At 63.7% G+C, this 133,577-nt stretch overlaps 9 protein-coding genes and 1 long non-coding RNA gene across 26 annotated transcripts in view; 7 read left to right on the top strand and 3 right to left on the bottom strand.

Annotated features, from left to right (window-relative positions):
• Positions 1-3,432: 3,432 nt before the first annotated feature.
• SHC2 (SHC adaptor protein 2) lies at positions 3,433-26,927 on the bottom strand. Its single transcript, XM_023644239.2, has 13 exons — positions 26,182-26,927; positions 19,603-19,673; positions 18,313-18,373; positions 18,038-18,157; positions 15,971-16,024; positions 15,758-15,809; positions 15,536-15,662; positions 14,172-14,325; positions 13,551-13,608; positions 10,747-10,890; positions 8,585-8,883; positions 5,897-6,029; positions 3,433-4,399 (listed from the first exon to the last, which is right to left on the bottom strand). Exons 1-12 carry the CDS (start codon positions 26,644-26,646, stop codon positions 5,901-5,903), a joined length of 1,734 nt encoding a protein of 577 aa, XP_023500007.2. The 5' UTR covers positions 26,647-26,927; the 3' UTR covers positions 3,433-4,399; positions 5,897-5,900.
• A 1,614-nt stretch (positions 26,928-28,541) lies between these two features.
• CIMAP1D (CIMAP1 family member D) lies at positions 28,542-38,401 on the bottom strand. 4 transcript variants are annotated; one of them, XM_070272257.1, is made up of 5 exons: positions 37,797-38,401; positions 33,717-34,479; positions 32,653-32,760; positions 30,781-30,894; positions 28,542-29,554 (listed from the first exon to the last, which is right to left on the bottom strand). In XM_070272257.1, exons 2-5 carry the CDS (start codon positions 33,841-33,843, stop codon positions 29,070-29,072), a joined length of 834 nt encoding a protein of 277 aa, XP_070128358.1. In that variant the 5' UTR covers positions 33,844-34,479; positions 37,797-38,401; the 3' UTR covers positions 28,542-29,069. The 4 variants fall into 4 exon arrangements, with proteins under 4 accessions (XP_070128358.1, XP_070128356.1, XP_023500016.1 ...); XM_070272255.1 differs by lacking the exon at positions 37,797-38,401 and having other exon boundaries at positions 28,542-29,142; positions 29,210-29,554; positions 33,717-34,061; XM_023644248.2 differs by lacking the exon at positions 37,797-38,401 and having other exon boundaries at positions 30,793-30,894; positions 33,717-34,107.
• Positions 37,828-40,671, top strand: LOC138924922 (uncharacterized). Its single transcript, XR_011440291.1, has 2 exons — positions 37,828-37,964; positions 39,221-40,671. It is a non-coding gene; the product is annotated as an uncharacterized lncRNA (long non-coding RNA).
• An 8,055-nt stretch (positions 40,672-48,726) lies between these two features.
• On the top strand, positions 48,727-53,120 carry MADCAM1 (mucosal vascular addressin cell adhesion molecule 1). The gene is made up of 5 exons (XM_070272258.1): positions 48,727-49,022; positions 49,226-49,495; positions 49,891-50,223; positions 51,604-52,008; positions 52,739-53,120. Exons 1-5 carry the CDS (start codon positions 48,908-48,910, stop codon positions 52,891-52,893), a joined length of 1,278 nt encoding a protein of 425 aa, XP_070128359.1. The 5' UTR covers positions 48,727-48,907; the 3' UTR covers positions 52,894-53,120.
• Positions 53,121-54,203: 1,083 nt separating this feature from the next.
• On the top strand, positions 54,204-61,330 carry TPGS1 (tubulin polyglutamylase complex subunit 1). The gene is made up of 2 exons (XM_023644246.2): positions 54,204-54,580; positions 60,602-61,330. The coding sequence occupies exons 1-2, from the start codon at positions 54,207-54,209 to the stop codon at positions 61,134-61,136; spliced, it is 909 nt and encodes a 302-aa protein (XP_023500014.2). The 5' UTR covers positions 54,204-54,206; the 3' UTR covers positions 61,137-61,330.
• Positions 61,331-66,803: 5,473 nt separating this feature from the next.
• Positions 66,804-75,066, top strand: CDC34 (cell division cycle 34, ubiqiutin conjugating enzyme). 8 transcript variants are annotated; one of them, XR_011440292.1, is made up of 7 exons: positions 66,808-67,139; positions 70,227-70,313; positions 70,409-70,506; positions 71,222-71,429; positions 72,616-73,227; positions 73,383-73,680; positions 74,462-75,066. XR_011440292.1 is itself a non-coding variant. In XM_070272259.1 (5 exons), exons 1-5 carry the CDS (start codon positions 66,963-66,965, stop codon positions 71,875-71,877), a joined length of 723 nt encoding a protein of 240 aa, XP_070128360.1. In that variant the 5' UTR covers positions 66,804-66,962; the 3' UTR covers positions 71,878-72,018. The 8 variants fall into 8 exon arrangements, 7 of the variants coding, with proteins under 7 accessions (XP_070128360.1, XP_023500013.1, XP_023500012.1 ...); XM_070272259.1 differs by lacking the exons at positions 72,616-73,227; positions 73,383-73,680; positions 74,462-75,066 and adding an exon at positions 71,706-72,018 and having other exon boundaries at positions 66,804-67,139; positions 71,241-71,429; XM_023644245.2 differs by lacking the exons at positions 72,616-73,227; positions 73,383-73,680; positions 74,462-75,066 and adding an exon at positions 71,706-71,868 and having other exon boundaries at positions 66,807-67,139.
• Positions 75,067-78,141: 3,075 nt separating this feature from the next.
• Positions 78,142-88,321, top strand: GZMM (granzyme M). 6 transcript variants are annotated; one of them, XM_070272262.1, is made up of 6 exons: positions 78,142-78,389; positions 82,342-82,430; positions 82,663-82,822; positions 83,821-83,962; positions 84,512-84,775; positions 87,601-87,909. In XM_070272262.1, exons 1-6 carry the CDS (start codon positions 78,253-78,255, stop codon positions 87,790-87,792), a joined length of 984 nt encoding a protein of 327 aa, XP_070128363.1. In that variant the 5' UTR covers positions 78,142-78,252; the 3' UTR covers positions 87,793-87,909. The 6 variants fall into 6 exon arrangements, with proteins under 6 accessions (XP_070128363.1, XP_070128368.1, XP_070128364.1 ...); XM_070272263.1 differs by lacking the exon at positions 87,601-87,909 and adding an exon at positions 85,276-85,572 and having other exon boundaries at positions 78,148-78,389; XM_070272264.1 differs by lacking the exon at positions 87,601-87,909 and adding an exon at positions 85,279-85,572 and having other exon boundaries at positions 78,150-78,389.
• A 6,224-nt stretch (positions 88,322-94,545) lies between these two features.
• On the top strand, positions 94,546-102,333 carry BSG (basigin). 2 transcript variants are annotated; one of them, XM_023644130.2, is made up of 8 exons: positions 94,546-94,787; positions 100,038-100,194; positions 100,627-100,715; positions 100,798-100,934; positions 101,006-101,282; positions 101,449-101,473; positions 101,599-101,673; positions 101,752-102,333. In XM_023644130.2, exons 1-7 carry the CDS (start codon positions 94,721-94,723, stop codon positions 101,660-101,662), a joined length of 816 nt encoding a protein of 271 aa, XP_023499898.1. In that variant the 5' UTR covers positions 94,546-94,720; the 3' UTR covers positions 101,663-101,673; positions 101,752-102,333.
• Positions 102,334-106,984: 4,651 nt separating this feature from the next.
• Positions 106,985-126,267, top strand: HCN2 (hyperpolarization activated cyclic nucleotide gated potassium and sodium channel 2). Its single transcript, XM_023644251.2, has 8 exons — positions 106,985-107,620; positions 116,454-116,877; positions 118,020-118,181; positions 119,230-119,448; positions 120,525-120,671; positions 123,231-123,471; positions 123,650-123,814; positions 125,463-126,267. Exons 1-8 carry the CDS (start codon positions 107,004-107,006, stop codon positions 126,128-126,130), a joined length of 2,643 nt encoding a protein of 880 aa, XP_023500019.2. The 5' UTR covers positions 106,985-107,003; the 3' UTR covers positions 126,131-126,267.
• Positions 126,268-126,804: 537 nt separating this feature from the next.
• The window catches only part of POLRMT (RNA polymerase mitochondrial), a 14,047-nt gene continuing 7,274 nt past the window's right edge, over positions 126,805-133,577 (bottom strand). Inside the window, exons 6-21 of the mRNA XM_023644250.2 lie at positions 133,264-133,413; positions 132,838-133,002; positions 132,415-132,585; positions 131,918-132,142; positions 130,916-131,704; positions 130,381-130,503; positions 129,942-130,064; positions 129,515-129,694; positions 129,168-129,254; positions 128,971-129,084; positions 128,829-128,881; positions 128,635-128,733; positions 127,657-127,729; positions 127,352-127,443; positions 127,198-127,268; positions 126,805-126,911 (exon numbers count right to left, since the gene is read on the bottom strand). Of these exons, the coding sequence (XP_023500018.2) occupies positions 126,862-126,911; positions 127,198-127,268; positions 127,352-127,443; positions 127,657-127,729; positions 128,635-128,733; positions 128,829-128,881; positions 128,971-129,084; positions 129,168-129,254; positions 129,515-129,694; positions 129,942-130,064; positions 130,381-130,503; positions 130,916-131,704; positions 131,918-132,142; positions 132,415-132,585; positions 132,838-133,002; positions 133,264-133,413 (2,565 nt within the window). The 3' untranslated portion in view covers positions 126,805-126,861. The remainder of the gene's footprint in view (positions 126,912-127,197; positions 127,269-127,351; positions 127,444-127,656; positions 127,730-128,634; positions 128,734-128,828; positions 128,882-128,970; positions 129,085-129,167; positions 129,255-129,514; positions 129,695-129,941; positions 130,065-130,380; positions 130,504-130,915; positions 131,705-131,917; positions 132,143-132,414; positions 132,586-132,837; positions 133,003-133,263; positions 133,414-133,577) is intronic.

Below are 133,577 nucleotides of genomic sequence, written 5' to 3' on the forward strand. Positions count from 1 at the left end.
GAGAGAGGAGAGGGTTTCCTTCTAGAAACAGGACCGGCATATGCTGCCCGGGCCGCCCATGAGGCCGGCGAGGGGGCCCCTCCTTCGTGTACTGAGCACGACTGGGCGCTGGACAGTGACCTGGACGCTGGGTTCACAGCTGTGACGAGGGCCGTGCTCCTGGCCCTGCGATGCACCCGGGGCCGGGACCCCACAGGCACACGGCACTCGGTGACTGGAGCTTTGGTGGCTCCCGGGACAAAGATGCAACAGGAAACTGTGATGCGAGCCGAGGGCAGAGGCCCCATGCTGTTCGCAGGTGGGGAAGCCGAGGGCAAGACCAGGACGGATGCCTGCCCGGCGGCTTTGTGATCTACTTCCCTGCTTCCTCCCTCCCAGCCTCAGTTTCCCCTTGTGGGACCCAAGGTGGACCAGTCCCAGGTCTAGTCTGGGTTTGTGAGGAGCCAGCAAGATGAGTATGGCCGGGACTAACGTGGAGTGGGCCTGGAGCTGCCAGCAGGAAGGGCCCCCAGACGCTGAGTCTCTAATAAACATCTGCTGGACAAACGGACAAATAGGCACCACTCCTAGAACAGTGCTCTCTCCTGGGCAGGCACGGAGTCGGGGCGCGGGGGCGGGGGGGGGCGCGGTGCTCAGGGGCCACGAGCCTCCCTCCTCTACTGCAGGGACAGCGACAGTGGGGCCCAGGAAGGGGAGTGATCGGCTCGGGCCTGCGAGGAGGGTGGCGCCAGGTGTCCTCATGACAGGCCGGCCTGGGCATTGGGGCCCAACTCCCCACTCACCTCTGCCCAGTGGGGGCAAGGTCTCTCCTCCCCGCTCGGTGGGGGAGGAGGCAGTGAATCCATTCCGCGCTGGTTCCTGTGCTGAGTAACTGGGGACACTAATCTGGGGTTCAAATCCTGGTGCCTGCACTTCCTGCTGTGTGACTTCTGGCAAGTGTCCAAACCTCTCTCTGCCTCCATCGCCTCGGGAGTCCACAGGCATAAAAACCATCTCTGCATCACAGCGTCAGAGAGAGGATTTGACAGGTTACTGTTGGCGAGGCGCTTAGAACAGGGGCCCAGAGTGTGTGCGACCTGAGTGCTGGTCGTCTTCCTCTCAGACACCACTCCTGGTGAGGAAAGGGACACAGCCAGGGGAGGCCCTGCCAGGCCCAGAAGCGACCCCACCACAGCCCAGCTCAGCAAGAAGCCCACCCCATCCCCCACCCCATCACATTAGGGGGCTGGGGAAACTGATGACCAGAGGGGAGGGGTACCCAGAACCATGCCTGCCCTGTGGGCCTCTGCAGACCCCACCCTGGGAGGGGTGGGGCTGGGGGGGGGGCGGGAATGCTGCCTGACATCTGCTTAGGTGGCTCGGTGGAGGTCGGTAAACAGGAAGCCCTGCCCCCTCCGCAGAGCCCTGTGGCAGCCCCCCCAGGACCCCCCACACCCTGAGCTGCAGTCTTCCTGGAATCAGGCTTCAGGCCCAGGCTGGGCGGCACGGACCACCCCTCCCGCCTGCCCTGAGTCAAGGAGCCTCGGTCCTCAACACCCCCAGGGACCCCTGAATGGAGGGGGAGGTGGCGGGTCGCAGGCAGGGGCAGGAGGAGGCGTGAGCCAGGCTCAGTCGTAAAGAGCATCCAGCAGCCAGGCTGGGAGGAGGCACAGGGAGAAAAGGGGCCTGAGGGCCGAGGAACAGCGTTGAGCCATGGGGCTGGTCTTCTCCCCTGGAAAAGGGAACAAAGGCCTGTCTGCGAGCTCCCATGAGGGAGCCAGCCCGACAAGGCACAGGCTAACCTGCTGGGGGGACAGCGCTACCCCCGGTTTCCAGGTTAAAGAAACTGAGGCACAGGAAGGGGCCAGGTTCTGCAGAGCACCCAGTTCAGAGAAGGCAAACGATGGTCCAAGGGCGAGGCTGGGGCAAGGAGCATTGGTTGACTGAATAACCAAGCGTAGGATGGGGCAGGAGACAGGTGTGGAGGCCCAGCTGGAGCCAGGCTCCTGGCCCCCATCACCAAGGGCACCCCAGACCTGGCTTTCCCAGCTCAGGGAGCAGGATGGGGAAGTGACGAGCTCCGCCATCTCCCAGTGGTGTGGCCCTGGACAAGCCGCCTGCCCCTGAGCCCGAGCCTCCTCAGCTGTGAGGCGGGGAGAAGTCGGGCACCCTGAGTTTGTGCGGTCTTAGCACAGGCCCCACTGGAGGGCTAAACAGGGACTTTGTGGGGGGGGCCTGGGCCTTGGAGGACCCAGGGCTATGAATGGATGAATGAATGAATGAATGAAGTGCATTTAGACCCTTCCCTGGAACTAGAAACCTCGGGAATCTGACACTTCCTGACACTCCCCTGGTCCAGACCCCATGCACCCTCCCAGCCGCCTGTTCGTATCCTGCCCCCAACAGTGTATTTCCCTCTTGGGAATCTCGCCACCTCTGTCCTTCAGAGGGCCCTGGCAGCTCTCCCGGGCACCAAGCTTCACCCCAGCTGTGTCCTCCACCCCACTGCCCCTCTGACCTCACCTCCAGCCACATCCTTCTGTCCATCCTTCCAACCCCTGAATGTGCTGTGCTCCACACACCACAGGGCCTTTGCACATGCCATTCCTCTGCCTGGAACTCTGTCCTTACCTGGGGTCTCGACTCACCCTCCAGATCACAGTCTCGTGTCGTTCCCACAGAGAAACCCTCCTGAAGTCCCTGGATTCCTAAGCTCCAGGGCTCCCCTTTCCCAGCTGACATTACACACTGAGTGGTGACCTGCTGACCGAGGTCACTGGACTGTCAACTTCGTGAAGGCAGGTCTGCCTTGGTCACTCACATCCCCGTTACCCACCAGAGGTCCCGGCAGATGAGAGGGACTCAGTGCAGGTGCAGTAATGAACATTAGATGGGGGGTGTGGCTGGATGGACCGATGAGTGGAATGAATCACAGATGAACGGGAGGATCGATGGTGGATGGATGGGCAGACAGGTGAATGGGTGGATGGTGAGCGATGGGGGGAGGTGGGAGGACAGATCATGGACAAATGGACGGACGGACGGGCGGCTCTGCCTCCATGTCTCTGCAGTAACGGACATGGCATCTGAGTCCCCTCCTGGCTCTGCCTTCGGTGGCTTCGTCCCCAGTTACAGGCAGAGCAGAGTGGTGTCTACGCCCCACAGCTCTCAGGCCCCCAGGGCGTGGGGGGCCTGCTGACTGCAGAGAGAGCACCCCCCCAGATCCAGACCCTGGTGGGGCGGCGAGCGTCGGGGGGCCTCTGGCGGACAGCTGCCTCCACGCTTGTGGGAAGTCAGACAGGGGTCGGGGGCACGGGGCTTCCCCGGGGGGCAGCGTCTCAGGAGCCGAGAGGGGGAAGGTCTGGAGGGGGCGTCGGGCGTGGGGAGAAGTAGGGGCTTTGAGAGCGACGTCTCGAGAAGACGGGGCAGAAAGAAGTCAGGGCACATGAGCAGTCAGGCCGAATTTGGGGTGAGTTAGGAGCAGTTTGGAGAAGAAAACAAAGCTTCTTGACAGATACATTGGAGAACCTTGACAGAGTTCTGCAGCATTTGGGGATAAACTGGGGTGTCCCATAGAGAATCGGGGTGTGCCTTCTCTCGGGATGCAAACAGGGGTGCCTGAGAGACGGCGGGGGCTCTGGGAGAGTGGACAGCCCGCGCCCCGTGCACCCACAGGCCAGCTCCTCCAGCCCGGGAGGCCCCTGTGTGCTGGGGGCTCACGCTCCTCGTGGTCGTTCCCAGGTTTAATTACAAACAGATTCGGAAGGTCCAGTCCAGGCTGAAGCCGGGGTGGGGGCCTCAGGACAGCCCCCTGCTCAGTTGTCTTGGAGTCGCTGGCTGCCCCCTCAACCCAGGGGAGCCCCGGGGCCGCCCCCCACTTCCACACCAGCACGCGCACCAGCCTGAGGACCCAAAGCACCTCGATCCTCCCCCCAAAAGACAACGGTGCACCAATTTTTCAGGTAGGAAAACAGAGCCCGGGCAGGACAGGAATCCATCCCCACACCAGGGAATGGGGACTGCCCCCCCGTTCCAGGGAGAGAAGCTGAAGTCCAGCCGGGAAGGGACGGGGCCTCCCGGCCCATCAGGGACCTTGGCCAGGGCTCCCCGACAGACGGCCGTCTTCCGGCACGTTTTCTTTAAAGGCGAGAAGAGGTCCTGTCTTTGGTGTGGCACACCCTCACTCCAGGGGGAGGGCGGAGGCAGGGGCGTGGGAGAAAGGGTTCCTGGCCCCATCTCCCGGCCTGGTTGACCCAGCCCAGCCAGGGCCGCTGGAGATGGAAGATTCCAGAGGCCCACGCGGAGGAAGGAGAGACAGCGGCGGTTCCAGCATGACCAAGGTCCAGAGAAGGCTGAGGAGCCCATAAGGCCACAGGGGCGTCTGGGGAGCAGGGACAGGAGCCAAGCTGAGAACTGTCACCTGGGGAGAAAGGTCAAGGAGAGGTCAAGGGTCAGCTGAAACCAGTGTCGGGCGTTCCAAACCTGGCAGCAAAGGGACCCAGCAAGGGGTCTCAGGTTCAAGTCCTGGCTCCCCCATGTTCTTGCTGTGTGACCTAGGGTAGTGCCCGAACCTCTCTGTGCTGTTTCTTCTTCCTCAAAACAAGAATGCTAATAACACTGCCTGTTTCAGAGCTGCATGGGGGTCAGTGAAGATGCAGGAGAGGCTGAGCACAGGGTGGGACACAGCAACTGCTGCGTTAGCAGCTATGATTACTGCGTAGTTTCTTGGGTCAAAAACCCCTCTGGGAATAGAAGGGCAGCAGGTGGTCCCCCGGCATGAGCAAACATACAGCCCCAGGGAGCTGGGATCATCTGGGGTGTCCCGTAGGGCCATCGCCACCCCCTGAAGCCCCTCCCCAGGTTGGGAACCCCTCCTCTGCCTGAGTCACGCCGGCTGAGGGCAGGGAGGAGGCTGTGAGTGGGGGTGGAGCCAGGAAGGAGGCGGTTGTCATGGGGACAGGAGAGCGGCCAACCAGGTCCCGAGCTCCTGCCCAGCCCTCGGGAAATTCCACAGCCCCTCCCGCCCCAGCCAGCGGCTCCTCCGAGGTGGGTCCTGTCTCTCCCTCCTCCCCAAGGTCTGCTCCGCCACCCCCCCCCCCCCGCACCCAGTTCAGCCGCACCCTCACCCCAGAGCCCCCTCTCACCGGAGGCGTCCTGGAGTCGCCCCGACCTGCCTGACCCCCTTCCACTCAAAACCCTCCCTTGGCTCCCGTCACCCAAAGCTGAAGGAGCACCTCGCATCTCAGGCCCAAGCCCCGCCTGTGCCTCCTCCAGGGCAGCCAGGCGCTGCCCTCCTGGAGACTTTCATCACGAGTCAGTCACAGGGTTACCACAACAACTCCGCATTTCCACTCCCACGTGTACACCGCCCAGGGGCAACGAAAACACGTCTACACAAAACCTGCACACACACGCTCACGACGGCATTGTTCACAGTCACCAAAAAGTGAAACACTCAAATGTCCATCAATGGATAAAGGCATCCACATGTGTCCACACACACACCGGAGCACGACGCAGCCGTGAAGAGGAGCGAGGCCCTGACACGGCTGCACGTGGACGGACCTGAACACATGACGCTCAGGGAGAGAAGCGGACACAGAAGGACACACGGCGTGTGACCCCATGGACGTGAAACGTCCAGAACAGGCAGATCCACAGACAGAGAGCGGGCTCGTGGGGGCCAGGGGCTGGGGAGGGGGTGGGGGTGATGCTGATGGGGGCTTCTTTTGGGGTGATGGAATGTTCTGGAATTAGATGGAGGGATGGTTGCACAGCTCTGTGAATGTACCCAAACCCCCCCAAGTTGTACCATCTAAATGGGTGAATTGTGTGGTATGTGAATTCGTTCCCAATTTTCAAAATGAGAAAAGTCTGGCGCCTGGGCGAGTGCTGGGGCCGGGTGCTGACCACGCACCTGCTCAGGGCTCCCGCTTGACCACTCCGCGCAGGTGCAGCTCGCTCTCGGCGGCCACGATGGGCTGCCCGTTCTGCAGGTGGTAGTCGATCAGGTGGCTGATGCTCTCGAACAAGACATCCTTCGTCCGCACCTGCGGGACCAGAGGCCTCGGCATCAGCACCACCGGGAGCTCGTCAGCGAGGCACACGCTCAGGCCGGCCGCAGACCTCCACGGCGGGGTCTGCCTTTTCACAAGTCCACAGCGGTTCTGACGCACGCTCGTGTCTAAGAACCACCGGATCAGAGCCTCCCGGAACTCCAGCTACAGAACCAGGCTCAATTCCAGACCTACATATGGACACAGGCTCACAAACCACGAGGGTTCAGGGACCACACTTCCTATAGTGGGTCAAACGATGGCCCCAAAAGATGTCTACATCCTGACCCCCGGCACCTGCGAATGGGACCTTATTTGGAAAAAGCATCTTTGCAGAAGTGGTGAAGCGGAGCGTCTTGAGATGAGCTCATCCTGGATTACCCAAGTGGCCCCAAATCCAATGACTAGTGTCCTTGTAAGAAGAGAAAAACGTGGACACAGGGAAGACACCACGAGAAGACGGAGGCAGTGACTGGAGTGATGTGTCAACCAGCCGGGGAGCGCCAAGGATCGTGGCAGCCATGAGAAGCCAGCAGAGACACGAACAGATGCTCCTCAGAGCTGCAGAAGGAACCAGCCCTGCCAACACCTTGGTCTCAGACTCCTGGCCTCCAGAACCGGGAGAGAATAAACCTGTTGTTTTAAGCTACCCAGTTTGTGGTCATTGGGTGGCAGCCTTAGGAAATGAACACACCCCTGGAATCTTGGAGACACAGATCCGAAAACCAGAATCACCGGATCCAAAAACCACGAGCGTCTTAGAATGAGAAAAATCTTAGCACCACTGCATGCTGGAACTGGATGCAATGCAGAGACTGTCAGTCGCCCGCGGATGCTGCCGGGCTCACGGGACACACACTGCCTGGGGAGCAGGCTCAGGATGCACATTCCTGGGCCTGACGGCAAACGTCTATTTCCACAGCACTGGGGACAGGACGTGGGAGGCTGCCTTTTAGCCGATTATTTGAGGAACTCCTGAAGCTTCTCCAGGGTTAGGGGACACCGGTCTAATCCCAGAGATCAAGTTAATGGAAAGGGACTCGGGGGGACACTGACGTCCCAGGCCTGCCAGAGGTTAGGGCCATGAGCAGCGAGACCCGACACAAGGGAGGAGGTGGCTCAGGAACTGAAAGAACACCACCTGGAACCGCGGCCCCAGCTGGCCCAGCCGCTCAGCTGCCCCCCGCCCAGGTGCACCCCACACAGGGAGAGGAGCCTAGCACCAAGGGTGGGTCTGAGGATTCAGCGGGACGGCAAACTCTGAGACAGCACAATACCCCAAGCACCTTCTCGCCTGAGAAATGATCTGTGAGGTCTGAGGCCTTGGACACTGGGAAATGCTTCATAAACCCTAGAACTCCTTGCAAATTGGAAAATACTTTGTAAACCCTAAAATGCTTTAAGAACTGTTGCATACCAAATCTCATCGACTCAAAACAACTGTAAGATGCATCACTATTTTCTGCACCACAAAGAGACAAAAAAAACCCTCCCAGTTAAATAATGATGCAGTTCAAAGATGCAATTGATGGTTTTCAAAAAATCCAGACTTCAGAGATGCCAAAATGAGAGAAAAGAAAGGTGTGTACCAGAGGGTTGAAGCAATTCAGTAACTTGTAGACCCTAAGACTCCTTGTAAATTGAAACATGCTTTGTGAACCTTAAAATATATCAGAAACCGAAAATACCCTATTTATCACTGAAAGATATCACTCCTTGTAAGAAGCATTCGTGATGATAGAATGTGGGGGGAAAAGTGTATCTTACAATTGATGAAATATGGCACTGGGACCGGCCAGTGGCTGAGTGGTTAAGTTCGTGCGCTCTACTTCGGCAGCCCAGGGTTTCGCTGGTTCGGATCCTGGGTGCGGACATGGCACTGCTCATCAGGCCATGCTGAGGGAGCGTCCCGCGTGCCAGAACTAGAAAGACCCACAACTACAATATACAGCTATGTACAAGGGGGCTTTGGGAGAAAAAGGAGAAAAAGGAGAAATAAAATCTTTAAAAAAAAAAAACAAAACAAAGAAATATGGTACTTTGTAAAGCACAAAAGGCTTTGAAATTGGAAAAGGTTTTGTAACCCCTAGAATGCTTTATAGACTGGGAAATCCTTTGTAAACCCTAAAATTCTTAAACTGGAAAACATCTTGTAATTCTAAAGCACCTGGTAAACGGGGACAGAATCTGTAAACATAAAGGGTTTTGTAATCCGGGAACTACTTCCATAAACCTAAAGGGCCCTAAAAAGGTGGGCGCCCTGGGCCCCGGGAGGAGGGATACAGCCTAACCCTAACCCTAACCCTAACCCCGCCTCAAGCCACGCCCCCTTAGGCCCCGCCCACAAAGCCCTGTCCCAGGCCCGGCCTTCAGTCACGGCTGGTAGGTCCCGCCCCCTCTAGCCCCGCCCTAGGCCACGCCCACCGCCCCAGCCCCGCCCACACGAAGTCACGCCCCCTCACCGCCTCCAGTCGCGGCTCTTAGGCCCCGCCCCTCTCCTCGAAGCCCCGCCCCTCCCGGGCCGGCCCCCGCCCCCGCGCCCACCTTACCACGCCCTCGGGGTCCACGAGCAGCAGGTGCTTGGGCTGCCCCGCGTGCATGCCCGTGAGGACGTACTGCCCGGGGTTGGTGACGCTGTCGCGCACGAGGAAGTCGCCGTCGGCTCGAAGCAGCTTCTCGGCCGCCCGCCGGCTCATCTGGCCGTGGTACCAGGGCTCCTGCCGCAGCTGCTCCTCCGTGGGGGCGATGGGGGCCCGGCGGGTCGGGGGGCTGGGCCACTGGTCCTCCAAGGGGAGGGGGGCTGCGGCCACAGAGCACTCGTGCAGCTTCAGGGCGTCCTCGAAGGGTCCTGCGGGCGAGGACGGGGTGGGAGGCAGGGGTTAGGCAGGAAGAGGGGGCCTGGGCTGGGGGCAGTGACCGCCCTTCGGGACTGGGCAACACTGACGGGGCACCTGCTGTGCAGCAGACCTTGCAGCAAGCCCGCCACGGTGCGTCCCTGGCTGTGTGCCGTGTGTGCACTGAGTGTGCAGTGTGCCATGTGTACTGTGTACTGAGTGTGCATTGAGTGTGCTGTGCATGTGCTGTGTGTGTTGTACCAACCTCATACCCGTCACCATCTTCACCGTCTCATTGGTTCGATGAGTTATTCAACATATTCTGCTGGATTTCCCAAGTGCTGTGCGTGCAAAGAATGGCAGCACTTGTCTGCTTCCAAGTGTACAGGCATTTCTTTTTCATGTCTTGTTATATTGGCTTCCTGCCCAGTGTTTCTGCCTTGTGCTCCGTTGTCCTGTCTGACCACACTGGCCCGAGCCCCCGTACAACACTCCCTCTGGGGTGGGCACAGGCGCCCCTCCTTTCCCACCCCTTCACAGAAAAGCTTCTGATGGTTTGCAGAGGTTTTCCAAGGCTACCAGCAGGCACCAGTGTGACGCTGGACAAGCCTCTCGCCCTTTCTGAGCCTCAGTCCCCTGGTTGTTAGGGGGCATGTGGAGCAGCCTAGCTCAGCCTCGACCCCCACTCTGGTGTATCTGAGCTTTGCACCCCACTTCTGGCCCCACTTCTGGTCCTTGGGGATCCCCGCTCCTCCAGGGGTCCAGGTGAGGCCAACCCGCCTCCAGCTCCCAGGACGCGCGGTGGAGCCTGGCCAATCGGCCTATTCATTTCACCCTCCCGGCCAGCGATTGGCTGGGGAGTGAGCACGTGACCAAGGCTGGGCAAATCAGAGGTCACCCGAGGATATTTAAGGGGAGCCTGGGACACAGCGTCTTCTTCCCGCCCCTCGCCCCCGGGCTGCCTGGCCCCCTGGGACCCCATGTCTCAGCAGGCGCAGGCCTGGAGCCCCTGTTCCCACCTGAGGACCGCGTGGGCCGTGGGCTAGGATCCTAGTCCAGCGCCTGGCGCACAGCAGGCGCTCAGGAGATATTAGGTGCTGTCATTAGAGCTGCGGCAAGAAATCGAGTCGTCAGATGGTGGGGAAAGGGGCTTTGCGACCTTCGTCAAGGAAGCCGCGCCCGGCTGGCCTGGGAGCTTCTGGGGGATCGCCAACTAGGGAGGCGTCCCCAGGGAGGGAGACGCCCCTGCCTGGCCCCACAGTGCTCCCGGGAGAGGTCGCAACTGATGCGGTGGGAGATAAGGAGAGTATGGGGACACAAGCCTCCTCCCTCAGGCTGGGGGTCCCAGGGGCAGGAAGGACCCTCAGCCGGTCACTCGGTCAGAATGTGGACTAGGCTTCCCCTATCAGGCCGGGATTCCCGCGGAAGAGGTTGGAGCCTCCTCCCTCAGACCACGGAGTCACACGAGGAGGGAGCTTAAATTCCCTCATCAAACCGGGGGGACCCAGAAGCAGGGATCTTGGCAGGCCTCCCGCAATAGACTGAGGGGTCCCGGAGAGAAGAGGGGTCTGAGCCTCCGCCATCGTACTGACCGCTCATTCAAGGTATGAACGAGCCCCTCCTGTCAGACGGAGAACTCCCATGGAGAGGAAGCTGCGTCACCCACAAAAGGCTGGAGAAGCCCCCTGAGGGGGAGCCACCCAGCCTCTCCTGTCAGACTAGGACGTCCCATAGGAAACAGACTTCCCCACCCCACCCCCACCAGCTCAGACAGTCCTCAGGGGAGAAGTCCCCACGGAGAAAGCTGGGCCTCCCCCGTCAGACCGCCGGGGGCACGGGGCGTGGCCTCCCCCTCAGGCTGGCTTGCCCCCACATACGCATGTCGAACAGGTCCTTCTTGGGGCTGTCCTCCGGCTGCAGGGGCTCCGGGGCATCCAGACCCTGCGTGTTGACGTAGAGGTGGTCCTCGTAGTCTCGGGGGCCCCGGGCGTCTGCTTGCACGTAGCCGTCCCCGGGTGGGGCTGGGGAGGCGGGACAGGTGGAGGGTCAACGGGGGGGAGCCCAGAAGGGGCCCTGGAGGTGGGAGCAGGCGAGACCCCACCCCCCGCCGCCCCGCCCCCACCCCGCCCCCACCCCGCGTCCACACCTGTCTCCTTCCAGGAAGGAAGCCACACACCCTTTTGTGCGGCACCAGCGGGAGTGAAAAACCCCATAAATGCCCACTCAGAGGCCGGGAGGCACCAAGGTCCACACCCGGGAAGGGGAAAGCCGCCCAGCCAGGCAGGAAAGTGGCCCCTGGGACCAGAGCAGCCCAGCTTCAAAAGAAGCCAGAAATCCTGATGTTTACGTTCACTTTCCACATTTAAAAGATAGTAACAATAAACTCTGTTCTCCCTGTAATTATGTTATCAACACGGTACATAAGTCATCTGCTCCTGTTTGTTTCTATTTTAGGATCTGCTTCCTTTTCTCCCTCAAATCTCATTTTGAATGTGTGAAGCGTTTACATGGTTCAAAAGCCACAGGAAAAAAGGTGTCCTTGGAGGAGGCCTCACCCGGATTCTGCTGGACTTGATCGTGGGCCTCCGCCCGCTGCCCTGGCCTCACCCACGTGTTATCAGACTGTCAGTTTTTGCTGACCTGGTGGGTGAGGAAGGGCATCCTGGGGGACCTTAATTTCCATCTCTTATTCTCAGCAATGGAGCATCTTTCCCAGGCTCGGGGCATTCTGTATCTTCTTGGAACTGTCTGTCCATTTCTAAACATCTCTATTTTTACTCCTTGGCAGGGAAATGACAACCTCTTAATATACCGCGTGGCCAGCTCCAGCCTGAGGGCCTGCAGTTTGCAATCTCCAGTTCAGGCCAATTACACCATCAGCCCTCCCGACTCTGAGCTCACACGGCAGCCCCACCCGGGCCGTGGCAAGTTGGCCGACCTCTGTGCCTCAGACTCTGCTGCAGAATGGGGAGCCCAGGAGCAGCTTCCTTGTGAGCAGAGGTGGGAATTAAAACCTCAGAACAGCATCTGGCAAAAGCTATGATTCAGTACGACTGCTCACGCTGTGCCAGCCTTCGGCGGTTGATGGGGGCAGAGGGGTCTCAGCCCAGGCTTCCTAGTCTGCCAGAAGGAGGCACAGATGCTCCCAGACTCCTACAGTCAGGGTTAGGTGAGAGGGAAGAAACCTGGGTTGCGGGAGTCTGGAGTGAGAGAGAATTCCCAGATGTTGGAGGTGGGGCATTGATGTGTTGGTAGGAGTTCTTGGCCAGAGAACTGGAAAAGGCATGACAAGGAGCAGTAACAGCACGTGCAAAGACTCAGGTAGGAAACGCTGGGGAGCCCTGGCTCGGGGTGAACAGCCCGAGTCCCAGAGAAATAGCAGACCAGGGCCCTGTTACAGCGTGGGACCCGGTGGGTGGGCGCCCGATACACGAGTGTTCTTCAACCTCAGGCGCTGGGAGCCAACGAGGGCTCTGATGGTTGGCAGTGAAATGCCCAGATTATCTGGGAGGATCTAAAAAAAGCCCAGCACAGCTGTGAGAACAGAGGCAGAGCTGGTGGGCGCAGCCGCATCACGCGCAGTCTGGCAGTCTCCAGGAACGGGGCTGCGGTCTGCACCCCGTCACCCAGCGAGTCCACAGCTACACGCCCACGGGAGGAACACACGGCTGGGCCGAGGGGACGTCTGCCGCTGTGTCTGAGACGGGAGCTGGAAGATGCTGATGCCCAGCTAGGGGCGGCCGCGTGAGAAACAAACGCTGGGGGCGGGGGGGGCAGCACGCAGTTGTTCAGAAGGAGCAAGGACCCCGGAGGGACCGAGGTGCCCGCAGCCGGCCTCGGGGCTCGTCATGCTTTGGGTGCCTCTGCATGTGGTCTGAACGGAGACGGAGGCCGGGGGTCAGCCGGGGCCCAGGGGTTCTAGCCTCTCTGTCACTTTTAATTCTGTGTAATAGCATGAAATGCCTGTGGGCTGAACACTCGATCATTTCGTCAAAACAAAAGCTCGCAGCACCTGGTGCAAATGTAAATCGAGAGGGCGACTTTGTGATTTCTGTCGACATGGACTGGGCAGCCGCCCTCCAGGAGGGTGGACTCTGTTAAAATCCCTGAACACAGCTGAGTGACGAGTGTTCACGGTTGTCCATCGCACGGTTGTTGTCACAGCAAACGCCAGGCGGGACCCAGGTGTCTGTGAGTGAGGGGCGGGCGGGATGAGGCCAGCCCTTCCTGCAATGGAGTGCTACGCAGGGGTGAAGGCCAGCAAGGCCATGTGATGGGCGCTGATGTGGAAAGGGTTCCCGGGCGATTGTCACGTGGCAAAGAGCAAGGTGGGCGCGTATATGGTGACCCCCACCTATAAAAACGGGGGCCTGAATTGGCTGGATATACATGGAAAATTCCGGAAAAACAACAGACACTCCTAACCACTGACGGCGGTCACCTGACGGAGGCAGCTCAGGCAGACGGGCAGGGACGAGAGTGACTCTCCACCGAGGCCTTTTCATGCTCTGGTGTTTGAACCATGTGAACGCAGGCCCTGTCCCCAAAATGCAATGAAACTCGAGAGCAAGGAAGAAACGGATGCTTTCCAATCTCACGAAAAGTGCTGATGCAGAGAGGAGAAAGCAAGGGGGAGGCCTCCACTGGGGCGGCCCGTGGCCCCGAGGGCACCCCCTCATACCTGAGGGGCCCAGGTCCCACGGGAGGCCACGGGCGTCTCTTCGAGCAGGCGCTGCTCCCTGCAAAAAAGCGAGGGGTCCTCCTGCGGTTCCTGAACCCGTTCTGAGCTGAGCACCCCGTCTGCCCACCCCAACCCTCCCAAACGGCTGGAGACCCTGAACCCCCTACACCCTCCCTGGCCGCGTGCCCACCACCCACTTCTCATCAGCCTTCTCTGCACCCTCCAGCTGTCTGGCACATGCTGTTCCCTCCACCTGGATGCCCTTCCCTGCACCGCTCTCCTGAGCAGCTCCTATTCACCCGTCAGGGCCCAGCCCGACACCGCCTCCGCAGGGAAGTCCTCCTGACCACAGAGAGTCTCCCCGCTGAGTTTTTTGTTACCTCCCTCGGAAGCCCCTTCACGGCCCCCAGTAAACCACTGGGCTGATTTTTACTCAAAGTCTGAGGGTGGGAATCACGTCTGAAGTGTCTACAATGGGCCACATAGCTCTGTGCAGTTTGGGGAAGGAAGGAGGGGCGGGGGGGGGGACCCTCCTGGAGGATGGAGGAGGACAGGAGCAGAAGGACAAGCTGAGGAGTCCGCCCCGGGGCCGCCCCTCCCCGCGAGCCCACCGAGGCTGACCTGGCCCGGGGCCCCGAGGGCGCAGGGCTGCGTGAGGGCGAGCCTGGAGTCCACCAGCCCGCCCAGGGGCGGCTCCTTCCCCGGGATGCTGTTGTAATAATTGTGCTCCGCCTCCTCCTCGTCCCCCCAGGCCGACTCCTCGGGCCCCGTCAGCCTGGGGACAGACAGCGAGCGGGAGCCAGAGCGCCAGGGCCTGGCATCCGAGCTTTGCCCGGCGGGTGGGGGACGAGCCAGCCCGGGGACTCTGACCCCCCACGAGCTGGGCCCGCCCAGGAGCTGTTGCTGAGGGAGCCCCGGTGCTCTCTCCTCATCTGTAACTGCAGGTGCTCAGAAAAGCGGGTGCCCACGCCTTCCTGCCCGCTCTGGCGCCCCCACGGGGCCGGGCACGACCCCAGGCCCACACCAGAAGGGGGTCGGGGGCGGCACCCTCTGCATTTAAAACGCCCTCGCTGTTGGGCCCCCTGACAGCACCTGGGAAACATCCTGTGGCTGCTGGTCCAGGCACACGGGGAGCGCTGCCTGCCCCCCAGTCGGGAGGGACAACAAGTTCCCCGTGGCCCCAGAGGAGCTGTGCAGCCACGAGGGCAGAGGCAGCTCCAGGCGCCCGCCGCGGTAGGGGAAGCCAGAACGTGTGCAATGGGCGTGCAAACCCGTGTGCGAGGCCACGGAAGCATGCCGGCAGGGAGGGCGGTGGGAGGAGGCCCTCGTGGGGCTGTGTGCGCCCGCGCCCGTCCTGTCCCTCACCACGTGCGTATCTGAGTTCCCCACAGTTCACTTCCTCGTTATCGTTCTAACAAAATTCCATCTGTTCAGATATTCAAGTTGCCGCGAACAGGGGTCGGGGGTCCGGTCGCCGCCTCTATCTGTGCGTCTGGGAGCAGAGCACAGTTTCTACACTTTTAAGCCATAAAACTTTTAAAGGGTTAAGAAAAAATCAAAGAACAGTGGCGACACGTGAAAGTTCCATGAAATTCAAATTTTCGTGTCTATAGATAACGTTCTGTTGGCCTTCGGCCGAGCGTCCTGCGCCGTGTGCTCCACGGCAGCCGTCACGGCTGAGACAGGCAATCTGGCCCGCAGAGCCGCAAACAACGCCTGTCTCGCCCCCGGCAGCGGCATTGGCCGCCCCCGTCCACACTGCAGACTAGGCAGTGACGACAGCCGCCAACGGGCTCCCTGAATCCTCGCCTCAGCTGGGGGATGCTATTCTGATCCTGTTTTTACAGACGAGGAGAGGGAGTCCTGGGGGCTGAGCCGTGTGTCCAGGAGGGGGCACAGAGGGAGGACTGAGAGCTGGGACCCTGCACCCGGCCGTGGTCTGGCGGGTGTGGTCCCCGGGAGGATGGGAGGAGGGGGGCCGGTACCTTTCCGGGGGGACGACCGCCGTGGGCGGGCTGTGCAGGTACTGCTTGAAGCGCAGCTCGAAGGCCTGGCCCACGGTGCTGATGACGCTCTGGGCAAGCCCCTCGCAGCACTCCAGGATGTGGCAGGCTGCGGTGGGGGCTTTGTTACCAGGCAGCAGCACGACCCTGGCCAGCTGCCTAACCCCAGCCCACGGGGCCCCCGCGACCCCACGGCGGCCTCACCTCTCTGGTTGATAGGGTCCTTGGCGACGTAGGCCACATAATCTGTCATGTCCTGGGGAGAGAGCGGACGGGTGGGAGGGGTCAGCTGGGCCTGCCCGGACCACCCCAGCCAGGATTCCCGGCCACCCACCACCAGCAAGGGTCCGGGCAGAGGGTCTCAAGGCTGCAGGGGACAGAGAGGCTGGAAGGCCACCCCCCAGTGCCCGGCCTTACCGTGTCACCACCCGACGCGAAGGAGATGGACTGCATGTGGTGGTTGGCGATGATCTGGCGAGAGAGAGAGACACGCCATCACGGGGCCCTCGTTTCAGGGTCAGGGACCCTGGGCTCAGCTGTGTCGCTGGACCAGGGCCACAGGGATGTGGGGATGAAGACGTCCCCCTGACTGGGCCGAGATAACCTAGAGACCAGCTGGACAAGGAACCCCCAGCCAGGGCGGGATGCAGGGGCCATGGCCACGCAGTCACATGTGAGAAAGGACAAACCCACCTCTCACTGGTGGACACCCTCACAGGTGCACAGACCAGAGCCCAGACACAGACAGGTCAACACGTCCCCAACACAGACGCACAGACACGCCTCTGACACAGAAACACACACTAACACACAGAGACACACACACAACACACCCTCACACAAACCACACCCATGCACACACAGACACACTTCATCCACAGACACACTGTCCCACACACATTCTCACACGTCATGTCCAGAGACACAACCACTCACACACACTCAAGCCCACCTTCACACCCTGCCGTGTACCCATAGGCCCTCACAGTCCCCCACACAGATGCCCCGGTGTGGCACTCGCACACTCACACACACCCCCCCATGCAGCCATGGAGGCACTGAGGGGACAGGAGCGGGACCCACCAGAGGCTCCTGACTCTGATATCAACTCCGACAGCATCACCTACGTGCTCCTTTGCGTGCTCATTTGCATACTCTCATACATGCATATGTTCATTTGCACTCATTTGCATAGTTGTATCCATTCCTTCGTTTGCATGCTCATTTGCATGCCAGCATACATCTGTGTGCTCATTTGCATACTCACATCCATTCCGTTTGCAGGCTCACTGGCATCCATGTGCTCATTTGCATGCTCACTTACATCTGTTCCCTCATTTGCACGCTTATTTGCATGCCAGCATACATCTGTGTGCTCATTTGCATACTCACATTCATGTGCTCATTTGCGTACTCACATCCATTCCGTTTGCAGGGTCACTGACATCCATATGCTCATTTGCATGCTCACTTACATCTGTTCCCTCGTTTGCATGCTCATTTGCATGCTCTTTTGCATCGATTTGCTGCCACTCGTTGCATTCCTGAGTGCTCATGTCCCTCCACAACCCAGTGAGCAGCAGTGATGGGGCCAGGCAGGGCTGAGCCGATGCACCAGGCGCCTCCCTGGGTACCCCACAGATCACCTAGCCTGTCTGCCCCGTGAGGATCCTCAGGGCTCCCCCCTGCCCAACCCTAGCCCAGGGAAGACCCAGCCGGTGGGCACATCACTCCCCTCTCAGCCTCCGTGTCCTGGTCCACAGGCAGAGTCACTGCAGAGAAGGAGAGGTGCTGACCCTACTGGCAGCTGCCCCCCCCCCGACTTCCTGGGGCCCTGGCTTCTTCCGCTCCCCTCCTGCGTGCCCCCAAAGCAGCCACAGTCAAGCTCATACCAGACCACACATCACAGCACTTCCCAACTAAAACCTCTCAGGATCTCAGTGCTTCCTGGACGGATCTCAGCTTCTCACTGTGAGCCTCACTACCGTCTCCAGCTCCATCTTCCCACAGGGTGACCTCTGCCGGGGATGCCCTCTCCTCACCTGCTCAGGCAGCCCCAGCATCCCTGCCTCCAGGAAGCCCTCCGTGACGCCCCGCTGGGTCACAGCACCCTGTGCATGCTCACAACCACCCTTGCTTGGCCTCACAATGCTTCTCAGAATTCGTAATCATTCCCTCATTTCTGCAATTATATTTTGGTTGTTTGTTCCCACCAGAAGATTCCAAGCCAGGGTCTCTCCCCCTCAGCATCGTGGATGTCCGGCCGGGTCATTCTCCGGGAGGGCCATCCTGGGCGTGGGGGGTGCTGAGCAGCACCCCTGGCCCCACCCTCTCAGCCAGGAGCTCCCCCAGTCGTGACAGCTGTGGCTCAGGGCGGGGCCCCCGCAGAGCTCCAGGCGAACAAGCTCACACCAGGGCCCGCGGTCACAAACCTGCGCCCACTGCCCTCCAGGCTGCAGACGCCGCCCCGCGGGGGGCACTCACCTGGCGCGTGGCGGGCACCGAGAGGTTGAGGCCGTCGATGGAGATGCTGACGGCGATGCTCATGCCGGCGAAGCGCAGGTTGCTCTTGCCCAGGATGGAGGCCAGCGCCTTGTTGGGGGCCTGGGGGCGGGGCAGAGGGCAGCGCGGGCCTGGGAGGGGGGCGGCCGCAGGGGGGCTCCGGCCGGGGGGGCGGGGGCTGCGGACGGCGGGCGTCCTCCCTCGGGCTCCGACCGTGCCCACCAGCCCCGCTAGGGGACCGCGAGCTCCTCACCCACCTTCTTCTTCCAGGAGCCCCGGACGCCGGGCACCACCTCGTGGAGCCGGTTGATGGCTTCCCTGGGGGAGGGCGGGGGCTTAGAGAGCGCGGAGGGGGAGGGGCGGGGGAGGGGCGCGAGCTCAGGGAGGGAGGGGACAAGAGAGGGAGGGATGCTGGGCTACCCGGAGAGCGGAGGCACGAATGGGGGCTCCCCGGGCACCCGGACCCCCACCCCGTTTGCATCTGGCAGTTACCCCGCCCTCAGCCCTCTCCCCAGAGCCTGGATCCTAAGGTCTGTGTGGCCACAGGCTGGTCAAGATTCCCATCGGTGGCGTCGTGAGAACATGACCTCTGCTCTGAGCTCCCTGAACAGAGGCAGGAACTGACCCCCCAAACAGTACGGGAGAGACCCCTGCGAAACCGCTAGTCCCCCGGGGGCTACAGGGTCCTGAAGGTCAGAAGGTCACACAACAGGCTCACAAAAATGTTGGTGCCAAAAGGAGAAACTAGGCCCTCACACCCAGCGGGCGGGAAGGTAAAAGGGTGCAGCCACTGTGGAAACGGCCCAGCCATCCACTTTCAGGCACACGCCTGAGAAAAACGGAAACACACATCCACACGAAACCTGCACACGCGTGTTCACAGCAGCGTGATTCACAGTAACCCCCAAAAGGCAAAAACAGCACAAACATCCATCACTGGACCACACACGTGTCCACACACACACGTGTCCTCCCACACGCTGGAGCACAACGCAGCCGTGAAGAGGAGCGAGGCCCTGACACGGCTGCACGTGGACGGACCTGAACACACGACGCTCAGGGAGAGAAGCAGACACAGAAGGACACACGGCGTGTGACCCCATGGACGGGAAACGTCCAGAACAGGCAGATCCACAGACAGAGAGCGGGCTCGTGGGGGCCAGGGGCTTGGGGGGGGTGGGGGTGATGCTGATGGGGACGGGGCTGCTTTTTGGGGTGATGGAACGTCCTGGAATTAGGTAGGTGGTGGTTGGTATCTGTGAAGATACCAAAAAACATCTAGTTGTATGCTTGAAAAGGGTGAATTGTTTGATAAGTGAATTATGTCTCAATAGAGTTTTTTTTTTACATTTTTTCCTACACAAAAAAGATGCTGGTCCCCTCCCGCCTAACCCTGGTTGTCGCCATGACTCTTCCTGACTCCGTTCCAGGCAGCTCAGAGCATGAGATTGACGCACCTTCTCTGCACCAAAAAAATCAAGGACGACGGAGATGTGGTCCCACCCTGGACGGGCCCCCAGCCCCCCAGCCCAGACTCAAGCGCTCACCTGGTGACCTGGGTGCGAGTGTTGAAATCCAGGGAGCGCATGGAGCGGAGGACTTCAATGCAGCCCATGTACTGAGGGGAGAGAGAACACGGGTGAGCGGGTGGGCCCAGAGCACAGTCCAAAAGAGCCCAGCCGGGGACTGATGGTCAAATCCAGGCCGTCCCACCCCCCACCCCCAGAGAAATCTCCACTCCCCTCTCCTGCACCCCCTGGGTTCCAGCCCTTTCCTCCGTCCTCTAGACAGCCAGCCTTGTTGCCCCAGGGCCTTTGCACCTGCTGTCCCTTCCCCCACCTATCTACAGACTGGTTCTTTCCCCATCTTGAGGCTCAGCGTCCCCTCCTCAGAGCCGCCTTCCCTGACTCCAGGTTGTTTCCTCCAGGCTCCATCGCGGCTGTCCTTGAACTGCCTGCTGTTTGCTCTCTTTCCGATCCACTAGGACGTGAGCCCAGGAGGAGCAGGATGGGGGGTCTTGCTCGCTCCTGCCTCCCCAGAGCCCAGCACGGGGCCTGCGAGCAGACAGAGGGAGCCCTCCGGCCCGTGAAGCCCAGAGCCTCGACGTCTCTCTCATGCTTTGAGGGAAAGTGTGATGGCCCAGACTGTGCTGTCCACGGAAAGCAGCTCAGAAATCCAGGAGACTAGGCTGAGCGGAGGCAAAGCAGCCAGCGGAGCTCCTGGGCGGCTGCGACGGCTGCCGAGGGTTGAGAGTGAGGACAGACGATGCCACGAGCGTCCTTCCCACGTGGCAGCTGTGCCGCTGGGCAGACGACAGTGCGACGCGGATGGCGGGCCGCGGGGCAGCCTCTCTCGTGGGATCCCATTTACGTGAACCGCCCAGACCAGGCAGATCCACAGAGAGCGGTGGGGGGGGGGGGAGGGGTGGCACCGACTGCTGAGTGGGATGGGGTTTCTTACTGGGGTGACGGAACGTTCTGGAACTAGATGGAGGTGATGGTTGTACAAGCTTGTGAATGAACCAAATGCCACTGAATTGTACACTTCGAAATGACTCATGGTCAATTTTGTCACATGAATTTAACTTGATTTTAAAAATGATACACACACGCTTTGAGCTCAAAACTCCATTTTTAGGACTTTATCCCACAGAGACAGCAGCTGTGGCCACCGACGTGTGTACAGCTCACTGTGGGGGGCGCGCTCCTTCCTCTCCGCAGGGCCCCACCCCACACGCAGCCCCAACGCCCAGCAGCCGCTCTGCACCCACTGGTTCCCTCTGCCCCCGGCACCCACGTCCCAGGCTGGTCCTCCGCTCGCCCTCCTCAGCGAGTCCTGCCTGCCTCGGTCTCCCCGCAGGAGCGCCCGCCCGCCTGCTGGGACCTGCAGCTCTGAACTGATCAGCGAGAAGGTGGAGACGCCCTAAAGGTCAACACGCTCGGGGTCACGAGACCCAATAAGGACGCCAGGTGGGTTGGAATTTCCAAAGAACGATGAGGTTTTTCTTGGCATCAGCGCGTCCCCAACAGCACGTGGCACATCCTCCTGCAGGAGATCACCCGTGTCGCGGGAACTGTAAATTTAACTGCGTGGCCTGTGTGTTGGCGAAATCTAAACACACCACGGTCCCTGGAGGGGAGGGTGTGCCGTCGACAAAGAGATGAGAGACGTCGGATGTGTTCACATGAAATTATCTCCAAGATGCGGCGCTGAGGAGCAGAGCGAGGGGCAGAGAGCTGCCATCTGTGCAGACGAGGCCACGGAGGAGCGTGCGTGTGCACAGGCCTGTAGGTACGTGTGCACGTGTGTTTGCACATGTGTGCACGCGTGTGGAGGAACAGTGCTAGCAGGACGCAGCGTTGCTTCTGGGAGAGGAACCAGCACAGCCGGCCGACTGTCTAAACGGCCACCAACGGTCCCCTCCCCCATCCAGGCTCTTGGCCACGTGACTCGTTTTGGTCAACGGGACGTCAGCAGGTGACACAAGCGGAGGCCTAAAAGGCAGAGTTGCTGGGGGACCTGCCCTCGGGGCCAGCCCGCCTGACCACGAGAGACAGCGGCCCATCCGCGTCCCCCGGCGGACAGGCGAACGAGACCGCTCAGCCCCAGCCGACCACAGGGCCACACGAAATAATACACGTTTGCTCTTTTCAGGCACCAGGTTGTGGGCTGGTTTGTTCCACAGCAAAACCCGACCGAGACGGCGAGCGGCAAAGAGAAGGGGAAGTCAGGCAGAGAACCCGAGAACAAGCCCAGAGGCGAGCAAGCTGGAGCCCAGGGCCTCCCCCGAGTGCGGCCGGAGCAGACAGATGAGAGGACGTCGGCCAGAGGCAGAGGCTGCAGGACCCGGGGCTGCGACCAGGGGGTGGGTTCATTCTGAGAGCTGGGGCCACGGGAGAGGGGTAAGCAGAGGAGCGGACTGAGCGGTCTCAGCTCCTTTTGGACGAACGGATGATGGATGGACAGATGGATGACGAACAGATGGATGATGGATGGACAGATGGATGACGAACAGATGGATGATGGATAGACAGATGGATGATGGACAGATGGATGATGGATGGACAGATGGATGATGGACAGATGGATGATGGATGGACAGATGGATGATGGACAGATGGATGATGGATAGAGGGACAGCAGGATGGATGAATAGGGGAACAGGTGAATGAATGGACAGGTGGATGGGTGGACGGATGGACAGATGGATGGACAGATGGACAGACAAATGGACAGATGGATGATAAGTGGATGGATGATGAATGGAAGGACAGATGAATGGATGGACAGGTGGATGGATGGACGGATAGACAGATCCGCATGGACGACATGCCAAGCACACGTTAGACATGTGGGACCTCAAAGGGAATCAGCCGTGGCCCCTGCCCCCGGGAGTGGATTCTCCCACTGAGTGGACGGCTGTGGTGGGGCGCCGGCCGCTCACCGGTACCTTCCGTGCAGCAGGGCGAGCATCTGTGGGGCGGGTGCCAGTGCTCCAGGGCCCCAGGGCAAGGGGGTCCAATCCCCGTACCCACCACAGGCTCACCCTAATTCATGCACGGCGCTCTCCAGCTGCACGGGAAGTCCTCCCTCGGGCCCAGCCCCCTGGATGAAGGGTAGGGCGCATGGGCCCTGATGTGGGGGAGGCCAGAGTTCACACGGGACGGGGCGTGACCAGGTGACACCACCCCGCAGGGCTGGGAACAGCGACCGCATCCTCGGAGCCCACGGGACCGGCAGGGAAGGCGGACAGGCGGCCGTGGTGGCCCAGCGCCGCAACGACACGGTGAGTCACTAACACGCCACACGCCAGCCCCGTTCTAAGCACACGCCACGCTGCAGCGACAGTCGTGACCTCTCGGGACACAGAGACCCGGGGGGGCCGGGGGCCCACTGGGAGTCCAGGCCCGAGGGCGGCAGAGGCAGGATCTGACCCGCCCGTGGGCCCCGGAGTCTCGACTCTGCACGACGACGGGACACGGTGGGGACTCTGGCCGACCGCATATCTCACAGCCAGAGGGCCCGACATTGCCAGAGCCCCCGATTGGATCTAAAGACCAGAAAACCCAGGGCTTCTGTGTGAAACCCCCAATGTGTAAACATTGGCCAGAAACTGAATTTTTATGTTTAAAGAGAAGGCATAAAAAAGTCAAAGGTCAAATCAGCCTTGGGCCTGCCAGTAAATGTGACCTCTGACCCAGAACCACAAACTCCCCAGACACCAGCCATCGTGGGGGAAACGTGGCCCCCAGAAGGGCCCGTCCACGTCCTGACCCCAGAACCCGGGGACGGGGCCTTTCTGGAAAGGGAATCTGCAGACGCGACCGAGGACTGAGCACGAGACCGTCCTGGGTTTAGGACGGCGCCTGACGGGCGGGGTCCTTACAGGAGAGAGCAGAGGAGGTCGGGGACAGACACGCAGAGCCTGGAGCGACGTGGCCGCGAGCTGAGGGCTGCGGGACCACCGGGGGCCGCAAGGGGCTGGAACCCGGAGCCTCAGGGGCAGCCAGCCCCACAACACCTCGGTTTGGGACTCCCGGCCTCCAGACGGTGAGAGGATGGCCTCCCGCGTTTAAGCCCCAGTTCGTGGTGCTCTGTTGCGGCCGCCACAGGAAATTCCCACGGACGGTCAGGAGACCTCGGATGGCTTCGCGTCTGACCCTCCCCTCCACAAATGTGGAAACCGAGGCAACCCAGAGCCTACCCTGGGACGCTGCAGGAAAGGAACAGTTTACAAGTGTGGAAACTGAGGCCCAGAGAGGGGAAGGGACTGAGCCAAGCTCACACAGCGAGACCTGGCAAGGACAGGACCAGCACCCAGCTCGCTGCACTCCCAGCGCGGGAGACGCTCCACCGTCCTGCCCAGCTTCGTAAGCTGTGCCACAGAGACCACACTACTATTTACTTAACATTTTTGTTTTCCGTAAACTCCATTTATAAACATAACTGAGTTTATTTTTTAAGGGAAACTGCAAGAAATGACTTAAATACCCATCAACCGATAACAGATCCACACAACATGGTCCATCTACACACGTGTCCACCCACACGCTGGAGCACGACGCAGCCACGAAGAGGAGCGAGGCCCTGACACAGCCACATGGATGGACCTGCACACACGACGCTCAGGGAGAGAAGCAGACACAGAAGGACACACGGCGTGTGACCCCATGGACGAGAAACGTCCAGAACAGGCAGATCCACAGACAGAGAGTGGGCTCGTGGGGGCCAGGGGCTGGGGAGGGGGTGATGCTGATGGGGACGGGGCTTCTTTTTGGGATGATGGAATGTTCTGGAATTAGATCATGGTGAGAGTTTCACAACCCTGTGAATGTACTAAAAACCTCTGAATTGTATACTTCGTGGTACTGAATTCTATGTTAATTTTTTTAAATGTTTATGAGGAAACTGATATTGCCACCATCCACCCCTGGTTTGATGCCTAATAGCATTTTCCTAACAACCATGAAAATAATCATAAAATCATCAAAATGGAAAGTGTGCATCAGGCAAGAATCGCCGATTTTTGCTGAGAGAAACGAGTGGAAGTTGGTTCGGAACCAGGATGTGCACAGGCCCAGAGTCGCCCTCCCAGGGGAGGGTCAAGAACGGACAAAACCAGACGCTGGTGACAGGCACTGGGACGGCGGGAGGAGCGGGCGGTGCCGCCGGGGGCGCCGGGCAGCGCGTCGGGTGTGGACGCAGCAGGCCCGCACTCGAGACTTCCCCACCCGCCTCACCTCTGTGATCCCTCCATTTCAAAGATCTGACCCAAAAACTGCGCCTGGCAGACACTCAGTGATAAAGGAAACGAAGGTCCCTGGGGACAAACGCACCTGAAGCATGTGTGAGCCCCGGGGGCCACGAAAAAGCAACACAAACGGGGGCTTCGAACAACGGGATTTATTCTCTCTCGGCTCTGCCTGCCCGACGTCCAGAATCTAAGTGTGGCCAGGCGGCTCCAGCCGAAAGCCCGGGCGGAGGGTCCTTCCTCGTCTCTTCCAGCTTCTGGCGGCCGGCGATCCTCGGCCCGCACAACCTCACCCCCGTCTCTGCCTCCATCCTCACACGGCGTCGCCCGTGCGTCTGTGTCCACCTTCCCCGCATCTTCTAAGGACACCGGTCACTGCGTTGGGGCCACCCCGCTGCAGGCCGGCCTCACTTAACTTGATCACATCTGCAAAGACCCTATTTCCAAGTAAGGCCAGACGCCCAGGTTCCGACGGACATGAATTTGGGGGGACCCGACGACCAGGTGCCGGGGGAGGGGACGAGAGGTGGGGGGCTGTTGTAGAGGAAGCAGACACTTAACCAGAGGCAAACACACACACACTTGCAGGATCCCGGCCCCCAAAAGCCCACTGCGGACGTGGGCACACTGCCGCATGCTGGACGACATCTGGGGTCCCTGGCGGTTTTCTTGGACGTACGAGGAACCGTGGCTGCAGGAGGACCCCGTCCCGGAAGATATAATCCCGTTGGCTCACTTCCTAACGGTTCGTCGGAAACTCCCCGGGGACAGAGGGACGGAGCAGGGAGGCGGCGCGCCGGGACCAGGGCCCATTCCTCCAGCTTCTCTGTGGTTTGAAAGGTTCATCACAAAAAACCGGGACAACTGCAGACGCGTCTCTTTACGCCACATCCGAGGTCCCCGGACGGTCGCATCCCGAATCCTCGGGTCTGGCCCGGTTCCAGATGCCCCTCCCCGCCGCCCCCCCCCAGGTCGAGGTCTCTGCAGGGTCCGATTCTGTCGTCCGCGAAGGCGCTCTCAGCGCGGCCAGGGCAGCACGAGGCCCGCCGCGTCCTCACTCCCCGACTCCCGCCCAACCAGAGCGGGGCGACGCTCCACCTGCGCATGCGCGCCCCCCACCCACCTGCCGCGCTCTCCCCGCCCCTCCCCACGTGACGCCGTGGGAACCCCGACCCCTCCGCTGGGGGCGGCCAGCCGGAGCGGGTGGAGATGGGGGTCCGGGTGCGGGGAGAGGAGGAAGGATGGAGAGGAGAGCCCTGGCGCGCGGGTCCCCGGTGTCCGGTGTCCGAGAGAGAGAGGCGGGGGAGGGGAGCCCCAGTGCCCTGGCTGGGGGTCCGGGGAGGGTGTGGTCCCGGGGCCCGGCCGGCGCACTCACCCGCACGATGTAGGAGACCCCGGGGCCCAGGACCCTGGCGTCTGGGTGCAGCCAGCCGTGCGCCGGCTTGTGGATGAAGCTGCCTTTGCGGATCCACTCGTCGGCGGCGGCGTCTGGGGGCCCGGCCGCCCCCCGCGCGCCCCTCGGCCCGCGCGACCCCGGGGCCCGGCAGCGGCTGAGCGCAGGCAGCGGGCAGGGCGCGGCGCAGCGCGGCTCGCAGGCGCCCAGGACCGCGGCCGCCAGCGCCGGGACGCTCGCGGGGCCGGCCGGCTCGGGCTGGGGGTCGGCGGCCCCCGCGCCCCCCGCCGCCCGCGCCGCCGCCGGGCCGCGGCCCAGGAAGCCGGCGGGGGCCGCGAACTTCCACTGCGGCATGCGCGGCAGCAGCGCGCAGAAGGTGGTGGGCGCCTCGGGCTCGGGGGCCGCGGGGGGCTCGGGGGGCGCGCGCCCGCCCGGACCCTGCGTCATGGCCGCGGCCGCCCGACCGAGCCCGCCCGGGCGCTGCGCCTGGCGCGGAGGAGGCCCTCCCGCTCCTTCCCGCCGCCTCCCCGCCCCCGGCCCGGTGATGTCATCCGCCCGGCCCAGCGCGCAGCCGCGGGGGGCTGCGCCCCTGGGACCCCGGCCCTCGGCGTCCTGGCGCCTGGCGGGGCGGCCGGGGAAACTGAGGCCCGCCGAGGGCACGCGCGCTGACTCGAATCCGGCAGCCAGGGAGGGAGCGATGTTTCCAACCCAGATCGTGGGCGGGGACCCCCCTATTCGGCCCCCAGCCGTCGCCCAAGTTCCTAGAAGAACAGGGGTAGGAGAGACTCAGAAATCAGCTCCCTTCTTCCCTTTTTGATTGATGGGGAAACCGAGGCCTAGACGTGGGCGAAGACGTGGTCTGGGAAGGAGAGATGCCTAGACCCTAAGGTCAACCCCCTCCCTACCCGCAGTTCCAGCCCGCTGTACTTGAAACCACGCCCTGCTTTAATTCCTTATGGGGAAACTGAGACTCAGAGATGGGGAGGGGCGTGCCCGAGAGCACACAGCGGAGATGCGGACCCAGGAGTGCCAGGCTGAGCTGCCTGGGAGCGGGGACTCAGGGCGAAGCCGAGTCCCTCCTCTGCTGCCTTGCCTTGGGCCTCAGTTTCCCAGGCTGGAAGCCAGGGGCGCGGGCTCCTCCGTTTCTGGGGAGCCCTATTGGGCATCAACCCGGCTGAGCTCTTGGGCCTCAGGCTTCCAGGCCCGCGGCCCCTCCGTCCTCCACCCAGGGGGGACTATTCCTTCTGCACCAGGGACGGGATGCGCGGTGGGCCCGGGACCCGGGCTCCGGCTGCGGGCTCAGCCACCCCTCCCCCTCCCGCGCCGCCCCGGCTGGAACCGCTGCCGGGAAACAAAGGAGGGGCCGGGGCGCGCGGGCAGGTGGGGAAGGCGGGGCGAGGCCGCCCGGAGTCGGATCGATAAATCAGAGAAATGAGATCACCGCCCGGAGGAGGAGGAGGCGGGGGTGGAGGAGGAGGCCGGGTCGGGGCTGCTGCCCGCGGCCGGAGCGTCGCGCTGCGTCGCCGTTGCGCTCTGCGGCCCCGGGCGAGCGGGTGTCGAGGGCGCGGCCGTGGGTCAGCGTGGGGGTGGCGTTTGTGCGGCCCGGAGCCCCCATCGGCACTGGTGTGTGCGTGTGCCAGTGTGGTCCACGCGCATGCGGACTGCGTGAGGGTTGGGTTGTATGTATGGTGCGCGCAGACGTGAACGTGTGTGTGTTTGGGGAGGGGCCAGGTTCCCGCCCAGGTGTGTGTGTGTCGGGGTCCCGGCGTGTGTCCAGCTGCATATGTCAGGGTCCCGGTGTGTGTCCACCCAGTCCGCTGAAGGGGTGTGTGTTCAGCTTTGGCTGCTCAGGCTGGGGAGGGGACAGAGGAGGGAGAGGGTTGCCCCCCCCCCCCCCAGGCTGGCCGGGACGCAGATCCTCACATCAGACCGACACAGGGCTCGGGGCTGCGCTCAAACAAGTGTCCAGTCTCTCCGAGCCCGGTTTTCTCTCAGTAAACGTCACCTGCCTCCTGAATTGCTATGAAGCTTGGATGATCTTATCAATACCTAGAACACGGTATGCACCTCTTAATGGCAGAGATTAGAATACATCCAACTCCTATACATCCTTCAAAACCCAGCTTCAGTGTCCCCTCTTCCAAGAAACCTATCTGGCTCCCCCCACTCAAAGCCCTGGCCCCACCTCTGGCCTCCTGCAGCTCTGGATCCCTCCTCTGGGCCCCTCCAGACCCCCAGGGGCTGCAGACTTGGGGGTCTGGATCCTGAGAGCAGAGTTCAGTTCTCCCTGTGATGCGAACCGAAAGTGGGTTAAATGAACACGCGTGTGAGATGCCGACAGCTTTCGGTGCCACACAGAGATTTATTGGCGAGCGGTTAGTGGGTGGGTGGAGGGGAGGGGCATCAGGGCAGCTTCCAGCCTGGCGTCGGGCTGGGACCCCAGCGGGCTGCCGGCTCCATGAGAAGCAGGGACGAGCCCAAGTTTGGCAGAAACCCGAGCTGTGTGGCTCACCCAGGCCCTGGCGGGACGGACACCGAGTTCTAGGACACAGGAAGCTCCATCTCCGGCCGGTCGCCTGGCCGCGGGGAGGGCCAGGGGTGTCCCTTTCTCCACGTGGCCTGGCTTGACCTGGCGTGACCAGGACGGAAGAAACTGGGGCGCCAGGAGAGGCTCCCAGAGTGTGGGGCCGCGGGGCCACAGGTCACAGCCCCCGGGGACTGGCGGGAGCAGGTGGCCTAGAAGGACCTCAGACAACTCAGAAAAGAAGGGAGGAGGCCCCCCCACCCCAGGCAAGGCCAGGCCCAGGAGGGACCGCCCACACCCCACTTCACAGCCTGGGGAGACTGGGCTCACACCCAAGGTCAGGGTGTCAGGGCGTGGTGTCCGCGGCCATGGTGGCGGCTGGTCTGGAGTGGCGGATGCCCATGGTGAACGCCGGGGCCCTGGCTTTGGTCACGGTGACCTGCTCGGGGCTGTGGGTACCAGGGCCCGGCGTCTCATCCCGGGGGCGCGGGGCCCGGGGCCGCCCCAGCATGGTGAAGGCCGGCCGGCGCTGGCGGTAGGCGTTGGGGTCCGGGCTGTCATACTGTCCCGGGCCTGGGATCTCCGCGGGGTCCTGCGGCGGGCGGGCGGGGGGCGTGCGGCCCACCACCGAGTAGCTGGGGCTGCTGGGCTTGGTGAAGATCTGGGAGCCCCAGAGGGAGGGCAGCGTGTAGGTGTTGGGGGCTGGGGCTGAGGTGTCCGGGGGCTGCGGGCGGAGACGGGAGCCCAGTGTGAAAGCCGGGGGTGTCCGCTGGCGAACAGGGGCCACCTTCTCTGGGCTGTAGGCCCCGGGGCCCGGCGTCACCTCCAGAGCTGTGAGGAGGGGGCAGGAGGGTTGCAATGCACAGTCCCCACCTGCCCTCGGCCCACCGGCCTCCCGGAGCTCAGAGCACTTCCCAAGCAGCCCCTTCCCCGACCTCCCGACACTGTGTGTTGCCCTCCAAGCACCCAGGCCTCGGCCCAGGCTCAGCCCTCCCCTCAGCCTTCCAATTCCCATCCCCGCCTCCCACCGCGTTCTTCAAGGCAGCCCCGCAGCCCACTCCCTCCTGCCCCCCACACCCTCCTTCTAGGCAGAGCTCTCACGGCCCCGTCTAGGATCCCCTGGCCTAGGTCTTGCCCTCTGTCCAGACATGGCCACATTGCGGTGGGATGGTCCCCACGTGGGTCTAACTCCACCACCAGACTGGGGTCTCATGAGAAGCAAAGACGAGTCAAATCTATTTCAACTCCCCAGCACTTGGCCTCACGCATGTTTGAGTGGATGGTTGAGTAGAAGGATGGGTGGTGAGTGGTTCATTGAGAAGTGAATGAGTAGATGAATGGATCCATGGATGTGTAGGTGGATTGTGGATGGATGGATGGATGGATGGATGGATCATGGATGGATGGATGGATCATGGATGGATGGATGGATCATGGATGGATCATGGATGGATGGATGGATCATGGATGGATCATGGATGGATCATGGATGGATGGATGGATCATGGATGGATGGATGAATGGAAGGATGGACGGATGGATGGATGGATGGATTGGATGATGAACAGGTGGACGGGTGGGTAGGTTGGTGAGTAGATAGATGGGTGGATGGATGGAGGGGTGAAGTGATGGATCGGTGGGTGGACGAGCCCATGGGTGACAGGTCGAAATGAAAGGGTGGGTGGATGGGAGCCTGGAATCGGGTAATTAAGTCAGGTGCTCTGGTTGAAAGTGAGCTGTTTGGAGCCTGTGAAGGGGACTGTCACATTCGCACAGTCCCCTCTGCACCCTGCTGGGTCCTGATGCTGAGGACGAGCCCTGGCTGCTCTCGTGGCCCCACGTGTGCACACAGTCACCGTCTCCCTGGCCCACTTCACTCATGCAGGTTCTCTCAGGCCCCCAGCCCCTCTTCTGAGTCCCGTGGATTTCGTCATTCCAAAGACCCTGAAGTTGTAAGAACTCAGGGACAGGAGGGGAAGGAGAAGACAGAGGTGGGAGAGTCACAGAGACCCCGAAAGGGCAGGGTCCTCGTGGGACAGCCCAGATCAGCCACTCACCCCGATATTTACCCCGGCCCTGCATGGAGTAGGCAGGGGTGCAGCTTCGGCCGAAGCGGGTGACGTTCGGGTCCAGGAAGTAGATTGGCCCAGGGCTGGCATCCTGCGGACATGCTGGGGAGAGGAGGCCAGGGTTCTGAGGGCGCCTCTGACGGCCCCACGCTGCTCAGTGCCCCTGATAGTCCTGGGGCCCCGCCGCCCTCCAGTCGCCCCCAGCAGGGACCTCGGACCCTGGAGGTGGGGTTGCCCTGACCCAGAGCCCCAGGTCTCTGCTTGGACCGTGCCCTTGTGACCAACGCTGTCCCACCCCCAGCCTCTCCTCGCCGTGGGCTAGGACCCAGCGGGTGGATTGGTCAGAGCTGCACAAAGTAAGATGGAGCAGGGTCTGGATGGGGTCCTCTCTTTCAGTCCCCAGCTCGGTGGCATGTGACATGCTTGGGGAGGGGCTCGGGGTGGCCTCTGTGAGCCATGTCCTTGGGCACCTATCCAACTACTCACGATGCCATCGCCACTACTGTTAAGCACACACATCTGTGTATAGCAAGTTTGACGAGGATTAATTGGTGTATGTACTAAGTGCGTGTCCACACACGTGACACCGTGCACGCTTGTGTGTGACAAATGAGTGAAGCCCCGCTCAGGCCATTTCCCACCTCAGGACCTTTGCCTATGCTGCAACCTCTGTTGGAGTCCCCTTCTTCTCCTGGGGGCCCCACCGAACTCCTACTCATCCAACAAAGCCCAGATGCCATGCCCCCACCTCCAAGAAGACTTCCCTGGACATTCAGCAGAGTCTATGCTGACCTCCACCCCGACCCCCCAGCCCCAGTGTCCTGGGACAGGACCGGAACTGGGGGGCTGGGTGGCTGTGGGTCATGGGCTAAGTTCTTAACCCCTCCCAGGGACAGATGCGAGGCTGAGCCCTCATTCGCTTTCTGGGGCCCCTTGCGGCTTCCTTTGGGACTGAAGGCTGAGAGGGGGCTGCCGGCACAGCCACCGCTCCCAACAAGGCTCCATCGGCATGAATCAAACGCGCCACGCGCGACCCTCGCAGCCCCCGCCCCGGCCCCCGCGGGACCTCGGAGCAGCTCCAGAAGTCGGGAGATGGAGCTTGTGGGCACCGATGTGCGGAGCACAGGCCTGCTGGGACGTGGCGGGGCCACCGCGCTGGCCACATCCCTGCATCCCACGCCTGCTCGCGCCCTGCCGCACCCACGTCGGGCCAGAGGAAAGCGGACGTCACGGGGGCGAGGTCACCCACCGACCAGGAGGCACCGTGGCCTGCTGACCCACCAGCCCTGCCCGTCCAAACCACAGAGAATCCTCCTTGCACCCTCGCCACAAGCCTGTGAGACAGGCAGGGCCTGCGAGCCCCGTTCTTGTGGTCGGGGAAACTGAGGCTGGCCCTCGAAGCCCACGTGTATTGGGCGCTGACTGGATGCCAGGCCCAGTGGAGCTGCTTCGAGGCATTTAGTCCTCATTAACGAACGTGTCCAGGCATCTAAGGTTTGTGTGATCCTGACGACAGCTCTGTAAGGAGAGCGTTGTCGCTGTCTACGGAGGAGGAAACTGAGGCACAAAGGAGTTAGGACTCTGCAAAGCCCAGAAGGCAACACAGTCCTGACCGCCACACACTCCTCCTTCCATTCTCTCCATCAACAAGGAAACAAAGGCCCAGAGAGGCACAGCATCTTCTCCCGGGTCACACAGCAAGCTGGGGTTCGGGCAGCCCTCCTAGCTTCCTGCCTCACTCAGGGGGCCTGGAGCTAACGGAGCTGGGGAACGCTCCCTGGGGGGAACCTGGAGGCCCAGGAGGCCCCGCTCCAGCCCCTGCATCCCCTACCCCCAGCATCCCCCACCTCCCCGCCTTACCCTCGCTGGGCCTCCGGAAGAGCGAGTAGGCGGGACCCGTCACCTTGGTGCAGTCGTGGTTGGTGTAGCCAACGGTGGACGGCAGGATGTACAAGCCCGGCCCAGAGCCTGCGACCAGAGCCCCCAGTCACAGCCCAGAGACGGGGGGGCTGGGGCCCAGCCCCTGAGCCTTCCCCGGGCTCCCACCACAGTCCAGGGTGTCAGGGGAGCTGCCTCCCTGCCGGGGGCAAAGGGCGGGACACAGGCATTGTGAGTCACAGGGGAGCGGGGCTGCGGGCCAGAACCAGACACTGTCACAGGAGGGAAACTGAGGCCAGGCACAGACACTGTCACAGGAGGGAAACTGAGGCCAGACACAGACACAGTCACAGGAGGGAAACTGAGGCCAGACACAGACACTGTCAAGGGAGGGAAACTGAGGCCAGGCACAGACACTGTCACAGGAGGGAAACTGAGGCCAGACACAGACACTGTCAAGGGAGGGAAACTGAAGCCAGACACAGACACTGTCACAGGAGGGAAACTGAGGCCAGACACAGACACTATCACAGGAGGGAAACTGAGGCCAGACCCAGACACTGTCACAGGAGGGAAACTGAGGCCAGACACAGACACTGTCAAGGGAGGGAAACTGAGGCCAGACACAGACACTGTCAAGGGAGGGAAACTGAAGCCAGACACAGACACTGTCACAGGAGGGAAACTGAGGCCAGACACAGACACTGTCACAGGAGGGAAACTGAGGCCAGGCACAGACACTATCACAGGAGGGAAACTGAGGCCAGGCACAGACACTGTCATAGGAGGGAAACTGAGGCTAGGCACAGACACTGTCAAGGAGGGGAAACTGAGGCCAGGCACAGACACTGTCAAGGAGGGGAAACTGAGGCCAGACCCAGACACTATCACAGGAGGGAAACAGGCTGGTGAAGGGCAGGGACTCCTCAGAGGCTCCCGTCTCGGCTGGGCTCCCGGGACTTTCCAGAAGCCCTACGGGGTGAGGGGTGGGGGTGGAGCAGGAAAGGGTCTCACGGCCACGGCCCCCTCCCCACGCCCACGCATACCCTTCTCCACGGTGGCTGCCCCACAGGTCTTCCGCAGGCCGGTCTCTGGAATCTGGCACTCGGTGGCCTGCCGGCCCAGGGGTGCTGTGGTCAGCCGCGGGGCGGGGTCGCAGCCCAGGGTCCCCATGGCAGCAGGTGAGGGGCTGCAGGGAGCACGGGGCTCGGCAGTGCCCGCCCTGGCGTCTCCCTCAGCGGCAGCAGCTCTGGGCTGCGGGTGTCGGCACTGTCCCTGATCCTCACGGCTTCTGCGGACGCTGGCAGGGCCCCGGCCTCACCACACCCTCCGGGGACGCACAGACAGCCCCTTGTCCCTCGGCGGGGAGTCTTGGGGCCCTGGCCCCAGCCGGCTGGTCGGGCGGACGCTGGCCTGGAAGTGGGGCCGGGATCGAGTGTCGGCCGGGCGGCTGGACAGTCCAGGAAAGAATCCGGTGTCAGCAGAGCGAGTCCCCGGGGAGCTGACCGAGCTGGGCAGCCAGGGCCAGAGCAGGGCCCAGGGAGCCAGAGCCGTGAACTTGACACCCTCGGCCTTGTAGCTGGAGGGACTGGTGAGGTCATGGGGGGGCGTGGTTCCATTTCTACAGTTTGGGAAACTGAGGCATGGCCCAAGGTCATACAGCAAGTTCGCCACTCTGGGAGTCGCAATGATGGGCCCAGAAGCCTGCCTGCCTGCTTTCATTCTTCCAGTCAGCACTTATTGAGCACTTACTGCATACCAGGTTCTGTCTGGGTTGGTGGCGACAGCACAAGAACAGACGGACAGGAGCTGATGTTCTCAGAGGAGAGAGAGAAAAGAAACAATAAATTAGTAAATGAACACATGGGGTATTAGAAGGCATTGAATGTTCTGGAAAACACAGAGCAGTTGGGAGGGTGGGTGCAAGCCGAGGATTAGGGCAGGGTGAGAGGTCATGGCATTGAGAAGGTGAGAGAAGAGCATTGCAGGATAGGGGAATGACCATGCAAAGGCCCTGGGGTGGGAGGTGATATTGGTCCTCCAGGGCAGCCTGCTGACTCCCAGAAGTCGGTAGGATTTTCTCCAGCCCATTGCAGGGTTTACTTTCCTGCCTGCACTGAGGCTTCAACTGTGTCAGGCTCCGAGCAGGGGCTCAGGAACGCTTGGCTGGACAGGACTCAGATTCCTGTCCCTCCATGGTGTCCTCGTCAGTTGCGGGATCAAGGGCCCTCCTGCGCTGCCTTTTTTTTTTTTTTTTTTTTTTTTAGGAAGATTAACCCTGAGCTCACATCCGTGCCCATCTTCCTCTACTTTATATGTGGGACGCCTCCCACAGCACGGCTTGACGAGCGGTGCGTAGGTTCACACCCGGGATCCAAACCGGCGAACAAACCCAGGGCTGCTGAAGTGGAACGAGCGAACTTAACCGCTGCGCCACCGGGCCGGGCCCCCCGTACCGCCTTTTTTTAACAGCGTGATTGAGTTACAATTCACACACCACACAGATCACTCCGCCATGGAACGTTAACACAGTCCACCATTTTTAAAATATTTTCATCAAAATATCATAATCTACATAAAAGATCATAAATCGAGGCTTAAACGCTAATATTAGAAAAGAGGAAAGATCTCGAAATCAATGACTGATGGGTCTACCTTAAGAAGCTAGAAAAAGAGCAAGAGAAGGAAAGAGATGAAATGCGTAACAGCGGGAACGCACGAGAGAGAAAACCGCAGAAGAGCTAACAGAGCTCCAGAAGCTGGTTCTTTAAAAGCCGATTTGTTAAACCTCCAGCTGGACGGATCAAGAAAACACAAGGACGGGAGGGATTTGTGAGGAAGATCACAAGCCCGATGCCAGGAAGGGAAGGGGGACATTACTACAGATCCACACACGTTACGGGGACAACGCGGGGCATGCGGAGCCGCAGAGAGAAAGGTCCCGACTCTGGGACAAAGGAGATCTTCTGCCCAGCATTTCCGGTGTCACCTGCCGCGTTCTGCACCTTGGGGACCTTCTTCACAGGCGTCATCTGGTTCAGCGGTCTCAGCATCTCACTGAGGAGGTGCTGCCGCTGACCCTCATCTGTGGCTGCAGATGGGGAAACTGGGGCACGGAAAGGGGGAGTGACGGGTGCAGGTCCCTCAGGAACTCATCGGCAGAGCCAGGACTCGAACACAGCACTCTGACTCTGATTTCAGATCAAAGCTCGGGGTCAAGACTTCTCGGTTCTGGGGCCGGCCCAGTGGCCCAGTGGTTAAGTGGCCCAGCCTGGGGTTCGTCAGTTCGGATCCCGGGTGAAGACATGGCGCCACTTGTCAAGCCATGCTGTGGTAGGCGTCCCACATATAAAGTAGAGAAAGATGGGCATGGATGTCAGCTCAGGGCCAGTCTTCCTCAGCAAAAAGAGGAGGATTGGTAGCAGTTAGCTCAGGGCTAATCTTCATCAGAAAAAAAAAAAAGACTTCTCCGTTCTAATCCCAGCTCAGCTTCCTGGGAGTGCTGAGAATCCTCTGTGGACTTCCTCGATGCTCTGGATAGACCCACGTCCTCGCCGTCACACAGGGCCCCACACAGTCCCATCCCCACTCCCCCTCCTCTCGCCTCCCACCCCTCAGTGCTTGGTCTCTCCACCCTTGCTATTCCTTGAAGCTGCTAAGCCTTCACCTCAGAGCCCACACCTGCCCTCCCTCCTCCTGCCCTCCCTCCATCTGCCCTCCCTCCGCCTGCCCTCCCTCCTCCTGCCCTCCCTCCGCCTGCCCTCCCTCCTCCTGCCCTCCCTCCGCCTGCCCTCCCTCCTCCTGCCCTCCCTCCTCCTGCCCTCCCTCCGCCTGCCCTCCCTCCATCTGCCCTCCCTCCTCCTGCCCTCCCTCCATCTGCCCTCCCTCCCCCTGCCCTCCCTCCATCTGCCCTCCCTCCTCCTGCCCTCCCTCCTCCTGCCCTCCCTCCTCCTGCCCTCCCTCCATCTGCCCTCCCTCCTCCTGCCCTCCCTCCTCCTGCCCTCCCTCCGCCTGGCCTGTCTCCGCCTGGGATGCCTCCACTCAACCTCCCTCCACCTAGGATGCCTTGACCAACAAGTCAGCCCACAGCTGGCTCCATCCTCAGTGACCTGTGGGCCCCTTGACATTGGACGAGCCACCTTCTTCTTTCCAGAAGCAGCACAAACTCCAGAACCATGGACAGAACTGGGCACTGAGGAGGGAGGCGGGAGATGAACACCCAAGCTCTCTCTCCTCCTGCTCATCAGTGCCTCCCCCTGAAGTGCAGGAGCCCGGGGACAGTACCACTGAGGTCGGCCTCGAGGACCCAGGGCCAGGCAAAGAAAGGACAAAAGTCCCATCTGGAGGCTGTTCCCCAAACCCATCACACCCCATGCCTCAGCCCCCCGCCCAGGCCACATCAGCCAGCCACGCAGTGCAGACATCCGGACGCACTGGTTCCCGCACGGACTCAACCCCAACTGACTTAGTTTCCCCTCTGTTATGGCTATGACCCTGTGCCTCCTTCCCAGGGATGGGACCCTCCATCCAGGGTCGAGCTGGGACCCAAGCCCAACTGCCTCAGTTTCCCCTCTGTGAGATGAGCTACCACCCCCTGCCTCACTCCCAAGGACAAGACCTTACATTCAGGCGCCATCCAGGACTTGGCCCCAACTGTCTCCATTTCCCCATCATGACGTGGGAAGGAGCCAAGAGCTGACACAGGGGTGGGGACAGACTGAAATGGTCGCCCAAGCCTGTGAAAGGCGGCCTCGGGGACCTGTGGGCCCAGCGACCTCACCAGACTGAGCTCAGGCCCCCTCCAGCTGGCCAGGCCCCGCTTTGATGCCACCAGCTTCTCTGTGGACACTTCACCACCGCCAAGTAAACAGCATGGAAATGAACACTAATTAACTCGAAGCACGTGCAAATGAGCCACGTTTTTACTCCAATCTGATTCATTGACAGAAGAGGACAGATCAGAAAAACAGGAAAAGGAGGCTGGACCTGGGGTGAAGGTGCGCCCCGCCCAGCAATCGACCACCAGCTGCTGGGCCTCCTCAGTTACGGCCCTTATCACATTTATTAATTCAACATGTGCATCTGGGCGCCAGGCATGAACAAAACACACGAACTCCCGGCCTCACCTTTTTTGGAGAGAGGCAGACAAATGAGTCTTAGGTTACCCTAGAAGCTGGCAGGGCGTGGGGGAAAATCAGGGCCAGGAGGCCTTGGAGGCGTGGGGAGTGTGCAGTTTGAAATGGGGACGTCAGGGGGCCTCACTAGGAAGGTGACGTTGGAGCAGAGGCCTGGAGGTGAGGAGGGAGCCGAGGGGATCCGGGGAAAGGGCCCGGGCGGAGGGACGTGCCTGGTGGAGGGACAGCGGGGCGGCCCGTGCGGCTGCAGCGGAGGAGTGAGGGGGCGACGGAGGCGGCGCGGCGGGCGAGGGCGCGGGCTCCCGAGGGAGGGACGTGGGGGCCGCGCGGCTGCGGGCGGAGCGGGGACGGCGACTCGGGCTCGCCGCGCCCTTTGGCGGCTGCGGGGCGAAGAGCTGAGGCGGCGCCGGGAGACGGGGAGGGGACGGCGGGGGTCCGGGAGGATGCGGGGAGGATGCGGGGATGGGGGAGGGATGATGGGGAGGATGCGGGGAGGATGCGGGGACGGAGGAGGGATGATGGGGAGGATGCGGGCAGGATTCGGGGATGGGGGAGGGACCGCGCTGGTCCAGGAGGGATGTGGGCAGGATGCGGGGATGGGGGAGGGATGATGGGGAGGATGCGGGGATGGGAGGAAGGACGGGGGGAGGGGCGGAGGATGCGGGGATGGGGGAGGGGACGGCGCTGGTCCAGGAGGATGAGGGGAGGATGCGGGGACGGGGGAGGGATGGGGGGAGGATGGGGGGACGGAAGGAGGGACCGCGCTGGTCCAGGAGGGACTCGGGGAGGATGTGGGGATGGGGGAGGGATGGGGGGATGTAGGTGCGCACACAGGCAGGATGGGGGGATGGGGGAGGGAGCGGGGTGGAGGGGCGGAGGATGCGGGGATGGGAGGAGGGATGATGGGGTGGGGAGTGACGGTGAGACCAGCCCGACGCTGGTGGAGGAGGGGCCAAGAAGCGGGTGGGTTCTGTGTCTATTTTAAAACTAGGACCAACAGGATCTGATGTGGGGCTGGGGGAACCAGAGGTGTTGAGGCGCCTCCAGGCTTCAGGCCTGAGAACGTGTGTGGGGAGGGCAGCAATGTGGGAGGGGTGTTTTAGAAGATCAAGAGTTCAGTTTCGGAATTGTGGGTTTGGGTCTCTCCGGGAGATGCCCCCGGACACCTGATGGTCAGCCAGCCATCCAGGTCTTGGTTGTTTGTTGTCTGCCTACACCCAATAATAAGTTCCCCCAAACACAGCAGCTTAAAACAGCACACACACTTATTCCGTGCCAGTTTCTGAGCGGCAGAAACTCTGCTCAGGCCGCACTGACCCTGTCGGCCAGGGCTGGGGCTCGTCCGCTGGCTGGACTGGGGCAGGGTCGGCTCCAGGCTCCCTTGGGTTGTGGAACTGACTTCCTTGTTGTTCTAGGACGGGCCCCTCCTTCCCGCTGGCTGCTGGCTGGAAGCCCCTCTCAGCTTCTAGCCACGTGGCCCCCTAACATGGCTACTTCATTCTCCAAAGTCAGCAAAGGAGAAGGTCGGGGCCACAGGCAGGGCTGGAGCTGGCGCTGCGTTTATGTCGTGTGAGCAGGGCCCCCGCCAAGCACCCCGGCACTTCCCTCTCAGCTCCCCTGTCTCTGCCTGGATCCACTGGCTCCTTCTTCAGTCGCTGAGAAAATGCCACTGCCCCAAAACTCCCCATCTTCCTCTTTCCGTGTAACCCCCTTTCTGCGACCGAATGATCTTTTGAAATCAGAAGTCACCCCAAACCTGTGTCCTGCCTACAAAACCCTCCCTGGGCTCCCACGTGCCGTGAACGAACCCACACTCCTGACCTGGCCTCTGGGTGTTGGCTGTGAGGGCAGGGACTGCATTTATTGGGCACCTACTGTATGCCAGGCTCTGAACTAGGCATTGGGGACTCAGAGTCAAGCAAGACAGCCCACGAGAAAGGATGCGAACCACAGGTGTAATCTTGAACGTTCCAGTAACCATAACCAAAAAAAGAGAAAATACCTTTAATAACACATTTAACCCCAAATATTATCTTTTCAGCATACAAAAGTTACAGATATTTTGCATTCTTTTCTTTGTGCTGGTCTTCAAAGTCGGGTGTTTGTGGGGGTTTTGGGGGGGGGTTTTTTTGAGGAAGATTAGCCCTGAGCTAACTACTGCCAATCCTCCTCTTTTTGCTGAGGAAGACTGGCCCTGAGCTAACATCCGTGCCCATTTTCCTCTACTTTATATGTGGGACGCCTACCACAGGATGGCTTGATGAGCGGTGCCATGTCTGCACCCAGGATCTGAACTGGTGAACCCCGGGCCACCGAAGTGGAACGTGTGAACCCAACTGTTGCACCACAGGACTGGCCTGTGGTGTATGTTTTGCACTCACGGCACATCTTGGTTCAAGTACTCGGTGACGACATGTGGACGGTGACAGCACAGGCTGGAGCGTTTCAGTCCAGAATCAACCCCTTAGTCCAGCAGCTCTCAACCTGGGGTGATTCTGCCCCAGGGGACCCTGGACACTGTCTGCAGACAACTCTGGGTGCCAAGACTGGGGGTGCTCCTGGCATCGAGCGGGACTCTGCGCAACACCCCGCAGTGCTGAGGGGGAGACCGGCTGCACACGGCCACAACCAGCATCTTGTCACAGCTTGGCAGCCGCTCACAAATCAGTGGCACCCGTGCAGCCAGCGTGAGATCCTGCAACCTGGTGTTTGCAGCCCCCAGAAGCCCCTCGTGCCCCCTTCCAGTCGTCTGCTTCCCTCCACCCCGTAACCACCGTCCTGACTTCTAAGGCAGGGCTGTGTTGTCCCTTTTTCGCTCTATATGAACGGACCTGTGCACTGCATTCTTATAAAGCCTTTCCCTCAACCTCGTGCGTGAGATGCATCCTGCTGTCGGGTGCAGTGGGAGACCACCTGCTTCCATTGCTGGGCGTGATATTCCATTGCGTGAAGATACCGACCTTTATTCCAATGTTCACAGCGTTCTGGGTGGAGGGCAGGGCCCTGCAAAGGCCCTGGGGCAGGACTGTGCCTGGCATGTTGGAGGAACAGCGAGGAGGCCAATGTGGCTGGAGCAGAGGGAGCAAGGGGGAGAGAGGGAGGAGGGAGGGCAGGGAGGGGACAGAGAGGGCAGATGGTTGGGGCATGGTGGGTACAAGGAGGACCTGGCTGTCACCCTGAGGGATGTGGGAGCCATGGATGGTTTGGAGCAGAGGGGCGTGGTCAGGTGTAAGAGTCAGGAATGGCTGCCCGGCCTTGACCTGAATCCTCTGAAGGACAGATTTGACCTCAACCCAGAGGAGGGGACCAGCTGATTTCTTCAGTTGTTTACTGTCCGTTTCTCCCACGCTCCTCCATGTATGCAACACGCACACACGTACACACAGGAAGAGGCAGGAGCTGTTCCCAGTGCCTCTTTCTGAAATCTCGGAGGGCCGAGGGTGAGGACGCCCCCGGGAGGCTGGGCTTGTTGGACGACCTGTTCTCTGTCCCCGGCACACCTGCTGCGGCAGGCCAGGTGTTTGCAGGGGACGCCGCCCCACCCAGTGTCGGCTCATGCTCTGCCCTCCCAGCCACTGCCATCTGTCACTTCCCCTCCCCAGGGGCCCTGTCCCTTGTCCCTTGTCCTTTGTCCCGCGGCCAGGCCCCTAACTCAGACTCACGTGTCTGCCTGGCCGCCTGCCCTTTGTCCAGCGGGGACTCTAACAAGGGAGCCTTGTTCTTCCTGAGGACGAGGACGCTGCGAACCCGCGGGTCTCCCCTCCCGCCTCCATCCCAGAAAGAGCGGCTCTGCACGTGGGACAGAGCGGGGACGAGCCGGCTCTCGTGTCTGTGGGTCCCTGGCTGCACGGCCACCGTGTCCCCCTTTTGCAAAGGACATCGAGGTTCAGGGGGAGGAAGGGCTGGCATTGAGGACCGGGTGGCTGGAGGGGTCCCAGCAGGCTTTCCTGGAGCCTGCGAGGTGCGACTGCCCAGGTCCTCTCCCTGCCTCCAGCCTGACCCAGCCCTCGGCCTCCTCGCTTTTCTAGAACAGACCAGGCGGCTCCAGCCGCGGGCCTTTCCCACGTGGACCCTAATTCTCTTGGCTTCCCTCAAGTCTCGACCCCCAGACTTAATTCTACGGCCTGCCCCGGGCTTTCTTTTCCCACGTCCTTCGTCACCAGCTGAGATCGCACACAGCCCTGGCCCGAGGGGCGGCGGCAGCCGGAGTCCCTGAGGGCTGACTGTTCACGCGGGAGTTTTGTGAGCTGGGGACGTCCTGTTGTGGCTCGAAATCAGCCCCGAGCCCCGAAGGGAGCGTCTGCCCCACGGCAACCAGCGCGGCTACACCTGTTCAGCATCCACGGACGCAGCTGCCTGCGCATCACGCTCGGAGTCACGGTCCCCGGTCCCGCCTCTCCGCCGTCACCCGGCACCCGCCACACCGCCTGGCACTCGGTCTAGCAGGCACTCAGTGAGCATCCGCCGAATTAGCGAGCGACCCTCCCGCTAGCGACCGCTCGGGCTGGGACATCGGCCCCACGACCCTTAGACCAGACGCTGAACCCCAGCGCGACCCCATCCGTGCAGCGCGACCCGGCCCCCGAGACCCCGGCGCCCAGCGGGCCCGAGGTCGCCACCCCAGCCCGGGGGAGGCGGGAACGCCAAGCCGCCGCCTGTCCCCACCGCGTCCCCGTGTGCAGGTCTTCACCCGCACCTGTTTCCCGAGACCCGCGGCCACTCGACCCGGACGGCCGGCATCGGGCCTCCCGGGACCTGGACGACACGGCGCGGGTCCGAAGAGGCCGGACCGCCCGCACTCGCGCCCAACCGAGTGGACGCTCCGCACCTCCGTCCCCGAGCGGCGCCGTGTCGGCAGGCGAGGCGGGGCTCCGGGCTAGAGAGGCCTGCGGCGCGCGCGGCCTGGTGGGAAACGCAGCCCGGGCCGCAGACCCCCTGCGCCCGCGGCATGCCGGGAGTTGTAGTCCGGCGTTGCGGGGTCGGCTCAGGGACTGCCGAGCCTTGAGGGCGAGGCCGGGGCGCACACCGGCAGAGGCTGAGCCGGGCGAGTCGGGGGCTGCCCGCGGCCGGAGTGTCCCCCGCGGTCGCGCTGCAGGACGGGGCGCCCCGCGGGGCGGCGCGTGACCGGCGGGAAGAAGCGGCTGGACTGCAGTTTCCTGCTGGACGAGAGGACGGTCACCAAAGCGGCGGTGCCGTGAGTGCCGAGCCCCGGGGACGCGTCCCCCAGCGCCGGCCCCGACCCCGGACCCCGCCCCAACCCTGAGCCTCAGTGCGGGCCGGACCCCGGACTCCGGTCCTGACCCTCAGCGCCTGCCCCGACCCTGACCCCCAGCACCAGCCTGACCCCAGACCCCAATCCTGACCCTGACCTTCAGCGCCGATCCTGACCCCGGACTCCAATCCTGACCCTGACCCTCAGCACCAGCCCTGCCCCTGACACTGACCCTCAGTGCCGGCCAGACCCCAGGACCCTGATCTTGACCCTGACCCTCAGCACCCACCCTGACCCTCAGGATCAGCCCACCCTGGACCTCCCTCCCACCCCTAACTGTGCTGGGCACCCACAGCCCACATGGACTGGCTGGGACTCCGGTCTCTGCCTCGGACGCTGAATCTGACCCCATTCCCTGCCCAGGACCCCCAAACCCAGCCTGTGCACCCAGACCCCTGCCCCAGACACCCAGGCAGAGTCTGCAACCCGGTTCCCCAGCTCCCTGCAGACGCCCCCAACTCCACCCTGACAGCAGGGGCTCTGAACTGAACCACGGCGTGACCCTGACCTGGCTGCCAGGCTCTCATGCTGCACAGGCCCCCTGGGCAGGAATATCCCTGAGGGGTCTGGCCAGGCCGCCCCCAGCCCTCGCCCTCCGCAGGCGGCCAGCCCTATTCTCCCAGGTACCCCAGCCCGTCCCCCCAGGGTTCCCAGCCTCAGACCTCTGCACTGCTGGTGTCGGCTGGTTGTCCTAGGGCTCTGTAGGGTGCGGAGCAGCATCCCTGGCCCCCAGCCCCCGATCCCAGGAGCACGCCAGGGTGACAACCACAGACGTCCCCAGATGCGGCCTGGTGAGGACGACTATCCTAACCCTCAGGACAGCAGGCCCCCAGGTCCCTGAGTGGACTTCGGTGGAGAAGGAGAGGGCCGCTCACCACCCCACAGAGGGCACGTCCGTTCTGGGGTCGGGACAGAGGCCGGAGCCCCTGCCCACCAGACAGAGCAGGAGCCGCACAGGCCACTCACGCGAGAAATGCAGGGAGAAAAGGGCTGCGTAAGTCAAACAGAATGAGTTTCATCGAATGTACTTATTTAACCAGCGTGTCCAAAACATTAGTGTTTCAACACGTAATCAGTTTTTAATAAACATTGAGGTATCTCACGTTCTTCCTTCGTGCTGAATTCTCAGAATCCCGGATGTGGTTTATACCTACGTGTGTCTTACACATAATTTTCATGGGAAGTATTTCATCTGTATTTAAGATTTCCTAAAACCGTAGTTGAAAGAGTAGATTCCGTGGGAATCAGAATTGACCGCCTCAGGATGCGTGTCTCTGGCATGAGGATTATTTGGGGCTGGTTACTTTTAAGAAACTGCGGAAGGGGAGAGCTCGGAGGACCAAGCAGAAGTGACCCTGTGTACGAGAAGTGACGTCTGTGCGGGGAAATCTCCATCCGCAAAGGTGTCTCCTTCTGCGCCAGGAAGGGGGGGGGGGTGACCTCATTTCTAGAAACTAATCAATGCGGAGGGCGAGGACTCGAGTCTGCATAACACCCTGACTCCCGTTTACTGGAGTAAACAGCCTGCTTTGCTGGTCCCCCTGTCCCCGTCCTCCTCTGTCTTTAGCTGAAGACGGTATTCGAGGGGGCGGCCTTGGCCGATCCGGCGAGTCGCTCGGTTTCCTGGGTTTCTCCCACGTCCACATGTTCATACAAACTGCTCTGGAGTTTGGAAGAGGGTCTGATCTGGAGAGAAAATTGGGTGTGAACAGCTTGTAGATGAAAGTTGAAGCTTTGATCTATCCGCTCAGCAGATATACATTGAGCGTCTCCTGTGCACCAGGCACTATTCCTGGGCCCTGGACACATCAGTGAACCCAACAGGCAGAGCTCCCTCTGCACAGGGAGCCTGGTTCTAGTGGGAAAGACAGATACTAAACAATAAACCACAAATGAGTGAATTACAGAGTATGTTGGAAGACAGCAGGTGCTGCAGAAGAAACAGAAATGGATCAGAGTAAGGGGTGGAGGATCCTGGGGGAAGTGGAGGAACCTGGGGGAGGTGGTTCCACTTGGGGAAAGAGTGCATGCTGGAGAGAAGAGCAAGGGCAGCCAGAGAGAGCCCAAGAGCAGGACGCCCATCAGTCCCCCACCCGCCATGAGTTGTCACAGAAATCAAGGGGGTGAGGCCTCCAGAGGGCATCAGGTGAGGCAGGAGAGAGAGCAGCCTGTGGAGTTAGCACCAGCGGGTGGTGTCTGTGGGGACCAGGCCACAGTGGGCTGAGGGAGGGCAGGGTTGGGATTGGGGTCAGGAAGAGGGCCCCAGTAGTGCAAAAGGAGGGAAGGATGGCATGATGCAGGAGGGGGCACATCTGAGCTAAAGTGCAGCAAATAAGCTGCCAGGAGAAAAGCCATGTTCTGAAGCTGTCTGATTTTCCCGTGTTGTCCCATCTCCTGTCAGTTTGATTCCTGGTCCAGCCACAAGGACCTGTGGGTAGAGGACTCCGCTTCCTCCCCTGCAGTGGACAGACGGGCGGGTGGACGATGGATGAGGTGATGGATGAGGTGTCGGATGGGCAGGTCTCTGCTTAGACACACAGAGGAGGGCTGACCCCTGAGCTGCCCCTGGTCTGCCCGCACCTCCTGAGGTCCGTTTGGGCCTGTTCTGCCCCCGCCCTGGGAGGGGTGGTGAGCTGTGTGCCGACCTGTCCCCAGGTGAGGGGCAGGGTGTGGTCACCGGCCTCCACGGCTTCAGCCTCCACCTGTTTCACGTGGAGCTGAGTGAGACAGAGGCCCTGGTCGCCAGCTCCATCCCCCAGCACAGTGCCCTGGCCCTGAGTGTTAGAAGCTCAGCGGTGGGTCCCCACAGCCTGCAGGCCAGGGCCCCCGTGGGCCAGGAGCCGCAGCTGGAGGACAGCACAAGTGGAGCCCCCCGTCCCAGGTGGGGGACAAGCTTCAGTCCCCGGGGAGACTGGCCCTGCCTGCAGGGGCTTCCGGGACCCCCACCTCCACTGGGGGCTTCCACCCTGTCCGTGAACCCAGATGTCGCTGCTCGAAGCCTCTGCTCCCAACGCTCCTGACAACCTACATCTGATGCTTCAGAGGGCCGAGGGGCCGGGCAGCTGCAGACCCCGGACTCGGACGGCCACCCACCCACTTCCTGTTTTTGCCAAACTTGGGTTCAGCTTCGGAGAGAAAGAGAACCACCATGTGACATGTGGTCATGGGCTTTCCGTGTCGGTTGTTTATTTGGGATCCTGGTCCCCCACCTTAGTGCCCTGGGGGTCACCCTCCCACCATGCCCCTCAGCCCAGCTCAGCAGGGCGGTTTCGGGGACCAGCAGGGGTATCGAAGGCCCAGTGGACTGACAGCCACTTCCACTCTAGAGCTTTGTGTCCCCGTCATTTATTAAAGGACCACTTGCAGCCTCATCCCCTCCTCCCCACTATGGCAGAAGTCACATCGGGGCTGGGGTCCTCCAGAGCCTGAGCTGGCGGGGACCCGAGGGGGGCCATGCCCTCACAGCTGCAGCCCACCCCAAAGGAAGAGCCAGGAGAGCCCCCGTGACCAGCGGTGCTAGTGAGGGGGGCCTGGCCCAGCCTGGCAGGAAGGAGGGAGCTGGCGTGACCGGGGCCGAGGGTGCGCAGGCCCCTCCCGGACACCCTCCGAGGCCTGTTTTCCTGGCAGAACACTGCTGCTGTCGAGGAAGGTGGACGGGGAGGCCAGGATGTCGGGTCTGGGGGGGCTGGGACCCCCCATGCTTCGGAGGCTTCCTGCGAGGCCTCTAAGGACTTCCTCCGGGCGGCGACAATGCCAGGAAGAGGTGATCCACAGGCAGCATGCAGGAAGCCCAGGCCGGGGGGCAGAAGGGGACCCCAGGCCCCACCCGCTGGCTGCAGGGGGCTCAGTCTCCCAGGGACAAGACCGATGTCCCAGGTGCGAGCGGGACCCGTGTCCAGCCCCCACCAGAGCTGGCCCCAGGCTCCCGGGGGTCCACCTGGGCCCTCCCTCTGGGCCCCCACCCCGTCCCTTTCTTCTCCCCGCCATCCCCTTGCTCTCCGCCCCAGGCCCGGCTCTTCCCCACCTCTGCCCAGATCCTTCCGGGTGGCTGCTGGCTGCCCCCCATCCTCGGGCCCCCTTAGCGCTCCCGGAGCCAGGCGCGTCGTTGGATGTGAAGGCTCCTCCTCCACACAGGTGGAGCTCAGGCCTGGAGGACCGGTGAGGGCTGGGCAGTGGCCAAAGAGCCAGGTCACACCCCATGGGGCCTCAGCCTCGAGGGCGGCAGGAAATGGGGTCAGGGGCTGGGAAGAGGGCCATTCGTCAGGCCCGCTGCCCCCCGCCCGGGTCAAGTGCCCAGCTTCCCGAGAGGGGCCCACACCCCCTGCCTGGGGAGGGCCGGACCTTGGAGCCGGCCTTCCTGTGCGGCCTTTCCCGGCACCCGGGCCGGGGGGATGGGACTAAGGAAGAGGGCCACCAGGTTCACACACCTGGACCCTCACCCTGCCAAGGCCTCAGTCTCCCCCTCTGCTCCCAGCCCCTCCTCAGTTGCTGCCTCTGACCATCAAGAGGCTGAGAAGACCGTCGGGCAGAGCTGGTGGTGCTTAGAAACCCCATCGCCTGGCTGCCCCAGCTCTTATTCCAGAGCCAGGGAAACTGAGGCACAAGCCACACCCTGAGGCCGGCTGGGGGCAAACCAGGACCCCTCCATCCTTTTCGTCCCGCATGCCTGCTATGCGTGGGGCCTGGGGTCACAGCGAGCACCCCAGACAAGCTCCCCCGACAGGGGAGATGTGACCAGCTACACGACCTCGTCACGTCTGGAGGAAAACACACCAGGAGAAAGGGCAGCCGAGGAGGGGGCAGTGGGCAGGCAGGTGCGGAGGACGCAGGAGGCAGCACTGGACCTGGACGGAGACCCAGAGTGATGAGGGCCCAGCCCTGCAAAGGCCCTGAGGCTGCCAGTCCTACAGGACTCCGCCACGGCCCGGAGTCTGGATTTTCTCCTTTAGGCCACAGGCAGCCTCAGGGTGTTGGTCGCTCGGAGGGTGTTCCTCAAACCGCTCTGGTGCCGGGTGCTGAGCGGCTGTGCAGGGCAGACAGAGAGAGGGGAGCGGGCCAAGGGGCACCGGGAATGGGGGTGCACTCGCGTGTTCACAAGAGGGAGACTGGCTGACACCTGCTGCGAGTGGAAGCCTGGCCGGGGTCCCTTCCCAGGCCTCTGTGGGGTTCCCTGTGGACCCCAGACCCAGGTCCCCGTGTGGAATGGAGCCTGGAGGCGGCCCCGTACCCGGGGCTCCCAGGCTCCACCAGGCCTCCTGTCTGAAGGAGGGGAAACAAGCTCAGCTCAGGGCTGGGTGGTGCCCCGTCCCAGGCCCTGGCGGGCCTCAGCTCCATCATCCCTGGGGAGACCCCCACTTGCAGGGGAATACAACCCACAGGAGACCCCACCCCTGGAGACCCCCGCGCACGCCGCCCTGGACACAGCTCGCTCTTCGTCGCCCCCGCGCGGCCGCTCGGGACCAGGGCGCGAGAGTCCGGCCGGCCGGGGACCGGGGTGGGCAGGGGGCGGTGCCGACCCTAGGCCTGGTTCCGATTTCCCTTCAATTGACCTCGGGGGTCATCGTCTGCTGCGCGCGCTTTCTTATCTTCCCGTTTCTAAAAGTGAGACCTGGACTCGGCCCAGACCCACCCGCCCCGCCTCTCTGACCTCGGCCGGACCCGCCTTGGCCGCCAGCCCCTGCCTCCCTGTCGCCTCCGGGGTCGGGGGTCAGGGCGGGAAACCCCTCGGGAAACCCCCGGGGAGCAGCTGGAAGAGGGGGCGGTGGCAAGGAGCCCCGGGCGCCGCTATTTAAGCCACGGCCGCGTGGGCTGGGGACACGCAGGGGCCGGCATGGAGTGGGGCCTCGGCCTCCTGCTGCCCCTCTTCTTGGGGCTGCTGCGGCGCGGCCGCGGTGAGGGTGGGGAGCTCCGGGAGCGGAGGAGTCTGGGGAGGGGAGGGGGGTCAGGTGAGACGACGGGGCGCAGGGAGGGGAGGGGGCTCAGGAGGGAGGAGGGGGCGCAGGGAGGGGAGGGGGTCCTGGAGGAGAGCCTTGGCGGGGGCGGGGCTGGGAGGGCTTGGGGTCCAGGCGCAGGCGCCCCTGGGACCAGTCCAGGCCAGGGTCCCGCGTGGCGGGCGGGGCGCCCGGCTGAGCGCGCCGTCTGCCCGCAGGTGCCCTGGAGGTGGAGCCGCCCGAGCTCGTGGTGGCGGTGGAAGTGGGTGGGTCGCAGCAGCTGACCTGCCGCGTGGCCTGCGCGGACCCCGCGGCGGCCTCGGTGCAGTGGCGCGGCCTGGACACCAGCCTGGGCGCCGTGCAGTCGGGCGCGGGCAGCAGCGTCCTCTCCGTGCGCAATGCCTCGCTGGCGGCGGCGGGGATCCGCGTGTGCGTGGGCTCCTGCGGGAACTCCACCTTCCAGCGGACCGTGGAACTGCTGGTGTTCTGTGAGCCCCGCCGCCCCTCGCGCATCTGCACACCCGGCAGCCCCGCATCACCTCTGTCCTCCTTTGCCGCTGCCTCCTCTCCGGAGCCTTTCGGGATTGCCCACCCCGCCCCAGCTCCGTGCCTGCGTTCCAGGTCCAAGTCGCTCTGCCGTCCGCTCCCTCCTCTGCGCACCCTCCTCCCTGCAGCCTCCAGGCCTTCAGTCCCCCATCCTTTCTACTCTGGGCCCCTCCCCCTTATATTCTAGCCACACCGAGCTTGGCCTCTGGGTCTTCCATGTCGCTGTGCACCAACAGTCCCCGCTCACCTTTGACCCCACCCCACACCCCCTCCTCAGGGCCCTCTGTGGTCCTGACCCTCCGGACTCAGCCCACCCCCCTCCATCCCCTGTCCACAGCCTTCCTGGACCAGCTGACCGTCTCCCGAGTGGCCCTGGTGGCCGGGCGGGACCAGGAGGTGACCTGCACAGCCCACAACGTCTCGCCTGCCAGGCGAGACGACCAGAACACCGTCTCCTTCTCTCTGCTCCTGGGGGACCGGGAGCTGGAGGGGGCGCAGGCCCAGGACCCGGAACTGGAGGAGGAGTCCCAGGACGGCGAGGACTCGCTGTTCCAAGTGACACAGCGCTGGCTGCTGCCCCCGCTGGGGACCTTCCCCCCGCCCGCCCTCCAATGCCAGGCCACCATGAGGCTGCCCGGCTTGGAGCGGAGCCACCGCCAGCCCATTCCAGGTGAGTGAGGACCTGCCGACCCGCACCTTGGCGACCCCCAAGGAGCGAGTGAAGTTGCACCACCCAGCTCCTCTGCCTTGATGAGCGGGGCCCCGCTCTGGGACCCTAGTTCCCCCCTCACCTGCTGCGTTCCCATCCGAATGGTCACACTACCCATGGTGGCTGGGGAAATTGCAGGGTCCTGCCCCGGGGCCTTTGCGCTGCCATGCCCTGCACCCAGAATGCCCTTCCCCCGGATCTCTCTGTGGCTCCCTTACTCACCTCCCTCAGGTCACCTTTCCAGTGAGGCTTCCCCTGACCCCCCTGCCCTGCCCCTCACACATGCACACGTGTATGCACACACACATGCACACACACACAAGCCCTTTCTCTTCTCCTGTTCTTGTTTCCGACACCTTTTATCAACACCTGACATCCCGTATGTTCTCCTTATTTCCTTTTGTTATCTGTCTTGCCTGTGGTCGGCTTCACCAGGATGTGGATGTGTCTGTTTGGTTCTTGGCTGTGTGTCAGGGGCTAGAGCGGTGCCCGGCGCACAGTAGGTGCTGGATACCTACGTTCTGAATGAGTGAATGAACGAATGAGTGAATGACCTCACCAGGCACAGGGCAGAGTAGGTGCACGATAAATACGTGTGGTGAACAAACGAAAGCATTTCCCGTGGGGCCTGGTGCACAGCAGGTGCTCCGTTCGTGTCAGACGTTACTGTTAATTAAACCCACACGTGTCTAATCCGGGACAGGCCCTTTGTGGCCTCTCACTACAGAAGCACCAATTCTCTCTCAGACAGGGCACCCTGAAACTCACGTTAATGTGCTTGGGGTCGTGGGGGTCAGGCAGCGCTTGGGTCAAGTAGAAGCCAGGGGCTGGGGAGGGGGTGGTGGCAGGGCACATGGAGAGGCTGCTGGATCCGAGAGATTTTATAGGAGGACGTGCAGACCCCTCCTGGGGCCTCAGTCTCCCCATCTGCACCACAAGGTGACGAGCAGAAAGCTCAAGGACCCCCTCCCGCCATGGGGAGCATCTTCCCCTCTCTCCACCTCCCAGTCCCACAACAACCCAGCAGTTGATGACCCTGACCTTGCACTCCGGGCCCCCGTGTGAACTGGGTCACTGTCCACAGCAGCCCCGGGGGGTGGCCATTGCCCCCAGTACAGTGGAGGAAAGTGAGACCCGGAGCCCCAGCAGCTCACTCAGGGTGGGGCGGCTGCCATGGACCCCAAGACCGCTCCCAGCCACCGAGATACCTGCGATCCACCCGAGGGGCCCAGGGTGGGCTCGCAGCGGTTCTGGTCCAACCCCATGATCCAGATGGAGAGACTGAGGCAGGAGGGGGGGCCTGGGGCGGCAGGGAGGGAAAACGGCCACCTTGTTTTCCAGTCCTGCACAGCCTGACCTCCCGGGAGCCCCCTGTCATGACCTCCCCAGAGGCAACGCCCCAGCAGGGCTCCACCCGCAGCCCTGGGAGTCCAGACCCCACGAGTCCTCGCCCCACCAGTCCAGGCCCCACCTCTGGGAACAGCTCCGCCAGGACCTGCCGCCCTGAGATCCACCAGTCGCCTGCGCCAGGGGGCCTGGAGCTGCTGTGTGAGGCGGCCTGCAGCCCTGGTGTGGCCGTGCGCTGGATCCAAGCCCCTGGTGGTCTGGAGGCCTACGATAGGCGGGAGGCCGGAGCCCAGGCTTGGCTGAGCATGCCGTGGGCCGAGTGCACCCCCGAGGGGTGGTTCCAGTGTCGCCTGGACCCCGGGGGCCAGATGGCCAGCCTGTACCTGGTCCCGCAAATCTGTAAGTTCTGGGACTGGGGAGGGCCCAGAGGAGCCACGGGTGGTGGGGGGACGCCTTGCATCACCCCAGACCAGGAAGTGCCCCACCCAGCCTCAGTGGCCAGACGGCCTCCCCGACATCGTGCAATTACAGTGGCCTGGCATGGCGATGGCTGTAAATTTCAGGGACGTGAGATTTTACACCTCTTTGTAAACTAAAATTTACAATACAGACCCGAACAGCCTGTGGGAGGGAAATGGAAATAGGATACCGCCACTTAGGGAATTTCAAATTTTCTAGTAGCCACATTCAGAAAAAAAAGTACAGATAAGTTTGATACTATGTTTTATAGAACCCAATATATCTCAGACGTTATCACGTCAACATGTAATCTCTAAACAAGTGTGAGTGAGACATTTTATATTCCTTTTATCTGGAGAAATACACATCTTCAACGTGCGATGTGTATTTACACTGAGGGCGCTTGCAGACGAGCCACACTCTGAACACAGACATGGCCTGTGCCCACCTCACTGGACAGCCCACCTCCCACCGTCAGGTCCTATGCACCTTTCAAAAGATTCCCCCTGGATATCCAGGGGTTTGCACATGTCAAAAGCTGTTCTAAATGGTGAAGCCCTTTGTAAAGTTTCAGGGAGCTCGGTAGATTTGGAAGCCCTCAGCAGCTCTGCTGAGCTTCTCCCCAAAACCTGCAAAGAGGGGTTCAGGCTCCTCACGCTTCTTTCTACAGGCTCCCCAGTGCCGTCCGCGACCGTGTGGACGGGCAGCGTGGTGCTGGCGCTGCTGCTGCTGGCGGTCCTCACCTATCGCCTGTGGAAATGCTGCCGACAGACCACGGGGCCCACCAGCTCCTCTGGGCCCCCTGCCCTGCCTGGACCTGACTGAGGGGGTGGGAGTCAGGAGGTCACTCCTGAAGTGACCGGCTGTTCCTTCACTCACTTGTGACTGGAGGACGTTTGCAGGGCTCTGGACTGCATGAGGGCTGACTGCCGGCCCCTCACCCTGAAGGTCAGCAGTTCAAGCTCCCCTGCTGGCTGGATTTCCCCTGAGTGGGGCCCCTGGGAGCCACCCCCTACGGTCCAGAGCTGGAGAATAAAGAGCATCTGGTCTGACTTCAGTGGTCCCTGTCAGGGTATGAGGATGCTGGAATCCTCTGCACAGCCCCTCTGAACTGGGTGACTCCCCAGCGCCACGTGGCCAGGGCTGGGGAGAAGGGGCAGCCGGAGGATGCGCTCTGCCCGAGGTGGGCCATCACCGGTGCCTGCGCCCTTCCCTGGATTTGAGGACACCGGAGCCTAAAGAATATCTAGGACTCCTCAAAAGAAGTGGGGGACAGTATTTGGTGGAGGAAGAGCGTGGGCAGAGACACAGAAGAGAGGTGGCTTATTAAGGGAAACTGCATCTCTTTCTGGGTGGCTGGGGGCTGAGGAGGGGGGAGAGGAGAGAAAGGCTGGAGATGAGACCAGCATATGAAGGGGTGCAGGTGCCGGGGACTTCAGCCTGCGGGCACGGGGGAGCTACGGGAGAGTCTAGAGCTGTAGAGGACGCGGTGTGAGAAAGAGCTCCTCGATGGTGAGGAAAGGTAACAGCCTGGACCGTGGGGACCACGAGAGGGCCAAGCATTCCGCGAACACGTGCTGGGGACTTGGGGCCACGGGAGCCCAGAGCAGTCCCTAAGCTTAGCCTGGTGGGTGGCTGCGGGGAGAGGGGGGTCTTTCCCCCTAAGGTGAGCTATAAACTCAGACGGAGATTGGGTTGGGTTTACGACCAGCCCGCGCACAAAGGCTCAAAGACGAAAATCAGAAAAGTGGGCGGGGGCGGCGCTCAGTCCAGGAGTCTGGGCGCATCCATCCCCGCCCACGCTCGGCCGGGCCTCTCCGGTAACCAAGGAGACTCGTTGCTAGGGGACCACACTAATAAAAGACTCGCCCACTACCAAGATGGCAAGCAATCCGGCTTCATGCCAGAAACCAAGCCCTGCCTGAGGAGCCATTTTGGAGTCTGGCAAAATTCAGGTTCCGGACCCGAGCCAGGAAACTCAACCAGTCCACGGAAAGAGAAAACCCGAGGGGGAGTGCCGACTAGAACCCAGGGAGAGAAGGATCTGCGCGAGTCATTTCCCAGACTCTCCCCGCGGGATCCCCGAGCTCTCTGCCCTTAACCAAGATGGCCGCCCCACGGCGCCAGCGCAGTGTAATATGGCGGCGCTTCCGGTCCCGCTGCCCTCAGCGAAGATGGCGGCAGTGGAGAAGCGGCGGCCGGCGGTGGCCCCGGCGGCCAGTTTCCCGGACAGCGGCCGGCCGGTGGTGTCCCGGGCGGCGGCAACGGCCGAGAGCGAGGAGGACTTCCTGCGGCAGGTCGGGGTGACGGAGATGCTGCGCGCGGCTCTGCTGAAGGTGCTGGAGGCGCGGCCCGAGGAGCCGATCGCCTTCCTGGCGCACTACTTCGAGAACATGGGCCTGCGCTCGCCGGGCAACGGCGGCGCCGGGGAGCCCCCGGGCCAGCTCCTGCTGCAGCAGCAGCGCCTGGGCCGCGCGCTGTGGCACCTCCGCCTGGCTCACCACTCTCAGAGGTGCGGGGTGGGGCCCGGGCGGGCGGCGGGCGGGAGCTGGACTCCAACTCCCAGCGTGCTCCGCGCGGCTCTCCGCCCTCGGCGCCGGTGGTGGCGCGCGGGGCATGCTGGGAACTGTAGTCCGCAGTGCCTCCCGGGTGCCGGGTGCACCGCGGCCGCGATGGGCTAGTGCTGCCGCGGATAGCCCGGCAGGCTTCGTCCCTTGTGACAGCTCTTTGCAGGTGCTGAGTTCCCCCTTGCAGCCCACCCCACTTTGAAAATCTCAGTGCCCAAGGTTGCAGAGCAAGGCCGCGGAGCCTGGTCCCTTCTTGCTGCCTCGTTGCCAGCATCCCCGTCCATTCAGCCAGAAAATGAACACAGACAGGGCTGGGCCGTGGAGACAGAGAGCAACTCGGACACCCAAGGGCCCTACCGCAGGGGGAGGCTCCTGGCGGCAGGAGGGGCGTCCAGGAAGAGGCCTGCCTGATGCGCAAGGGCACCGGCCTGGGGGCTGCAGAGCAGCAGGGTGGGACCCACGGAGGGAGCAGAGCCTGAGGCGAGCGTTCATGAGGGGGTAATTTTATAAGGGGGTGCCCCCGGGAGAACCCAGGAAAGGGGAGGAAGCCAAGCAAGGAAGCTTTCCGGGGGATTCCCAGGTGCTTCCAGCAACCCCCACTCCTGAGAGAGTCACAGCTGCAGGTCACAAGCCCGGGAGGGAGCCCTGGTGTGGGAAGGCAGTGAAGGGCGCGCATCTCAGCAGATCACCCACATCCCCACGCACAGAGGGGAAGGGAGTGGGGGGGGTGTCCACGATGAAAGCCATACAAGGAGTGGTGGGGCGTCTGGGGGCCAGGGACCCCCTGCGGTGGGGACCGGGGAAGAGGAGCAGGTTGGTGGGCTGTGTGTGGTCTGGGATGTGCTGGGAGGGTCGAGCTGATGGGTGTGCTGGGGCCAGGGTGGCAGGAGAGCGTGCGAGGAGAGTCCCAGGTGGCCCGTGGGGCTGTCTGCTGAGATGGGAGGTCACTGGTTTGGGGGAAGTTTCCAGAGTCACTTTGGGACTGTTAAGTCGTGGGGCTGGGAGAACCTCACAGCAGGAAGGTGGACAGGAGGGTCTACAACTGAGACAGGCAACTGGGACAGGAGGTTGTCACCTGGGAGGGGTTGTGAAGGCCTGAGGCGAGCTGAGAAGAGCACAGGACCCAACACTGAGGAGCCCCAGCCTTGGAAAACCCACAAAAAAGCTTGAGAAGGCAGGCCGGACATGAAGGAGGGAATGAGAAGAGAGCGGCACCCGGGACGTCTTCCAAGGAGGAAGAGTAGTCAGCTGTAGTGCTGCCAAGTACAGTCGTTCAGGTCGAGCACTGGACAAGCCGCTCACCCCCGTGGACACCACAGACAAGGATGTTCAGGTGAAGGCTTTTTGCAGAGCCTTCTCCTAATTCACACAGAGACACCGTGTGGGCTGGCGGTGGCCCTGTGTCCAACAGCCCATTTAGGGCCAAGGGGGCTATATTTTTTTTTTTTAATTGAGTTCATAATAGTTTACATCAATGTGAGATTTCAGTTGTACATTATTTCTTGACTGTCACCACTAAGAGCTCCAGGGGGCTGTGTTTTTCTTCCCGTGGCTGCTGCAACAAATTACCACAAACTTGGCAGCTTAAAACAACAGGAATTTATTCTCCTGCAGTTCTGGTGCCAGAAGTCTGAGGTCAGGGTGTCTCAGGGCCACGCTCCCCCCGGAGCCTCCAGAGGGTCCCTCCTGCCTCTTCCAGCTCCTGGGGGCCTTGGTGTCCCTGGGCTGGTGGCCTCTCCTCTGTGTCTGTCTCTCTCTGTTTTCTCTCTTGTGAGGACACTGGGCGCTGGGTTTAGTGCCACGTCATCTCCAGACCCCGAACCGATGGCATCTGCAAGACCCGATGTACAAATAAGGCCACACGCACGGGTTCCAGGTGACGTGCGTCTTGGGGGACGCTGGTCACTGCACCGCAGGAGCGTTGGAGCCTTTGGCTGGAGGCCACCTGGAGCAGCAGGGGCCAGAGGGAGGGGAGCGAGCAGGGGAGGCGGCGATCACTCAGAAGACGGGCTCACCTTCAGAGCCCCTTAACCTCGCCTGACGGACCAGAAGCAGAAGCCGGGTTGGGCGGGTCCCGGGTGTGGAGACGGGTGCTCCCTCTGAGGCCAGGAAGCTTTGCCAAACGCTGAGGGGGTGACCCGGCCGTCCTGGCTGCTCTGAGAGCATCATCACGAAAGATCCGGGTGAAGTCAACCAGGGTGCCCCCTGCCGGCCTCAAGGCCCCACAGCACAGTCATTCTGGACTTGCTGACCTGCGTGGCCAGCAGGTCAGAGCCAGTGTGGGACCAGGCAGTGTGGCCCCAGGCTTCCTTCCAGGCCATCTCCTTGTTAACAGTAGTAACAGCAGGAGCTCCGTTCCCGCGGGTCCCTGGGACCCGGGAAAACTCACGGCGGGTCCTCAGCTCAGATCACGCTCTGGGGGGCCATCCGGGGCCCTGTGGGGAGTTCAGTCGCATCCTTGGCCCCACCCACCCAGTGTGACCACCACAGACGTCCCCAACATCACTCAGTGTCCCCTGGGGGTCACCTGTGTCAAGAGCCCTGGTCTGGAGTGAGTCCATGGCTCTTTCTGGGGACACGTCATGAATATATATATTTTTAACAAACGCTCATGGCCTGCTCTGTGCAGGTACTGTGCCGATTGACCCCCCAGTAAGCGCCCGATCCCCGCTCCACAGATGGGGAAACTGAGGCCGGAGCCCGGGCTCCCCCCACAAGGCTGAGACTGGAGCCTGGGCGGCCCGAGAGCACAGCGGCCAATGTGGGCTTCCCTCGTGTCCCCCAGTGACTCAGCAGGTGGCAGGGACCCGCCAGGACTGTGGCCTGGGAGTGTGGCCCGGAGCCTGGCAGCCCAGAGGTGGGGGCCACCTCCTCTGGGTTCTTGAGGATCCTCATGGGCGGCAGTGACACCTGTCGTGTCCTCCTGCCTGCAGGGTGGGGAGCCTCAGAGAAATGGCGTCTGACAGCTGAGGTGTGGCCCGTCACAGCTCATGACGGCGTGCGTGGCCACCGGCCACCCCAGCACAGAGTCCGTCCTCCGTGCTCATGGAGGTCTGAGAGGCAGGGATGAGGACACTCCCCTCCAGGCAAGGAGAGCGGACGGTGGTGACAAGGACCCTGGACAGGACGGGCTGGGCCTCACGCGCGAACAGGTGACCCCGGACCCTCCGTGGCCCTGGCACGGCTGACGCTCGCTCCCCTCACACGGCGGGGTCAGTGGGGGCCCTGCTCAAGCCGCCGTGGCAGCGGGGGGCAGGGAGCATGATGGCTCTGAACCTCCATGGAAGGTGACCACTGGGGCTCCAGCTGAGCGGCCCCGCGTGGAGTGTGGGGGAGCCCTGGCAGCCAAGCCCTGAGGACCTGCCGTGGCTGCAGGTCATGAGGACCCCAAGCCGGAAGCCCAGCCAAGGCCCCGAGCCCGACACACAGCCCCGCGATGTGGTAAACATCTTTGCCGTCTGAGGCTGCTGGTGTGGGCATCTGTTCCGCAGCCACTGGTGATGCCTCACTCAATGGGATGGCCCTGCGGGCACCTTCCTGCTGAGAGTTGATGACAGAGCTCCTGCGAATGTTCTCATGGGGCCTGGCCGGCTGACGTGTGACAGTCCTAATGACGGCAGGAGCGTTCATCAGCGTGAGGCTGCCTCTGGCCCACCCTCAGCACCTCACGGCATCATCTCACTGCCTGGGGTGCCGCAGCTCAGATGGGAAGAGGAAGCGCTCATGGCCAGATGGCCCGAGGTTGAAGCCGGCTGGGAGAGACCCCCCAGGGACGGCCTCTCACCCTGGCCTCGGTGTCTTCCTCTGTCACAGGGCGCTGCCCCTGGGCCAGCACATCCATGCACAGGCCCCACACTGGGCAGAGTGGTGACAGAGTGGCCAGCATGTGCTGGGCGCCTGCTGCATACTCTAGGGGAGGAAGACGGACTCTGGGGCCTTCTGCTGGGCTACAGATTAAATCACCATGAGACAGAGTAACAGGAGGAAATCACGCACAGCTTAGTAACACGTTTACATGGGAGAAACCCAGGGAAACAGCAACTCGCCAGAATGGCCAAGCTGCCACCTTAAATACCGTCTTCAGCTAAAGACAAAGAAGGGTGTTGGGGGGAGCATTTGGGGGCTTCGAAGGGGAGGAAGGCAACTCACATGGACGTGGCAAAGCAAATGTCTGACGAACAGAACTTTGATGAGAGTGGGCTTAGCAAGGACCCCGCCAGTCTGCGATACCCAGCGTCATCTGTGGTGATGGCCTGTCCTGGGGACAGATCTATCCTACGTTCTCTTGGGCAGTTGTGGGAGAAGTCAAAGTTTCTTTCAGAGTCTTTTGTTCTTAAAAAAAAAATTAAGGCAAGGGGCTGGCCCGGTGGTGCAGCAGTTAAGTTCACACGTTCTGCTTCGGCGGGCAGCCCGGGGTTTGGCAGTTTGGATCCTGGGCATGGACCTACACACCATTCATCAAGCCAGGCCGTGACAGGCGTCCCACATATAAAGTGGAGGAAGATAGGCACGGATGTTAGCTCAGGGCCAGCCTTCCTCAAAAAATGATAATAATAATCAAGGCAAGGCAAAAAGACATTTTGAGGTGGCCAATTCTGATCCCCCATCATACCTGCCAGCATGTACTGGGCGCCTGCTGCATACCAGCCTGCAGAAAGGTGAGGCGACATTCCCAGGTCACACAGGAGGAGAGGGAGCTGCCCTGCGTCCCTCCCTCCCCAGGGAGCTGAGCCCCCAGAAGGGACGAGTGTGAGCCCCGCGGTCAGCCCCTTCCTCTGTGGATCCTCGGCCCACCATCAGCCCTGAGCCTCGCTCCCCATTGTTGCAGTGGAAATAGTAACGAGCCACCCACACTCTGGCACCAGACCACGGGCCCCACACTGGGCTGTCGATGCCACAAGGGGAGTGAGACACCGGGTCAACCAGCGGGCAGGCTAACCCCGCAGACCCCACCTTCAACACAGTGCCCCCAGCTGCTTGCTCCTGGAGCTCACGACACAGCCGGGTATGTGCTGGGCCTCAGGATCCCCGTGGGGCAAGGAGCCATACCCCTCACGGCCGACAGTGGGTGGACAGACTCCTGTGAGGGAAGTGGTCGGTATTCTTGCTTTGTGGCCCGTCCCTGTCGTGACCGCCTGCCTCTGCCTTCACAGCAGGAAGGTGGCCATGGGCAGCATGTCAGTGGATGGTCGTGGCCCTGTGCCAGTAAGACTGTCTTTACAGAAGTGGGCAGTCTGGGGTCTGACCCCCCCCCCCCACGATAGTTGTTGACTCAGCCTGTGGGACTGTGGGGGACTGAAATGCGTGGACACATGCTGACGGCCAGGCACAGTGTTTGGCCGAGAGTGACCCCTCTAAGTGCAGGCATCATTGGGGGGACCCTGGGGACAAATGCCTGGGGTTGACTGGCAGACGTTTCTCGAGGACCTGCTGTGTGCGGGGTCGTGTTCTGGCCACCAGGGCCATAGCAGTGACCGACATGAACTCCCTGACTGGGCTCCTGGCCTGATGTCCTGGTGGGAAAGACACAGTGTCCTGAGGACGCCACATAGGAAGTCAGATAGTAGGAACTCCCGTGAGGGAAGATGGAGGAGTAAGGTGTCATGGAGTCAGGGGGCCCACCGAGGAGCTGTGGGGAGGTCCGGGAAAGGGCATGCAGGGCAGAGGGCACTGCCCGTGCAAAGGCCCTGAGGCTGGGCCGGGCCTGATGCTTCGGAGGCAGAGGGGGGACTGGAGATAGAGGGAGGATGGGAGGCAGAAGAGGCCTGGAGACAGAGGGGGGACTGGAGGCAGAGGGGGTGAGGGGGGATGAGGGACGGGAGGCCGGGCCTGGGGCGTCAGAGGTGGGGCGGGAGGCCGGGCCGGGTCTGGTGCATGGGGACGGGGACGGGGACGGAGGCGGGGCGGGGCCGGGAGGCCAGGCCGGCGGGTGCTCCCCTGCGCCGCCGACGCCCCTCTGCCCGCAGGTCGGCCTTCAACAACAACGTCGGCGTGGCCTACGAGTGCCTGAGCGCCAGCGGGCGCAAGAAGCGGCCGGGGCTGGACGGGCGCACCTACAGCGAGCTGCTGCGGCGCGTGTGCCGCGACGGGGAGGCGCCCGAGGAGGCGGTGGCGCCGCTGCTGCGCAAGATCCAGTGCCGCGACCACGAGGCCGTGCCGCTCGGCGTCTTCCGCGCCGGCACGCTCGCCTGCTTCGTGCTGCTCGAGTTCGTGGCGCGCGCCGGCGCGCTCTACCGCCTGCTGGCCGAGCCGGGCCTGGCCGTGGCCGACCGGCGCCTGGGCCAGGCCGTGCTGGACACGCTGGAGGGCGCCCTGCAGGCCGGCGACGCCGCCGCGCCCGCGCGCTACCTGGAGGCCGGCTCGCGCCTGGGGCCCGACAGCCTGGCGCTCGCCATGGACCGCGCGCGGGGGGCCCGGCGGCCCGGCGCCCCCATGACCCGCGAGGAGTTCCTGGGGAAGGCGGCCGCCCTCTTCATCGCCAAGGTCAAGCCGGTGGGCTGAGGCCGCCCCCGCGCGAACGCGGCGTGGACCGGGGCTGCGCGGCCCTGCGTGCGGGGGTGCGGGGAGCCCCCAGACAGCTTCGGACCTGGAGCCACGCCCCAGCCCCTGCGGGGGAGCCGGGGGTCCCGGGAAGTGGGCCCCGTTCCCAGCCCCGCGAAGACCCCTCCTCGGCGGTAATAAAGTCTGTTCCCGAGGCCGGCCTGCTGTGTGTGCTCCCCGCCCGCGCCCCGTGTCCACGCGGGTCAGGCCCCCCGGGTCCCTCCGCTGCCCACCTAGAAACGCCAGGGCACCCTGGACTCGGCCTTACGGGAGCAGAGGGCACGGGGCCGCCCAGCGAAGTGCCCTGGACCCAGGAGCTCTGCTCTGCTCGCCACGCACTCCCAGCGCAAGAAGTTCCTCTTGGCCTCAACTTCCCCAGGTGTCAGAGGAAGAGATACTGATGACAGTGGTGACGGAATGGCTGACACGTTCGAGACCAGCAAGCCTCATTCCACTCAGCACAGCCGCAGGAGGAAAGTAGACCACCACCCGCGTTAGGCGGATGGGGAAACTGAGGCCCAGAGAGGGGAAGGGTCACACAGCCAGCAAGGGAGCAGGCAGGGATTTGAACCCAGGCCCGGCTCCAGAGCCCACACCCTACACTGCCTCCCCCACCTGCTGCCCGTTCCTCTGGAATCCACGCCCGCCCACAAGCTCCCTCCAGTCACTGTTGACCAGGCGCCTGGCCCCCTCTGCCCCCCAAGGGACAGAGAGCCCGCAGGGAGCAGATTCGCACCCGGAACCACTGCTGTCTGTGGCTCCCCTCGGCCTTGGTCGTCCCCTGATAGAGTGTCATCAGGACAACCCCTCTGCTGACTGAGGGAGACCCCACGGGAGCGGAATTTAAAGCCTTTATGAGCTGCCGATGTGGAGTCCACATTGTCCCCACCCACCCCCAGACCTGCCCTGGGTGTAGGGTAGGTGGTCAGTGAACCGAGGAACCAGGGCACGTCATGCTGGCCCTCGTCCAGAGCTGCCTGCGCCCCCTCAAGAGGCGGATCAAGAGGTGGCATCTGTGTCCCCTCCCCGAGCCCGAGTGGCTTCTGTGGCTCCCACAGGAGGCAGGCCTGGGTCACGGCCACGTTGTGGGGAAGCCCAGGCCACGTGGTCCCCGCCCAGCAGACCCGTGAGTTAGATAAAGGACGGTTGTCATCTTAACGCACAGTGTCCTGGGGCCATTTGTTACACAACAATAGGAAGCAGAAGGTTAAGAAGTGCCCGCTCAGTCAGCGGTGGCCATTATGTCACGAGCCCGCGAAAGGGAATGCACCCGAAGTGTCAGCATCTGGCGGCCTCGGGCCCGGACCGTGCGCTGGGGAGCGGCAGGGAAGAGACGTGGGTGAGGCCCTGCGGTTCGGAGCTCACTCACGGGCTCCAGGCCGGGACGGGACCCCGGGCACAGCGATTCCCAGCAGACTTGGCCGGGCACCCTCTGGTGGGCTCTGCTCCCCGGGGGTAACCGCTCCCTCCTGGTCATCAGAAGCCAGGCTGGGCGGTGTGCATCCGGCGTTGCTGGCGCCACCAGATCCCCCTCCCAGCTTGCACCTGCCCCTCGAGGGAGAAGCCACACGGCCCAGGAGGCTCCATCCCTCCTTTGGGGTCAGGCGTCCGCAGTGAGTGACACCGGGGGTACAAAAGTCGGCTGCTTGCCTCAGACGGAGCTGTCTGGGGGCAGCTGACAGTCCAGGGCCCCCCATCAGGCTGAGGGGACTCAGGCCGGGACCACCTCCCCACCCCGTCCAGCTTCCCTCACGGCCTCCACCGAGTAGCCCACAGCCCACCCATGGGTCCACAAGTCCCAGTTGCCAGGATCCTGGCTTGACTTTGCCGGCACAGCCCGGGAAGCTGACCTGCCCTCCTCACCCGGCCTCGCAGCAGCGTGCACCATGCAGGGCCGCAAATCTCCCGCCTCCAGCAACACGCGCTTCCTCATCCCGCACAGGACGCGCCTCCTCTTCCCCGCTTCCCTGGGGGACTGTGTCCTCCCAGCTCCATCCGGGGCCTCTCCGTCCTCTCCTCATGCATCCTCCTCTCCCAGCTTCAGTTACCGTCTGGTTGCCAAGGGTTCTCAAATTCACCTCTCGGCCCCGCCCTGCCCTGCTCCAGCCCTTGAGAGCCAACCACCTGCTGGGCGTCTCCCCAGGGGCACCTCAAGGACATCTCATGTCTGCTAAGTCTGGGACGGAGCCTGTCATCAGCCTCCCTGATCCCAGGGCTCCTCTGGGGCGTCTGGTCTCTGAGGAAGCCCCAGGTCCAGCCAGGCACCGAGGCAGAGATTGGGGGCTGGCCTTGCTCTGCATCCTGTTGGTTGCAGCTAGTAACTTGGTCCAGCCTGCTCCTCCCTGTGGTCCGGCCGGCATCCTCATTCACCTGGGAGAACCCATCGGGCCCACTGGCCAAGAGGATTGCTCCAGGTGCCCTGGTCCCAGTGATTGGTTCAGGAATAGCATGTGACTCCCAGCTGGCCAATGAAATGCAGCCCTAGGAATTTTTTCTGGGACGGCTACAATGGGAGGATCGAGGCCTGAATTCTGGAGCCATCTTGTCACCATGAGGCCTGTCAAGGGAGCCAGCACTCAGGAAAGCTGAGCCAAGAGACTCCTCTGCTTCTTTTCTTGTCTCTGTCACCTCACTCCGCCCCAGGCACGCTGGTCTCTAGGTGATCCAGCTTGGCCCCACCTCAGGGCCTTTGCACGTGCTGTTCCCTCTGCCTGGAACACTGTTCCTTCGGACCCAGGTGGCTCACTTCCTTCTGGTTTCTGCTCAACTGCTGCCTCCTGAGACGCCTCCCCTGACCCCTGCCCAAAATAACCCTCCTGCACCACCCGCTTTACTAAGACCCACCACACTTTATTTTTCCTCATGGTAATTTCTGCTACCAGAAAGTGCTTGCTTATCCATCAGCTTGTTTACGGCCTCTCTGAGGACAGGGGTTTGTGCTCCTTTTGTTCACCGCTGCATCCTCGGCGTCTAGATTTGTGCATGTAAGGCCATGAGTGAATGAATGAACGAATGAATGAGTTTCCCAGAGGAAGAATCTGAAGTTCATAGAGATAAGTGTGTTCAGTTCCCACGGCTGTTGTAGCAAGTCACCGCAAAGTTAGTGACTTAACACAAGTTTACTGTCCCAGTTCCGGGGCTGAGTCCTAAAGTCCAGGTGTGGGCTGGGCTGTTCCCTCCGGAGGGTCCAGGGGAGAATCTCTCTGTTGCCTTCTCCACTTCTGGAAGCGCCCTCATGCCCGGGCTCACGGCCCCTTCCTCCCTCTCCAAAGTGTGTCGCTCCATCTTCTGCCCGTCATCACATCGCCCACTCTGCCCCCAACCCTCCCGCCCCCCCCCCGCCCCCGGGGACTACACGGGACCCACCTGGATGACCCAGGATGACCTCCCCATCTCCAGGATCTGAATCCCGTCTGCAGACTCCCTTTTGTCACATGAGGGAGTGTATCCACAGCTCCGGGATTAGGACATGGCTGTCTATGGGGGGCCTTGTTCTCCAGCACAGTAAGTAGCAGAGGGCACAGCCAGGGGGAGGCAGAGCTGGCCTTGCAGGGGCCACATTCTCTCCCATGCGTCCCCTTTTACTCCCCCTGCAGCCCCTCTGCCTCCTGAGATTGTGTCTTTCTTCCCAAGAGGCATCATTGCCCCAAAACACTATTGTCTAAGCCTCCATAACATCTTCAGGATCCATGCTAAGAGCCTTTCAAATATAACATCATGTAACCCATTTAACAGATAGATAAACTGAGACTTGGTTTAGCACTTGAAGACCATTTCCAAGGTTGTGGCTGAACTCAGATTTGAATGCACGGCTCTTCTTTGGCATGTGCCAGAAGGCCCAACGCAAACTGGCTTCATAAGAAAAGAAGTAACTTATCAGCTTGCATCATTGGTGCATTCAGGGGGGGTCAGGTATGGCTGTATCCAGGAGCACAGACAGGGTTATCTGCCTGTCTTGTCAGTCGGCTCAGCTTTCCTGAGTGTCAGCTTTGTTCACAGGCCTTGTGGTGATAAACGGTCCCATATCTCCAGGCCCAGGTCCTCCCAGCTCAGCCACCCCAGTGCCGTGTTCCCAGAAAAACTCCCAGGATGGCTCAGTCACATACTGTTCCTGAACCAGCCACTGCAGCCAGGGGTCCTGGAGCCCTCTGATTGGATGACCATCCCTGCAGCCAGGGCTTGAGGGTCAGTCCAATTCCAACCTCACAGACTAAGAGTGGGGACCCCCAAAGGGAAAATCGAGGTGCAATGGCCAGAACCCAAGGTGCTAAGGCAGAAACCCCAGACGTCCACCACCCCATGATGTTTCAGAGCCTGAGGAGCAGGCTTTCCCCGGAGACGAGACCCCACATGGGACCAGCTGGAGAGGCCATCAACCTGGTACCTCGTTTTACATTTCCAGTTCCGCCCACCCACCCAACACGCCCCAGGGATGTGGGGTGTCGTGTAGAGAGATCTTGGGAAACCTCTCTGGAAGAATCTTGATTAATTCTCATTGTCTACGAGCTGCCACATGCCAATGCTGTGACACTGCACCTCTCCCCACCGCCCACACTCTGTCTTCCTTCCCCCACACAGGGTCACCTGCTGCCCCCAGCTGGATGAGGCCAGGGCCAGGTGTGAGGGCACCTGGGGGAGGGAGCCAGCTCAGCCCAGCCCGAAGTGACACCTGGCAGGAAGGCCCCAGGGCCAGGGCCACAACAGGCCCCAGGTGCCACGGCCCCCTTCTTGGGGGGCTGTCACCTGCAGATGGGAGGGATGGAGGCCAGGGGGCGACGCCCACCCTCCTGACCAAGTGTCCTGGGGAGGGGCCTCTGGGCCTGCCCTCAGCCAGGTCGGAGCTCAGGCGGTCCAGTGAAGCCCAGGGTCAGGACTTGGGTGGGGTCGAAGGTCAGCCTGAGATCAGGGCGCAGCGAGGGTCGCGCTCAGTCCGGGGGTTTGGCCGGGAGTGGGGCTGAATGAACCGGGAAGACAGCTAATTTCTTCCCCAGCTTCTCGGGGGCGCAGCGCCGATCTGCTGGGATTCTAGCCCGTTGAAGTGAATCCAGCCGCGGGGGAACTTTGGGGCCTCCCCGCTGACCCTGGGGTCCGGGCCAGCTCCACCCCGTACTCAGCCCCTCTGAGGGGAAACTGAGGTACCGCCCGTCCAGGACCCGGTCTGCGGGCCGGGCGCTCGCCTGCCCTCCCGCCTCCCCGCACAGGCCCGGCTCCCCGTCTGCCCGCCCGGAGCACCGGCGGGGACGGACGGGGAAACTGAGGCTCGGGCCGCGGAGGAGGGGGTCTGGCCGCCCCAGCCCCTCCCTCCGCCCGGCCCGGCCCGGCCCCGCCCCGCGCGAGGACGTCACAAAAAAGGCCCCAAGGCCGGGCGGGCGGGCGCGGGTCTCAGGGCACCTCCGCCGCCTCCCGCGCACAGGTCCGTGCTCGTCCGGCCGGGAAGCTGCCGCCTCCGGGGTCGGAAGCGCACGGCGCCTGCGCGCTCGGTCCCTCCCTCCGGCGGCCGTTCTCGCGTGCACGGGGCGGGACTCCACTTCCCGGCGTGCCCCGCGGGCGGGCGCGCAGGCGCGGGCGGCGGGGGCGCGCAGGCGCGGTCCAGCGCGGGGGTCGCGCAGGCGCAGCGGGGCGGGGCGCGGGCCCAGAGAGCGCCGGGCGGCGGCGGCGCCAGAGCGGGTGGAGCGCTCGGGGTCCCCGGGTGGCGGCGGCGGCGGCGGCGGCGGCGGCGGCGAGGAGGAGGAAGGCGGCCCCGGCCCGTCCCGCGCCCCCGACGCGGCCCCGGGCCCGTCCGCCGCCATGGCCCGGCCGCTGGTGCCCAGCTCGCAGAAGGCGCTGCTGCTGGAGCTCAAGGGGCTGCAGGAGGAGCCGGTGGAGGGCTTCCGCGTGACGCTGGTGGACGAGGGCGACCTGTACAACTGGGAGGTGGCCATCTTCGGGCCGCCCAACACCTACTACGAGGGCGGCTACTTCAAGGTGCGCGGCCGCCGGCCCGGCCCCCCTCCCCCGCCCCGGAGCCCCCTCCCTCGCCCCGGAGCCCCCTCCTCCCCTGGACCCGGACTCTCCTCCTCCCCCGCCTCGGATCCTCCTCCTCCCCCGCCTCGGATCCTCCTCCCCCGTCCCTCCTCCCCCGGGACACGGATTCTTCTCCTCCACCGCCCCGGATCCTCCTTTCCTGCCCCGGACCCCCCTTCTTCCTTGGACCCGGACTCTCCTCCTCCCCCGGGACACAGACCCTCCTCCCCCGGTCCCTCCTCCTCCCAGTCCTCCCGGGCCCCTGTTCCCTCTCTTGGACCCTCTCCCCCGATTCCTCCTCCTATGGCCCCGGTCCCAGACCCTCCCCGCCTCCTGGAACCCCCCTCCTCTCAGGCGACCCTCCTTCTCCTGCAGGACCCTCTTTCCTCGCTGGCACTCCTCCTCCAGCTGGATGCCCTCCTTCCTCTTTCGGCCCCCCCGCTTTGACCCTGGACTGCCTCCTCCCCCAGCCAGGCCTTCTTCCTTTGGTCAGGGTGGGGGATCCCTTGGTCTTCCCTTCTGTCCGCCTTCAGGAAACTCTGAGAACCACCCGGTTCCCTGGAAGGCAGCTTCAGGCCCCCAGAGGGGAGGCAGGACCCCTCTGCGCCCCTGTTTGTTGGGTGTGAGATCTTGCTTCCCTCTCCCTGGGAAGCTCACCTCCCTGGTGCCATCTCCTTCCCACTTGGCCGGCCCTGTAGGGAGGGGAAGGGAGCCCTGGCCGACCCAGCTCTCAGCTGCCTGCTCTGCCCCTGCCCAGAGGGACAAAGGGCTCTCCCCAGAACCAAAGGCACTATTGTTGGGGAGCAGCAGCCTTGGGGAGGGAGGAGCGGGGGGAGGGAGGCCAGCCCTGGGTGGCCGCTGGGTCAGTTGCTCGGGTTCCAACAAAGGCTCGGATGGGCCTTGGCAGCAGGACTTGCTTGGAGAGCGGCCATCCTGGCTGATAGCAGGGGCCGGGTCCTTGGCTTCATCCTGGGCTTTATGTAACACATTGTCCTGGGGAGGTTGAGGCTGTTCTTCCATCCTCCACCCTGTGCCTGCACCCACTGCAGAGGGTGTCCCGCGGACCCTGGGCCCCAGCTCCTGCCAGCACCCTGACCCTGGCTGCAGAAGCTGGGCTCCTCTTGCCCCAGCTGGCCTTTCTCAGGTTCCACTGAGCAGGTGGCTCCTGGGGGCCCGAGTCTCAGGCTCTGGGCCATTTTTCCTGTCCTCTGCGGTGGTTTAGTTCCAAGGGGTTCCCTTTGGTGGGGGTTGTTGGGAGCAGGGAGGTGAGTGCTTCCCGGGCCAGCTGTTTCTGTCTGGAGTGACAGGATACTCGGACCAAAACCCAGGCAGCACTCTCGACCTCGTGACCTGAGCTCAGGCGTGGCCTCAGAAGGACCCCACTCAGAGGGCAGGGGCGTCTGCTCTTTGAGCCACAGGTTCGAGGCGGGGGTCTCCCTGCACACCAGGTAGGGAGTAGCCTCAGCAGAGGAACCCGGTCACAGCCTGCCAGGAGCCCTGCAGAAGCCACAGCCCGCCAGCCGCGGGGAGGGGTGGGCAGACGTCTGTGTCTGCGCTTTGGGCTCATGTCTAGGCGGGCCTGCTGCGTGGCCATGAGGGGGCGGCCAGGTCTGCTGGACGTGACCCCTGAGTCAAGGTCCCTTGTGCTGGCATGGGGCCGGGGGTGAGTGTGGACTGCCCTGTGATGAGTTCTGCATCTGGAATCCAGCCTCCTCGTGCTTGGAGCAGGTTTGGTCACTGAATGGTGTCAGCAGTCATCTTCCCAGCCTCTCTTGTCTGCTTTAGGCTGGCTAGTTGTGAGGATAATGGCTCAGAGCTGGGATAATAGGGTCTCCCCTGAGGCCAGGCCAGGATCCCAAGCAAAGTTGCCTGTCTGGGAGGAGCGAACGTGGGTCTCGCTGTTGCCCACTAACTGGTTGCAAGGGATTGTGGGTAGAGCTCCCAGGCTGGCGTTGCGGGGTCATCCCATTTCTCTAGAGGAGAGTAGAGGGTTCATCACAGCTGCCGTGGGGTGTGTCCTCGGGGGAGCCAGCCTGGGACTCTGCGTGGTTCTGCCGTCCATCTGGTCCTCTAGTCTGTGTCTGGCGGGGGGGGGGGGGCTTCTCTTCCCAGGAGATGTGGAAATACAAGGGTAGGACGTGCCCCTGGGTCTCTGTGGGTTGCTTCCGCCTTCCTCCCGGCCAGCCCAGCCATGCCCACTTCTCCTTTTACGAGCCGTAGACGGCCCCTGGTGTGTAGGGGGGTGCCGGGGAGACTGGGTTCCAGAGCCCGCTCTGCACCTCACTTGCTGTCTGCCCTTGGGCACAGTGCTTTCCGTCTCTGAGCCTCGGTTTGCTCAGCGGTAGCGGCGTCTCCGTGGGCGCGTGAAGTGAGGTTCGCAGTGGGAACAGTGGGTGTCAGTGCAGGGAGGCCTGTGCTGTTGTCGGGCTGCCCTGTCGCCTCAGCATGCTTACCCCGTGGCACAGGGGCTGTTCCCGAAGGCCTGAGCCCCTGCCTGTGAGGGCAGCTCTCCCGAGGTGGGCCTGGCTGTCTCCAGGGCCTGGGCGGCGCCCCTCCCCCCGTCTGCCGTGATCTTCTGCTCGGCCTTCCTGACCCCCCAGAGGGACACCTGCGGGCAGAGTGCCGGCCGCCCTGCGCTGACTCATCTCTGCCCACGGCCCGGCCCGTGGCGGCGGCAGGAGCGGTTGCTGAGTGAACACACGGCTATTTTAATCCCCTCCGTAACTGGAAACTGAGGCGCGGGAGCCCAAGTGCGCGCTCGGGGCACACGGCTCCCAGGGCCTCAGGCCAGCAGCTGGGAGCCCCGACAGCGGGTGGAGGCCACTCAGCCCACAGACCCCCAAAAGCCAAGGTGGCCTGTTGTGGCCCGGACCCCAGGCCCGCCGGGGCGTGGGCAGCCAGCAGGGTCCCTCGAGCACACCCACCCGTCCTGATGGGGTATCCATCCCAGGCCATCGTCCTGTTTGTGTGTTTGCTGGCGGAGTCCCCGAGCGGTACACGGTGCTCGGGAACCAGGTCATCTTGGCTGAGCCGCTGATCCCCACACAGGCGCGCCTCAAGTTCCCCATCGACTACCCCTACTCCCCGCCGGCCTTCCGGTTCCTGACCAAGATGTGGCACCCCAACATCTACGAGGTGAGCCTGTTCTCCAGTTCCTCTGTAATGGGGGTGGGGGGAGGCCGTGCCGCCACAGAAGCCGCTGACCCCTCCCTCTCTCTGTCTCCACGCAGACGGGGGACGTGTGCATCTCCATTCTCCACCCCCCTGTCGACGACCCCCAGAGCGGGGAGCTGCCCTCGGAGCGGTGGAACCCCACCCAGAACGTCAGGTGAGGCGGGCGGGCCCCCGTTCCTGACCTTGCTTCCTTGGGCCCGGCCAGCCCTGGGGATATGGACCTGGGAAGACAAACCTGTGTGGTCCTTGGGGCCGCAGCCTCTGTTCAGACTGGCCTCCCACCAGGATGCGGGGGCCCTGGAGTCCCCAGGGCTCGATCTGCTGGCCTCTCCCTCCTTCCTCGACGTCCTGCCCGCCCGCCGTCAGGCTTGGCTTCTGGGGATCCTGGGTCTGTGGCTCCCTGCCCCTGGGTCTCTCCTCCTTTCTCAGCCTCTGCCATCTTGGGGGTGAGCTTCTCACCCTGAGCGGGCACCCCGCCTCTGGGCCCAGGCATCCTCAGTGCAGTCCCAGCCGTAGTGGAAGTTGGCACAGAGGGGCCTGCTCCCCAGGAGGGACGTCCAGGGGACGGGGACACCCAGGGGATGGGGACGGGTGGAAGGAGGGTGCCCAGGCGTCTTATCCCTGGCGCCGGGCAGAGGGCAGGAGGGGCCCGGTTGGTAGGGCTGCTCAGTGCTCCTCCCCTCCTGTCCTGGGGGTAAGTCCTGACCAACATCGCCTGCCGGGGAGGGGGGATGGGAGGACGGGGCCCCTGGGCGGGTGCTGGCTTCACGGTACGTCCAGAGCCCCGCAGTGACTCGGGCCTGAGGAGCCAGGAAGCCAGGACTCGGGGTGTCCCCCCCATAAATGGCAGCCGCGTCGGCCGTTCACAGCCTGCGGCTCCTGCTGCAGCGTCGGCCGGACTCCGGGGCGGACGTGCCCACACCTGGCTCCCTGCTCCCCCAGGACCATCCTCCTGAGCGTCATCTCCCTCCTCAACGAGCCCAACACCTTCTCGCCGGCGAACGTGGACGCCTCGGTGATGTACCGCAAGTGGAAGGAGAGCAAGGGCAGGGACCGCGAGTACACGGACATCATCCGGTGAGGGCTCCTGGCGGGCCTGGCGGGGACACTGGGGCCGCAGAGGGTCCAGCGGGCTCAGGCCCAGCGCTTCCTGGGCTCTTCCCCTGGTTCAGAAAACTCAGTGTTTCTTTTCTTTCGCGTCAAGATCTCCCAGTCGTGGTCCGTGTGTTTACTGTGACACGGAGACACGCGTGTGCAGCTTAACGCCCGTCGTGTGCATAATGCGCTTGCCTCGCACACAGGCTGACATTGTGGTGCACATGCTAACACCCAGGCGCCCTCACAGCTTTACAGGGTCCCCACAGCCCTTCACCTCGTGACTGAAGCCCCAGGATCCCGTCTTCCTCTGCGCCCTCCCCCACGGGCAGCACCTCTCAGGACGCGGGGCCACTGTTGGCGTTTTGGCCCCAGTGTGTGTGTCCCACAGCCAGGCTGGGCTTGCTGTCAGCTTCTGGGTGCCACCTGACCCACATCGGGGCATGGGTGTGGTTGCGTATTTGTGCATGTGTATGTGCACGTGCGTGTCTGTTTGCGTGCATCTGCAGGTTTGCACTGTATTGTTCGTGTGTGCACACCTGTGTTCACACATGTCTGTGTTAATGCGTGGGTTTGTGTGTTCATGTCTTCATGTGTGTTTGTGCATGTGTGTTTGCATGTTCATGTGTGTCTGCGTGTTCGTGTGTCTGCCTGTTCGTGTGTGTGCATGTGTATCCCTCTGCTGGCTTCTGCTCCTTGGCTTGGCTTCATGCCCCTCCTTCTGGGGAGGGTGTTTTTCGTGTCACTGAGACTGTGTTTTGCGTCAGTCTTTCTTCTCCATGTGACAGTCCATGGGCGTCATTCACCTTCGTGATTGTGAAACCCGGAGTCGTCTTTGGAGGCAGGAGGGTCATGGTGTCGCACGTTTCAGTAACAGTTTCTCTTCTAAGGAGTAGCTTTTCTGGTGATTAAGGCGACGGGTCACTGGGGTCTCGCTGGAACTGAGCCCCTCATTCTAGTTGTTTCCTGTGTTTCCCTCACAAGCAAACGGGTGAAGGTCTTTGCTGAGGATCTTGCGCTAGACGGTTCTCAGGGCGCAGGCGCCACCTCCTCGCTCGTGCCCCCCGCCCGCTGTCCCTGTTCAGCGCGGGGTCTGCTGGCGTCTTTTGAGACAAACTTAATCCTTCGTTAGGTTTTTCCGACATTGTCGGTTGTCGTTTGCCTTCAGTTAGGAAAGCGAACAAGCTAGACGCACCCCTGCCTCCTGACCCGGCCCCTCGAGGCCCACGCTGTGCCCACGGGAAGCCGAGGGTGTGTCCCCCCTGCGTCCACGCAGACAGTGAGGACACTTCGGGCCCCAGACGTTGGCGACAGCCCAGAGGCATCATGGGTGGAGGGTGAGGAGCCACGGCCTGTCCACGCCACGTCAGAGGGCCCCACCGTGGCACCGGAGTGGGGCTGGAAAGGCAAAGGGCCTGGGGGACGGTCTCTGGGAGACGCGGCCCAGCGCTCGGCGAGGAGGCGACAGACCCGAGCGACGGAGGGAGCACATTCACAAGGGAGAAAAATCTCAGACCAGAGCCAAGAAGACCCCACGGCCCCAGCCACTGAGGACGACGTCTAGGGTCTCCTTCCAGATGTCCAGCCCTGGACCTCTCTCCTGGCCCAATCACCCCCCTCCCCGACCTCTGACCCCTGACCTCACATCTAGAGACACAGAGGACAGCCTCCCTAGGCCACTGCTCTCACTTGACCTTCGAGGCCCGTCCATGGGGACTGACACACCTGCACCATCCTGTCACACGGCGTGTGGCCCCACCAGTGCCCACCTCTGACACACGTGAGTGGGCAGGTGTGCACATTACAGGCACACGCATGTGGGCAGGTGTACACGGGTGAGCAGACATGCACACGCAGACAGGGGCGCACGTGTGGACGGGCGTGGGGGTGTGTTGGGGTGACGGCTCCATTCCCGGGTCTCTGTCTGCTCTGCAGGCCGCCACCCATTTATCCTGAAGTCCCGTTCCCCGGGGACGCGCCCTCGTCCCTCACATGCCCTGTCGGGTGGTGTCTACGTGTCTCACGGGAGCAGTTTCTGAACAACCGCGACGGTGCCTCGTGGTGACTGTGTCTGCTGCGCCCCACACACACGCCTGAGGGGCTCTCCTCTGCGTCCCCACCGTCCGGAGCGGCTGTCCTCCGTGCTGGGCGGTCATGGCTGTCACTCTGGGGCCTGAACGGCTGTGATGGACGTCCCTGCAGGTGGCGCTGGTCCCACTGGCTGTCCTGGGAGGTGCTGTGGAGCCGCGAGGCACTGACCCCCAGTCGGGGTGAACGCGCTGGGCTCCCGAGGGTTGTGCCATCAGCTGCTCTCTGCCTGTTTCTCCCGGCTGCCCTCCCACGTGGCATCACAATAAGCACCGGGCTGTTTTTATCTTCGAGCCTCGCTGTGGCGGCTCCCGTGGCCACGTGGGTGAGGGCGACAGCTCCTCTGCCTGTCGGCCACCCTGGCCACGTCCCCAGCCTGCCTGGGGCTCAGACGTTCCCATGTCTGTGGCCGATAATGCACGGTGCTCATTCTGACGTAGCTCCTGCCGGGACGGCGGGCGGGGGTCACGCTCGCTGGGGGCTCGTGCTGTGCTCCGCGTGAGCCGCGGGTGTGCCGGCTCTGTGCCCACGGCCGTGTGCGGTGTCTGTTGTGTGCGTCTTCCTAGGGGTGAGCCCCAGCATCCGTCCGCTCTGGGGATCCGTGTTGCGTCTGCAGGGTGGGCTCGGCCTTGGGGCCCATCCGCGGGTCTGCCCGTCTGTCCCTCCCTGTTCACAGAAGCACGAGGACGGGGCGTGAGTCCCTCCTCCCGTCGCCCGCGGCGGTGCTGCCGTGGGCAGAGGGTCTCGGGGTCGTGTCCCTGCAGTCTGAGGTCCCTGTGGTGCGGGCCGGGTCGCGCACCCTCCCGCTGCTCCGTCCACGTGTGTCCCCCAGCCTTGCACGCAGTCACCCTCTCCCCCAGAGGCGCGGCCGTGGGGTCCTGGCGCCCGCCCGCCGTCGGTGTCGCTGACGCCCCGTGTCTCCGCAGGAAGCAGGTCCTGGGGACCAAGGTGGACGCGGAGCGGGACGGCGTGAAGGTGCCCACCACGCTGGCCGAGTACTGCGTGCAGACCAAGGCGCCCGCGCCCGACGAGGGCTCAGACCTCTTCTACGACGACTACTACGAGGACGCCGAGGCCGAGGCCGAGGCCGACAGCTGCTTTGGGGACGAGGACGACTCGGGCACCGAGGAGTCGTGACGTCGCGTCCCGGCCGAATAAACGTGCAGATTTTACCTCAGCGGCCGGCTGTGTGGGCTCTGAGCGCCCGACGCCGAGACTACCTCACGGGCGGCACGCCGGCCCGGTCCCCCCGCTCCCGCCTCGGTCCACGCGTCCCGCGTCCGCCTCCGCTGGAGAGGGGACTGCATTGTGGCCCGGGGCCCCGCGGGAGCTAGGAGCTGGGCGCCGGGCCGGCCGGGCGGGTGGGCCTGGAGCCGCGGGGACCCGAGGGACCGTCCCGGCCTGTCCGCAGCTCCGCCGGCCGCAGTGGAGGCTTGGGGCTTCCGGCTCACGAGTGGACGGAGTGACTCGCGGTCGCCTCTTCTCTCTGCTTTGGTTTGTTTGGAATCTAAATAAAGTGACTTTACGAGAAGCCACAGCTCCCTCTCCTTGGCCACCTGGACGGCTGCTTGTCCCCAGGTGCCCGGCCGGCTCGCGCCTGCAGCAGCCACGCAAGTGACCGGGTCAGGCGGGCCGCGGCCGCCCTTGTGCCTGGGGGAGGGCCAGGGGTCAAGGAGGGTTCTCGAGGCCCAGGGTGCAGCCCCCATCCTGGGTCTCCAGCCCGGGAACGACCCCGCAGCGCCCGTCCAGCCTGCAAGTCGCCGCCAGCCAGGGTCCCAGGCACGGCTGGGTCAGGCCCACCAGGGCCCTGTGGTGGGGGCGCTATCGCTGCTCTGGCCCCAGGCAGCCCCTCTGCCCCCAGCACCCACAGGGTGCACCCGTCCCCGACGCCACCCAGGCCCTGGTCCTCTTCCATGTCACAGAAAGTCCGTTGCGGCTGACTGACATCAGGACGAAGGCCCAATGGGTCAGCCTGGGTGCGTGCCTGGAGCCTGGACGGGCCCTCACAGTTGCGGGCCCCACGGGCCTGTGCAGCCCCCGTGGTCCCGTGGTTCCGCCTCTCTCCTAACGTGAACATTACAACATGGAGGGTTTCACCCAGTCTTCTCAAGTTCTGGCTTTTCTTAAACCTGGAGGGCGGGCAGCCTGGGGCCAGCGAGGCCCCCGGACGGGACACGGCCGCGTCCTGCTGACCCACGGGCCGTCCTCATCCTCCCCCCGCCTCGGCCACCGCTGAGCCCTGCGTGTCACCAGCCATCCCACTCTCGGAGCACCGGGTGTCCCCGGGCCCCACGTGGGACCCTCCAAGCTCTCGCAGGTGCCGGGGCCAGGCCGACCCCTGTGTGACCTGCAGGCGGCTCCCAGGGCTGAGGCCGGCGAGGGGCCTGTGTCGCACCGGTGGGGCCAGCAGGTGGCAGCAGTCCTGGGTGGGGGGGGGGGGGGTGCGGGAGGAAAGGGCGGGGCCGGCCGCTGCCCATGGCGCAGAGAGATTCCTGGACCCGAGTCGAGTCGTCGTCGAGGCACAGAGCGGCTGAAAAGCCAAAGACGTTCATGGAAAAGCTTCCCCACCCTGTCCCGCGGTCGTCGCGGGACCCCACTGCCCCTGGCCCCTCCACTCGCTGCCGCGGACGTCTCCCTCCACCGTCCCCTCTGCCGCTGCTGCATGACAGGCCCCCAAAGTGATGGATGCGGGCCCACCGCCCATTTGTGAGCTCGGCTTCCTGGGTCAGAGCCTCAGGGCACTCTGGGCCAGCTCGTCCCCGCTCCGCCTGTCCGGGTGACCCCGACCTATGAGACGGCAACGCTCCCGTCCCCTTCCCCCCAGACCATCCCCCCCGCACGGCCCCAGGGAGCTTCCGCTGCGGATCTGACTGCGGCATCTGAGGCTCTGGGTTCGAGTGCTGTAACCCTGATATGGACAAGTGGCCTCAACATTCGAAACCTCAGTGTTTTAAGCTCAAAACGAGGATAAGCATTAGGGTCGCCCAGTTAAGTGTGAATTTCAGAGGAACAAGTAGTTCTCGCTGTAAGGATGTCCGTGCCACGTGGGACAGACTTGGACCAAGAAGGTTCCCCTTGTCTGTCTGAAATTTGGACTGAACTGGCACCCTCTGTTTTCAGTGGCTGAATCCGGCCACCCCAGTAGATGGAGCCACATCCCGGGGTCGTCAGGATCAGACAGGACGGGACTCTATAGATGCTGGTTCCTCCTAAACTGATCCCTGGCCCCATGCACCCCACTGGGTGAAGACCCAATTCCAGGACCCCACGTGCCAGACGGCATCAAGTGAGAGACTGGATGGGGACGTGCTCCCAGAGCCCCAGCACAACAGTGAGTTCATCACCTCTTGGCATCAGTTTTTCCAGCCACTTCTCCTTTATTTATTGTGACCTTTTCGATAGCACAAAGCACAACGCCCAACTCAAACTGACTCAAGCAAAAAGGGATTTCATTGAATTTCGTTGACTGACAAGGCTCAGGGTTTCAGGCATAGCTGGATCCGGGAGCTGCTTCTGTCCAGACTCAGTCTCCGTCCACCTGTGGTCAGCAGAAGAACAGCCCCAAAGAGTGATGCCCGTGTCAGACTTCAGAACAGTAAGAAAATAAATTTGTGTGGTTTCAGGCACTGAATGTATGGTAATTTGTTAATTTGTTACAGCTGCAGGAGGAAACGCACACACCCCAAGCTCAGCTTTCTCCATATGGCCTCGTTCTCAGCTGGACTCCTCTTGCCTTGGGACCACCCCAGGCTGACATCCTTGCAGCTCCCAGTCCAGCAGGAAGTGAGGGCTGTTTCTGAGAAGTTCAAGCAGAAGAAATCTGGGCCGTGGTCTTCTTTGGGCTGGCGTAGGGAGGTCCTCTCTGCCCTGAGCTAATGGTGCAGCCAGGGGATGGAGCTCTCAGGGGTCTGGGTCCTATGGTGTGGGGGAGGGGCGGGCTGTGAAGGAGGCGGGGACGGGAGCCCCAGGAAGCCTGCACACCTGCCCCCCCCAGCCTCACTAGCCCATCACAGCCCTCCACACGGGGGAGCTAACTCCTCATGGCCCACAAGCATCCATACCGCCTCTATTCATAATAACCAAAAAGTAGAAACAGCCCAAATATCCACAGACATATGATGGATCCACACAGTATGTCCATCCACACCCTGGAATATTATGCAGCCATGAAAAGGAAGGAGGTCCTGACACCTGCTCCAATGTGGAGGGACCTGGAGGATGTGATGCTCAGTGACGTGAGCCGGACACAGAGGGACACACACTGTGTGGTCCACTCACAGGAGGTCCCCAGAGGAGCCACATCCACAGAGACAGAAAGTGGACGGGGGGCCAGGGGCTGGGGGAGGGGTGGGAGTCAGTGTTTCATGGGGACAGAGCTGCAGTTTGGGGAGATGGAAAGTTCTGGAGATGGATGGAGGGGATGGCTGCACAGCCACGTGAATGTGCTTCATGCCGCTGAGCTGTGCAAATGTGAAAATGGTGAGGACGGTGAATTTTATGTGATGTGCATTTCTCCGTAAAAGAAAAATGAGGCAAAGAAGACACATTAAAACCACAAAAAACCCACATGTGTGACAGGGGTGAGGGTGACGGGGTGCCGGATGACGAGGGGAATTTTGTTCGTCTCAGGTGTGATAACGAGGATGCAGTTTTGCCTTCAGAATCCACGTCTTTCTGAGATGCTCACGGTGAAGTACACGGGGCGGGGCAGGTGTGAATGCGGCCTCCCCCACAGGAAGGGGTAAGTGAGAGGCCCGGGGGCCGGAGCCTGCACCCCGCTGACTCCCCACACCATGGAGGCACCCTCGTCCCTGCTGCCGCTGCTGCTGCTGGTCCTGGGGTCCCTGAGGGCAGGTGAGTGGGGCCTGGAGCCAAGTGGGGAAACTGAGGCCCGGAGCTTAGGTTCCCCGGGGTCCACGAGTGGGAGGCAGAGCCCTGGGTGTCAAAATGCGGATTGGAAACGGCCCCACTGTCGCCAGAAAGGGACAGATGGGAGAGATGGCGTCTGCTCTGCAAAGAAGGAGGCAGCTGCCCCTGCGGTGTCCCCCCAGGGAAGGGCAGACGGGCCGGGGAGCCCGAGGCGGGGGTTTCTTTTCTAACAGGGTCTGTGAGGGTCGCCCCCGGCGACCGGGACGTTTCTGGAAAGAGGCTCCAGAACAGGGTGGGAGGGAGAGAGTTCCACTTTCCGCCAATGTGACTCTCCGTTGTAAATGTTGGGCCAGGCACACGGATGACCTAGGGAAAAAATACCGGAATTCTTAAAAAGTGTGGAGAGGGCTGCTGGTGGGTGATGAGAACGTTCTGGAACTAGGTGGTGGTGACGGTTGCACAACCATAATGCACGGGGCGCTCCCGATGGTGAGTTTTAGGGGACGTGAGCTGCATCTCACTAGAGCTGTGAGGGTTTCGTCTAAGTGAATTCCAAGGGTGGGCCAGGCCTGAGCAGGGCCCCAGGTGGAGGTGAGGTCGTCTCAGGACCGATATTTTAAATTGTTTCACTTTGACTTAGTTTTGATCTCACAGAAGAGTCGCACGGATGGCCCGTGTTCTCCTCCCAGACTGCACGGTTGTGGACGTGCCGTCCCAGCTGCCTTACGGTGCCCCCGCCGGCGTCTCTATCAGATAGGAATGGACGTATTGATTGGTATTTTTCTGAGCCCTTTGAGAGTGAGTTGCAGACGCACGGCCCTCGCCCCTAAATGCTTGGGCATGTTTGCTGTGATAGGGACAGCCTCTCACGTGCCGGGTGCCACGGTGCTGTCGCCAACCTGCAGACCTACTCAGATCGGCAGTTGCCCAGATGGCGTCCTCCGTGGGAGTGGAAATCCAGCTCCCCTTGGTCTCCTCCACTCTGGACAATTTCTCCGTCCCCTTGGGATGGGTGTGGGCCTGTCTGCTGTGTCCCCAGGGCCGGGTCCAGGTTGTGCATTTCCAGCGGGAACCACGGACGGGGCTGTGTTCGCCCCCTTCCTGCTGCCGCCCCTTGATCACTTGGTGGAGCTGATGTCCCCCAGGTTTCTCCAGGGTAGATCCTGCGCCCCTCGCACCTCACCCCGAGCTGGACTCACGGACCGTGGGGCGGGTGCAGGCCGTGCGCCCCCCAGCAGCACCAGGAGGCAGGGCCCGTCATAGCACATAGATACAACCCCAAGTTGCAGAGCAGGAAACCACAGCCTGGCGAGTGAGGCCCCCTGCCCAGGGTCGCCCAACTGGGAGGGACGGAGGTGGAATGTGAGCCCCAGCTGGCGGCCTCCCCAAACCACATGTGCTTGGCCAGGACTGGGTGCCTGGGGACTTGAGATGGGAGGAGGTGGGTGGGTGGTGGGTAGCCCAGGATTCTGGTCGGGCTGGATGAAAATGGCTCTGTGATGAACTGGGGACCCAGTGAGATAGGGATCCAACCATACATCATCCTTTCTCCTTTCTTTCCTCTGGTCCTTTCTTTCATCCATTTATCATCCATCCCTCCATCCATCCATCCATCCACCATCCATCCATTCACCATCATCCATCCACCATCATCCATCCACCATCCATCCACCATCATCCATTCATGTCCATCCATCATCCATCCACCATCATCCATCCATCATCCATCCACCATCATCCATTCATGTCCATCCATCATCCATCCACCATCATCCATCCACCATCCATCCACCATCATCCATTCATGTCCATCCATCATCCATCCACCATCATCCATCCATCATCCATCCACCATCATCCATTCATGTCCATCCATCATCCATCCACCATCATCCATCCATCATCCATCCATCCACCATCGATCTACCATCATCCATCCATCCATCATCCATCCATCCATCCATCATCCATCATCCATCCATCCACCATCATCCATCCATCCACCATCATCCATCCACCATCGATCTACCATCATCCATCCATCCATCATCCATCCATCCATCCATCATCCATCATCCATCCATCCACCATCATCCATCCATCCACCATCATCCATCCACCATCCATCCACCATCATCCATCCTCCATCCATCCATCCATCCACCATCATCCATCCATCATCCATCCACCATCATCCATCCATCATTCATCCACCATCATCCATCCACCATCATCCATCCATCCATCCACCATCCATCCACCATCATCCATCCTCCATCCATCCATCCATCCACCATCATCCATCCACCATCATCCATGCATCATCCATCCACCATCATCCATCCATCCATCCATCCATCCACCATCATCCATCCCTCCATCCATCCATCCATCCACCATCATCCATCCATCATCCATCCACCATCATCCATCCATCATCCATCCACCATCATCCATCATCCATCCATCCATCCATCATCCATCCACCATCCATCCATGTCTACTTCATCCATTCTTTCATCCATCCATCCATCCATCATCCATCCATCCATCCATCATCCATCATCCATCCAGCCATCCATCATCCATCCACCATCCATCCATCCATCATCTATTCATGTCCATCCATCATCCATCCATCCATCATCCATCATCCATCCATCCATGTCTACTTCATCCATTCTTTCATCCACCCATCATCCATTCATCCATCATCCATCATCCGCCCATCATCTATCATCCATCCATCCATCCTCCTTTCTCTCTCCTTTCTTTCTTTCCTTCCCTCCATTCACTTATCCATCCATCATCCATCCTTTCATCCACCTGTCAGTATTTGCTGTGCAGATACTGTTCTAGGCCTGTTGTGGACAAGACCAGCTCAGGGCCTGCCCTGGCATCGCTCATAGCCTGCTGGGAATAGATGGGTAATGAGCAAGTCTGTGCTCGATACAATGTCAGGGAGGAGTGAGCTCTGGGAAGAGAACAGAGCGGAGGAGGGGAGGAAGGTTGTATTAAGGAGGCTGGGGGGAGGTCTCTGAGGAGAAGACTGTTGAGCAGATGCCCTGTGAGGTAGCCAGACTTGGGAATGTCCAAGGGAAAGGCACTCCAGGCTACCGGAACAGCACAGGCAAAGGCCCTGAGGTGGGAATGAGGGCAGTGCACTGGAGGAACAGTAGGGAGGCCAGTGTGGCTGGAGCGGTGTGAGGGCGAGGGTGAAGGAGGCAGGGCCAGCTGATGTGGGTCTTGTGGGTCATGAGGAGTTTGGGTGTTTAAAGCATGATGAGGGATCATGGGAGGATTTTGAGCTGATTTACGGTAAAAAACTTTTTATCCTTTTAAATTCACGATTGGTTTTAAAACAATTTTTATAACAGCTTTATTGAGACATAATTCACATACTCTACTATTTACCCATTTAAGTGTACACTTCAGAGAATTTTTGTACAGACTTGTGCAACCATCACCATGGTCTAATTCCAGAACATTCCATCCCCCAAAATGAACCCCCACCCCCTCCCCAGCCCCTGGCCCCCACGAGCCCACTCTCTGTCTGTGGATTTGCCTGTTCTGGACGTTTCCCGTCAATGGCATCACACGCCATGTGCTTCTGTGTCTGCATCTCTCCCTGAGTGTCGTGGGTTCAGGTCCGTCCACGTGCAGCCGTGTCAGGGCCTCGCTCCTCTTCACGGCTGCATAATATTCCAGTGTGTGGGTGGACCCGTGTGTGGATCCATCATCCAGTGATGGATGTTTGAGCCGTTTCCACTCTTTGGCTCCTGAGAATCGTGCTGCTGTGAAAGTGTGTGCACAGGTTTTGTGTGGACGTGTGTTTTCGTCTCTCTTCGGGGGGAACTGCTGGGTCGGGTGGTATCTGTTAACCCCTGAGGAACGGCCAGACCGTTTGCACAGCGGCTGCACCATCTCACATTTCCAGCTGGTGGGTACGAGGGTCCAGTTTCTCCTCTTCAACCAGCTCCTGGCTGCAGAGTAGAGGCTATGCTGTGGTGCCCGAGGGAGGCCCAGGTGGGGCCCAGAAGCAAGGGATGGTGTGGACGCGGGAGAGTCACCTGCTGGTGACCGGGATGTGGGGGGAGGGTGCGGAGGGACGGGGGCGGCCCTACTTGTCAACCTGACCGGCTCGGGGAACAGAAGAGACTGCGTCAGGGTGGCCAGTCTGTGGGGGGTCCAGGGGGAGGAAAGTCACGGCCGGGGCCAGGTTCCAGCCCTAACCTGGCCCTCGCTGTCCCCTCACCAGGAGGCAACACCTTTGAGACCCGCATCATCGGGGGGCGCGAGGCGGTGCCCCACTCCCGCCCGTACATGGTCTCGCTGCAGAAGGCCGGTGCCCACCTGTGCGGGGGGGTCCTCGTGCACCCACAGTGGGTGCTGACAGCTGCCCACTGCCTGGCCCAGCCGTGAGTGACCCTGCCCTGCCCCACCCCCTCTGTCCCCCCAGGCGTCCCCGAATCTATCCCTCAGTCCCCCATTCTCACCAGGGGGTGGGTCCTGAGAGATTTAAGCCAATCGTAGGGTCGTCAGGGGGTCCCCTCCCTCTCTGGTGACATGCCATATGTGACAGGACGGATTCCTGGGGAAGTTCACTCGCTACAGTGAAGCGCCTTCCAAATGGACCTCTTGTGACACCCAGGAATGTGTCTCCCACCTGTGGCCGTGGGATAGAGCTGGCCTACAAGGGTGGGCAGAGCCGACACAGGAAGGAACCTGGGTCCCTGATGCCACTGTGAAGCCACCAAATAAACCCATCCCCGAGCTGCCCTGCCTCTGGATTGGCCAGTAATAAAGACCCCAGATCAACGTGGTTGAAATCACCACAGGGCATTCTTGGCTCATGTAACTGAAAAGTCTAGGAGGCACAAGCTTCAGGCATGGCTTGGTCCAGGTGCTCACTGGAGGCGTTCAGGAGCCCACCTGTCTCTCAGCTCTGCCTGTTGCCCCTCGGCGGCACTATCAGGAAGGCTCTCTCACGTGGTGGCAAGGAAGGGCCCTCTTATGTCCTATGGAAAGATCTGGTTTTGCTATAGTTCTGGCAAAGTTCTGAGGACGGGTACTGATGGGCCCAGCCTAGGTCACGTGCCAGCCTCTGAACAGATTGCGGTGGTTGAGGCACAACATATGCACCGGGCGAGGCTGGAGCCTGCGAGGAGGGGAGCCCTAGGCTGGGGGGTCGGCATTTTTGGACACACACAGCCCCCTCCTCTGGCCGGGGCTGGGCTGGAGTCTGGGGCAGAGGCGGGAGCAGGGAGGGCTTCCCAGAGGAAGCGGACAGAGAAGGAGCAGGGAAGGGAGGGGAGGCGGGGGGAGGGCGCGGGACCGCGAGTGTCCCCGGGCGGGGGAGGGAAGGGCCCTCGGGCTGCGGGGCGGCCGCCCGCGCCCCACTTGCCGCCACCCGCAGGGAGTCGCAGCTGAGGCTGAGGCTGGTGCTGGGGCTCCACGACCTCGGGCGCCCCGGCCTCCCCGTGCGCATCAGGGCGGCCGTCCCGCACCCCGAGTACAAGCCGCTCCCGCACCTGGAGAACGACCTCGCGCTGCTCAAGGTGCTAGGGGGCGGGCGGAGGGGCGGCGGGAGCCCGGGCGCCCTCCCGTCCCCTCCCCCCCTCCCCCCCCTCCCCCCCCGCCCCCAGGGCCCTCCCCGCCCCTCCAGAGCCCCTGCCCCTCCCCCGCAGCCCTGCTTCGCACCGCCCCTGCCCCCACCCTTCCCTGCCTCGCCACGCCCCTGTCCCACCCCGCCCCCTGCTCCGCGGCGCCCCCTCCCCCATCGGCCCTCCCCACCCCCACCCCCGCCCCTCTCCCTCGGCCCCCCGCCTCGCCCCCCGCCCCCACTGACCTCCCCTCGCCTCCCCTCCCCTTCCCTTCCCTCCCCTCCCCCTGCCCCACTGGCCCTCCCTGCCCCTCCAGCGCCCCCGCCCCTCTCCCGCGGCCCCGCCTCGCTCCCCGCCGCCCCTCCCTCTTCCCTGCCCACCCTGCTCCCCACCTCCACTGCCCCTTCCATCCCACCGCTGTCCCCTGCCCCGCCACCCCTCCTTCAGCCCCCTCGCTCGCTGCCCCGCCCCTCCCCGTCACCTACCCCCTTCTGTCCCCTGTAGCTGGACGGGAAGGTGAAGACCAGCAGGACCATCCGGCCCCTGGCCTTGCCCGCAGGGCGCCAGGCAGTGGCGGCGGGAGCTCGGTGCAGCTTGGCGGGCTGGGGGCTCACCCACCAGAACGGGCCCCTGGCCAGGGCGCTGCAGGAGCTGGACCTGCGCGTGCTGGACGCCCGGATGTGCAACAACAGCCGCTTCTGGGACGGCGCCATCACCCCCCGCATGCTCTGCCTGGAGGCCCCGTCCAAGGGCCAGGGCCCCTGCAAGGTGACCTGGCCCGGGGGGTGGGGGTGCTGGGAGGCCAGAGGGCGTCAGCCTGTGGCCAGGGGCACCCCGCAAGCCCCTGACTCTCCCTGGGCCCCAGCTCTGTCCATTCTCCGGGGGCAGGGCGTCCTGGAAGTTGGTACCAGCATTAGCCCATTTCTCATATCCAGAAACTGAGGCACAGAGAGGTTATGAGGCCCACGGTCACATAGTCGAGAAGCGAGCAGCACAAATGGGGTTTGAACTCTAGCACCAAAGATGATCAAGGCACAGCTACAGCTTGTGCAAAGGCCCTGGGGTGGGAGGAAGGAGCAAAGAGTGTTAAAAGGACAAGAAGGAGGAAGAGAATGACAGAGTCAGGGGAAGTAAGGAGATGTGGAAAGAGGCCCTACAGCCCCGGGGCGGGGTTTCTGCTCTCTGACCTGGAATCAGCCTGCCACCCCAGGGAGCATGGGGCCCCTCCAGGGCGCACAGGGGTGACCTGTGCTCTGTGTGGCCTCCAGCAGGGCGACTCGGGCGGGCCCCTGGTGTGCAGCAGGGGCAAGGTGGCTGGAATCCTATCCTTCAGCTCCAAGGCCTGCACCGACATCTTCAAACCTCCCGTGGCCACCGCCGTGGCCCCCTACGTGTCCTGGATCCGGAAGGTCATCAGACACTGACCGTCTCCGCCTGGGCCTGAGCTCCAGGGGTTACCCCGAGTCCCCGGCTTGGAGGGACCCTTCCCCTGCAGGTCCCGTGGAGGGCAGAGAGGGGACCGCCCCGTCTCAGAGGACCAATAAATCCTAGTGAGGCAAACTGGATTCTGAGCCGACTTCTGCCCGTGCTGGCTGCGTGGCCTTGCGCAAGCCTCAGTTTCCCCACTCGTAAAACAAAGGTTGCACTGAGGCTGCTCGGGGGAGCCCGGCGGCTGCTCCCAGGAGTGGGGACTGCAGAGGGCAGCGTTGGCCGGCGTGGGAGCCACAGCCAGAGCCTTGGCCAGCAGGGGGCGGGCAGGGCCGTGCTGGTCTGCGGTGAGCGCCAGTGTGTGCCGGGTGCGGGGCCTGGGGAGCAGGCGGGGAGCCAGCAACAAAAACATCCAGACCCTTCTTCTTCCTCTCATTTTTTTGGTAACGTCTTTACTGAGATGTCAGTCACGTGCCATGTAACTCACCCTTTTAAAGTGTGTAAATCAGTGGGTTTTAGTACATTCACAGTGTTGTGCACCCATCACCATGATCTAATTCCAGAACATTCCATCCCCTGAAAAGCAGCCCCGTCCCCATCAGCATCACCCCCACACCCTCCCCAGCCCCCGGCCCCCACGAGCCCGCTCTCTGTCTGTGGATCTGCCTGTTCTGGACGTTTCCCGTCCATGGGGTCACACGCCGTGTGTCCTTCTGTGGCTGCTTCTCTCCCTGAGTGTCGTGGGTTCAGGTCCGTCCACGTGCACCCGTGTCAGGGCCTCGCTCCTCTTCATGGCTGCGTGATACTCCAGCGTGTGGGTGGACACGAGTGTGGATGTGTCACCTGCCGAAGGACACTCGAGTTGTGACTCTGCCGCTGGGGACACGTGTGCAAACGTCCGTGTGGGCGCACGTAGGAGGGGGATGGCTGGACCGTGCGGTCACTCTGTTTAACAGTTTGAGGACGTGCCACTATCCAGCAGCATCATTTTATTTTACTATGAAAATTCTGAAACACGCAGCAAAGTGGGACTAACTGCCGGGTGAGCACTGAGGTCCCCGCCGTGCAGGCTCAGCCACGAACGGTGGGACGTCTCTTCCTCTTGGTCGGCTGTCCCTCTGCGCCCCCGTCCATCCGGCTGAGCCGCTGACGCCTTTCAGAGTGAGGTGCAGACTCGGGATGCTGTGCACGTGGCTGGGATCCCGGGATTTGTTTAGAGCCCTCCCTCTCTCCCTCTCTGTCATACAGGTGAAATGCACACATCTCAGGGGGTGATTTGCCGTTCTGACAAAAGCATGGAAGCCAAACCCTGCACGAGTCACCCCGGAAGATTCCTCAGCCCCTCACAGCCTGGCCTCAACTCGAGTTTTGACATAGTTATCATTTCCCACAGGAAACCAGTTAGAGGGGTGCAAGGTCCCCGTTCCCCACCTTGGCCCTGCTGATCCCAGGAGGCAGCTGTGCCGGTGCCTTCTGTCTCGTCCCAAGGTGTTCTGGGCGAAGGTTTTATACCCACAGAAACACGGGTACACATGGTGCCCCGTCACGGTGCTGACCTTGGAGGTGACCTCAACCTCTGGATCATAATCTTTTGGTTGTAATCTTTTACGGGGTTTCCTCCCATCCTCCCCCTCCCGCCCCACGCCCCAGGGTGTATCTGCGGGCGAGGAGCCCAGAAGCCGAGTTTGCAGAGCAAAAGTCAAGTGTTTTTTTCCCTTCATCATGCAACAGCATTTCTTATTTATTGAGCACTTCTAAGTTCCAGGCTTTCTGGAGGAGAGGACGAGGAGGACGGGGAGGACGAGGAGGACGAGGAGGAGAAGGGGGAGGAGGACGAGGAGGATGAGGAGAAGGAGGGAAGAGGAGGAGGGAGGAGGGGGAGGAGGGAGGAGGGGGGAGGGAGGAGGAGGGGGGAGGGAGGAGAAGGGGAGGGGAGGGGGAGGAGGGGAGGGGAGGGGGAGGAGGAGGAAGTGGAGGAGGAGGAAGAGGAGGAGGAGGGGAGGGGAGTGAGGAGGAGGGGGCAGGGGGAGAGGAGGGGGAGGGGAGGGAGGGGGAGGGGGAGAGGAGGAGGAAGGGGGGAGGGAGGGGGAGGGGGTAGGGGGACGAGAAGGTGCAGATTCTTTTTTTTTGGCCCGTTGCTGAAGGTTCTTCATCTGTCTCAACAGACCTACTTTTTAGAAGAGTCAGATTCACAGAAGAGTCTTGAAGACGGTGCAGCGTCGCCGTGTCCCAGCCCGTCCCCTCCTGCTGACGACCGGCATTCAGGCGGCACATTTGTCACAGTCAGTGAACTGACATTGACACACTGTCCTTCACCAAAGTCCACACTTCACTCACACTGCCTCAGTTCCCCCTGATGTCCGTCTTCTGCCCCAGGACCCCACATGACGGTGACACTCAGCCTCCTCGTGTCCTTGGCTCCCCTGGGCTGAGACAGCTTGAGGGCGCGGGGCTGTCTGAGGCCCCGGGTCTGGGGAGGGGCGGGTGGGCTTGGCCTTGAACTTTGTAATGAGGCGTCAGCTTCCGAGGAACAGGCCCAGGCTCAGGAGCCGAGGACTTTGCACAAACCAGACGGTGTCGGTGTGATTCGTGGAGGAGCCGTGCGCGTGGTCCCCTGGGAGTGTCCCACCCGATGAGAGGGACACAGGGACCCCTCATTCCTGCAGCCCCTCGGCCACAGGGGTTTGGATGATGAGTGACTTGGGAAGCCCAGGGAGGAGGTCTGGTGAGCGTCATCGGGGAGGCGAGGCCATCGCGTGTGGGAGGACGGCGACCCAAGTCCTGGGGACAGACCCGCCGCCTGGGGGCCCTTCTGGCCCCACCCTGTGTCCCCTCCACCTGCTGTTCATGCAAGTCCCATAGAATAAACCCAAACACGTGCTTCCTGAATGCTGAGCCGCTCCAGCGAAGTCTGGGACCCGACTGAGAGGAGGGGAGGCCGGCAAGGGGCGTGGACGAGGGGTGCCCGGAGGCGCCAAGCCCCTTCCTCCCCCGCCTCCCCCGGAGGTGGGAAGCCGCGTCCCCTCGGCAGGGTCCTGGGGCGGCTCCCACTGGAGGCACAGCAGTGGAGGCCGCGGCCCCTCCAGCAGGAAGCTTATCTCGGCCTCACAGCTGCCGCTTCCTGGCCCGCAGCTCAAGCAGCAGAGCTGCCCGCCCATGTTGGATCCCAGCTCTTCCCCTCGGGCGGGTGGGCTGGCAGGAAGGTTCTGGAAGGCCAGGCCCCTGGCACTCGTGGGGCCTAGGGACTCGGTGCCACATGGCTGTGCGGGTTCTGCTGGAGTGAAGGGGGCGGCCGAACGGGGTGGGCAGCAGGACGGGGTGGGCCACACCCTCGTCTGAGGGTTTAACTGCATGGATAGCTCAGGGCCAGTCTTCCTCAGCAAAAAGAGGAGCATTGGTGGCAGTTAGCTCAGGGCTAATCTTCCTCAAAAAAAGGAAAAAAACAATCGCAACAAAAAGAATAAAATACTTCGGGGTAAATTTAACTAAGGAAGTGAAGGACCTATACAATGAAAATTGCAGGGCTTTTCTGAAAGAAATGGATGACGACATAAAGAGATGGAAAGACATTCCAGGCACATGGATTGGAAGAATAAACATAGTTAAAATGTCCATTCTACCTAAAGCAATCTACAGATTCAACGCCATCCCAATCAGAATCCCAATGACATTCTTTACAGAATTAGAACAAAGAATCCTAAAATTCATATGGGGCAACAAAAGACCCCGAATTTCTAAAGCAATCCTGAGAAAAAAGAACAAAACGGGAGGCATCACAATCCCTGACTGCAAAACATACTACAAAGCCACAGTAATCAAAACAGCATGGTACTGGTACAAAAACAGGTACACAGATCAATGGAACAGAATTGAAAGCCCAGAAATAAAACCACACATCTATGGACAGCTTATCTTTGACAAAGGAGCTGAGGGCCTACAATGGAGGAAAGAAAGTCTCTTCAACAAATGGTGCTGGGAAAACTGGAAAGCCACATGTAAAGGAATGAAAATTGACCATCCTTTTTCACCATTCACCAAAGTATACTCAAAATGGATTAAAGACCTAAAGGGGAAACCTGAAGCCGTAAGGCTTCTAGAAGAAAACGTAGGCAGTACACTCTTTGACATCAGTATTAAAAGGATCTTTTCGGACACCATGTCTTCTCAGAGAAGGGAAACAATAGACAGAATAAACAAATGGGACTTCATCAGATTAAAGAGCTTCCTCAAGGCAAATGAAAACAGGATTGAAACAAATAAACAGCCCACTAACTGGGAAAACATATTTGCAAGTCATATATCTGACAAAGGCTTAATATCCATAATATATAAAGAACTCACACAACTCAACAACAAAAAATCAAACAACCCGATCAAAAAATGGGCAGGAGACATGAACCGACGTTTCTCCAGAGAAGATATGCAGATGGCCAATAGGCACATGAAAAGATGCTCATCATCGCTGATCATCAGGGAAATGCAAATCAAAACTACACTAAGATATCGCCTTACACCCATTAGAATGACAAAAATAACCAAAACAAAAAGTGACAAATGTTGGAGAGGGTGTGGAGAGAAAGGAGCCCTCATACACTGCTGGTGGGAATGCAAACTGGTGCAACCACTATGGAAAACAGTATGGAGATTTCTCAAAAAATTAGAAATAGAACTACCATATGACCCAGCCATCCCACTACTGGGTATCTATCCAAAGAGCTTGAAGTCAGCAATCCCAAAAGTCCTGTGCACCCCAATATTCAGGGCAGCATTATTTACAACAGCCAACACGTGGAAGCAACCTAAGTGCCCATCAACAGACGAATGGATAAAGAAGACGTGGTGCATATATACAATGGAATACTACTCAGCTGCAAAACAGAACAAAATCATTCCATTTGCAATAACATGGATGGACCTTGAGAGAATTATGTTAAGTGAAATAAGCCAGCGAGAGAAGGATAATCTGTGTATGACTCCACTCATATGAGGAATTTAAAAATGTAGACAAAGAGAACAGATTAGTGGATACCAGGGGAAAGGTAGGGTGGGGGGTGGGCACAAAGGGTGAAGAGGTGCACCTACCACACGACTGACAAACATTAACGTACAACTGAAATTTCACAAGATTGTAACCTATCATTAACTCAATAAATAAAATAAAATATTAAAAAAAAAAAAGGAAAAAAATCCTTAGGGTTCTGGGGATAGAAATCAGAGGTCAAGGGGGCCAGGGCCACAATCTCCCTGGAGGCTCCAGGAGGGAGGGTCCCTCCTGCCTCTTCCAGCCTCAGGGGCCCCAGGCGTCCTGGGCGTGTGGCCGAGTCACCCCACCTCTGCCTCCGTCTCCACGTGGCCTCTGCTCTGTGTCTGTGTCTCTCGTCTTCTCTCACTTATGAGGACCCCCTCATCCAGGACGAGCTCGTCTCGAGACCCTTAACTTAACTGCATCTGCAGAGACCCTTTCTCCAAATACCGTCTCATTCACAGGGTCTGGGGGCCGCCTTGTCCCTACCCACGTCCACTCCCGACCCTCAGGCCCCCCTCCCCTGGCGGCCGAGACATCCCCCTACTGCACGCGTCAGCTGATGACCCGCTCCCGCTCAGTCCCTCCCCGGGCCCCCTTCGCCCAGAGAATAAAGTCCACGCGCCCCACAAACACCGCTGGGAGGGGCTGGATCTCACAGTTCCCCTCTCAGAAAAATGCAGAGAATGAGCCGGAAACCCTGCGCAAGAGCCAGCGAGGGCACCGGGATCCTATGCCATCTTCTCTGCCCTGGGCTGCGAGTTGAAAGGTTTTGTAACAAAAAGTAGAAGGAAGCCAACGGGACGGGACGGCCAGCCGGGGAGGCCTCTGCCAGGAGGCGGACAGTGTGATGCACGGAAGGGCGTTGGGGCCAGGCACAGACCAGACAAAGGCTCGGAGGCAGGAAACGGTGCCCATGAGGCCGGAGCCAAAGGTGTGGGGGGCATGGAGGGCGAGAAGCCCAGGGGTCAGCGGGGCTGGGCCTGAGGCTGCAGGAGGGGTCCGGCTTTGATTGCCGGGGCTGCTGGATGAAGGCTCTACCGGGCGGGCCCAGGCGCAGAGCAAAGCTGGACAGACGGCAGCTTCCCTCATCCTGCTGTGCCAGGAAGACGCCGGATCGAAGTCTGGACCCCTCCCGAGGGGTGCAGGCCGCAGGGGCCGAGAGTGGGAGACAGCGAGGGTCCTGGACATCTACTCGGCCGCAGCCAGTTAGGGGCACCCGCCGGGAGCATGTGGGGCCCAGGCCAGGCCAGGCCGGCTGTCCCTGCCCCTGCGCACAGGCGGGCGGGCAGCAGGCGAGAGGCCAGGATGGACCTGAGGTCAGAGAGTGACCCGTGCGATGAGGGGAGTTACCAAGGGCGAGGGGACCGGGTGAGAGACGCCAGGTGGAATACTGGATGCCCAGTGAAGTTTGAATTTCAGGTGTAGAATGGATGGCTTTTGGGATCAGTATATCCCAGATCCTGCGTGGGACATACTCATACTAAGAGATGGACTGATTTTTTTTTTACCTGAAATTCAAATTTAACTGGGTGTCCTGTATTTCTGTTTGCTACCTCTGGCCACCCTTCCCGGAGTGCTCCTGGTTGGCCTTTCCCTGGAAGCGGAGGGGGACGGGGAGCCTCCTGCCCCCGGGTGGGGCCAGGATGGAGCAGAGAGGGATCTGGGGGAGGGGGCAGGAAAGGCTTTCAGGGAGGGGACCAGAAAACTGGGTCTTCAAGGAGGAGCGGCTTTATTTTGTAAACAAAGGCTTCCTGGCAGCCCTGATATTTCCCACGAGATCTGTCGGCAGCCCAGCCCAGGGAGGGCAGGGGGGGCAGGAATGCGGCCCCGGCCAGAGGGGCCCTGAGGCCAGCTGGCCGCCGGCCTCCCTCATGCTGCACGTAGCTCTCAACCCCGTGCAGGCGGCCTCGCCAAGCCCATGGGCCCAGGGCTGGGGCTTCTGGTCGGCTCCGGGCACTTCTGAGAGTGGGTCTTGCAGGCGTGAGGTCCTCACCCCATAGCCCCTTTCTCAGCAAGTCCTGGCCCCTCTGCCACCTCCTTCCTGCCTTTGCCTCCGACGTCCACGGCAGCTGGGACTCTGCTGGCCGGCTCCTCTCAGCCTCCTCCCCGGGCCTGCCTCCCTGCGCCGGACAGGCTGTTCCCAGACGTACCGCTCACCCCTTCCCGTGGCCGCTGCCTCCTCATTGTTATCATCTCACATGTCATCACCTCCGAAAAGGCACCTGACCCCTTAGCTAGAGCAGCCGCCCCCTTACATGACCCTATGTTTCAGTTGAGATAATTCACATACGGTACAATTCATCCATTTAAAGTGTACAGCTCAGTGGGCTTAGTACATTTCAGAGTTGTGCGCTCATCACCACAATCAATTTTAGAACATTTTCATCCCCCTAAAAAGCAACCCTTTCCCCATCAGCATCACCCCCACCCCCTCCCCAGCCCCTGGCCCCCGTGAGCCCGCTCTCTGTCTGTGGATCGGCCTGTTCTGGACGTTTCCTGTCCATGGGGTCACACGCCGTGTGTCCTTCTGTGTCTGCTTCTTTCCCTGAGCATCGTGGGTTCGAGGTCCGTCCACGTGCAGCCGTGTCAGGGCCTCGCTCCTCTTCACGGCTGCGTCATGCTCCAGCGTGTGGGTGGACACGAGTGTGGATCCGTTCATCCATCAGTGGGCATTCGGGTTGCTCTGCCTTTCAGCCATTATGAGTCGTGCTGCTGTGAACATCTGGGCATGAGATTCTGCGTGGATGTGGATTTTCAGTCTTTGCTGGGTCAGATGGTAACTCTGGTTTAAGCCTCCGAGGATCTGCCAGGGTGCTTTCCACAGCGGCTGCACCGTTTGGCATCTCACCAGCCGTGCACAGGCTCTGATTTCTCCACCTTCACCAGCACTTGCTATTTTCCGCATTTTTGCTGACAGCCATCCGCTGGGGTGTGAACCATCATCTCACTGTGGTTTTGGTTTGCACTTCCCTGAGGGCTCAGGATGTCGTAAACCTTTTCAGGGGCTTCTTGTCCATTTCCGTATCTTCTTTGCAGAAGTGTGTGTATTCAGATCCTTTGTCTGTTTGTTTTGCTCGTTTGTTTTTTGCTAGAGGAAGGTTGGCCCTGAGCTAACATCTGTGCCCCTCTTCCTCTATTTTGTATGTGGGACCCCACCACAGCACGGCTTGATGAGCGGTGTGCGGGTCTGCACCCAGGATCCGAACTTGTGAACCTGAGGCCACAGAAGCTGGATGCACGACCCTAACCACTACGCCACTGGGCTGGCCGCCTTTGTCCGTTTTCTTAATTGAGTCATTCATCTTCTTTTAATCCAGTTGTAAGTGTTCTTCATGTGTTCTGGATATAAGTCCTGATCAGATACACGATTTACAGATATTTTCTCCCATTCTGTGGGTCTTTTCACTTTCTTCTTGGTGCTCTTCGAGGCACAAAATTCTGTAATGTTAATGAAGTCCAATTTACTGTTTCCTTTGTTGTTTGTGCTTTTGGTGTTACGTCTAAGAAACCACTGCCTAATCCAGGGTCACGAAGATTACATGACCCTGTTTTTGCTTGAAATTATTTATCATTTTATAAAGTGTTTGTTGTAAAACATGGGGACCCCAGGGTAGGTCTCCCAGGCAAATATCGGATGGCCGGTTACGCTTGAATTTCATACAAATAGCCATCTTTTCCTGGCATAAGTACATCCAAATATTGCACGGGATGCTTACACTAAGAAATCACTCAGTCTCTGTCTGAAACTCAAATTTAACCGCGTCCAGATGTTTTTTGGCCAAATCTGGCAGCCCCACACCTGCGGGCCCACATCCACCTGTTCACAAGGGTCCCTATCGCCTCCTTTTAATGCTTTTTTCTTTTTCGTATTGTGGTAGAAAACACATACTATAAGTCGAGCATTTTAGCCGCTTTCGGGGGCGCAGCGCCGTTCTAACACGGTTTCCGAAGAGCAAGGAGAAACCCGGCTCCCAGCCCCGCCTCGCCGGCCGCGCCCCCGTCTCCTAGCAACGCAGCCACGCCACAGGCCGAGGGGCGGGGCCTGCTCGGGTCACGTGGTGCTGCCGCCCCGGCTTCCGTAGCAAGAGCCGGCCCGGCCCCGCGCGGGCATACGTGCACCCGTGCGCGTGCGCGGGCTCCTGCCGACGTGCCGTGCGCGCCCCGCTCCGCCCCCGACGCCGCCCTGCGTGCGCGCGCCCGGCCCGCCGACCGGTTCTTATAGCGCCGCGGGCGGTGGTTGCGGCGGGGACGGTGGCGACATGGCGGCCGCGCTGGTGGTGGTGCTGGGGCTCGTGGTGCTGGGCGCCGGGGGTGACTCCGGGGCAGGTGAGGCCGGCGGGCGGAGGAGGCCGGCTCGGGGCCGCGGGGTTCGGGGGGCGGCAGTGCGGGGGGTCCCCGGCGTTGGGGGGACCCGAGGGAGTTCCCGGGGCCCGCAGCGCGGAGGGTCCTCGGGACTTGAGGGGACCCCGGGGGATCCCGGGGACGGCAACGCGGGGGGTCGCCGGGCTTTGGGGCACCCAGGTGGATCCCGGGGACGGCACCGCGGGGGGTCGCCGGGCTTTGGGGCACCCAGGTGGATCCCGGGGACGGCACCGCGGGGGGTCGCCGGGCTTTGGGGCACCCAGGTGGATCCCGGGGACGGCACCGCGGGGGGTCGCCGGGCTTTGGGGCACCCAGGTGGATCCCGGGGACGGCACCGCGGGGGGGTCGCCGGGCTTTGGGGGACCCAGGTGGATCCCGGGGACGGCAACGCGGGGGGTCGCCGGGCTTTGGGGGACCCAGGTGGATCCCGGGGACGGCACCGCGGGGTGTCCTCGGGCTTTGGGAGGACCGCAGGGGGGACCCGGTGTTTGGGGGGACCCGAGTGATTCCCAGGTACGGCAGCGCGGGGGCTCCCCGGGTTTTGGGGGGGTTCCCCGGGGTTTGGGGGAAACCGGGGGGGCCCTTAGGATTTGGGAGGAGCCGGGGGATCCTGGGGGCAGCAGTGTGGGGGTCCCTGGGATTTGCGGAGCCCTGGAGGCTCCTGGGGGCGGTACTGTGTGTCAGGGGGTCCCCGCCGAGGTCCTTCGTGGGGCTCGGGGGCAGTTCTGGTACAGCAGTGTTGTGGGTCCCCTCGGTTTGGGGAGACCCCGGAGGGTTGCACTGGGTTCCCGGGTTTGGGAGCACTCAGGAGTGGGTCGGGGGAGCTCCGAGCGCAGCACTGCCAGATGGGGGGGTTTCTCAGGCTTTGGGGGGACCTCCAGGGGCGGCAGTGTGGGGCTGGGGGCAGGCAGTATCTGCTTGGGTGGCCCCAGGGGTCTGACCAGGGTGGTACTGGGGGCGAAGCTCCTGATTTTCTGGCTTAGGGGAGGGGAGGGGAGGGGTCTGGAGCCGGCCTGACCCCTGGATGGGGGCCCCTGGGGAGGAGATCTGGAGGGACCCCCACCAGGGGAAGGGACAACCCCACTGGGTCCTCCAGCGGCCCCTCTGGGGCCTGGGGAGACAACTTGAGGGTGGGGCTCCCTGCCCGGGGAGTGTTGGGGGTGAGTGGAGGGACCCCCCCGACTCCCTGAGCCCTTGGCTCTCACCCGGGGAGTGGGCTGTTGTCCTCAAGTGGACGCTGGAGCCACACGCACGGGAATGTCCCTGAAGGGGGCCGGCTCTGCGAGCAGGAGGGGATTGTCATTCTTGCCGGGATTTGGGTCCCGTGGCCTGCACCGGGTCCGCACCTGCTCCCGGCTGTTGGCCCAAACACTGAGCCCTTGTAGGGAGCCCCGGTCACTCTGCTTCCTTCCATCTTGTGTGATTTCGGGGCCCAGGATGACATGGCATGTAGCCTCCCCTCTTCGTTTTACAGGGTGGAAACTGAGGCCTGGGACTGGAGGCGAGAAGCCCCAAGGTGGCCGAGTGGTGCCGAGTGGGAAGCGTGGGGAGGCTGATTGTCTCGGCTCCTCGCGGCGGGGGCGGGTTTGGGGCGGCAGATGTCTGGTTGGGGGGATGTGCCTGGGAACGTAGTTAAGGCGTTTTCCAGGACGACCGCTCTCCCGTGTCTCGACTCGCCCTGTGGTCCTGGGTTAAAGATTTATGGTGTCGGGCGCGGAGGGAACAAAGTGCAGCCCAGAAGGGTCGGCCCGCGCCCTCCCGGGAGGCAGGAGCTCTGAGCCCTGACCCGGTTGGCTGCCCTGAGCGGGGCCGGGAGGGACTCACCTAGTCACTCCTGACCCACTTCCAGATCCCAGCCCACCCCTTTCCTCTTCCTTATGACCAAAGCGACCATTTACTGACGGCCTCTGGGCCCAGGCCCTTGGCCTCCGGCCAGCCTGCAGGCGCCTCTGGGAGGACTCAGACGAGCTCGGAGATAGGCCTCGAGTCCGCCCGAGCCCCTCAGACCTGGTGCGGATGGCCCGGTGGGTGGAGGAGGCCTCGGCCGGTATCAGCTTCTCGGGGGCCGCGTGCCCCAGCCGGCCTTCCCTGGGGCCTCCTCGTGTGACAGCACCTCTGTTCCCCGGGGCTGGGACAACCCTCCCCCCAGGTGAGTGAAGTAGGAGTTGCTTCGGGGCCCCTGCAGGGGTGGTTTCCTCCACCCACATGTTGCTGGCGCTCAGGTCCTCTCGGGGAGAACCAGGCTCCCCCGGGACCATCTAGGGTCCCATCGTCTGCTGGGCCGGCATGGGCTGGCACGGGGTTGCTAGCTGGTCCTGTGGCTGGTGACGTGGGCCCTCTGAGCCTCAGGTGGGGGGAGCCGCGTGCTGGCGGGGTTGGGGGCGGGAGACGGTGAGCCGGGCTGGCGTCCCAGACACGTTCTGTCCTGCCGGGCCTGCTGCATGGCAGCAGGCGGGGTGGAGGGCGGGTGCCTGCAGCCTCGTCCCGAGGGCTGCCGGGCTGCTGACCACGAGGCCTGCCTGGCCCTGCGCCACGGCCCTGCCCCAGTGGGTGCGGAGTGGGTGGCTGTTTTTAGATGAAGGTGACCCTACAGGGAACTGGGGTTCCGGTCACATGGCAGAGTTGGGTCTTTGAGTTTCCAGGGTGGCTCAGGGCCAGGCCTGTCCTTCCTCCCATCCCATTCCCTGTGGATTCCCCCAGGGTGCCCCACTTCCTGTGTCCAGGGCCCTGGGTTTGGCCAAGGGCACCGGAGGGCGTCATTCCTGCCCTGCTCCATTGTCGCCCCCTGCTCTCCCGTTTGCATGTCACAGGTCATGTCACCTGTGGCAGCAGGTCCCTGGGTGACCTAGGTGGGCCAGCACCGTTGTGATGCTCCAGACGTCCCCAGGTGACGCAGCACACGTGGTAGCACACAGCCAGGCTACAGAGAAGACTCCTTAGGGGACAGGCTGGCAGGTGGCCCAGGTGGTCTGGCTCGGTCCCCTGCTGCGTGTGGCCCTCAGGCTGGGGGGGGGGTCCTCAGACACTGGGGAGGGAGGTGGAGCTGGAGATGGCCCAGCTCGGCCCCCACTGGAGGTGGCCTTCAGGGCTGAGGCTGGGACAGATCTGGCCAAGGTCCTTTCCAGCAGCCCTGGCTGAGGGACAGGGGTGCAGCCGCGGTGGACAGGCAGCTGGGCTGGGAGGGGCCGCCGGCCTCGCTTGTGCCCCGAGTCACCCCCGACTCTGCACGGGCCACGGCTGTGCTATCTTGGGAGACCCTGACTCCTGAGAAATGTGGAGGCAGGAGGTACTTCCTTGAAGACGGTGCAGGCGCCCGAGCCTCCTGTCCAGGCAGCCGGCATCCAGACCCGCCCCGTGCCTGTCCTGAGTGCACCCTGGGCCCGGGCCTTGGTGCCAGCAGCCTGCATGTGCCGTCCTGCGCAGCCTCGGCCTTGAGTGTGTGTCTGTGTGTGTGCACTGCCTGTGTAAACGTGTGCATGTGTGTTGTGCGCATGTGTGCATCTGTCTAACTGCACGTGTGCGGCACTGTGTGTGTGTGTGCGCACGCGTGTGCGCGCCCAGGAGCTGCTGAGGGCATCTCCGCAGGTCCTCTTCTCCTGCTGGAGTCTGGGGACCCCTGTCCTCATGGAGGAGCTGCCCACGGGCGGTGGGGCTGAGCACCGGCCCTGCGGGCGTCCCGTCCACGCGGGAGAGGCCACTGGGGAGGGAGGGCCCTCTGCAGTCGGTCCCGGGGGCGGGGTGGGGCCCGCTGCCAGGCCCCTGCCGCCGCCCCATGCTGTCCCACGGACCCTTCTAGAACAGGCCCCGCTGTGGCGTCTCAGAGAAAGGCCGTCTGCTGCCCTTTTGGGTTTGAGGTCTGATAATCTTAACAACCGACCAGCTGACGGTCTCTGGGTGCAGGGAGCAAGCCAGGCGGGGTCCCCTCGTGCAGTCAGGTTGTGTCCCTCGGGTGGGGTGTGGGCATGAGTGCAGATTTGCTGCCTGTGGAGTCGGCTCACACTGGTGCCAAGATGACCGTCCAGTGGGGTCAGGATCTCTGGCCACCCACCCGGTTCCACGTGTTGGTTACGCGGTTTCCCAGTGGGGTCCCGGGGTCCGCGTTCTCGTGGGGCCGCTCTGCGTGGCCAACATCGTTCAGACACGGCCCGTGTTCTGCTGGTCGCCTGACCTGGTGCCCGGGCTCCTGCGCTCGGGCCGAAGGGGAAGCTCTGTGCCGCGTCCCACGGGCCTGGGCTCAGGACGGCCGACAGCGCTTCTGGGTGAATGACTGTCACGCTGTCACACTCTGCTTCAGGCCAGCAGGCGGGGGCGGCGGGGCACCCCCGCGACCAGGTGACATCTGCCCCAGCCCTGGACAGGCTCCGAGAGGGCATGGGGGGCTTGCTGCTCCAGCGACGGCCGGCGTCAGCGAGGGTCAGGGCGGCTCTGCCCTCAGCACAGGGTCCTGGTTCTGGTGGTTCCCCTGCTCCCCCACCCCCTGCTCCGTTGTGCCCGCAGGTCTGGGGTCCCCAGGAGCCCCTGTCCAGCCCCATCCCAGCTCCCAGAGACCCTGGCTGCCCTTCAGCCCCGCTCTGGGATCTCCAGGTTTGGTTCCCAAGGGGAACGTCGTTCGCTGACGGGGGTCGCCAGTCGGAGGCCAAGCAGAGGGGCCGCGGGAGCCCACGTCAGCGTCCCGGGCAAGTGGGGGCTTGGTGGTGACTGTGAGGGGCTGTGGGAGCGCTCGGTCTTCCAAGACGGGCCCCTGGAGCCCCCAACCCACTGTCCCCCCGGGCCCGAGCATCCCCGTCCCACCCTGGCGGCCTCACCTAATGGGGGCAGACGGGATCTGCCAGACCGTCCGGTGAGGGACCCTCACCAGCGGCCACGGATTCATTGTGACAGAGGAGCTTGGGGTCTGTGCTGGGCTGGAGCAGTGGGCCCTGATGCCTCGTCTTCGTCTGGGGCCCAGGGTGGGCTCTGGCCTCTGTCCCCACGCCTCAGACCCGGCCCGTTAAAACGCTTCCCGACCCCGTGTCCCACCCTGCGTCCGCATGGTCGCTCTGCAGACCGAGGCTGCTGACAGGGAGGGTGTCCTTCCAGGCGCGACTCCGGATGGTCCAGCAAGGCCGTGTTCCCTCCCAGCAGCGCCGACCTCGGGGACTCGGGGGGCGGGGACATGGGGGCGGGGGCGGGCTGGGTGCTGTCCCGATCCTGTGCCCTCCTGCTTCACCCCAGAGAGCAGGATCAGGCCGGGGCAGGAGGAGCTCGGCTCCAAGACCCGGCTCAGCTGCACGCTGAACGACAGCGCCGCCGAGGTCATCGGCCACCGCTGGGTGAAGGCGGGCAAGGTGCTCAAGGAGGACGCGCTGCCTGGCCAGAGCATGGAGTATGAGTGAGTGCGGCCCCGAGGGCCCGAGTCCCCGTCCCCACCGCTGCCCGTGTGCCGGGACTCTGCAGTCAGCGGGCTCTCAGATAGACGTGACACCAGCTCTGCTTGGACCTGGGCCTGGGGAGCCCGGGAGGGTCCAGTGGCTGCTGGACAGCACGGCCTGTCCGGCCTCTGAGCCTCCCCACCCCCATCCCTGGTCCGCGGCTCATTAACCCTCCGGCACTTGTGGCCGCCCGCCCTTGGGCCTCGTCCTCACTGGGCTGCGGACACCTGCTGTCCTCAGGCTCGGGGGTCGCGGAAGCAGAGGCTTGGTGTGGCCCCGTCCCCACCCGGTCCCTCCTTGATGGGGTGGGCACACACCCTTCCTGCCCCCCGCAGCCAGGGCTTCCCGCCACGCCCACTCGGACACGTGTCCCCACCCGCGTCTGCCTGCAGGGTGGCCATGGACGAGGAGGACTCCTCGGGGGAGTACGTGTGCATCTTCCTCCCGGAGCACCTGGGCAGGAGGAGCATCACAGTGAAGGGTGAGCCGCGGGCGGGCGGGCTCGGCCTGGGGGTGCGTGGAGTTGCCGGTGCAGAGAGGGACGCTGGCCTCCTCGCCCCCAGGGCGGCCGCACATTAAGGCCGTCAAGAAGTCGGAGCATGCCACCGAGGGGGAGTCTGTCATGCTGGCCTGCAAGTCGACCTCGTTCCCGCCGGTCACCGACTGGTTCTGGTACAAGATCAGCGAGTCTGCGGACCAGGTGAGGGTGCGCCCGCGGGGGGAGGGGGGTTCCAGGCTCCACTGGGGTCCTAAAGGCCCGCCTGCCTGCAGGTCATCACCAACACCTCCCAGGGCAAGTTCTTGGTGACATCCTCAGAGTCCAAGACCGAGCTGCGCATCTCGAAGCTGGACCTGACCACGGACCCCGGCCAGTACGTCTGCAATGGCACCAGCACGGCTGGCAGCGGCCAGGCCGTCATCTCGCTGCGCGTGCGCAACCGCTTCGCCGCCCTCTGGCCCTTCCTGGGCATCGTGGCCGAGGTCCTCGTGTTGGTCACCATCATCTTTGTCTACGAGAAGCGGCGGAAGCCGGACGAGATCCTGGACGGTGAGCCTGTGCCCTCGGCTCTGCTCCCAGCCTGGGGGGTGGGGGACCCGAGGCCTCCCAGCGACCTGCCCCGGCTCCCCGGCAGGGCAGGCCGCCTGTGAGGTCCCGGTCCAGGGGCCCCACTGACGGCCTGTCCTTCTCTCACATGCGGCTGCGTTCTGCGCAGACGAGGATGCAGGCTCCACTCCACTGTAAGTCCCGGCCTCGCAGGGGCGGGGGTGGGTGGGGTCCGACGGCAGGGCCTGGACGCCGTCCTCTGGGTCTTGGGGGGGCCGGCTGTTTGGTCCTCTGAGCGCCAAAGCCCGGTCATCCACAGGAAGAGCAGCGGGCACCACGTGAACGATAAGGACAAGAACGTGCGCCAGAGGAACGCCAGCTGAGCCGGCGGTGAGCGTGTGGGGGGCTCCTGCTCCGTGTGGGCGGCGGGCCCGGGGGTCTGAGCGTGCTCTCCACACCCTGCCCTCCGCAGGTGGCTGATGAGGAGTCTGCACAGGCCTGCCCAGCCCTGGGAGCCCGCCCCCCGCGCCCCCTGCTCCGAAAGGAGACCCACCCGGATCCAGACCAGTTTCTCTCCTTTATAAAGAACTAAAGTAGGGCTTCCTGCGTGTAGGATTCTGTCCCCCGGGCTTGTGTTTTTCCTACATCACCATTTCCGAGAGCCCCGAGAGAGGCCGCGTCCCTATCCCCTGCCCCTCGTGTCCCCCGTGTCCCCTCGTGTCCCCCTGGTCCCTCACACAGGCCAGGCGGAGGGCAGGCGGCCTTCCCCAGGCTCCTGCCGCGTCCACCTCACGAGGTGTGTGGGCCGGCGCCCGGTTCCTGCCCTTTGCGGAAGGTCACAGGTCGTGCAGTGCGAGCTTCCTGCCGTCTGAAGCCGGCGCTGTCGGTCCGTGGTCTGTGTCATGCCTGGGACGGCTCTGACGGCGGGCTGCCGGCCCCTCGGGTGCCCCCTCACTCCTCCCACCCCCCGGGGTGGAGTCAGCTCTTGGGCCCCCTCTCCAGCAGTGAGGCTCCTCCCACAGCGCCCTGACCACCAATAAAGGCCAACCGCGTCCTCTTCGAGTCCTGTCTGCGCCGCGCCTAGGTCTCAGCAGGCGAGCTGTGGGGGGTCAGCCGTGGGGCCGTGTCCCCCTGTGAGGCTGGGGGCCGGAGGCCATTCCCAGGACGAGGGGTGCAGGTGGGGGGTCCTCTGGGTGTCCCAGAGGCCACCCGCCTCAGCTGCCTGCACCCACGGTCCGGGTGGTCTGTGAGGGGCCGGGGCAGCCGGGAGTGGGTCAGGCCAGGGCACGGTAGTGGGGGATGGAGTCAGGGCCCCAGGAGCCCCCGGGCAGGGCCCCATGGAGGGTGGAGGAGGTCTCATGCTCACCAACCCGCACGCCAACGGCTACAGGGAGGGGGGCATTCTCTGGGGCCCGGAGGTCAAGGGGCAGCCTTGAGGGCATGCCCTTGCCAAACTCTGGGGCCCGGCATGGACCATCCACGCCTCCCCCCGACGAGTGGGGAAACTGAGTCCCAGAAAGGGGAACGGCTTGTCCGGGGTGGCTCTGCTTCCATGCCCAACCGTCGCAGGTGCGGTGAGGGTCTCGGGTGGAGGAGGCAGGGGTCCCGGCGGCTCTTGCTGAGTCTCCAGAGAAGCCAGGCAGCAGCTCAGACGCGGAATTTACTTTTTCAACGTCGGCAAAACTCCAGTACAACCACCGCGGAAGCTGAGGGCGCTCGGCCGGAGCTGGGACCCCGCGGGCCTGGGGTGGACAGGGGCGCCCTGCCTGCGGACAGGACGCTTCAGCGAGGCCTCGGTGCCCTCCTGGGTGGCCCCCCCCACCCCTGCCCCCCGCATGCCGGCCCCACAGCCTGTGGGGAGCCCGGCCGCCACCAGAGGGCGCCACGCACACGCCGCCGAGCGGGACCCGGGCCCCCCCCCCCCCCCCCCCCCCCGCCCCAGGCCCTGCGAGACCCCAGCCCGGCGCCCACCGTCGGACTCCCCGGCCCGGAGGACCAATGTCCCCGGGGCTACGGGTCTGGGGAGGAAACGGGCTCCTCGTGGCGACACTGCGCGTGCCCTCTGGGTGCTGCTGTCCGTCCACCACCTCGGCGCTCGACCGAGCGGCCCGGGACTCGGGAGCATCAGCGGCTGCAGGACCCCGGAGGCGGTTGCCGACGTGTGGTTGGCTCACCCAGAAGGAGCCCCCCCCCCGACGTTGCTCACCCCAGGGCCCTCCAGTCCCCGCGTGGAAGTAAAGCTGGTCGCACACATGCTTCCCCTCAGCGCCGAGCTCTTGTCCTTCCGTGCACCCGACACGCATATAATGGGCGCCTGCAGCATGCAGCCCATGGTGCTGGGGAGCGGCGACCAGGCGGCAGGAGCTGCCTCAGGTTCCTCAGGGGTGGGATGGAGGAGTCCCAAGATTCAGGGGGCTCCTCTGGCGGGTGCCTGGGGGGTTCAGGTCCAGCCGGCCGAGGGCAGAGGGCCAGCGCAGGGGCCATCGGAGGAGCAGGGGCGCCTTCCTGGGCCTGCGCGTCCCCTCACTGGGCACCCTGTGAAGCGGCCCGAGCCAGCCCCGTCCCCACCCCAGTGCTGTGGCTCCCGGGGCACTGCTGCCTTATGTGGGGCCCTGAGGCAGCCAGCGGGCTGGGGCCTCGCCCGGCAGCAAAGGGCAGAGCTGGCAGGGAACCGGCTGGGGTGTGAAGAAAGGGCATTCAGGGTGAGTCCCGGGTCAGCAGGACTGCAGACGCCAGGGAAACTGAGGCCCAGGGGACAGATTCTCTGCTTGAGGTCACTGGCTTCAGGACTGGCCGTCTGGGTTCTATCCGCACAGTGGGGTTTGCATGTGTGGCTCTGAGACAGGGACGCGCCGCCCCCTTCCCACGCCAGCAGTAGACGTGGAGCCCTGTCCCACCCCCACGGCAGGTCAGACGTGCAGAATCCGGGTGGCGGTGGGTCCTCCGGCCCCTCCCTGGTCCGGGGTGGCCGAGGGCGGGCCTGGCCTTGCCTTCCTGGGCTGACACGTCGTCTCACCCTGAGGGCCCCGCGCTGCGGGCTTTGGGCTCCACCAGGACCTGCCCCAACTGAGGAGGACACGGGCTTCAGTGCTCACGGGGAGGCTGGGGGTGGGCAGGCTCGAGGGCCAGCATGGACGGGGTGGGCAGGATTTGGCCCAGAGCCCCAAGGAGCTGCCCTGCGGGAGGCTCTGTGCCTGGAGCCCAGTGACAGTGGGGCAGAGTCGGGGGCCGACTGGACGGCAGGAGGAAAGGGGTTTCCACCAAGAGGCCATGGGGATCAAGAGCCCATAGCCTACCGTGAACTGACTCAGTTTTGGTTTGTTATTTTTATTTTATTGTTTTTGAGGAAGATTAGCCCTGAGCTAATATCTGCCACCAATCCTCTTTCTGCTGAGGAGGACTGGCCCTGAGCTCACATCCTTGCCCATCTTCCTCTACTTTATATGTGGGATGCCTGCCACAGCATGGCTTGACAGGCGGTGTCATGTCAGCACCCAGGATCCAGCAAACCCCGGGCCCCCAAAGGGGAACGTGCAAACTTAACTGCTGTGCCACCAGGCCGGCCCCCAACAGAGTCAGTGTTAACCTGTGCACACAGTCGAGGCCCACCTGCTGTCTCTGGGTGTCCCCCTCCCATACACCCACCCCTGGATCCTCAGCATCCTTTCTCACACAGCCAGGCACTGTCCTGCCTCAGGGCCTTTGCACAGGGTCTGCTGCTTGCAGGATACTCTTCCTGCAGGTGTCCACAGGACACCATCCCTCCCTGCCTTCAGGTCTTCACACAGACATCTCCTCCTCCGAGAGGTCCCCGGACTTTGCCCCCAGCACCTCCTCATCCCCTCTCCCGGCTCTGAGTCATGTAGCCTGTACCACCTTTTAAGGGAGGATGTGCACCCTACTAAACGTCACGTGTGCCGTGCTGGTCCTTTGTCTCTTCTGTGCGGCTCTCAGCCCCGTTAGGTTCCCTTCTGAATCCCAGCCCCTGAGCAGGTGCTTAGTAAGTCCTTGTTGAATGAATGAGGGAACGAACGAACGCACGCCTAGCCTGGACGAGGGGTGAGAGCGGGTAGGAGAGACGGCTGCAGCCTGTGGGGGAGCAGTGCTCAGGACCTGGGGACGAGGCCCCCAGGCTCAGAGTGGCCTGGGTCCCCAGGTCGCAGAGTCCTCTGCCTTGAGGCCCAGGCCAGGCCCCTGGAGGAGGGCTGTGTCTGCCTCTCCACCACCAGGCGTGGTGGGCCCTCAGGCTGGGCCGCGGGTCTGCCTCCCCGCTCTCAGCCGCGAGCCCCGGGGCCCTGGCCGCCTGCCCGGACTGACATCTTCCCAGGGCGAGCATGAAAGGTCCCCCTTCAGCTGGAACACACATCTGCCTGGGGCGGGCCCAGCCTGGTACAGCCAACGCTGCTGCCCGCCCAGCCGCTCGCCACCACGGACCGGCAGCGGCCCTGCCTGCCTGTCTGGCTGCGGGTCTGGCGGAGGGCACGGCAGAGGTGGCCCCCTGGGAGGAGGCCAGACCCGCCTGGTGGGGGCGCCGAATCCCCACGGCTCGGGCCAGGCTGGCGGGGGTGTGCGAGATGGCCCGGCTCAGCCTCCCATTGTTCAGATGGGCCCATCCCTCAATCGCTGTTGAAGACCTACTGTGTGCAGGGAGTCATCCATCTCAGGCTCAGGGCCCTGGCACCGCCAGGACCTCAGGCAGAAAGGTGCTGTGAGGCTGAAGGGTCCCAGGAGGCCCCTCCTACCGTCCTGCGGGCCTCCTCTCTCTCCTCCGTCTGTCTCCCCACCACCCTCCCCTAAGGACACCTCCCACTCTCTGGTACAGCTGGGGTGGGGACTGGGGCTAAGGACAGAGTCCCCAGTGTCACCTGACACCAAGAATCACCCTCAAGCTGGCTCCAGCCCAGAAGCAGAGCCTGAGGGGGTCTTCCCAGAGCTGGGGGCCTGAGCCCAAGGGGCAGAGAAACGGGGCGGGGGGGTGGGACCTGTGACCCTGGGCACTTCCCCACTTTAAAGCCCACCCCCTTACAGGAGACGCCCTGCCCCCACTGCTCGAGGCAGGGGTCGCCAGCACCCTGGGGGGGCTCTTCTCGTCGGCCTGTCCTCGTGAGCAGGAGGTGGGGAGAGGGGGCGACCGTGGGAGCCGGAGACTCGCGCGCGCGGACCCCACTCTGCCCCTCCCCACACACGAGGCCTCGGTCCGGGGCCTTCAAGGGACAAAGCCAGGACTCCGGCGGCCTCTAAAAACGTCCTTTTATTATGGAAATTCTCAAACCTATAGAAAGGAAGGAGGCGGCGGGGGCGGCCCGCGTCTCCGAGCCCGGCGTCAGCGGCACCGCCCGCTGTGCCCTCGGACGGAGGCGACGAGCGCAGGGACAGGCCCCTCGCCAAGGACGCGCGCAGAGGCCGGGCCCGCTGACCTTGGGCGCGTCCTTCCGCTTCGCGGGCCTCAGTTTCCCCTCCTGGGGCGAGGCCTGCGCGTGTCTCCGAGGCCCGGGGCCGCGTGACCTTGGGCCGTCCCCGGCCCCGGGCCTCAGTTTCCCGGGCGCGCGCGGAGCGGGCGGGGCGGGGCGGGGCGGGGCGCGGGCGGAGGCGGGGCTCCGGTCCCGCCCGCCCTCGCCAGGCCCCGCCCCGCGGCTCCGCCCGCCCGCCCCGCCTCCCCCTCCCTCGGGCTCGGCCGGCGGCGGCGGCGGCGGCTCCCTCCGCACTGCCCGGCGCCGCCTCGCCATGGACGCGCGCGGGGGCGGCGGGCGGCCCGGGGAGAGCCCGGGCGCGACCCCCGCGCCGGGGCCGCCGCCGCCGCCGCCCGCGCCCCCCCAGCCGCAGCCGCCGCCGCCGCCGCCGCCCGCGCCGCCCCCGGGCCCGGGGCCCGCGCCCCCCCAGCAGCCGCCCCGCGCCGAGCCGGCGCCCCCGGAGGCGGCGGACGAGGGCGGCCCTCGGGCCCGGCTCCGCAGCCGCGACAGCTCGTGCGGCCGGCCGGGCACCCCGGGCGCGGCCAGCACGGCCAAGGGCAGCCCGAACGGCGAGTGCGGGCGCGGCGAGCCGCAGTGCAGCCCCGCGGGGCCCGAGGGCCCGGCGCGGGGCCCCAAGGTGTCGTTCTCGTGCCGCGGGGCGGGCGCGGGCCCGGGGCCGGCGGACGAGGCGGGCAGCGAGGAGGCGGGCCCGGCGGGGGAGCCGCACGGCAGCCAGGCCAGCTTCATGCAGCGCCAGTTCGGCGCGCTCCTGCAGCCCGGCGTCAACAAGTTCTCGCTGCGGATGTTCGGCAGCCAGAAGGCGGTGGAGCGCGAGCAGGAGCGCGTCAAGTCGGCGGGGGCCTGGATCATCCACCCCTACAGCGACTTCAGGTGCGGCGCCGCGGGGGGCGCGGCGAGCGGGCGCGCACGGTGGCCGTCCTTGGAGCGCCTCGCAGGGCGGGGCGGCGCGCCCCGCGGGTGACCTAGGGGCCCCCTGGTGACCTCAGGCGCGTCCGGGACCCGCCCCGGAATGACCTGGGTGCGCGGGGCTCCGCCCTTGGAGGGGCGCTGGGAGGCGCGCGCGGGTTGCCGCCGTGACCCCGGCGCGCCCCCTCCCGCGCACCTGACATCCCCCGCCCCGCGGGGTGGGCGCACGTCACGGGCCGCAGGACCGGGGTCTGAGCGCGCAGGGGCGGAGAGGACGAATAGAGGGGAAAGTGAGCGCCCAGGAGGCGGCGGCGCGGAAGGAGGGAGGAGGGAAGGAAGGGCGCCCGGAGTGGAAGGACGCGCCCGGAGAGGCTGGCGGCGAAGGGGTTAAGCGAACACGGCCCCCTCCCACGGTCGCCGCCTGCGCCCCGCGCCGCAGCCAGGCGCGTCCCAGGTCCCCGGGCCTGGGCACCGCGTGAGGAGGGGGCACCGAGAGGCCCCGGCGCTATGTCTTCTCTGAGCCGCGTCAGCCCAGCGCCGGGTGGTGTGCCCATGTGTCAGTGGGTGTGTGGATGCTGATGTGGATTAAGCCGGTGGATGCGCGGAAGGGCTCAGAGCGAGGCCCGGCACAGGTCACGGGCTGTGTGTGTTTGCGGTTCTGGCTCCTGGGCGTGCGCATGGCCTGCGAGTGCGAACGGTGCGGATCACTGCAGGCCGTGTGTGTGGTCACGGGCATGTGACCGCGGGGGGCGGGGGTCCTAGGGGTGAGGGCCGAGCGAGGGGGGGAGGCGTGTCCCTAGGGGTGTGTCTGCGGGGTGGGTCACTGGTGTGTGCTGGAGAGAGATGGGGTGTGTGAGCGTGTGTGTGCCCGGGCGGGTGTGCTTCGGCGGGCAGTGGGGGCGAGCTGTGTACGTGGGGGATGTGTGTCCGGGGAGCCGGGCGCTGAGGGTCCCTGTGGGTCCCGCCGCCGCCGGGCCCGTCTCTCCGCCGGGCGCGGTTTCAGCACCGCGGACAGCAGCCGCGTCCCCTGGGCCGGAGCCCGGTCCGCGACCCCACTGGCTCCTGGGTCCCCAGAGCCGGGAAAGGGGCTGTGGGCTCTCCCCTTCCTTGGCCCTTCCCCAAGCCCCAGTGCTTGACAAACAAGGAAACTGAGGCCCAGGGCACAGAGTCGGGGACAGAGGCTGGAAGGAAGTCCGGGATTCCAACCTCTCAGCCCTCAGCCCTCCCCTGGGAGGTGGATGCTGGACTGGCTTGACCACTGGCTCGGGTTGTGGGAGAGGCCAAGGTTCCGGGGGCCCCGGGGGGAGGCCCAGATGGCTCAGCGTTCCTCTGTCGACGGTCCAGGCCCAGAGAGCATCTCGGTGCGTGAGATGCGGACAGACTCGAGTCCCAGGCTTCCCGGCCTGCCTGGCCCCACTGTGAATGGACAGCTAGTGCCAGCTGGCTGGGCAGGGACGTCAGTGACATGCTGGGCAGGGGGAGGGGCTGCAGAAAGTAGCCATTCCCCCGTCCCCTCCGGCGTGTCTGCCTGCAGCGTCCCCTGGGTGGTGGGAGGCCCCGGGCTTCCTCTTGGCTGCAGAGGGGGTTGTGTGTGGCCTGGGGTGAGGGCTGCCCGGAGGAGGTGTTGGGCCTCCCCGTCCTGTGGCCCCCATTGAGCAGCCACCATGGGACCCTGGGCAGGCCATGCGGTCCGGCTGCACAGATGACGGGTAAAATAGAGGGGAGCAAGCGGGGGCCAGTGTGGGCCCTAGTAGCTGGGACTAGGGGAGCCACAGTCAAATTAAAAACTTAAGGTGTCGCCAAGCTGGGGTGCAGCAGGACCTCCACAAGCCCCTGTGTTTCGGGAACTGTGCCCCCCCCCCCCAGACCCTTCATTTGATACAGGGGCAGACCCCAAGCACCCGACCGAAGCAACACTTCCTAAACCCACCCTGGGCCGGGCGCTGTCGGAGCACCTGACCAATGTCGATTAATCCTCATGTCAGGAAAGGGGGGCACAGAGAGGTAAAGTCACCGGCCCAAAGCCACACAGCTCATCAGGGGCAGATGGGGGAGTCAGCCTGCAGGCCCCAATGTCCACGCTCTTGACCACCAGGCAGCCCGGCCTCTGGCCAGGTCCTGTCCAGGCCAAGAAGAATGGGAGGAAATAGGCATTCTGGGGATCGTTCAAGATGTCAGGGGCGCCCGGGCCTGGGCTGTGGGTTGTCTCTATGTTTGCGTGTGTGTGTTCGTGTTTAGAAACCCAGCATGGAGCCTGCGGGTCTGTTTTTCCACGATTGCTTCCCCTTGTGCTCACCACCGTCCCGTTGGGGCCCGTATCTGCCCACCGCATGCGATTGACAAGGGAGGGGGGTGGAGAGGGACCCCCAGGCCCCCAGGTCCCGCCCGGGCGCGCTGCAGCTCCACTCCCCGAGCTGTGACTCTGTTGCCAGTGGAGCCCGTCCCATGCGCACGGGCCTGGCACCCACCTGGCACCAAGAATGGGACAGTTAATGTTGGTGGCCTGGAACAGCCCTGGCCGTGCCGCCCTCTGTGTTTGCAGAGGCCCCGGGGAGGGAGGCTCTTGACAAATGGACCTGGGCGGAGGGAGGTGTCCCCGGGTGGGGGGGCCAGAGAACAGCTGGGCCAAGGCCAGGAGGCAGGAGTGCGTGGGGCCGGCCGTGCTGGGGACAGTGTCCTGGGCGGTCTGCAGAGAGACCTGTGCTGCCTGGGCCTGGCCTCCAGTCCCCGCTGGGCCTCGCTGCCTCGGTTTCCCCAAATGCGGCACTATGAGGGGGAGGTGCATGCCAGCATCTCTCCGGGCCTCAGATCTCACCCCCTTTCTGCTCCCCGTCCGTGGAGCTCGAGCCTTTGCACCCCATCCTCCCGACGCTTGCCCTCCCCGCTCCGGCTCCCGGGTCGCCTCCCCAGGCCGGCCCTGCCTGCCCGTCGGCATGGCCCCATCTGGTGCCCACACTGCCCGCCCGCCCGCCCGCACTCCCTCCCCAGTGACCTTGCTGCTCAGCGCTGCTCACCTGCCTCCCGGCCCGGCCACGGGCTCACGGCCTGTCGAGGTCCCCGTCCCTCCCTGGGGCCGGGCCACACGGGGGCCCAGGACGTGTCTGGGGACCAGGCGACAGGCACGTGGGGTGCTGGGCAGAGGCGGGTCTGCTCGCGACCTGGTGTCCCGCGCGGCTCTGGACCAGCCCGGGCCCGCCTGAGGCTGTTCCCACACCAGCGCAGCGGGGCCACGGCTCACACGCAGCCGTCTTGGGAGGCGACCCTGGGGCAGGCGGGCGGCCGAGGCGCGAGTTCCAGACACAGAGGGGAGGGTTGGGATCAGGAGGTTTGACTTTCCTTCTTTGGCGACAAACGTGAAAACCAACTGATGAAGGAGGGTGGTGGGCCTCGCGGAGCGCCTGGGGCCTTCTGCGTCTGCCCCAAAATAATTTAAAAAATAAATGTAGTTAATTCCCGCTCCCTTCACCCCGGTGGCCCTGATTCTGGGGGCCAGACGGGCTCGAACGTGCCGAGTCTGAGGTGGTGAAGCAGGAGGTGGAGGGGGGCGTGCGGGGACCCCGTCTCCCGTCCTGGGTTGTTGGCTTCTCCTGCCGCTTCCCACCGCCTCCTCGGCTGGTCGTCGTGGGAGTGACCTGGAGGTCGGGGGGGCCCCGGTGGGTCTGGGGTTTTCCCTCAGGAGCTCCCAGTCTCCCTAGAGCGAGAGGGTGGGCAGCTGGCTCTTCACCGGCTCCTGAGGCTGTAAGTGCCTCTGGGGTCCGACCCGAGTCTCTCCTGCTGCGGGCGCGTCCTCCCGGGGAGGCCTGAGGGCCGAGAGAGGAGCCCGTCTCTTTTCTGGCCCCGGATGCCGCCCTGTATCTGTGTCCCATCCTCTGGGGCCCCCGGGGGACTGGGATGGTGGAGGGGGGCCGGCTTGAAGAACTGACGACAGGACCAGAGCCCGTGTCCCCCCCGCCCCAGCTGGCCCGGCGGATCAGTGGGGGATCAGGATGGGGCTCAGCAAATCCACGTGTCAGCTCACGGGAATAAACCAGCATTATCCAGAGTCGGGGCCGGGGGGCGGGGGCGAGGGTGACTCTGGACCCGGCACCCAGGCGCTCCGAGCGGGGGGGCCGTGGACAAACCTGTTTCCCAGGCGGGAGGCCCAGGACGCTCTGTGGTCCGTGCGAAGGGTCCGGCCGGGGCTCCTTCCTCTCTCCGGGGGCTTCCAGCCAGAATCTGGAATTTCTGGTCCCTGCATCTCCCACCTGAAAACCTTCACGTCCCCCAGCCCCCTCACGGCCCAGGGGCTCCGGGGCTGCTCCGGGGGTCCCTCAGGCCGCCCACTTGCTCAGCTGGACCCTGCTGCACCGCCCCCGTCAGCGAACCCACCCCACATCCAACCTGCAGAGGCCATCCGTCTCCTGCCTGGATGCCACCCTCGGCCCCCTTCCTGAACCCCCGCTGCCAGCAGCTTCCCTCTCACCTGAAACCTCCCACCGTGGTCCCGGAGGCCCCACGCCGTCTCTCATCTCCTCTCACCTCCCTTCACTCCCTCTACTCCAGCCCCGGCTGCCCGCTGGCCTTGGACCGGGAAGCCCCACGGCAGCCACGGGACCCCGGCACCTGCTGTTCCTTCTGCAGCAAACTGCGCCAGTCGGCTCCTTCTCCATCATCCGCCCAAATGCCGCCTCCTCCAAGAAGCCCTCCGTGCCCACCCCGGCTAAAGGGCCCCCTGTGAAGCATCCCGTCCATTTATCTGTGTGTGTGGGACGTCCGTCCCACGACCCCGGCTGGGCCCCCAGGTCGGTCCGGTCACCGCGTGTCCTCTGGGCCCAGCGCACAATCGGCCCCACGGCCTGCCCCGTCTTGGGATCACCTGGGAATCCGGCGTCTTCCCCGGCGAGAGTGTCCCTTTCATAAGCCCTGACGCCGGCTGGGATCCGTGACTCCATATCCGAGGGCTCGGCCCTGACCCTCCATCCCCGATCACCCTTAATCGCCCACTTCAGCCCCTGATCCCGCGGATTTGCTGAACGTAATTCCCACTGCTTCCTGCCCGGTTCTGGCTTCTCGCCCCTCGGTCCTGTGAGGAGGGAGCCGGCCGCCCTCGTCCACCGTGTCCCTGACCACCGGCCGTGTGGCCTTGGCCGAGCTCCCAGGATGCCCCTGCCCAGGGGTGGGGGGCAAAGACCCCCTGGCCCTCGTCTGGCGCCGCCCGCTCTGTCCTGGAGGAACGGGGCACTTGTCACCTCGGGAACTTCAAAGCGAGGGGCCCTGAGTGCCAGAAGCAGGAAGGTGACCCCATGGCCTGAGCTCCAGCCTGGAAGTCTGGCCGCCTGGGTTCTGTCACATAACACTTGCCGTGCCTCAGTTTCTCTGTCTGATGTTCTTGCTGAGCATCCCCCGGGACGGCTGAGCGGCTGCTCCCTGGTCCCAGCCGGGGTCTGACAAGGGAGAGCCTGGCAGCCGCGGGCTGACTGTGCGCCAGGCCTCTGCTGCTGCCTGTGTCCCCCGTGGCCCCTGGGGCGGCCCAACGTGGGAGGCTGCTCCGTCCCCTCCCTGGACCCTCTGCCCCAGGCCTCAGTTTCCCCTCTTCCTCCTCCTGCCCCTTCCAGGGGGACCAGGCTGGCTGGAGGGACGAGGGTCAGGGCCCCAGGCCGGGTGGGGGGGGTTCTCCCCATTGGAGCTGGCAGGATGCCCCGGGGATGCGCTGGGCCGTCCTGCCCCTCAGCCCCGCCCTGGTCCCCTGTCCTCTGCTCCGGCTGCTCTGAGCCCGGGGACGCCACCCGCCTGGAAGACAGGCCGCACCACGTGACGGCGGGGGGGAGGGGGCTGGGCCTCCGGCCTGCAGGGGCCGTTCCCGGACAGTGGGGGCAGTGGACAGGGGGCGGGCCCTGGGGGCTGCGGGCCTGGGTCTCAGTTCTTTGTCTTCACTCCCGGGCTGGGCCACTGCTCCGGTCTGTCAGTGGGGAAGTGGTGCCTGCCCCTCCCTCACCCCACCCCAAGGATAGAAGGGGAGACCGTCAAGTACGCCCTCAGCTCTGTGGCCATTTAGATTGTTTCTAGGCCCCCTTGGTGGTTTCTAGGCCCCTGGTGGTTTCTAGTCACCCCCATGGTCTCTGGCTCCCTGGTGGTTTCTAGGACCCCCCTGGTGGTTTCTAGCTATCCCCCCCGTGGTTTCTAGGCGGCCCGGCCTTCTCAGTTACTCTTTCCTGCTTGCTTGGTCGTGTGCCATGAAGGAGGGAGTCAGGTCTCAGTCCAGAGAAGACTCGGGGCAGGATTAGCTGTGCAGTGGATGCCCTAGGGGTTGGGGACGGGGAGCGGGGCCAGGAGGCAGGTGGGACCCCCAGTCCCGTCGGATGCTGGGCCCTGGGGCTCTGGAGGATGAGCAGATGCCCCAGCGCCGGAGTCTGAGCCCCACAATTCGTCTAGATTCAGGCAAAGGAGGGGTCGAATTTCCAGCAGTCATTTGATTTTGCCCTTCACACGCACCCCCGGGTCACGTGGCCCCGTCTAGTTCTCAAGGTCTTCATCCACCCCGGGCGGGTTTTGCAGCTCCCTCCCCATGGTGGTGAGGCCCCGAGGCCGCTCATCACGGGTGGGCCGGGCAGCCTCAGGGGGACCCTCCAAGGCTGCCACTCCCTGGGCTCCCCCAAGATGGATAGAAGAAGAGACTGAGGTTCCCAGAGGCTGGAGGCACTTGCCCAAGGTCACGCCTGCCCGAGGGCAGGAGAGCTGGGTGTCAGCCCAGTCTGGCTGCTGCCTCCCCGGTGTCAGACGCTGGGTCCCTTCCAGGCTCTGGCTGTTGCAGACCGAGCTGCTGTGAACATCTTGGTACAAATCGCTTTTTAATTTTTTTCTCTTCCTCTTGGACAGTTTCCTTGGGCTCAATTCCCCGAAGTGGAACGCCTGGGTCACCAGGCAGGCGTGGCGTTTAATAGCTCTTCCCTCGCAGGGCCATCCAGAAAGAGCCAATTCACAGCGGCTCCCAAAATAGGGAGCTCTCTGAGGCCAGCACTGGATTTACGGCTTTTTATTTACTTGTGCTAATTTGGGCGAGTCTCTCCAGCCCCTTGGAACCTCAGTCTCTTCTTCTGTTCATGCGAGAGGAGAGGCCCAGGAGTGGCAGCCTTTGAGGTCCGTCCAGGCCCTGTCTGCCCACGTGGGATGGAGCCTTCTCTAAGTGGACATGGGGACTCCGGGCCGTGACGGGGAGGGAGCCGGGCCTACGGGAGGAGGAAACTCTCGAGAGAGCTGAGTGGGCTGACGTGATCCGGGGTGGGTGTCTCTGCAAAGTCAGGGGCAAAATCAAATAAATGACTCTGTTCAGAATTCGAGCCCTCCTTTACTTGAATCTAGACGGGGGTGTGGGTTCAGACCTCCAACCTGGGGCACTTGCTCCTCAGGAGACCCCCAGCCCCCCAGGGTCTTTTTTACAGTGTTAAACATATATATAACATGAAATTCAGCAGTTAACAACTTAAAAGTGCACAGTTGAGTGGCATTAAGTATAATTACATTGTTGTGCAACCATCGGCCGATCCATTTCCAGAACTTTCTCATCTTCCCAAACAGAAACTCCCATTCCCACCCCACCCCCCGCCCAGCCCCTGGCCCCCACGAGCCCGCTCTCTGTCTGTGGATCTGCCTGTTCTGGACGTTTCACGTCCATGGGGTCACACGCCGTGTGTCCTTCTGTGTCTGCTTCTCTCCCTGAGCGTCGTGTGTGCAGGTCCGTCCACGTGCGGCCGTGTCAGGGCCTCGCTCCTCTTCATGGCTGCATAATAGTCCAGCGTGTGGGTGGACTCATGTGTGTGTCTCTTCACCCACTGAGGGACCTTTGGGTGTGTCCACCGTCCGGCGCTGCTGTGGGCGCCTGCGTACAGGGGCTTGTTCGAGTCCCGGCTCTCGGGTCCTGGGAGCTGGACCGCGGCATCAGATGATGATTCTGTTTAACTTTTTGAGGAACCGACAGGCAGTCCTCCCTCGGAGCCGGTTTGATGTGCGTTTGCTCGGTTGCTATGGGGCCGGGCGTCTGTCTCTGTGGCCTTTTGCTGCGTCCGTATGTCCTCCTGGGAACGAGCTTTATTCAGAACACCGTGCCCGGCCATCAGCAGGTATTTTTTGAATGGCCGGGCCTTTCTCTGAGAGCGCTTCCCAGGCGGGGTTTTGGAACCGACCTCGGGGATGTGTATCGTCCTGGGTGTATCGCTCAGGTCCCTGCCAAGCTCTCTTCCTCCCTCCTGGACGGGCGCCCCGCCTCCTCCCTGTGTCTGGCCCTCAGGATTGCTTCCTGAAACGGAAACACAGCCAGACCCCTCCCCTCAGCCTTCCAGTGCCCCACGTGGAAGCTCGGCCGCGTGGGACGGCGTTGGGGCCCCGCAGCCCTGGACATCGGGCTGTGCACATCCAGCTCCCACCCTGCCCTCTCTGGCCCCCATGTCCCCACTGCGCCTGCCGCCCAGCAGCCCCAACGCTCCACATGCCCTCCCCACGCCCAGCTCCTCTCTGCTGCTCCTCTCTCCTTCTCCCTAATGTTTTCTGGATGCCGACTTGTGCCAGGACTGGGCCAGCGGGAGGGACCCGGGCTGGGGAAGCCCAGCGGGCAGTGGGGTGAGTTGGGTGCTGTCTTAGGCGTGGGAGGGCTTCCTGGAGGCGAGGTCCACGCCAGCCGTGAGCCAGGCCGAAGTCTCGGCTTTGCAGGAGGAGGGACGACCTGGGCTGGTCCTCGAAGGCACATGTGCCGGTGGGGACGGCGGCCCGCAGGGGTCACCACGAGGGCAAAGGCACAGAGCAGTGACGGCCCGCCTCCCCACAGGTTCTACTGGGACTTCACCATGCTGCTCTTCATGGTGGGGAACCTCATCATCATCCCCGTGGGCATCACCTTCTTCAAGGACGAGACCACGGCCCCGTGGATCGTGTTCAACGTGGTCTCGGACACGTTCTTCCTCATGGACCTGGTGCTGAACTTCCGCACGGGCATCGTGATCGAGGACAACACGGAGATCATCCTGGACCCCGAGAAGATCAAGAAGAAGTACCTGCGCACGTGGTTCGTGGTGGACTTCGTGTCCTCCATCCCCGTGGACTACATCTTCCTCATCGTGGAGAAGGGCATCGACTCCGAGGTCTACAAGACGGCGCGCGCCCTGCGCATCGTGCGCTTCACCAAGATCCTCAGTCTGCTGCGCCTGCTGCGCCTGTCGCGCCTCATCCGCTACATCCACCAGTGGGAGGAGGTGAGGGCGGCCCGGGGCCGGGCAGGGGCACAGGGGGCGGGGCCACGGGGACGGGGCGGGGCCACGGGGACGGGGCGGGGCCACGGATTGGGATGAGGGCTTGATGGACGCAGGGGGTGGGGACATGATACGGGGGCGGGGCCACGGGGACGGGGCGGGGCCACGGATGTGGGATGAGGGCTTGATGGGCGCAGGGGGTGGGGACATGATACGGGGGCGGGGCCACCGGGACGGGGCGGGGCCACGGATTGGGATGAGGGCTTGATGGGCGCAGGGGGTGGGGACATGATACGGGGGCGGGGCCACGGGGATGGGGCGGGGCCACCGATGTGGGATGAGGGCTTGATGGGCGCAGGGGGCGTGGACATGATACGGGGGCGTGGCCATGGGTGGGGCGGGGCTGTGGTGTGCGCAGGGGGCGTGGCCAGGGATGCGGTGGAGGGACTTTGATGGGTGCAGGAGGCGTGGCTGTGGGTATGTGGGCGGGGCCCGTGGTGTGGGGGCGGGGCCGTGATGGTGGCTCGGCTCCGGGCTCCGAGGGTCCAGGGCTGTGTCCCCAGGGAGAAGATAAACCCTGTGACAGGCACAGGAGCAGAGTCATGGGGGGGCCAAGGGGTGGGGTCACAGGGGTCCCTACGGGGCAGATCCGCAGGGTGGGGTCACCGAGAGCACAGTGCTGACCCTCGACGCATCCGTGCCCCTTCCCTTCATTCTGTCCTTGAGAGGAGGAATCCACAGTCCGTTGGCAATGGGGAAACTGAGGCTCAGGGAAGCAAAGTCACGCTCCTCTCCCCCAAGTCGGGACCCACCTCCTGCCGCCTGTGCCCAACGATGTCGCCCTCAGTTTCCAGGGCGGGACAAGGCTCCAGGGGGAAGCGAGTGGGCACGAGGTGGTCCAGAGAGAGAGGGTGGGCGGCGGGCTGGGCAGGGGCCACGTGTCTCCTCTAGGACGTTTCATCCACCAGAAGCAGCTGGGCCTCCCGGGAGCAGGGGCCGTACCGGCCGCGTGAGGGGGCGCCTCTCAGAGCGCTGCTGGGGGGAATGTGGGTCCCCTTGTCGGGGAGCGGGGGGGGAGCGTCTTCCTCCCGCTTCCCGCTGTCGGGGCGTCTGCGGGACCCTCACGCCGGCCCCTCCGCCCCCAGATCTTCCACATGACCTACGACCTGGCGAGCGCGGTCATGCGCATCTGCAACCTCATCAGCATGATGCTGCTGCTGTGCCACTGGGACGGCTGCCTGCAGTTTCTGGTGCCGATGCTGCAGGACTTCCCCCGCAACTGCTGGGTGTCCATCAATGGCATGGTGGTGAGCCCGCCCGCCCGCCGGCGGCCCGGCCCGCCGCGCAGACAGGGAAACTGAAGCCCCGGCTCAGACCCCAGCGCTCCCGCAGGAGTGCGCAACGCCTGAAACCCCCCATCAGGGCCCCTCGCGGCTCCGGTCCCCACTTTGAGCCTCTCAGACCCCAGACAGATGAGACGCACGTCCTTGACCGCGACGGCTGTGTCACCAGGGATGACATCGTCCCCTTACTTTTTTTACCCGGTCGCCTCCACTTTTTTATTCACGTGCATTTATTTAAAAGACCGTTTTATATCCTGACCCTCCAGTGGGAAAGTGCCTCATGGGCCAGAAATAAAAATCGATGGAGGGAGGCCCAGCGGCTGGGTGCGGGCAGGCGTTAAAGTCGGGTTGGCACCACGGGGAGCCTTTCTCCCGCCCACTGGGTGCGTCTGGGGTCGGGGGGGCATGCGATGCGCGTGGAGTCACGCACAGAGCAGGTGGGCGCTGGTGGGCGCGGAGCGGCAGAGGGCGCCCGCCCGGCGCCTGGCACAGCTGCCGGCTGAGGCGGCTCATTGTCTGGCAGACACGCGGGCCTGCTGTGCTGTTTCCTGAATGGGGCCCCGCCACCCCTCCCGCGGCCGGGTCAACCGAGGACTGGCAGGGGGTCCTCCCGGGCCCTCTGGCCCGATCCCGGTGTCCCCAGCTCACCGCCCCCGGGGATCCTTGGAACCTCTACATGCTCTCAGCCTCACAGACACTCTGATCAGAGGCTGCAAAGGGGCGGGGGCTCCTGAGCCCCCAGGGCCGGACTGTGGCCCTTCTGAGCCTCAGTTTCCCCAAGAGTGGAGTGAGGAGGCGGCTTCAGACCTGCCCCTGCCGCTTGCTCGCTGTGACACGCACACATCCTGTCACCTGCCTGAGTCTCAGTTTCTCTGGGTTACCTTTGGACACGGGGAACTCACCACCTCGGGTGCCCGGGGGAGGACGGGCAGGCGGGGCCCTTGGGGTCGGGGGGCTCCCTGGGGGCTGTGAGCCCCTACCCACCCGCCCCCCCCCCCCCGCGGCCTTGCAGAACCACTCGTGGAGCGAGCTCTACTCCTTCGCACTCTTCAAGGCCATGAGCCACATGCTCTGCATCGGGTACGGGCGGCAGGCGCCTGAGAGCATGACGGACATCTGGCTGACGATGCTGAGCATGATCGTGGGCGCCACCTGCTACGCCATGTTCATCGGCCACGCCACGGCCCTCATCCAGTCGCTGGACTCCTCGCGGCGCCAGTACCAGGAGAAGGTCTGAGAGGGGAGGCGCGGCCCTGGCCCGGGTCTGGGGGTTTGGGGAGGCCACCCCGCCATCCTTCCAGGTCCTGAGGGGGGTGGAAGCCCAGGGGGGAGACAGGAGTGAGGGGGTCGGAACGGGACGGGGCCAGGCCAGGGGCGTCACCCTGGGGCAGAAGGCACAGGGGGCACCTCTGTAGGAGGTGGGGCTCTCGTGGGGGTCTCTGCGCCGGCTCATGAGGGGCTGGGACGGGGAAGCGCCCAGCAGGGTGGCTGGAGAACACACCACGCGGCCGGGCCCCAGGGGAAGCCTCGGGGAAGCGAGGATGCCGGGCCTCTCGGATCTGTCCTCGGGGTGGGGGGCCTCCATGAGGCTAGTCCTGGGGCTGGGGGCCGAGAAGGGCCGAGGGAGAGCGAGCATTGAGTCTAGCTTCACTCTCCACTCTGTGCCTCAGTTTCCCCTCCGTAAGGCCCAGGGTGAGCTTGGGCTCCCCTGCCAGACGCTGCCCCGTCTGTCCCGCCCCACTGCCCCCTCGCCAGCCTGGCTGGGCAGCCGCGAGCCCCCCCGCAGTGCCAGCCGGGTCGGCCGGGTCAGCTGGGCCCGGTGCCAGCGCCCCGGCTGTCCGGAAGCCGCGGGCCTCGCACCCAAACAGGAGCTGGTGCCACCACCCGCCCGCCGTCACGGGTTCCGCTGAGCTCAGGGCAGCTGTGGCCGGGCGGAAGCGGGGCCGGGGCCCCCCTGGGGCACCATCCTGGAGACAGCAGGGCCTGGCACCCCCGCCCTGCTCAGAGGGGTTGAGCGGTGGTTTCTAGAAAGGTCATCGGGAGGGGGGCTGGGGCCAGCGGCCGAGACTGGGGTCTCTGGGACAGAGTCCAGCATCTCAGGGGACCCCTCTGAGGGCCTGGGGCCCCGGGGGGGGTTGCCAGATAAAACTCAGGACGCGGGAGTGACCTTTCACGTCGGCCCGTCCCCACGCCGCGCCCAACTCGTTGCCTGTGTGTCTGACGTCCGATGGAGCCGGGCATCCTGGGTCTGTCGCTGTGGTCGGGGGTCCCAGCGGGGATGCTGACGCGGCCCCCCCCCCCTTACAGTACAAGCAAGTGGAGCAGTACATGTCCTTCCACAAGCTGCCCGCCGACTTCCGCCAGAAGATCCACGACTACTATGAGCACCGCTACCAGGGCAAGATGTTCGACGAGGACAGCATCCTGGGCGAGCTGAGCGGGCCACTGCGCGAGGTGAGGCGCGGCCTCCGGGCGAGCAGGAAGGACTGAGGCCACAGTGGTGCCTGAGGGGGCGGCTCAGAAGGATGGAGCGGGGAGGCGGCTGGGGGTGAGCCTGTGGGCCCCAGGGGAGCGCGCGGCCTGGACACAGGCCCGAGGTCTGCGTGGGGGGCTCTGAGGCTTCTTCCTGGGGGGGCACTGACTTCACTATGTTTGATAATTTTCACTCGTTCGTTCATTCATTCATTCATTCATTCCTTCATTCATAGACAGACCTCACAGACCAGAACACGAGTAAAACTCAGCGGGTTTTAGCGCAGTCAGAGTGGTGTACTCACCACCATTGCCTACACTCCTATCCCCCAAAGGACACGGGTGCCCGTGGGCCGTCTCCCCCCACCCGGCCCTGTACTTGGCCGTTACGTAGCTGTCCACACGGCTCCGTGTTCAGAGGTTTCCCGGCTTCCGTCCGGCCCTCTGCCCGCCGTGTCCCCCGTCTCCTCTTTAACACGAAACCAGGGTGCACGCTCGGGGGTGTGGGCCCCTCGCTCGGCTGCCTGCCCCGGATCCGGACGCCAGGCACTGGGTCCCCCGGAGTGGGCTGCGCGTTGCGGGAGGAGCCTCAGGCCGTCCCCCAGCACCGCCGGCCCCTCAGAGCTGTTTTATTTGCGTTTCTCTGCGACCTGTCGTGACTTTTGCTGTTTTTCTGCAGGCCTTCGGGCCTTTCTGTTGTTTTCAGCAATTCCAGCTGGAGGACTTCAACTCTTTCTGACACAGATTTCCATCCCGATGGCCCTTTGTCTATTAACTTTTTTGGCTGTGGTGGAGTTTTAGGCTGCACACAGCAGGTGCTCCACGTGTGCTTTGCTGTATGCAGTAGGTGCCAAATGTGTGCTTGCTGTGCAGAGCAGGTGCTCAGCAAGCACCTTCTTAGTATGGACAGCAGGCGGGCGATACATACTTGCTGTGCAGAGTCGGCTCCGATACCTGCCTGCTGTATACAGCAGGTGCACAATACTTGCATGGCACCAGAACCTGGTGTAGTTTCACATCCCACATGTGGACCCCTGACCCCTCTGGAGTCCGCCCTGGACCGTGACGTGACGATAGGATTTGGGCTCCTCTTCCGCCGCGGGGCGGACACATCCGGCTTTGCCCCGTGACCGGGGCCACTTCTGCCTTCAAGTCCAGCCCCGTTGTGCTCGGGTCTATTTCTGGCCGTCTGCTCCATGGGGGTCGAGCCCCCGCCGCCTGAATCAGAGGCTCCCCACGCGTCTCGGCGGCTGGGAGGGCCGGCCCGGCCCTCGCTCTCCTCTTTCACCGGCTTCCTGCTCTTTGTGCTGCGAATTGTGCCGTTTTGCTGTTTTGCTGGTTTGTCCTAAATGCACTCGACCAGCTCCCGTTCCTGAAAGCAGACCTGGTGGCATTTCGCTGGGGTCGCGTTACGTCACGAGTGGACGGCGGGGGGGACGTCTCTGGTCCTCACGACGGTCAGAGTCCCGTGTGCGGCACCGCGTGTCCCACTCCCCTCTGTGCCTTTGGGAGCGTTTCTGAGTTTTCTTCAAGGAGTTTGGACATTTCTTGTCAAATTCAGGCCGCGCCTTTCGGCTGAGGTCCTGGCGCCGGTGTGAGTGGGGTCGTCTCCCCCGTTTTAGCTTCTGCTGAGAGGGTTTGGTTTGTAAATGTGGAGGCTCTTGATTTCTTCTCAAAGTGAGCTCCCTTCTGACCGAAATGCATCCTCCGGCACAGCGTCCGTGCCGCAGGGCTCTTGACGGACGGGCGAGGAGTGAAACCCCCGTGTGACGCCTCCCAGATCACACGTGGGACGACTCCGGCCCCCAGGAGCCTCTTGGCCCAGGGCAGCCGTCACCGGACGTCCATCCACCCGATTGGTTTTGAGGTTCTTGGTTTCCACGTTGACTTTTTTTTATCACTTGCTACTTTGACGAACTTCCCACATTGTTACCGCTTCCCACTGATTCTTTAGGGTTTCTGGGCGGTCGCATCAGCAGAGGCAGTTTTACTTTTCCCTTCCCATTCCTTATGTCTCCGAGTGCCTTTTCTTGTCCAATCGTGTCACCCGGCGTCACCAACACGGAGTTACGTGTGGGGAATCTGTGCGCGTCTGTTCTCGCTCCTTTCATGGCAAAACCTCCAGTGTCGGCCTGTTAAGAAAGACGGATTTCGGGGCCGGCCCGGTGGAGCAGTGGTTAAGTGTGCATGTTCCGCTTCTCGGCGGCTCGGGGTTCGCCGGTTCGGATCCTGGGTGCGGACGTGGCACCGCTTGGCACGCCATGCTGTGGTATGCGTCCCGCATAGAAAATAGAGGAAGATGGGCACGGATGTGAGCTCAGGGCCAGTCTTCCTCAGCAAAAAGAGGAAGATTGGCAGCAGATGTTAGCTCAGGGCTAGTCTTCCCCCCCAAAAAAGAAAGATGGATTTCAGGTCAAAGTGTTGAACTTTCACAGACAAAGAAACTGAGGGTTCGAGAGGTGAACCGGGCCCAGAGGTGGGGCGAGACGGGAGGCGAGAGCGGGCCGTGTGCTGATGTGGCCCCACCTCCTGACCCTGCAGGAAATCGTCAACTTCAACTGCCGGAAGCTGGTGGCCTCGATGCCGCTGTTTGCCAACGCTGACCCCAACTTCGTCACGGCCATGCTGACCAAGCTCAAGTTCGAGGTCTTCCAGCCGGGCGACTACATCATCCGCGAGGGCACCATCGGGAAGAAGATGTACTTCATCCAGCACGGCGTGGTCAGCGTGCTCACCAAGGGCAACAAGGAGATGAAGCTGTCCGACGGCTCCTACTTCGGGGGTGAGCGTCGGCAGGCCCCCACCCGGGGATGGAGGAGGGGGTGGGGCGGCTGGTGGGCCTCGGGAAGGGGCTCTGGGAGGCCAGAGCACACCCGTGGTGGCCGGGAGGGCCCCGAGGGTGGCCGGGGGCAGCTGGGTGTTGCCCGGCGGCTGAGGACGCCTCCCCGCACTGCGCGCAGAGATCTGCCTGCTGACGCGGGGCCGGCGCACGGCAAGCGTGCGGGCTGACACCTACTGCCGCCTCTACTCACTGAGCGTGGACAACTTCAATGAGGTGCTGGAGGAGTACCCCATGATGCGGCGGGCCTTTGAGACCGTGGCCATCGACCGCCTGGACCGCATCGGTGAGCAGCTGCGGGAGGGGCTGAGGCTTGGATGGGAGGCAGCGGGGCCGAGCTGACCCTCAGGGCCCCCCTGGTCCCCAGACCGGATCCTCTGACCTGCTTTCTCCCCTGGCCAAATGCAGCCCGTTTCCCAGAAAGTGTGGGTGTCCCCAGCTGTCAGAACTTCTGCTCACTTGGCAAACATCTGTTGAGCACCTTGTGTGCCAGGAGGTGTAGACGGTGAGCCGCGGGGCCGGCCCTGGGCCGCCCTCAAGAGGCTTCTGTTGTGGAGGAGGGGCTGGGGGTGGTGGTGGGGGGGCCCTTGTAGTGCTGAGTGGAGACTAGGAGGAGGAGTGACCAGACAGCAAGGGAGAAGGTGTATTCTAGGAGTGGACACGGCATGTGCAAAGGCCCTGAGGTGGGGGCGAGGCCTGGCAGCTGGGAGGAGGGAGTCTGGGGGACAGGAGGGGCCTCATGGGCTGTGGGGGAGGAGTTTGGACTGTCAATCAGGAGCAATGAGGGTCACAGTGATGCTAGGCAGGGGAGGACCTGGTCAGATTTGCGTTCCAGAGGGGTGGAGGTGGCCTTGCCTGCAGGGGGAGGCAGGGACCTCAGAAACTGTTGAGGTGAAGCCCTAGGGACTTGCTGATGACGAGACCCAGGATCAGGGAGGTGGCCCCTGGGGCTATTTGTGGGAATAAAGATGACGGCTGGAGAAGCAGGCCTGGGTGGGGGGAAGAGATGTTAGAGGGAACACTTCCCAGTACACAGGCAGCGCTCAACACGTTTATGGACAACTGGCACTTGACAACCTGCTGTGCACAGTAGGCACTCAGCACATGCTGTGTAGATGGTAGGCACTCAGCACTGGCTGTGCACAAGCATGTGTTCTGGGTGTGATGCTGTACACAGCAGGTGCTCAGTATATGACTGCTGTGCACAGCACACTCATACCTGCTTGCAGTATGTAGGAGCTCCCACGTGTGCTTCCTGTATACATTGGGCGCCCACACCTGCTTACTCTACATGGCAGACACTCGTACTTGCTCGCTGTATGTAGGAGGAGCTCCCGCGTGCTCGCTGTATACAGCAGATGCCCCTGCCCTCCTGGTGTATGAAGGAGGAGCTCTGCTGGGCGTTCGCTGTATACAGTGGGCGCCCACACCTGCTTACTCTACATAGCCAACGCTCATACTGCTTTCTGCATGGAGGAGGAGCTCCCGCGTGCTCGCTGTATACAGCAGGCGCCCCTGCCCTCCGGGTGTATGAAGGAGGAGCTCTCCTGGGCGCTCGCTGTATACAGCAGATGCCCCTGCCCTCCTGGTGTATGAAGGAGCTCTGCTGGGCGCTCGCTGTATACAGTGGGCGCCTACACTTGCTTACTCTACATGGCAGACACTCATACTTGCTGTAGGTAGGAGGAGCTCCCGCGTGCTCGCTGTATACAGCAGGCGCCCCTGCCCTCCCGGTGTATGAAGGAGGAGTTCCCACGCAATCACTATACACTAGGCGCCCGCGTTCCTGGTGCACGAAGGAGGAGCTCTGCTGGGCGCTCGCTGTATGCAGTGGGCGCCCACACCTGCTTACTCTACTCAGCTGACACTCATACCCGCTCGCTGTATACAGCCGGCGCCCGCCCGCCGCGCTGACACCCCCGCCCCCCCCGCAGGCAAGAAGAACTCGATCCTGCTGCACAAGGTGCAGCACGACCTCAGCTCGGGCGTGTTCAACAACCAGGAGAACGCCATCATCCAGGAGATCGTCAAGTACGACCGCGAGATGGTGCAGCAGGCGGAGCTGGGCCAGCGCGGGCTCTTCCCGCCGCCGCCGCCGCCGCAGGTCACCTCGGCCATCGCCACGCTGCAGCAGGCCGTGGCCATGAGCTTCTGCCCGCAGGTGGCGCGCCCGCTCGTGGGGCCGCTGGCGCTCGGCTCGCCGCGCCTCGTGCGCCGCGCGGCCCCGGGGCCCGCGCCCGCCGCCAGCCCCCCGGGCGCGCCCGCCAGCCCCCGGGCGCCGCGGACCTCGCCCTACGGCGCGCCCGGCTCCCCCGCCGCGCCCCGCGGGCCCGCGCTGCCCGCCCGCCGCCTGAGCCGCGCGTCGCGCCCGCTGTCGGCCTCGCAGCCCTCGCTGCCCCACGGCGCGCCCGGCCCCGGCCCCGGCCCCGGCCCCGCCGCCTCCGCGCGCGCCGCCAGCAGCTCCACGCCGCGCCTGGGGCCCGCGCCCGCCGCCCGCGCCGCCGCGCCCAGCCCGGACCGCAGGGACTCGGCCTCGCCCGGCGCCGCCGGCGGCCTCGACCCGCTGGACTCCGCGCGCTCGCGCCTCTCGTCCAACTTGTGACCCTCGCCGCGCCGCCCCGCGGGCCCGGCGGGCCGGGGGCGGGCCGCCACCCAGACCAAAGCCATGCCATTGCGCCGCCCGGCCCGCCCGCCGCCCGCCCCAGAAGCCATAGAGGAGACGTAGGTAGTTGTAGTCGGATGGGCGGGCCGGCCGGCGGGGCGGGCAGCCTGCGCCCCCGCGTCCCCCATCGCCCTGCGCCCACCCACATCGCCCCTGCCCGGCGGCCGCCTCGCGGCGCGCGGGGCTCCCTTCACCTCGGTGCCTCAGTTCCCCAACTGTGAAGCGGGGCCGGCCCGGGGCAGGGGGCGCGGCCCCGCCCGAGGAGGACTCTGTTTTTTAAGTGCAATACTTGGCCCGCCGGCTCCCCGCTGCCCCATCGCGCTCACGCAATAACCGGCCGGCCCCGCCCCGAGCGGGCACGCAGCCGCGCCGGCACCGGCCGGGGTCCTGGCCGCGCCTGGGCGTGGGGGCGGCGCCGGGGGTCCCCGCCGGCGTGATGAATGTACTGACAGACGAGGCCGCAGCGACCCCCGCGCCCCCCGCGCCCACTAACCCCCACGCCCCCATTCCGCGCAATAAACGACAGCATTGGCGCCCAGCCTGCCCGCGTCTGATTGCTCGGGCGGCCCCAGGGGGGCAGGCGCCCCGGGTCCCCCAGAAGGCAGCGGCTCCCGTGGGTGGCGACAGAGCTTTATTTACACTGTGTCAGCGCGCAGCGGGGACGCCGGGCGTCAGCTGAAGAAGTAGGTGGAGCGCTTCACCTGCTCCAGGTTGAAGGGCCCTGCGGAGCGGAGAAGCGCCGTGGGCGGGGCCGGGGCAAGGGGAGGGGGTCCCAGGGGCGGAGAGGGAGCGTGGGCGGGGCCCGGAGGAGAGGCGGGGTCCCAGGGGCGGGGAGGGGCCCGGAGAGGCGGAGCGGAGAGGGACCGTAGGTGCGGCCTGGAAGGGGGCGGAGTCCCAGGAGTGGGGTAGAAGGAGGGGGGGCGGGGCGGGGCCCGGGGTGGGGAGGGACCGTGGGCCGGCCCCGGGGACACCCGCAATCAGGGCGCCCGCCCGGCCCGCGGCGGTACCTGTCTTGGGCACCGACAGCAGCGTGTCCAGCAGCCGGGAGACCCAGACGTTCTTGGAGGCTTTCGGGGACCTGAAGGAGAGCGCAGGGTGGGGGTGAGGCCGGGCGGGGCGGGGCGGGGTGGGGGTGGCCGCGCTGGGTGGCGCGGTCCTCACCTGGGGCCGGAGCAGAACCGCTTCACCAGGAACCTGGACAGGTCGTGCAGGATGGGCTGGCTGTGCAGACGGACGAACTGCTCGCGGCACACCTGGGGAGGGGGCGTCAGCAGCGGGGGCCAAGGCCGGGGGCGGGAGGGGTGGGAGAGGCTGGGCTCCAAGGTCAGGCGGGTCACCACCGGCTGCCCCACCGCCCAGGAGTGTGTGCCGGACGATGGCCAGACTAAGGTCCCACGTGGGGAGGGCCCGGGCCAAGGGGCGTCCGCTCTCACGGCGGGGGGCGGGGGGCGGGGGGCGGGCGGCACCTGGTTCATGACGGCGACGTCGGCCGCGTGCGTCCAGAAGCAGTCGTGCACAGACACGAAGGTCAGGCCCTTCCTGCAGCGGGTGCGGGCTCGGTCAGCGGCCGCCCCTCCACCCACAGTCTCCCCTGGGGGGCCCAGCTCCCCACCACCAGGCGGGGGGCTCCCGTGCAGCGCGCACAGGCTCCCCAGGCCCCCACCCCTGCGCGCTCCCCATCTGTCCCTCTGCCACGTGTCCCCTCCGCCCGGGGTGGAGTTCTCATCTGGGACGAACCCCTCTGCCCACCCCCCCCACTTGCCCAACTGAGTCCCAGCTCCCCGTAGGGCAGCTCTGCCGCCCCCACCCCGGGGCTCTGTCCCAGGAGCCCCGCCATCCACGGGAGGCAGACGGGGGCCTGGAGCCCGCCCCTGAGCCGCCCAGACACGACCCCCCAACCAGGGCTGACTTTCTAACAGCGTCTACACGCTGCCCATCACCTTGGGCTCGGCCACCTCTGAGGGCTCAGGAGGGACACGTGGACACCTCTGCCTGCCCGAGAGGCTGTGCATCTGTCAGGACAGTGTCTGAGCCCAGAACTAGCCACCCTGCACTGCCAGCACACACCTGGATGCGTGGAGCCCCCCGAGCCGGGGCCACAGGGCCCACCAAGGGCCAGTTCCACACTCAGAGTGACCCTTCCCTGCCTGCCCACCAGCCGCTTCCCCCTCCCCCACACCTCGCTGCCTCAGGGCCTCTGCACGTGCTTGCAGTCCTCTTGTGGGCACCAGGTCCCTCAGGGCCACACGGTGGGGGTCCTTGCCTGTTGTAGGCCTCTGCCTGGGCCCCCTGACCTCGTCCCTCACTGACACAGCACCTATCTGCGAGGCTGGCCTCACATCCTGTCCCCCACCATGTGGGTCCCTGCTGTGTCCCTAACCTGTGGTTAACATGTGAGGGGGAGCGCGCCCAGCCTGCAGGGCCGGTCACGAAGCAGGGCCCACCTGTAGCAGTGCAGGGCCGTGAGCATCATGTGCGAGGAGTCCAGCGAGTGGATGAAGTTGGGCGGGAAGCCATTCTTCTGCTTCAGCGTGTTGGGCTTCCTGGGGGGCGGGGGACTCAGGTGCCTCTCCCGGGCCCCGGCGCCCCCCGTCCTCGCCAGACGCCCTCCCCTGGCCCCAGCGCCACCCGTACTCACTGGCTGGTGTCCCCGCTGCTGCTGAACGTGAGGCTCTGGAGGCCGCCGTTGATCTGTGGGGTTGGGGTTGGGGTGGGAAGGCAGGGGCGTGAGTCCTGCCCTGAGGCTGGGGGGGTAGGGGCAGCGGGGTGGGGGCACCTACCAGGATCTTGGAGTCATGGTGGTAGGGCTGGATGATGGGGATGCCCAGGGGCGTGACCCACTCCACGGCCGAGCCCGTGTGGGCGATGAGCCGGGCGCTCTCCGTCAGCCAGCGCTGCGGGAAGGGGCACGGGCTCAGGGCACGGCCAGTGCGGGGGGCCCGCGGGGGACCCAGACCCGTCGGGGACAGGGGCGCACCTGGATGGCCCGGGTGCCCGAGAACATCTCCTGGAGGCTGAGGAACACCTGCCGCACGAGGTAGTGAGACGCCTCCCAGACGAACTCCTGCGGGGACGCGGGTGAGCAGGTGGGGCTCCCTCCACACCCGTCCCGCGGCCCAGCACGAGACCCTCCCGGAGCACTGAAGCCCACGCCCCTGTTTTCCAGATGGAGAAACTGAGGCGGCGGCCCAAGGGTCGCTCTGGGGGCCCGTGGTGGGGGGAGACGAGCCCCTTCCTCAGAGCGGCCCAGTGGCCACCGTTCCGGGAATGGCAGCGGCCTTCGGGGTGAACAGTCCTGCTACTGACGCCCGCGACGCTGCGCACCTGGGGGAAGTCGCTGAGCTCCCGCAGCCGCTTCTCGATCTGCAGGCGGCCCCCGTAGCGGGTGACCCCGTAGACCACGGTCATCACCGTCTGCTTCACCACCTTGCGGCTGATGAAGCCCTCCAGCACCTGGGCCACCCGCACGCCCTGCTCAGCGTCCTGCCTGCGGAACACCTCCACCTGGGCGGGCGCAAGGTCGCGGGGTCAGAGGGCGGGGCGCACACACCCTCCGCCTGCCGTCCCTCCCTGCCCCCCACGAGGCCCCCTCTCCCCATGGCCCTTGCTGCTGCCTGACACCTCCCCAGGCAGCCGGCCCAGACCACCCAGTCACATCATGCATGATGGCTGGAGGCCGTGGCTGGGGGTCTGCAATGCCCAGGTGTCTGCAGGACAGAGACCCCAGGGGGCTGGGGGCCGTGGTGCCCACCTGCGCGGCCACCCCACTGTACACGTCCTGCGGCAGGTCCGAGGGCACAAGGTTGACGGAGGCAGCCCCCACGCTGTCCCGGCCCAGGGCGGCGTAGTGCTGCAGGCCGTTACAGGAGCCGTCCTGGGGCGAGGGAGCAGTGAGGGTCCGGGCAGGGCCGACAGGAGCGTCCGCGGGCAGCGAGCCCAGCTCCCTGCCTCCCCAGCTCTCGGCTCACGTTGCCAGCTCACTAGACCCCAACGCTGAGAGAGTTACCCCACACGAAGGGGAAACCGAGGCACAGAGACACAAACGGAAGTGCCCGCACAAAGCCGCCTGCAAGGCCAGCTGGTCCTGCGGGGGCTGGCCCCCACACTGTCCTGCGGAACCTCGGACCGGAGACACCCCAGTCAAGCCCCCCGTGGGCCAGACACACAGCACCCTGGGTCCCCCAGCTCACCTGGTGAACCGGGAAGTGGGAGACATGGGCGGCGGGGTCTGGGGAGCGCGAGGCCCGAGCGATCTCCATGCAGCAGGCCAGGGCCTGCCAGGGCTCGTCCGCCTCCATCCACCACTTCCGGCCCTGCGGGAGGGCGGTCAGGTGGGCTCAGAGCAGCCGGGTGGGGGCGCTTCCTGGACATGGAGGGGAGCTGGGCCGGCCCAGACGCCATAAGGACACAGGGAGGTGGGGACAGAGCCCCCAGGACAGCGAGAGGAGGACGGGAGCCAAGGAGCAGGAGGGAGACATGGGAGCAGCCAAGGGGACGGGGAGGGGCCTGGAGGAGGGCTGCCCTGGAGCGGGAGGAGCAAAACCAGAAAAAGGACGGCGCCGCGACTCTGTCCTAAGAGAAGACAGCAGGAGCCGCGGTGCTGACTTTCCTAGGGGGACGCCTGGAGGACGTCCGAGGGGGGCCGAGGTGGCTGGAGCCGAGGGAGGAACAGGCCTGCAGAGAGACGGGGAGACAGAAGGGCCCGGCCGCCACCCCCGCCCCTACCGTCATGGGCCTGTCGGCCGAGTCCAGGATGTCCTCCATCACCTCGTCCGCGAAGGCCAGGCGCGCCCGCAGCGACTCGCGCTTCTTGAGCCCCGTGAGGTTGACCAGGTGGATCTTGAGCCAGTCGAGGCCGTGGGGGCCGAGCGGGCGGCCCTGGGCAAACTCCAGCAGGGCGCGCGCCAGGTCGCTGCCCAGGTGGTTGAAGTGGGGCGGGCAGGGGTAGGTGCGGCCGCGGAAGTCCATGTTGTGCGGCAGCCAGAAGACGCGGTGCCGCAGGTGCTGGGCCAGCGAGAGGCGGTAAAGTGCGTCGGCCCGCAGGCTTTGCATCTCGCGGGCCACTTTCAGGCAGCGGGCCAGCTCCCGCCGCAGCTCGGCCTTGCGGGCGGGTGGGGTGTCTGGTGGGAGGCGGCCCCAAGGGGCCCGGGGTGCCTCAGAGGGTGGGGCAGGCACACCCAGGCGGGGACAGCCCTTGGCGGTGAAGAGCTCCAGCACCAGGTCCAGCACGCGCCCGTTGACGCGCCAGGCGCAGTTGCCCAGCTGGGTGAGGGCGTCCAGGGCGCCGTGCAGCTCGGCGGGCGGGCAGCGCTCCAGCAGGCGCTGGTGCTGCATGGTCCCCTCCACCGAGCGCATCAGCTTGGTTGGGCTCAGCAGGAAGGCGCCTGAGTGTGGCGACGTCCAGGGCAGTGGCGGGCACAGCATGGGCACCTCGGCGGCCTCGAAGGTCAGCGTGCGCTCTGCCGCAGCCGCCAGCAGCTGCGTGAAGGCCGGGTGCGGCTTCAGGATGCCAATCTAGGGGCGGCAGGCAGGGACCAGTCAGGGGGACTGCCGCCCCAAAGGCACGTGGCGGGCGGGGGCCCCCAGGATCTCCCCCAGACGCCCTGACCCTGAGGCTGGGCCCGTGACCCCAGCAGGATTTCCACAGGACCCAGCTGTGACCCAGGGGTCCCCACACCACCAGAGCCCCCTCCCCCCAGCAGCAGAGGAAGTGCCCACAGCACCCACCTGGCGGAAGCTGCGGAAGGAGTACACATGGTAGAGCACGGGGATGAGCTTGGGAGGCCCCTGGGGCGCGGCGAGGCTGCTGGGCATGCGCACAGCCCCCACCAGCAGCTCAGCCAGCTGCTTGCCCAGCTGCACCAGCACCGGCAACGGCCAGGGCTGCTCGTGGGGGGCCTCGGGCGCCCCCAGCGCTTCCCAGTGTTGCCGCGGCAGGCAGGGCTCCGCCACCTGTGGGGGCAGGGCGGGTCAGGGGCTGGGCGCGGGCTGTGCGCACCGCCACCCCCCCGTGGGAGACTACTATCCCGGAGTTACAGATGAGGAAACTGAGGCTGCGGGTGGCAGAAAGTGGCTGGGCTGCAGGTCAGATCCGGCTGCCCTGGGGATGCAGGGGAAAGGAGATGTGCCCTCAGCTTCCCCACCTGGAAACTCACCTGGCACCCCAGGCCTGGGAGGCAGCCCCCCACCCTGCCCTGCACCCTGCCCCCATCCAGGGGCCTCACCTGGGCGTCGGAGGCCAACAGGTGCAGGTACTGGGAGTAGCGCTTTTCCAGCTCCCGCACCTGGTTGCTGAGCAGCTTCCTCTGCACGATGTGCCGGTTGAAGGCGCGCAGACCCAGCTGCTGCGCCAGCCAGAGGAGCGACTCACCCTGCGGGGGCAGCGCCTGCAGGGTCTGGGGGGCAGGGCCGTGAGCCCCTGCCCGGGCCCCGCCCCCCTGAGCGCCCCGCCCACCACCCGGGGCCCCGCCCCCCGAGCGCCCCCGCCCACCACCCGGGCCCCGCCCCCCCGAGCGCCCCGCCCACCACCCGGGCCCGCCCCCCCGAGCGCCCCGCCCCCACCCGGGCCCCGCCCCCCGAGCGCCCCGCCCGTCACCCGGCCCCGCCCCCCGAGCGCCCCGCCCACCACTCGGCCCCGCCCCGCCCACCTGCAGCAGCAGCCGCGCGAACTCGCGCTCGCCCAGCAGGCACAGGTAGGGCAGCAGCGTGGGGCGGCCGTCGCGGGCGGCCTGGGCCTCGCTGGCCTTGGTCTCCTGCAGCGCCCGGCACAGCGCCGCCTCCCACCGGGCGCGCAGCCCCTTCAGGGTCTTCCGCTGCGGGGGCGGGGACAGGGGATGGACGCGGGTCACCACCGCGCCTGTCAGCCCGCAGCACGCGAGCCGCCCGACATGAGGGCGGGACCCCGGGCTCACAGGACCCCACCGGGGCCGCGCTAGGAGCGGCCAGGCCGGGAAGGGGTCTCGGGACCCAGCGGGCGCTGACCACGCTCGCAGGCGGCGCCGGGTGCGCACACGGCCGCCCTGGCCCAGCGCGGGGAGGGAAGGGGGTCGGCTGCGGGGCCACCAGCCCCTTACCGCGCGCAGGACCTCCGGGGTCAGCCGCGGGGCCTTCTCCACCGACTCCACGGTGACGGTGGTGGCCATCTCCACGCGGAGCTGCTGCTGGAAGAGACCCTCCAGCTTCTTCTGGGGCAGGTGCAACCTCGGGTAGGACACGGGCCGGTCCTGCGGGGGCACAGGCGGGCGGTGAGGGCCCGGGCTCCTCACAGGGACACTCGTCCACACCAGAGGTCGGGAAGAGCAGCTGCCCACCCTGAGCTTCCCGGGACCCCCACCCCCCGCCTGGCAGAGTCACATCCGTTTCTCCGGCTCCTGTATCCTCTGTCTCT

The sequence above is a fragment of the Equus caballus genome, chromosome 7, assembly GCF_041296265.1.
Source record: "Equus caballus isolate H_3958 breed thoroughbred chromosome 7, TB-T2T, whole genome shotgun sequence".
Classification (NCBI taxonomy): domain Eukaryota; kingdom Metazoa; phylum Chordata; class Mammalia; order Perissodactyla; family Equidae; genus Equus; species Equus caballus.

Coding starts and splice junctions, on each gene's coding strand:
- CIMAP1D (XM_070272255.1), bottom strand. CDS start 33,843: ATGGGGACCCTGGGCTGCGACCCCGCCCCGCGGCTGACCACAGCACCC. Junction 30,895..32,652: donor CTTCCGGAGGCCCAGCGAGG/GTAAGGCGGGGA, acceptor TCCTCTCCCCAG/CATGTCCGCAGGATGCCAGC. Junction 29,143..29,209: donor GGGGCGGCCCCGGGCCCCGC/GCCCCCGGGATG, acceptor GACCAAAGCCAG/GGCCCCGGCGTTCACCATGG.
- TPGS1 (XM_023644246.2), top strand. CDS start 54,207: ATGGCGGCGCTTCCGGTCCCGCTGCCCTCAGCGAAGATGGCGGCAGTG. Junction 54,581..60,601: donor CTGGCTCACCACTCTCAGAG/GTGCGGGGTGGG, acceptor CTCTGCCCGCAG/GTCGGCCTTCAACAACAACG.
- MADCAM1 (XM_070272258.1), top strand. CDS start 48,908: ATGGAGTGGGGCCTCGGCCTCCTGCTGCCCCTCTTCTTGGGGCTGCTG. Junction 49,023..49,225: donor GGGGAGGGGAGGGGGGTCAG/GTGAGACGACGG, acceptor GTCTGCCCGCAG/GTGCCCTGGAGGTGGAGCCG. Junction 52,009..52,738: donor GTACCTGGTCCCGCAAATCT/GTAAGTTCTGGG, acceptor TTCTTTCTACAG/GCTCCCCAGTGCCGTCCGCG.
- CDC34 (XM_023644242.2), top strand. CDS start 66,963: ATGGCCCGGCCGCTGGTGCCCAGCTCGCAGAAGGCGCTGCTGCTGGAG. Junction 67,140..70,226: donor ACGAGGGCGGCTACTTCAAG/GTGCGCGGCCGC, acceptor ATCCCCACACAG/GCGCGCCTCAAGTTCCCCAT. Junction 70,507..71,221: donor AACCCCACCCAGAACGTCAG/GTGAGGCGGGCG, acceptor GGCCGTTCACAG/CCTGCGGCTCCTGCTGCAGC.
- BSG (XM_023644130.2), top strand. CDS start 94,721: ATGGCGGCCGCGCTGGTGGTGGTGCTGGGGCTCGTGGTGCTGGGCGCC. Junction 100,935..101,005: donor TCAGCGAGTCTGCGGACCAG/GTGAGGGTGCGC, acceptor GCCTGCCTGCAG/GTCATCACCAACACCTCCCA. Junction 101,283..101,448: donor GCCGGACGAGATCCTGGACG/GTGAGCCTGTGC, acceptor CGTTCTGCGCAG/ACGAGGATGCAGGCTCCACT.
- GZMM (XM_070272262.1), top strand. CDS start 78,253: ATGCGGCCTCCCCCACAGGAAGGGGTAAGTGAGAGGCCCGGGGGCCGG. Junction 82,431..82,662: donor GGTGCCCGAGGGAGGCCCAG/GTGGGGCCCAGA, acceptor TCCCCTCACCAG/GAGGCAACACCTTTGAGACC. Junction 82,823..83,820: donor GCCCACTGCCTGGCCCAGCC/GTGAGTGACCCT, acceptor CGCCACCCGCAG/GGAGTCGCAGCTGAGGCTGA.
- SHC2 (XM_023644239.2), bottom strand. CDS start 26,646: ATGACGCAGGGTCCGGGCGGGCGCGCGCCCCCCGAGCCCCCCGCGGCC. Junction 16,025..18,037: donor CGGTGCCCGCCACGCGCCAG/GTGAGTGCCCCC, acceptor CTCTCTCGCCAG/ATCATCGCCAACCACCACAT. Junction 13,609..14,171: donor CCCTCGGGGCCCCGGGCCAG/GTCAGCCTCGGT, acceptor GCTTTTTTGCAG/GGAGCAGCGCCTGCTCGAAG.
- HCN2 (XM_023644251.2), top strand. CDS start 107,004: ATGGACGCGCGCGGGGGCGGCGGGCGGCCCGGGGAGAGCCCGGGCGCG. Junction 107,621..116,453: donor CACCCCTACAGCGACTTCAG/GTGCGGCGCCGC, acceptor GCCTCCCCACAG/GTTCTACTGGGACTTCACCA. Junction 123,815..125,462: donor CGACCGCCTGGACCGCATCG/GTGAGCAGCTGC, acceptor CCCCCCCCGCAG/GCAAGAAGAACTCGATCCTG.